The sequence below is a fragment of the Anomaloglossus baeobatrachus genome, chromosome 2 (genome assembly GCF_048569485.1).
Source record: "Anomaloglossus baeobatrachus isolate aAnoBae1 chromosome 2, aAnoBae1.hap1, whole genome shotgun sequence".
NCBI classification, from domain to species: Eukaryota; Metazoa; Chordata; class Amphibia; order Anura; family Aromobatidae; genus Anomaloglossus; species Anomaloglossus baeobatrachus.
The window spans coordinates 181,231,052-181,375,230 of record NC_134354.1 but is presented as its reverse complement, the minus strand read 5'-3'; the positions used below and the strand labels follow the sequence as shown (position 1 = coordinate 181,375,230).

Below are 144,179 nucleotides of genomic sequence, written 5' to 3'. Positions count from 1 at the left end.
TTAGTGATCCGGAGCCTGCCTCCGTGCACAATTTGTGGTCTGTTGGTGGTCCCCGTGGCTTGAAGCTGTTGGGGGCCCTGCTCACTATTTATAGTGTAGCTGTGCTCTTGAGGGCTGGCACACGGGACTTTAGTGGGTTACTGTGTCTGGATACACCCCTGTCCTCCTCGTTGTGCTGATGCCCTCAACTTCTGAGCTCGTAGGGAAGTCCTCGGAGGTCCTCTCCCTTACAGGTGAGTTGCCAGGACTTTGAATCGGCTCCTGACCTAGGGTCCTGTACCACTTGAAAATATCTAAAGAATCCAAATAACATATCAATAACATATCAATAAATCCTGATACTTTCAAAATCCTTCACTCATGTGAGGCAAGTTGGATGGTGATTATAATGTCAGTGAGGCAATCAATAGTAGGAATAAGCGGACCTGTGAATGTTCGGATTCGCTGGGTTCGGCCGTTTTTTAGTTCAAAGTTCGGTTCAGTACCCTCACTTGACCCACACTTGACCCTGGACCCCAAACCCCTTATAAGTCAATGGGGACCCAAACTTTGGTGCTGTAAAATGGTCGTAGTAAGAGCTAGAGGGCTGCACAAGGAAGCAAAATGGGGGTAAGAGCAGGACAATTTCTCTGCAAATGTGGATAGGAAGTAAATTTTAAAAAATGACTTGAATGAATGAATGTTCCCCAAATTTTTGATAACTAGTGCAGGTAAAGTAAACAACTGTGGGCTGTCTCCTTTACCTTGGCTGGTTATCAAAAATAAAGGGGCTCCCACCCTGTTTTTTAAAAATTATTTAAGTAATTGTCATGCTGGTGGGTGTAGACTCACTGCTCCACAGAGCCAGGATTACCTTGGAGGTGTTTATTTAAGCGGCTACCTGTTTTTTCACTAGAGCTACCAGGTGCCACTGCAGGGCGGTTCCCGATACTGTAGCAGTTGACCCTAGGGGTCAGGAATGCAGGAAAGGACTTTGGACAGGTCTGCAGGACTGCAGGAACAGACTAATTGACTGGCATTGGCAGGTCGGCTGATACAGACAGGATGTGTGGTACAGACAGGATGGCTGATACACAGTAGACGGCTGGCATTGGCAGAATGGCTGGTACAGACTGGACGGCTGGTACATACAGGAATGCTGATACAGACTGGATGGCTAGTACATACAGGAAGGCTGATACAGACTGGTATACAGGACTGATACTAGCTCAGAATCTCGGATTTGGGTTTACAGGACAGATACTGGTTTCTGGAACACAGGTTAGAGTACACAGAATGAGTACTGGACAACAGAAACCTGACAACTAGCAAACGTACAGGCAAGCTGAAATTACACGTTGCTCAGTCACCTCCCTAAGGGCTGAGAGGCACTTCCAGATTAAGAGTGCTACCCCTTAAAGAAGAAGACAGGGATCACGCGTGTGCGCTCCTTAAGCGCGCTCACGGGAGACCTGTGCAGTATGTACAAGCCCCAAGAACAGGAAGCTGTGGCAGGTACTGGAGACACCACAGTGGGGCTCGGATGGTAAGTGCACTGGCGTCCCTTTCTGGGGGAGGAAGTGGGACAGTGCAGAGACGCTGGTGCCGGCATTACATAAATAAATCATTTTAAAAACGGCGTGGGGTCCCTACTATTTTCGATAACTAGCCAAAGTAAAGCAGACAACTGGGGACTGGTATTATCAGGCTCGAAAGGTCGATGGTTATTTAGCCCGTCTCAGCTTAAAACTAGCAGCCCCAGAAGTGGCACATCCATTAGATGCATCAATTCTGGCACTTTGCCAGGTCTTCCTGATTGCCCTGGTGAATTTACAATTGGGGTAATATTTTGAGGGTTGATGTTAGCTGTGAATTGACAGCTGCCATCAAGCCGAGGTGTTAGTAATGTAGAGGCGCCTAGCAGATAACCCCATTACTGACCCAGTAAAGTATACAGTTAAAGGGAACCAACCTGCAGGATTTTCAAATATAGAGTAAAGGCAGTGCCATACTGGTGCTGGGATGGTGAATCAAATCATACCTTCAATTTAGAAATTGGATGTTTGATTGTAGAAAAAAATGTTATCAAAGGTTCACAAATAGGTACATTGGTTGTGGGTTGGGTCTTCAGGAATTATTCCTCCCCTGGCTGCCTGGTTACCCTCTATTTAAATTTCTCCCCTCTGCTGACGTGATTTACACTATGGCTGGTGTGTATGTAGTATTATTTTCACGTTTTTCTCCAACCCTTCAATAAAATGGTGTCGTAATCAGAACATGTCTCCAGCACCATATTATTAAAGACACTGTAAAGATGAATAAAAGAGGTGGAGACGCATGAGCAGATTGAAATTTTTTTTTAACTGCGCATGCGCTGCCACCGTTCATAGTCATCTCTACAGTGTCCGAAGTAAAATGGCGCCGGAGATCATGGAAGGTACGTTCATGTGCTGATTCCGGCATCATTTTATTAACGAGTTGGAGAAAAACGTAAAAATAATAATGTGCACAGTGTTAATCATGACGGCAAAGGGAAGAAATTTAAACAGAGGGGAGGCAGGCAGCCAGGGGAGGAATCATCAAACGCACAATGGATGTGCCACTTCTGTGGCTGCTGCTGGCTGCTATTTTTAATGCAAGCCCCCAGTTGTCTGCTTTACCTTGATAGTTATCAAATATAAGGGGCACCTAAAGCCGTTTTTCTTTATATATATACATATATATATATATATACCGTATATATATATATATAATTTATTTTTAAATAAATAACTCTAATATATAAAGCTGTGTGTGTGTGTGTGTGTGTGTGTGTATGTATGTCCGCTAAAAGAATCCGCACCGTCGCATTTATAATCACGACATTTTGCACAGACGCCCCATGTAACCCATGGAACGTCATAGACTATGTTTTGACGGGAAAATTTAACCCCACGCTTTACAGTTACTTTACAAAATCCTGCCTCCATTAAACTGAATAGAGGTGGGAGCTACAGGCTATTAATAGCAACTGTCAGTGGTTGCTATAGGAACAAAATAAACTGTTAGTATAAGAAGCTTATGTGGGAGGTAATATGATGTCAGTGGGGAGACGGATAGTGAGACACAGAAAAAGACAGACAGACAGAGACAAAGACAGAGACTGACGGGGAAAGAGACTGACGGGGAAAGAGACTGACGGGGAAAGAGACTGACGGGGAAAGAGACAGACGGGGAAAGAGACAGCCCTGGCAAGAGACAGCTGGGCAAAGAGACAGCCGGGCAAAGAGACAGCCGGGCAAATAAACAGCCCTGGAAAGAGACAGCTGGGCAAAGAGACAGACCTGAAAAGAGACAGAGCTAGAAAGAGACAGACGGGGAAAGAGACAGACCTGGAAAGAGACAGAGCTGGTAAGAGACAGACGAGGAAAGAGACAGACCTGGAAAGAGACAGACCTGGAAAGAGACAGAGCTGGAAAGAGACAGAGCTGGAAAGAGACAGACGGGGAAAGAGACAGAGCTGGAAAGAGACAGACGGGGAAAGAGACAGACCTGGAAAGAGACAGACCTGGAAATTGACAGACCTGGAAAGAGAAAGAGCTGGAAAGAGACAGACGGGCAAATAGACAGACGGGCAAATAGACAGACGGGCAAAGAGACAGCCCTGGAAAGAGACAGATGGGCAAAGAGACAGATGGGCAAAGAGACAGACGGGCAAAGAGACAGACGGGCAAAGAGACAGCCCTAGAAAGAGACAGATGGGCAAAGAGACAGACGGGCAAAGAGACAGACCTGGAAAGAGACAGACCTGGAAAGAGACAGACAGGGAAAGAGACAGCCCTGGAAAGAGACAGATGGGGAAAGAAACAGCCCTGGAAAGAGACAGACAGACAAAGAAATAGACGGGCAAAGACACAGATGGGCAAAGAGATAGCCCTGGAAAGAGACAGCCCTAGAAAGAGACAGCCCTGGAAAGAAACAGACAGACAAAGAGACAAATGGGGAAAGAGACAGACGGGGAAAGCGACAAACGGGGAAAGCGACAAACGGGGAAAGCGACAGACGGGGAAAGCGACAGACGGGGAAAGCGACAGACGGGGAAAGAGACAGACGGGGAAAGAGACAGATGGGGAAAGAGACAGACTGGGAAAAAGACAGACCTGGAAAGAGACAGACCTGGAAAGAGACAGACAAAGACAGATGGGGAAAGAGACAGACGGGGAAAGAGAGAGACAGACAGACACACACATGAGACAGATACACAGATAGAAACAGACAGACACAGAGATGGAGACAGATAGACTGATACAAATACAGACAGAGAGATAGAAACAGACAGAGACAGACACAGACAGATAAAGAAAGACTTAGACAGACAGCGACACACAGACAGACACTGGGAGAGAGACAGAGAGACAGTTACTATCCTGGGCAACGCCCAGGTACTACAGCTAGTAAATGAATAAATACGCCGTGGGGTCCCCTCCATGTTTAATAACCAGCCAAGGTAAAGCAAACAGCTGAGGACTGCAGCGTGTCATTTTTTAAATTTTTTTTGCTATGTAAATAGTTTATTATAAAATTAGATACATATTTAGCACAATCGCAATCTAGAATTGCTGTTTTTTATTCTTTTTAATTCAACAAATCCCCTTGCACTCAAAAAATAAAATTAATTAATGAATTATACCTACCCCAATATGTATACAATAAAAACTTCAATTTGTCTTACAAAAAACCCTCAAAAACTGCAATGTGGTTAATGACAAAATTAAAATGTTATGGCTCTTAGGATTCTGCTAGCCAAATATTATTTTGTCCCAAAATGTACTGTATTGTATAGGAAAAAAATGATGTCATGGTTCTTAAAGTGCTGTAATACAAAATTAAAATTAGGTGGTTGCTAAAGCTCCCCTGGTACAAAAGCAACACACGGAACATTTATTTACAGTCTATAGCCGTGAGTAGGAAGAGACTGATGTCTGAAGTGCACAGACGAAGGAGCATTTGCAATTGCTCAAGAAAAGAAGAGGTGTGAATATATTTCCACCTACATTATTTATGTGAAGCTGGGAATGTGACATATCACGTCCGCAGGTTCTTCGGGGATTGAGCGGCAGATATTAGCAGTGTAGAGCTTGTAATGCAGACAAGAACTGTACGACCTTCAAAGGAAACTCAGTCTTCCTTAGAGCAGTTCCTTCGAGCCAGTACATACACGCCAACATTACCAATTCATCGAGAAGGTATTAGTCAGCTCATCTATTTTTCTTCTAATTTCTTACTGCTGCACCCAGCGCTTAGACTATGAATCGGCATTTTATTAAAAATTGATGGTTATCCGTCAACTGTAGAGATGTACCGATTTTTTTGTCTCTGCACATTTTAAAGGGTTATCCTCATGTTCTTAAATTGCTTTAGTTAGTATGAAAATAGGCAAGTTTGCAATTGACTTGTTTTTTCTAGCTGCTGTCATTCATCTGAAATAAGAGCTTTTATCTTTCAGAGCATATAGCTGGTTTCCATGGAGATCAGCCACTAGTGCCTACCCAGGCCCTTGACAACTGTGCGCAATAGTTACATTCCAGGAGGTGTTAATAACTCCTAACATGTCAGTCACTTCTCTCCATCCCATTGATTTCAATAGAGCAGTTAGCTGCTTATCTCTTTCCTCCTCTCTCAGCTCCTGACAAATTATTGTTACAAATCTCGCAAAATCACCAGCTCCCAAAATCGGCTGCTTTCAGTGCAGGTCTCCTAATCGTGGCTCACTCTCCAGAGATGCGTGCTTGTTCAAATGCCCTGTTATCTATATGTAAATATAATGATAACACTTACCAGTGTAAGACATGTAACAACTGACATATTGCTCTCATAATCACACACAGCTCTGCAGTGAGATCAAAACTAACATAGTACAGGAGAACTACCACAGTACAGCTGAAGTGAGGTTTTTCTAAACATTTGCAATTGCAGTGTACTCACAGTGCTTCAGCTTCCATCACACAGGCAACCAATGTGGGGGAAGGGCAGTGCAGCAGAACAAATATCTCAATGAGGAGAAATCTGCAAATGTGCTTGTTGTGTTTGTAATGATAGAAGGTTCAACTCTGCTGTACTGTCTTGATTATTATCAGGCACAGCTAAGCAGCAGAGCTAATAGCACTATGGAAGGACAAGTTGCTGCTGCAAATGTTTGTAATGGGACAAAGTTCACTTCAGCTGGACTGTGTTAGGTAGCTCTACTGTAATGTGTTCTGATATCACTGGAGACCTGTGAGTGATTATGAGAGCTTATTGTCAGTCGTTACATGTCTCACACTGGTAACGCCCTTTTGTTTTTTTAAATAAGTTCTAGAGGCAGATTCTCATGCAGATCTGTGCCCAGCCAATAGAGCTCAACAACTATACATATACAGTGCCTTGTGAAAGTATTCGGCTCCCTTGAATTTTTCATCCTTTTCTCACATTTCAGGCTTCAAACATAAAGATAAACATTTTAAATTTTATGGTGAAGAATCAACAACAAGTGGGACACAATTGAGAAGTTGAATGAAATGTATTGCTTATTTTACATTTTTATAAAAAATAATAAACTGAAAAGTGGGGTGTGCAATATTATTTGGCCCCTTTAAGTTAATACTCTGTAGCGCCACCTTTTGCTGTGATCACAGCTGCAAGTCGCTTGGGGTATGTCTCCATCAGTTTTGCACATCGAGAGACTGAAATTCTTACCCATTCTTCTTTTGCAAATAGCTGGAGCTGAATGAGGTTGGATGGGGAGCGTTTGTGAACAGCAGTTTTCAGCTTTTTCCACAGATTCTCAATTGGATTCAGGTCTGGACTTTGCATTGGCCATTCTAACACCTGGATATGTTTATTTGTGAACCATTCCATTGTAGATTTTGCTTTATGTTTGGGATCATTATCTTGTTGGAAGACAAATCTCCGTCCCAGTCTCAGGTCTTTTGCAGACTCCAACAAGTTTTCTTCAAGAATGGTCCTGTATTTGGCTCCATCCATCTTCCCATCAATTTTAACCATCTTCCCTGTCCCTGCTGAAGAAAAGCAGGCCCAAACCATGATGCTGCCACCACCATGTTTGACAGTGTGGATGGTGTGTTTAGGGTGATGAGCTGTGTTGTTTTTTTTCGCCAAACATATCGTTTGGCATTGTGCCCAAAAAGTTTGATTTTGGTGTTATCTGACCAGAACACCTTCTTCCACATGTTTGGTGTGTCTCCCAGGTGGCTTGTGGCAAACTTTAAACAACACTTTTTATAGATATCTTTGAGAAATGGCTTTCTCCTTGCCACTCTTCCATAAAGGCCAGATTTGTGCATTGTACGACTGATTGTTGTCCTATGGACAAACACTCCCACCTCAGCTGTAGATCTCTGCAGTTCATCCAGAGTGATCATGGGCCTCTTGGCTGCATCTCTGATCAGTCTTCTCCTTGTTTGAGATGAAATTTTTGAGGGACTGCCATGTCTTGGTAGGATTGCAGTGGTATGATACTCCTTCCATTTCAATATGATCACTTGCACAGTGCTTCTTGGGATGTTTAAAGGTGTGGAAATCTTTTTGTAACCAAATCCAGCTTTAAACTTCTCCTCAACAGTATCACGGATCTGCCTGTTGTGTTCCTTAGTCTACATGATGCTATCTGTGCTTTAAACAGAACACTGAGACTATCACAGAGCTGGTGCATTTATATGGAGACTTGATTACACACACGTGGATTATATTTATCATGATCAGTCATTTAGGACCACATTGGATCATTCAGAGATCCTCAATGAACTTTTAAGCGGGCTTTACACGCTACGATATTGTTAATGAATTATCGTCGGGGTCACGTTGTTTGTGACACACATCCGGCGTCATTAACGATATCGTAGCGTGTAACAGTTATGTGCGACCTAAAACGATCGCAAAAGCGGCAAAAATCGTTTGCTGTGGAGAGGTCGTCCTAAAACAAAAAATCGTTTACCTCTCATTAGCGATGTTGTTCCTCGTTCCTGCGGCAGCACACATCGCTGTGTGTGACACTGCAGCAGCGAGGAACATCTCCTTACCTGCCTCCACCGGCTATGCGGAAGAAAGGAGGTGGGCGGGATGTTTACGTCCCGCTCATCTCCGCCCCTTCTCTTCTATTGGACGGCTGCCGTGTGATGTCGCTGTGACGCCGCACGATCCGTCCCCTTAGAAAGGAGGCGGATCGCCGGCCAGAGCGACGTCACAGGGCAGGTAAGTCCGTGTGACGGGGGTAAGCGAGGTTGTGCACGACGGGCAGCTATTTGCCTGTGTCGCACAACCGACGGGGGTGGGTACGATCGCTTGCGATCTCGCTAGCGAGATCGCAGTATGTAAAGCCCGCTTTAGAGTGAGTTTGCTGCACTGAAAGTAAAGGGGTCGAATAATATTGCATGCCCCAATTTTTTTTTTTTAAAAAGTTCAAAATAAACAATAAATATCGTTCAACTTCACAATTGTGTCCCACTTGTTGATTCTTCACCATGAAATTTAAATTTTTATCTTTATGTTTGAAGTCTGAAATGTGGGAAAAGGTTGAAAAAATCAAGTAAGGCACTGTAAGATAAAACTGGATTTTCATTTTTTGAATCCATAAGCATCCTGTATGTAACAATAATACATATACTTAACCACTGCTGCTCCAGCATTATCTCTTCATTGCTGCCCCCAGGCTTTGTTAATTTGGCTCAAGCAACAGTGTCACATCCTCACATGACTGATTTGCATTTCAGTCTACATCAGAATCACTGCAAAGTCGATTCATTTTTGGCAGATGTCACATTGGACATAAATGCAAGTTAGACTATAAATGTTAGGTGATCGCTAGGAGGTCCCACCAATAGGATCACCATTATTCCCAAGAGCTGGGCTCTGATTAGTATTGTTTTAATTGAGCAATGGTTCTGTTACCTTCGTACAGCAACTCACAATGGGTAACGGTAACGCACTATAAAATTGCAACTAACTCTGCCAATTCCCATACAAACTAGAGATCTCAACCCTGCAGTCCCTAGTGGGTCCTGTGGGAGTTACAATAGAGCTGACCACAGACTAAATGATGGTAGCTCAAGCCTATGCTGCCTGATTGGTGATGGAGTACTTCACATTCCTCCTAAGGATCCGTAGGGCAGGGCAGAGAGCAAATTACCTACAGAAGGAAAGGTGGGCTGAAGTAGAAAGTAATGCCGGAATGAGTAAGACAAACAATAAAATACATAATACCAGAGAGGGTGAATATTGCTAAAGAATATGCTGCGTACTGACTAACAACCAACATAAGAGAGGTGCAGAGTGGAGAACATAAACAGCAGAGAGAGCTCTCCTAGCTGGTCCTCCAATTACAGGCAGAAACTAACAGCAATATGGCTGGACTTCAAAATGAGAATATCGGCAAAAAATACCAGCAGGAGGAACGTATTTAAAGCCGCACCCAAAAGGTGATTGAACAAGCAAACAAGTAAAGGCCGCTTTACACGCTATGATATACAGTGCCTACAAGTAGTATTCAACCCCCTGCAGATTTAGCAGGTTTACACATTCGGAATTAACTCGGCATTGTGACATTTGGACTGTAGATCAGCCTGGAAGTGTGAAATGCACTGCAACAAAAAATAATGTTATTTCTTTTTTTTTTTAATTGTGAAAAGTTTATTCAGAGGGTCATTTATTATTCAACCCCTCAAACCACCAGAATTCTGTTTGGTTCCCCTAAAGTATTAAGAAGTATTTCAGGCACAAAGAACAATGAGCTTCACATGTTTGGATTAATTATCTCTTTTTCCAGCCTTTTCTGACTAATTAAGACCCTCCCCAAACAGCACTGAACAGCACTCATACTTGGTCAACATGGGAAAGACAAAGGAGCATTCCAAGGCCATCAGAGACAAGATCGTGGAGGGTCACAAGGCTGGCAAGGGGTACAAAACCCTTTCCAAGGAGTTGGGCCTACCTGTCTCCACTGTTGGGAGCATCATCCGGAAGTGGAAGGCTTATGGAACTACTGTTAGGCTATGTGCACACGTTGCTTTTTTTTCAGCGCGGAAAAAAACGCACCCTCTGGCAGAGGGGAGAATTGTAAACAATGCTTTTTGAGAAAAACGCATCGAAAACGCATGCGTTTTTCATGCGTTTTTCATGCATTTTTCATGCGTTTTTCATGCGTTTTTTTTAGGTGCGTTTTTTTAAGACTTGTCCGTGTTAATAAAGTTGGTTGAACACAGACCTTTGGAAAAAAAAACCTGTGATGTCATTTCCTTCTCCACATTCTGTTTGGATAAATGGGAGGGCTTGGAATGGAAGGAGCACCATTTGAATTTTGGAAAAGTTGAAATAAACTTCGCGCACCATGTCACATTAGCAGGGCCCCTTGGGTACCTATACGTCAGAAAACCCCCACAAGTGACCCCATTTTGGAATCTGCACCCCTCAAGGATTTTATTCAGGAGTATATTAGGCATTTTGAATCCACAGCTACTTCACCCAAAATGTTGCTGTAGCAACAATATTCTCACTTTTAGGCCCGTTTCACACGTCAGTGAAAAACACTGACGTTTTTCACTGGCGTGTAAAACACGCACATGTCACACATGGGTTGTCTAAGTGCAATCCGGGCTCCGTTCTCCGTGGCCCGTGATTGCACTCAGTAATCAACTCACCTGCGCCCGCTCCCGCTCTCCATGGTGCTGATCGCTCCCGCGGTGCAGCATCCGTCTGGCGCTGACCCCCGCAGCAGTTGCTTCCGGGTCGGCTGTGTCTTGCATCATGAATATGCGCGACAATAATGAGCCGGCTCAGAAGCAGCAGGCTGCACGGGCTGCAGAGGACATCGCTGGACGCCGGGTGAGTTAAAATGATTTTTATTTTAAAAGCACGTTTTTTTCTGGCACGTGTTTCACGGACCACACCACTGCGTGGTCCATGGAACATCAGTGATGCCAGAAAAAAATGGACATGTCTCCGTGCGGCAATCACGCACACGCGGGTACGCCGCACGGAGACACGTGCAGTGAAAAATCACTGACGTGTGAGCAGACCCATTCATTATAATGGGTCTGCGTATGTCAGTGATCCTGGTACGTTTAAAAAAAAGCACAAACGTACCAGAATCACTGACGTGTGAAACAGGCCTAAGGCTATGTGGCCATGATCCAGCGACACGGCGTCTAGTACACAGTGTCAGCCTTCCTGCAGCTGCCCATGCCCACGATTTGGGTTCAGGCTGCTGTGGAGCTCTATTCTACCTGCAGAGAGCACTCTTGTCTCCGCAGCATAAATTGACATGCTGAGGCTCGGGAAGCCACGCCACCGGTCAGTTTATGCTGCGGAGAAAAGAAGCACAGTGGGCATGGGAACTCCAAAAATCCTTCCACTGTACTTCTACTGCGCAACGCAGCGTTATGGACGCAGGGAAAACACTCAGCGCCCATAACGCTGCAAACCCTGATTGTGGGCACACAGCCTAAAAAGCGTCAATGGATGAATGGATGTCAAATATATATAACGTCCCACCCCCGCCTGCATATTCTAAGCTGGCACCTTTTGTACCTTTCATGTGGCACTAAAGGGTGCCTAGCTTAGTATTTATCCAAAAAAAAAAAAAAAAAAAAAATGGCGTGGGGTTCCCCCTATTTTTGATAGCCAGTCAGGGTAAAGCAGACAGCTGTAGCCTGCAAACCACAGCTGGCAGCTTCATCTTGGCCGGTGATCAATTTGGAGGGCTCCCCAGGCTTTTTCTTTTTATTTATAAATAAAGAATTAAAAAAAATAACGTGGGGTCCCCCCAAATTAGATCACCAGCCAAGGTGAAGCTGACAGCTGGGGTCTGGTATTCTCAGGGTGGGAAGAGCCATGGTTATTGGACTCTTCCCAGCCTAAAAATAGCAGGCCGCAGCCGCCCCAGAAGTGGCGCATCCATTAGATGCGCCAATCCTGGCGCTTCACCCCAACTCATCCCGCGCCCTGGTGCGTTGGCAAACGGGGTAATAAATGGGGTTGATACCAGATGTGTAATGTCACCTGGCATCAAGCCCAGCAATTAGTGATGTCACGGCGTCTATCAGATACCAGACATAACTAATTGACAGTAAACAAAAGCAAAAAAAAATGACAAAAAAATTTTTATTAGAAAAAACACTCCCCAAATCATTCCCTTGTTCTCCAATTTAATAAAAAAAATTTGAAAACAATGGGTCCGCAGAAATCCATTTGGACATCCCACGTCGCCTCTGGACCTTCTAGAATATGGGGGCACGTTCAGGGAACGTATCCCCCATTTTCTAGGAGGGCAGACCCTCCATTTGAGGAGAGTGGGTGCCAAAAATCTGCACCCACTCTCCCCGGGTCACAGCTGCAGAGTGCGAGCAGCCAGCACAGCTCACACTGAACACAGTGCTGGCTGTCAGCTGCTCTGCACATGTGACCGGCCAGAGTGCACTGTGAAGAAGGAGGGGGCCGCGGGGGATCAGCGCTGCGACCGGACAGGTAAGGGGGAATACCGGGGGGAATAGGGGGTGACCGGGCAGGGCCTGGGGGGCATTTTTCTGTCGCATGTCTCAAGGCACATGCGACAGAAATCATAGGAGCAGGGCGGCCGGTGCGCTACTGTGCGCGCGGCCATGTTGGATTTTCGGGAGGGGGGTCGGGGGTCGGGGCGGGCACTTTGGCGACACCGGGGGCTTTTCAGGACTTTGCCAGGAAGTGAGGTCAACAGGAAACCTCTTGACCTCACTTCCAGGTAAATGCCTGCCTTCTGGCATGCCGACAAAGCCCGCGGACCGCAACAAAAAAGCAGCTCACTGCGGTGTAGCTGCGTTCTGACCCCATATCATTGATTTAATGGGGGAGAGAACGCAGCCACACCGCACAAAAGAAGTGACATGCTGCTTTTCTTTCCGCACCGATTTTTGGCATCCAAAACGCTGCGTTTAGAAACGCAGCGTGTGCACTGATTTTTTGGCTTTCTCATACACTTTGCTGGGAAAGCTGAACGCATGCAATTTGCCACTGAAACGCTGCGGTTCTAAACGCAGCGTTTCCGCGGTAAAAAACGCAACGTGTGCACACAGCCTTAGCCTTCCACGGCCTGGACAGCCTTTGAAAGTTTCCACCCGTGCCGAGGCCAGGCTTGTCCGAAGAGTCAAGGCTAACCCAAGGACAACAAGGAAGGAGCTCCGGGAAGATCTCATGGCAGTGGGGACATTGGTTTCAGTCGAGCCCGTAAGGTACCTTTACTTTCAAAGCGTCATGTCAAGGCTCGTCTACAGTTTGCTCATGATCACTTGGAGGACTCTGAGACAGACTGGTTCAAGGTTCTCTGGTCTGATGAGACCAAGATCGAGATCTTTGGTGCCAACCACACACATGACGTTTGGAGACTGGATGGCACTGCATACGACCCAAGAATACCATCCCTACAGTCAAGCATGGTGGTGGCAGCATCATGCTGTGGGGCTGTTTCTCAGCCAAGGGGCCTGGCCATCTGGTCCGCATCCATGGGAAGATGGATAGCACGGCCTACCTGGAGATTTTGGCCAAGAACCTCCGCTCCTCCATCAAGGATCTTAAGATGGGTCGTCATTTCATCTTCCAACAAGACAATGACCCAAAGCACACAGCCAAGAAAACCAAGGCCTGGTTCAAGAGGGAAAAAATCAAGGTGTTGCAGTGGCCTAGTCAGTCTCCTGACCTTAACCCAATTGAAAACTTGTGGAAGGAGCTCAAGATTAAAGTCCACATGAGACACCCAAAGAACCTAGATAACTTGGAGAAGATCTGCATGGAGGAGTGAGCCAAGATAACTCCAGAGACCTGTGCCGGCCTGATCAGGTCTTATAAAAGACGATTATTAGCTGTAATTGCAAACAAGGGTTATTCCACAAAATATTAAACCTAGGGGTTGAATAATAATTGACCCACACTTTTATGTTGAAAATTTATTAAAATTTAACTAAGCAACATAACTTGTTGGTTTGTAAGATTTATGCATCTGTTAATAAATCCTGCTCTTGTTTGAAGTTTGCAGGCTCTAACTTATTTGCATCTTATCAAACCTGCTAAATCTGCAGGGGGTTGAAGACTACTTGTAGGCACTGTATCTAACGATATGTCATCGGGGTCACGTCGTTAGTGACGCACATTCGGCCTCGTTTGACATATCGTAGCGTGTAACACAAATGAGCGACTGTGAACGAGCAAAAATTCTCACTTTATCGTTGCTCGTTGACACGTCGCTCATTTTCAAAAAATTGAACGTCCTTCTGTGCTCCGGTTGTTCATCGTTCCCGAGGCAACACACGTCACTCCGTGTGACACCGCGGGAACGATGAACTGCAGCGTACCTGCAGCCGCCGGCAATGCGGAAGGAAGGAGGTGGGCGGGATGTTTACGTCCCGCTCATCTCCGCCCCTCCGCTTCTATTGGCCAGCTGCTGTGTGACGTCGCTGTGACGCCGAATGTCCCTCCCCCTTCAGGAAGAGGATGTTCGCCGTTCAAAGCGAGGTCGTTCGGGAGGTAAGTACATGTGACGGGGGTTACCGAGTTTGTGCGACACGGGCAACAAATTGCCCGTATCGCACAAACGATGGGGGCGGGTGCGATCGCACATTAAATTGATACATGTAAAGCAGCCTTAAATGAATACACCTGTTACCCTAATAGAACTAAAACAACAATAACAGAAATACCTGAAGAAAAGATGTATCTGCTGTGGTCCAGCGGACACTGAAGCCTACACAGAGCATAGACTCAAGGGTTCGAATACAGATGCATGACATTACCCCCCTTTCAAGAGGTGCCACTGAATCCACAGATATCCGCAACCGCCTATGCCGCTGACAGACTCTCTCACTAAGTGATACGCATGCAAATTTCCTGCATCAACTATGAAGTTATCCTCCGGACGGAAACCCTTCTTTAGAATCAGATTCTGCAGTCGATGTCTGACATGTCTGGAACCCAAAACTGGTTGCATCTCATACTCGTTGTTCTCCTCTAATTCAACCGCAATGATATCTTGGGGCCTAGGCATCCCCTCAAACTTTTTAATGAGGGGAGAATGGAAAGAATTATAAATCCTTCACTTTGGAGTTTTATCACCACAGGATTAATTATTTTAATTACCTTATATGGACCGACAAATTTAGGAGTACATTTCCTTGCTGGAACTTTTAGATGGAGATTTTTTAGGATAGCCACACAAAATCTCCAACCTTAAAGAGATGAGCCCTCCTATTTCTGTAGTTTGCAGTTCTCTTGGTCCGCTCACAAGTTATCAAAATATATATCTTTCCTCCTCTGGGACTGCCAATTGCAAACCCAAAAAATTATCAAAAACTGGATGAAAAATACCACAATAACAAAAGTGAGGAACTGGTGTCTGTAGAGGTGTAATTACTGAGAGCAAACTCAACCCAGTCCTCCTTGATGATCAGAAGCAAAACATCTTATCTATTGTTTTAATTCTTGGTTCATTCTCATCGTCTGACCATAAGTCTCAGGATGATAACCTGAAGAGAATGAAAGATTAATTCCTAACCTGGAGAAAAGTTATGCCAAAAGCTAGCCATAAACTGAAACCCTTTACTGGAAATAAGGATTTAAGGAACACCAAGTAGCTTAACGACATGAGAGGTAAATGATGTAGCTAAACTCTTAGCCGTAGGCAATTTTGTTAGAGGAACCAAGTGAACCATCTTGCTGAAACTGTCCAGCGGCACCATACTACAGTATTACCACCAGAATTAGGGTACATTCCCACAATCAGTGTTTGCAGCGTTTTGGATACATGTTTTCGCTGCTTCCAAAATGCTGCATTGTACCATGCAAGCACAGTGAATGGGATTTATAGAAATCCCTTGCTCACTGTGCTTCTTTTTTCCACAGCGTAAACTGACATGCGGCGTGGCTTCCTGAGCCGCAGCATGTTAATTTATGCTTGCAGAGACGCAAGTATTCTCAGCGTTAGAACGCAGCGGAAGTCCACAGTGCCCAGAACCCTGATCATGGGCATGGATGCTGCGTTGTCACGCAGAGAACACTCACGTCTCCACAGGAGGGAAGACTTTGTGTCTAGAACGCAGTGTTTTACTGATTGTGGGAATGTAACCTTAGGCAAATCTGTGATGAAATCAATGTACAAATGAGTCCAAGGTTGATAGGGAACTTCATTAGTAAAAAGCCTGCCGGGGTCTGACGAGAGGCTTTAGACCTGGCGCAAACTCTGCACTTACGGACATATTCGTCTAAATCCTTTTGAGTATTCTGCCACCAAACAGTTTTCTAGATGGCAAAGGAACCAGGATGCAACACAAACTCATATGCACTTTGTTAGAAGGTCAGTACAAAGGGAGGACAGCATAAACAGTTAGGTGGCAAGCCTTCCAATATACCAACCTGAGCCTCCACAATACACTCACCACCACCCCTTTACTAAGAATTTTGACTGGATTTTCATCCCCCCGACTTTTACATCATGGCCATTAAAGTATACATGCAGAGTGTATCAAAGCGGCCCCTTGTTGGCACATAGATAGAACGTTGCAAATGGGGGACCTGTTCTATTACATCTTAGTGCCTAATGTGGCATCTTAAAGGGTGCTTTACACGCTGCGACATCGCTAACGATATATCATCGGGGTCACGTAGTTAGTGACGCACATCCGGCGCCATTAGCGACATCGCAGCGTGTGACACCAAGGAGCGACTATCACCGATTGCAAAAACGGCAAAAATCGTTGATCGATGACACGTCGCTCCTTTCCTTAATATCGTTGCTGCTGCAGGTACGATGTTACGATACGTACGATGTTGTTCATCGTTCCTGCGGCACCACACATCGCTATGTGTGACACCGCAGGAACGACGAACATCTTACCTGCGTCCACCGGCAATGCGGAAGGAAGGAGGTGGGTGGGATCTTCCGCCCACTCATCTCTGCCCCTCCGCTTCTATTGGACGGCTGCCGTGTGACGTCGCTGTGACGCCGCACGAACCGCCCCCTTAGAAAGGAGGTGGTTTGCCAGCTAGAGCGACGTCGCAGGGAAGGTAAGTAGTGTGACGGGGCCTAGCAATGTTGTGCGACACGGGCAGCGATTTGCCCGTGTAGCACAACCGACGGGGGCGAGTACGCTCGCTAGCGATATCGATACCGATATCGCAGTGTGTAAAGTACCCTTAAGGGTTAGTCTGGGGAACAACCCTCTAAGCTGTCCATACAAACAAATGAAGGCTGATTCATTTAGACCGGCTTTATGCACGCCAGTCTAAATTAACGGTTTGCTGGAATACAATGTGCCAAATTCATTAAAGGGACTCTGTTACCAGGTTTTTGCTACCTAATCTGAGAGCAGCTGTCACGCTCCCCGGGTCCCCTGTCCAGCTCCCCGGCTCCCCTGCCACGCTCCCCGGCTTCCCTGGCTCGCTCCCCGGCTCCTTTGTCCGGCGCCCCCCGCTCCACAGCCTCCAGGCCTCCTCACCTAGGATCCCCAGGCGTCCCGGTCCCCGCTCCCAGCGTCCGCTGTCAGCTTCGCTCCAGCCCGGCTCCCCTGCCTCCTGTTCGCCGCTCCCTGCCCTGGCTTCTGGCACCCGGGCCTCGCGCATGCGCATTAGGGTGCGCGCGCGGTCATTGACCCTTTCTTAAAGGGCCAGCGTCCACAGACAGGATATTGATCACACAGGTACAGGGTATAAAGGAGTTTAATGTCCAAGTGGGCGGGCCTGTTCTTCGTGTTTCCTAAGCTAGGAGTCAGGTCTCCTTGTGTCTCTGTGATATACTCACCTCTCTCTCTTCTAGAGCCGCTCCTGCCTCGCCATCCGGTCCTGCCGATTCCCCGAACCCCGAACGCTGACTATCTGCCATCCCGTCAGTCCGTACCATCTTTGATCCCTGTGGTGATCCGTCCTCTCGCTCCATCGGTTCCGGACTCCGCCTGACAACATCTCGGCCTCCGAACCTGAGCTCCGTCACCCGGACTACCATCAGTGACTCCGTGGTCCCAGGGACTTCTACATTCCACTATTTTGCACGGACTATCCTGCTACCTGTAGTGCTCCGGCTACCGGACTCCTTGCCTTCAGGAAGGTGTTCGGCCCAGTGGATCCACCTCCTGGGTCTGCCCGTCCACCTGGCCCTAACAGTAAGAACAGGCCATGGATCTCGCCGAAGCACTAGCGGCCTTGCAGGAGGAACTCACACGCCAGCGTGAGACCCAGACCCGCATGCTGAACTTTATGTCTTCTGTGGACGCCCGCCTGAACACGCTACAAGCGTCGGTTACATCTTCGGCATCTCGAGCTTCCACTGGACAATCCACGGCCCCAGCTCCCGTGGCAGCTTCCTCGGATGCTTCCAGGCTTCGTTTGGCCTCACCACCCCGGTACGCCGGAGATCCCAAGACCTGCAGGGGATTCATAAACCAATGCTCCCTCCATTTCAAGCAGCTGCCGCATTTGTTTGCCTCCGACCAAGCCAAGGTCGCGTTCATGATGTCCCATCTAAAGGGTGAGGCACTGGCGTGGATGAACCCCTTATGGGAGAAGGAGCACCCTGTGACCACTAACATCCAGGAGTTCCTGCAGGCATTTCGTGGCACCTTTGACGAGCCCGGACGCGCCTCCGCGTCTGCCTCCTCTCTCCTCCGGTTACGTCAGGGGACTCTGACGGTGGGTCAATATGCCATCCGTTTTCGCACCTTGGCTTCGGAACTCGGGTGGAACAATGTGCCATCGACCTGCTCCCGGGAACTACACCACCTCGAGGACGGATATATCCGCTGTCTCCTGCCGAAACAAGGGCCATGTCTGCCTACATCACAGAGAACCTGGCAAGGGGATTCATTCGGAGATCCTCCTCTCCTGCTGGAGCAGGCTTCTTCTTCGTTAAGAAGAAAGAAGGCGACCTACGCCCATGCATTGACTACCGGGGATTGAACCAAATCACCGTGAAAAATAAGTACCCCCTGCCGCTCATCCCCGAATTGTTTGATCGGCTTAGAGGAGCTCGTGTGTTCACCAAGTTGGATCTTCGGGGTGCCTACAACCTGGTCCGCATCCGCTCAGGGGACGAATGGAAGACCGCGTTCAATACTCGCGATGGGCACTATGAATACTGTGTGATGCCCTTCGGCCTGTGTAACGCACCAGCAGTCTTTCAGGAATTGGTGAACGACGTGTTCTGGGACCTTCTCTACGTCTGTGTGGTGGTGTATCTTGATGACATCCTGGTCTTTTCTCCGGACCTCCAGACCCACAGAGAGAACGTGCAGCTGGTACTACAAAGACTGAGGGAGAATCGTCTGTACGCCAAGTACGAGAAGTGTGTCTTCGAGCAGTCTTCTCGTCCCTTCCTGGGTTACGTAATCTCCGATACCAGCCTGCAGATGGATCCGGAGAAGGTCTCTGCCATTCTCAACTGGCCCCCTCCTTCTGGACTGAAGGCAATCTAACGCTTTCTGGGATTCGCAAACTATTACCGTCAGTTCATCCCTCACTTCTCTGCTCTGACTGCACCTCTCTCCGCCTTGACCAAGAAGGGGGCTAATCCAAAGGACTGGTCACCTGCGGCCGACGCCGCGTTTGGCTCCCTGAAGCGGGCATTTGCTTCCTCCCCTGTGCTCCACCGTCCGGAGTTAAACCGGCAGTTCACCTTGGAGGTGGATGCCTCCTCCTCGGGAGCCGGAGCAGTGCTCATGCAGAAGTCCTCCTCCGGGAAGATGGTTACTTGCGGTTTCTTCTCCAAGAGCTTCTCTGCGCCTGAACGCAACTACACCATCGGTGACCGAGAGCTATTGGCAGTCAAACTGGCTCTGGAGGAATGGCGCTACCTTCTGGAGGAAGCAGTGTACCCCGTCATCGTTTACACGGACCACAAGAACCTGGAATACCTGCGGTCTGCTCAGCGACTGAACCCACGGCAAGCCAGGTGGTCCTTGTTCTTTGCCAGGTTCGATTTCCAGCTCCATTTCCGACCCGCGGACAAGAATGTACGTGCAGATGCCTTGTCCAGGTCATTTATGCCCATGGAGCAGGAGGAGGAGACATCCCAGCCCATCATCTGCCCTAGTAAAATCATTCCGGTGGCTCCTGTCACCCTGGCCCAGATACCGCCCGGGAAGACTTATGTCTCTGAAACCGACAGGCACAAAGTGTTGCACTGGGGCCATGCCTTGAAAACAGCCGGCCATGCTGGTCAGAAGAGAACATGGAGTACAATTGTACGTCACTACTGGTGGCCATCCCTTCGCACGGACGTCGCTTCTTTTGTCTCCGCCTGCTCCTCTTGTGCCAGGAATAAGACGCCCAAACATCTGCCATATGGCCGTCTTCTGCCTCTGCCTATACCCTCCGTTCCGTGGCAACACGTTGCAATGGACTTTATTACGGACTTGCCTCTGTCCTCCGGACACACAGTCATATGGGTCGTGGTGGATCGGTTCTCCAAAATGGCTCATTTCGTCCCTATGGCTGGACTGCCCTCGGCCCAGGAACTCGCTGACGCCTACATACAGCACATCTTCCGGTTGCATGGCTTTCCATCACACATTGTGTCCGACAGAGGAACTCAGTTTACCTCCCGCTTCTGGAGGGCTCTCTGCAAACATCTGGGAGTGACTCTGGACTTTTCTTCAGCCTACCATGCTCAGTCTAATGGCCAAGTGGAACGAGTCAATCAGATCTTGACCTCCTTCTTACGTCACTACGTCAACGCCCATCACGACGACTGGTCCACGCTTCTTCCTTGGGCTGAATTCTCCCATAACCACCACGTCAGTGAGTCCTCCTCCAGCTCTCCCTTCCATGTCGTTTACGGACTTCAGCCTTCCGTCCCATTACCTGTATCCTCTTCCTCGGATGTCCCTGCTGCTGATGCTGTAGCACGTGACTTTGCAACGATTTGGAACTCTGTCAAGACGTCCCTTGGACGTGCTTCCCTTCGGATGAAGAGACACGCAGACAAGAGGCGCCTGGATCCCCCGTGTTTCTCTCCAGGAGATCTGGTCTGGCTTGCCTCCAAGTATGTCCGATTGAAGCTACCATCTTACAAGCTGGGTCCTCGCTACATCGGGACGTTTAAAGTCCTCAGCAAGATCAATGAGGTCTCCTACAAGCTGCAGATCCCGGCCACGATGAGGATACCCAACTCTTTCCATGTCTTCCTGCTCAAGCCGGTTGTCCTTGGTCCATTCTCCGCTGCTGCCAGTTCGGCTCCTCCTCCTATTGCCGATGACGACATCTATGCGGTAAGGGATATCGTGGCCATGAAAACCGTACGGGGCCGGCAGTTCTTCTTGGTGGACTGGGCAGGGTATGGTCCGGAGGATAGATCCTGGGAACCCCGGGAGAATGTGGGTACTCCCCTGATACGTGCCTTCCTGTCCCGGTTGCGGGGAGGGTGGCGTGGGGGGGGGTACTGTCACGCTCCCCGGGTCCCCTGTCCAGCTCCCCGGCTCCCCTGCCACGCTCCCCGGCTTCCCTGGCTCGCTCCCCGGCTCCTCTGTCCGGCGCCCCCCGCTCCACAGCCTCCAGGCCTCCTCACCTAGGATCCCCAGGCGTCCCGGTCCCCGCTCCCAGCGTCCGCTGTCAGCTTCGCTCCAGCCCGGCTCCCCTGCCTCCTGTTCGCCGCTCCCTGCCCTGGCTTCTGGCACCCGGGCCTCGCGCATGCGCATTAGGGTGCGCGCGCGGTCATTGACCCTTTCTTAAAGGGCCAGCGTCCACAGACAGGATATTGATCACACAGGTACAGGGTATAAAGGGGTTTAATGTCCAAGTGGGCGGGGCCTGTTCTTCGTGTTTCCTAAGCTAGGAGTCAGGTCTCCTTGTGTCTCTGTGATATACTCACCTCTCTCTCTTCTAGAGCCGCTCCTGCCTCGCCATCCGGTCCTGCCGATTCCCCGAACCCCGAACGCTGACTATCTGCCATCCCGTCAGTCCGTACCATCTTTGATCCCTGTGGTAATCCGTCCTCTCGCTCCATCGGTTCCGGACTCCGCCTGACAACATCTCGGCCTCCGAACCTGAGCTCCGTCACCCGGACTACCATCAGTGACTCCGTGGTCCCAGGGACTTCTACATTCCACTATTTTGCACGGACTATCCTGCTACCTGTAGTGCTCCGGCTACCGGACTCCTTGCCTTCAGGAAGGTGTTCGGCCCAGTGGATCCACCTCCTGGGTCTGCCCGTCCACCTGGCCCTAAAAGCAGCATGATAATGGAAAAGAGACCCAGATTCCAGTGATGTGTCACTTACTGGACTGTGTAGTGTAGCTTTTATAAAATTACTGTTTAGCAGATCTGAGATTATCATTACAGGACTACTTGGCCTGCTGCTAGGTAGTCCAGCAGCTGCATAAGCTCATTATAACCCTGCTCTACATTCAAGTAACTGCTACATCTGCAGCAGAAAAAACTTTGATTTTATCAAAATGACAGTAAACAGCTCAGTGAGTGACACATCGCTGGAATCAGGGTCTCTGTCTCTACTTTATGGGGGTAGCAAAAACCTGGCGACAGATTCCCTCACATGCTACACTTGATCAATGTGGCACATCTTCTCAGTGACATGGGCCTCAGCAGAAATGTTACTTTAGTCAGAGACTGGAATAACATTTCTGGCACACAAAACATGGCTCTTTTGATGAATTTGTCCTAGCTTCTCACCAACTGTGGCCATTTTAGTACAGCTTTTGCAAGCTAGTGGAAAATTCCAAAGACTGCAAATTTATATACAGTGATCACTGAGCTTCCAAAATGTTGACAAGACTGAGTTTCACAGCACATTTTTTTTAACCAATAACATGAAACTGAGTTTAATAATATAACTTTCATTAAAAATCTTCATCGTTCCCCAAATGAATTGTATTTTGTATGACCTCCATGATTTTAAAGGACATCATCAAGTCTAAGCATGGAATTAACAAGTTTTTGACATAGTGCAACATCTATCTTTGGAAGCTGGATGGAGAGCGATGCTCAACTTGTCTCTTCACAATTCCCATAGGGGTTTAATTGAGTTCAAATCAGGAAACATACTTGGCCACTGAATCACTTTCATGATGTTCTTCTTCAGAAATGCAACAGATATGTGTTTTGGATAATTATCATGTTCTCTTTCAACATACAGCAGTACATCTGTGAATTAATGATACCATCAATGAAAAGTAGCTCCATGACACCAGAAACACTTATGCAGGACAGTCACCACCTTGTTTCACTGTAGGCACTATGTGTTTAGAAAAATTAATTTAGAAAAATGCATGGTGCCTACAGTGAAAAATGGTGGTGGCAGTGTCCTTATGTGGTGCTGTATGAGTGCTACTGGTGTTGAGGAGCTACATTAGGAATAGTATATGAGGGTGTTGTTCATACAGGAAGGCATTCCTAAAAGGCATGCACAAAAATGCCTTTCTACAATTTGCCATTCCAGCCCATGCTGAAAAATATGATTGTAATGCCCTTACAGGTGTCCTCTCACTGTCTTACCCCTCTCTCCTGGTGGGGATGCCAACACTCTCACTTTCAAGTCCACGCTGCTTCATCGCTGGTGCCTACTGCTAGAAAAACAATAACTCGAGCACTCAAAAGAAGGTAACAGTCTGCGGCAGAATAATGCTTGAAATTTTTAGTTTGCTTGTTTTTATTGATGCAAAGGTCCAAAGAAAAATATTCTAACGTTTCGGCCTTAACATATAGGCCTTCGTCAGAGATAATCTATATGGCCATAGAAGAGAAATACGTATTCATATAAGTGAAATCCCCGTAGAAGGAATATGACCGCCTTTGCTGTATGTCACTGATGGTATGTCATAATGTAGAAAGAGGTAATTCACAAAAAACACTGAGGTGTTAGGATCCACTCCGTGGTACCTATATGGACGGTATGTGTCAAAATACTGGAAGGATTAGTATCTATTGTGGTCGAAAAGATACCTTAGTCAGATTTGGTGACTAATATGTTCACTTGATGGGGATAGTCTGTGATGAGTCCAAATCCGGACAAGCACCTTATGGGTGTAAATGACAGAGTGACCTGGTCTTAGTCTATTGGGTAATGGACATAGGGTATCATATATCAGGAGATAATGATAGTAAGGAGATCAGTTCCACTCCTGGAAAGGAGAAACTCCTATGTGTTCAGTGGTCTCCGTGTGGATTCCTATGGTGCTTCCAGTATTTTGACACATACCGTCCATATAGGTACCACGGAGTGGATCCTAACACCTCAGTGTTTTTTGTGAATTACCTCTTTCTACATTATGACATACCATCAGTGACATAGAGCAAAGGCGGTCATATTCCTTCTACGGGGATTTCACTTATATGAATACGTATTTCTCTTCTATGACCATATAGATTATCTCTGACGAAGGCCTATATGTTAAGGCCGAAACGTTAGAATATTTTTCTTTGGACCTTTGCATCAATAAAAACAAGCAAACTAAAAAATTCAAGCATTATTCTGCCTCAGACTCTTACCTTCTTTTGAGTGCCCGAGTTATTGTTTTTCTAGACTGTGATATTTTCTCGGTGGCACCTATTTTTCTAATAGTGAGCCAGACTTTATTTCTTCACTTATGGTGCCTACTGCTGTCTCCCGGGGCCTAAACATGCCTCACACACCTCCTGGGTGTGTCCTTAGGGTGTGCGCCTGGACACACCCTTTTCTTAAAGGGCCAGTATGCCCTAACTCGAAAGTACCTTTCAGCCTATTGCTGAGAGACATCAGGTATTTAAAGAACCCTACCCTTAAGGGAGGTGCCTGGGAAATGTGGTCTATACGTTGTTAGTTTTTGAGTCCTTTTTTGCTGCCACTGCTGCTACTGTGTTGTATGCTGTATAAGTGATTCTAATCTTCCGGATCTGACGTCCAGCTACTGAACCTACATGGATGTCTTCATCAAGAAGGAGGATGAGACCATGCCGTCAAAAAGGCCATATGACTGCCCAATCAACCTACTTCCTGGTTCCACTCCTCCCTGCAGTCATATTTACCCTCTCTCTCAGACTGAGAGCCTAGCCATGGATGAGTACATAAAGGATAATCTGGAAAGAGGATTCATCCAAAGGTCCTCCTCACTGGCCACAGCTGGATATTTGCCATGTATTGACTATAGAGCTTGCAGTCTAATCACAGTTAAGGACAAGTACCCACTGTTTGTTATTCCAGAATTATTCAACTGCTTCCCAGGTTTCAGGGTTTTATCAAAGCTCGACCTCCATGGAGCGTACAACCTCTTCTGGATAGAATTGGGAAGATGGCAACTATGAGTATGAGGCAATGCCGTTCGGTCTTAACAATGCTCCGGCAGTCTTCCAGGAATTTGTTAATGATAAATTCTGAGATATGCTCTACTTATGCGTGGTGGTGTACCTGGATGACATTCTGGTGTTTTCTCCCTATCTGCCTACACACAGGAGCAATATTCGCTAGGTGTTGCAGAGACTAAGGGGGTATTGTCTGTATGCCAAATTTGAGAAATGCCTCTTTAAATGGTCTTCCTGCCTTTCCTTGGCAACATAAACTCAGACATCACCAGTTCATCCCGCAATTCTCATCCCAACTTCTCCCTATCTCAGCCCTGACCTGTAAGAGTGTGAATCCAAAGGTGTGGACCCCAAAGGCGGAAGTGAATAGGGTGCCCACACCCTATGTGTGGTAGGTACAAAAGACTAAAAAAAAAAAAAAAAAAAAAAAGAGTTAGAGCATGAGTTGGTATACATGCATATAAGGGCATGTTCACACTGGCCAGTGTTAACATAAGCTTATATGCATGTTTACCAGGTCTTGTGTGTGGCCCACTTTCACTGAGCTGGGCATTTAATCTATAGTGCCTCCCATGGTCATGTGTCTATAGTTGGGACCTCTCTGCCCTTATTCAGATTGCGGTCTGTTCTGACACATGGTAAAGTAAAAATACTAGAGTGTTAGGTACCGTCCCTATTTGGGTATACCTTGTTGTGGTGGGATGGCTTTACACTTTTTTTTTATCAAAAATAGTGTTTACTAAATACCCTATGTTTATTTATATGCATTATGTTTTTATTTAGTTACAGCAGGGTACGTATCCATATGATTTTCATCTTGGGTTTTCTTTGTCTTATGGCCAGTGTGAACATGTGGGAACTTCACATCCAGAGAGGATCTCCTTCCTGGTGCCTCCAAACCTGTCTTGCCCGCTTCTCCTGGGTCTGCCTTGGCTCGATACTTATGGGCCAGTTCTGGACTGGAGATCAGATAAGGTGCTCCGTTGTGGGCAGAATTGCTACAAGAAGTGTCTTATTGGTGCTCATCCTCCCAAGTCTTCTGAGTTACCATCTTGCCATCCGGCTGTTTCCTGCCTGCCAGTCTACTACTATTAAGAGGAGAGGGGAAATCCAATGTGTCCATGAATCTTCTGAGATGTCTACCCTGGTAACCAGTTATGTTTGCCATTCAGGGGCCAGGAAAAAGCCTCCCAAGCAACCGCCATCCAGCCTACCTCTTCCACTGGCCATTTCTTCACCCATTAACTATGAGGACATTATTTTGAAGAAGAAATTTCCTTTTGGCCTGGAGAAGAGGGGGGCGAAAAAAGGGTACTGTAACGCTAGCATCCCTGCACTGCTTCGCCTCTCCCGAGCAGGGAAAAAATGTTTGAAAATTCATCGGGTATGAACACTTTTTCAAAGCACTGCACATACACAGCTTACATAAGCATGCATTGGTTAAAATATTTGTTATGTAAGATCGCTTCCAGACAAAATAGGCAGGTATTTCAAGTGCATGGCCAAGTTTTTCAAGACTGATTTAAGATCATTGCAGGTGTACAATTTGTAATGGCATCCAATAACAATTTTATTGTGGGCAGCCTATAGGTACCGTCACACTAAGCGACGCTCCAGCGATCCCAAAAGCAACCTGACCTGGCAGGGATCGCTGGAGCGTCGCTACACTGGTTGCTGGTGAGCTGTCAAACAGGCAGATCTCACCAGCAACCAGTGACCAGCCCCCAGCCAGCAGCGACGCGTGGAAACGATGCTGCGCTTGGTAACTAAGCTAAATATCGGGTAACCAACCCTATATTTACCTTGTTTACCAGCGCACACCGCTTAGCGCTGGCTCCCTGCACTCCTAGCCAGAGTACACATCGGGTTAACTACCTGATGTGTAGTCTGGCTATGTGTGCAGTGAGCAGGAGCCGGCACTGACAGCGTGAGAGCGGCGGACGCTGGTAACGAAGGTAAATATTGGGTAACCAAGGAAAGGGCTTCTTGGTTAACCGATATTTACATTGGTTACCAGCATCCGCAGAAGCCGGCTCCTGCTGCCTGCACATTCAGTTTGTTGCTCTCTTGCTGTCACACACAGTGATGTGTGCTTCACAGCAGGAGAGCAACAACTAAAAAATGGTCCAGGACATTCAGCAACAACCAGCGACCTCACAGTGGGGGCCAGGTTGTTGCTGGATGTCACACACAGCAACATCGCTAGCAACATCGCTGTTGCGTCACAAAAGTCGTGCCTCAGCAGCGATGTTGCTAGCGATGTTGCTTAGTGAGACGTGGCCTTAAGGCACACCTGTGTAATAATGATGCTGTCTAATCAGCATTTTGATATGCCATACCTGTGGTGGATGGATTATCTTGGCAAAGCAGTAATGCTCACAAACACAGATTTACACAAATTTGTGAACAATACTTTAGACAAAAAACCCTTTGTGTACATAGAAAAAGTCTTACATCTTTGAGTTAAGCTCATGAAAAATGGGAACAAAAACAAAGGTGTTCCAAATGTATTTTTTTTCAGTGTAAATTGACTGGAGTCCATGAAACTCAAGTTACATCAAAATCCATTCCAGACTATTCCAAAGAGGATAAATATTACACAACGTTAACCTGACTGTGCATACACAGGCTGGCAGTGAGCTGACCCTTTGATCAATTGGGAAATCACTGCAGGTTTTATAAATACATCAATGACCTACACACGTCCACAGTTCATACAGCCTTGTATTAGACAGCAGGCAGCACAAAATGCTATACCAGCTGAGGACCATGCTTAGTGCTGCCTGGGGACAAAGTAACAGATTCTTTGCTCGTCATTTACAGTAAGTTATTATGGAAATTTCTTGATTGTAGTGGACCTTCTTTTTTACTAGTATTACATACAATCTACTTATTAAGGTAATTTAATGTAAATAAAGTGGGCTGTCCGGCTGATTCTTTTAGTCTTCTTCTACTGTATATTAATGTAAGGCTATGTCCACTCTACGTCTGTTCACTTAGCCTACAGTAGAGGTTGGGAGCTTTTCTCAAGCTGTATAATATAACTTTCCCACTGTCCTACATTCACCAGACGGGAGACAAAAGATACCCGAGTGTGATATGAGCTGATAGGGCTTAAAGGGGTTGTCCAGGCTTGGGGGTCAAATCTGTATGTGACTGTAGACTTGTAAATCCTCAAAGCGTGCAGGATTTCCCAATGCTGGGAGCAGGTGGTTGCATATCCGCAAGTATGCGATTTGCATATGTGATCACATGTGGACTATGAGCAGCCTTGTTAATACAAGTGAATTGACTGAGGCATCTACTGTAGTTGGAATGTGGCCAGAAGTATGTAGACTGTAACCTTCCATTCACATGACCACCCACTCACAGAACCGGAAAATACTGACAATGCGCATTGTGCACTCTGAAAGATTCCACAAGTCTGCAGTCTCATACAGTGGCTTCATACTTGAACCTCTTGCCCAGACAACCGCTTTAAACAAGCTACTAGTGACTCTTAGGGTACCTTCACACTTAGCGATGCAGCAGCGATCCGACCAGCGATCTGACCTGGTCAGGATCGCTGCTGCATCGCTACATGGTCGCTGGTGAGCTGTCAAACAGGCAGATCTCACCAGCGACCAGTGAACAGCCCCCAGCCAGCAGCGACGTGCAAGCGACCCTGCGCTTGCACGGAGCCGCCGTCTGGAAGCTGCGGAGACTGGTAACTAAGGTAAACATCGGGTATGGTTACCCAATGTTTACATTAGTTACCAGCGCACACCGCTGAGCTGTGTGTGCAGGGAGCAGGGAGCCGCGCACACTGAGCGCTGGCTCCTTGCTCTCCTAGCTGCTGTACACATCGGGTTAATTAACCCGATGTGTACAGCAGCTACATGTGCAGAGAGCCGGAGCCGGCAGCACAGGCAGCGTGAGAGCGGCTGGTAACTAAGGTAAATATCGGGTAACCACCTTGGTTACCCGATGTTTATCTTGGTTACAAGCTTACCTCAGCTGTCAGACGCCGGCTCCTGCTCCCTGCTCGCTTCATTTGTCGCTCTCTCGCTGTCACACACAGCGATCTGTGTGTCACAGCGGGAGAGCGGCTTTGAAGAAAACGAACCAGGGCTGTGTGTAACGAGCAGCGATCTCGCAGCAGGGGCCAGATCGCTGCTCATTGTCACACACAGCGAGATCGCTAATGAGGTCACTGCTGCGTCACAAAAAGCGTGACTCAGCAGCGATCTCGGCAGTGAGCTCGCTGTGTGTGAAGCACCCCTTATGTTATCTATTTGTTTCATGCTGTAACAATTGCTGATCAATTGGCTAACTATATGGAAAGGACTGACAAGCCAACAGTTAATTTAAAAAAAGGAACACTTGGGTTACGTGCACACACTGAGGATTTGGTGAGTTTCTTAACTCAGTATTTCTAAGCCAAAACCAGGAGTGGGCAAAAAATGCAGGAGTGTATGCTACTAGCTCATAAGAGAAGCTGTGGCTCACTCACACTGATTAGATGGACTACTTTACCAATAGTTACCATTTAGGAGAAGAGAGTGGCCAGATCATGGACCTATTGATAACTTTATATTATCAAAATTTTAAAGGGAACCCGTCATCAGATGTGTCCCCTATAAGCTGCGGCCACCGCCAGTGATCTCTTATTCTAAAATACTGTATATAAGAGCCCAGGCCGCTCTGTATAACGTAAAAAACACCTTTATTATACTCATCTAGGGGACGGTCCGGTCCAAAGGGCGTTGCTGCTCTCATTCCGATGCCTTCTCCATCTTGTACGATCCACCTTCTTGCTTCATGTGGATGATGCGTTCTACGTCATCCACAGAGTCCAGCCTTGTGCTCCTGAGCATGCGCACTTCTCTCTGCACTGCTGTGGGCAGAGCAAAATATTGCACACTACAATACTTTGATCTGCCCTCAGCAGGGCAGAGAGAAGTGCGCATGTACAGGAGAGCAATGGAGGACACTGTGTGGATGACGTAGGGTGTGTCGTCCACACGAAGCAAGAAGAGAGGAGGTGCCGGATCGAAACCAGCAACAACCTCTGGACCCTACCACACCGCATGAAGTATAATAAAAACTGTTTTTTATGTTTATGTCATAGAGATGGGTCCGGGCTCATATATACAGTATTCCAGTGGTGGTGGCAGCAGCTTTTGCAGCTGATTTTAGCCAACAAATCTGATTTCCTCAAATGTTGCTGGTGGTGAGGGAGCAGGTAAAGGACTTTGGGAAGAATTAAGCAAGTTCTTTTAACTACTCTTAATTATACCATATGCTTTTCTAGGGCAGAATGTAAGACTTACCTTTACCGTCTTCAACACTATTTAAACTTTTCAAAAATTAGCGTAAGCTATCACACAAAAAATGTTAAAATATAACCTAACTTATCAGGACACATGCAACTTTTTTCTCAGTCCTTTCCAACATGGCATAATAGTATGTCCTATGTCAAGTTCCCGTGTAGAGATCAAGGTCAGGAGGAGATAAGTCCACGCCATACCAAGCAGATGCCAACTTTGTTTCCTACAACAGCAGTGGCCATCTGATCACTGCTGTTTCATTAGTTAAATGACCCTGTCATCACCAAGATTGCTATTGATATAGTGCGATCCCTGGTGCACGTGTGCATTGGTTCCAATCGCAGGAGACTGGTGGCTATGGCAGCGATATTTGTCTTCCTATGGCTAGCTTGTGGTTGGGCTTAATAGAAAATAATCACTATAACTACTGTATACAATGGAATACAGCTTTGTAGTATGTACAACAAGCGATCCAAGAGTTGCAGGTACAAATCCATTAAGGGCACTAAAAATAAAGTAAAGAATAAAAAAAGCTTTTAAAAGTATGAAAAAATGTAAAAATTCTACTTACCCCCATATTAACCCTTAAAAAATAAAAAATGGGAAAAAAATAACATTTGGTATTGCTATAATTTATTTTTACCTCTAAAATGAAAAAAAAATATATAAATGTTTGGCATTGCCGTAATCTCACTGACCTGACCATTATGTCAGGTCACTTTTAATGCACAAACAACACCATATAAATAAACCCCAAAACAATGGTGGAATTGCATTTTTTTTTCACCATTTTACCACACCACAATTTTTTCCCTATTTTCCTGCACGTTGTATGGTAATATGACTGGAGTCACTACAACTCATCCCACAAAAAATTGTATTAGTTATATGGAAGTAAGAAAGTATTCAACACATTCCATATATGCATTTTTTACTATATTTTCTTTAAAACATTGTGCAGCTAATTCAGTGTGACTTTCTGGATAAGACATTTGTAAAAAGTGTTTATAAAGCATTATAGTAAGTTCTAATGATTAATGCTACATGATCATTGCAGCTTTTTATAAAATGGCACACTCTGGCTTTTTCTTACCAGGGTTGACTCATCCTTTACATTAAGGTCAAATAGAAATTAGGACTCACGGTGACACAAAGCAGATTTTCTCGGGTTCGCTCACATTTGCATATAGATCGGAAGAGTGCAATCCGATAATAAATTGCGGAAAACGACCGTGACTCATCAATACAAGTCAACGGGTGCAAGAAAAAAATGGACGTCACATGGACCATCCATACTCCGTCCTATTTGTATGGATACATTATCACTCTGTAGCATAGAACACTGTTAATGGTCCTGTAAACGATTGTTGAATAATAGCTGCTAAGGAATTAGAATGCGTAAGGATTAGGGATGATCGAATACTTCGATTATTCGGCTTCGCGAATATTTTCCGAATACCTCGCCGCTATTCAACTATTCGATGCGCAATGTAAGGCGGGCTTTGCACGTTGCGACATCGCAAGCCGATACTGAAATGTCGCACGCGATAGTCCCCGCCCCCGTCGCAGGTACAATATCTTGTGAAAGCTGGCGTAGCGAAAATTATCGCTACGCCGGCTTCACATGAACTCACCTGCCCTGCGACCGTCGCTCTGGCCGGCGACCCGCCTCCTTATTAAGGGGGTGTGTCGTGCGGCGTCACTGCGACGTCACACGGCAGGCAGCCAATAGGAGCGGAGGGGCGGAGATGAGCAGGATGTAAACATCCCGCCCACCTCCTTCCTTCCGCATAACCTACGGAAGCCGCGGTGACCCCGGTAGGAGATGTTCCTCGCTCCTGCGACTTCACACACAGCGATGTGTGCTGCCGCAGGAGCGAGGAACAACATCGGACCATCGCGTCAGCGTAATTATGGATTACGCCGACGCTGTACCGATGATACGATTACGACGCTTTTGCGCTCGTTAATCGTATCATCTAGGCTTTACACACTGCGATGTCGCATGCGATGCCGGATGTGCGTCACTTTCAATTTGACCCCACCGACATTGCACCTGCGATGTCGTAGTGTGCAAAGCCCGCCTAAGTCTATGAGAAGCCTGAATAGTTCCGAATAGTTTTAATTTGGGTTTCCCATAGACTTACATTGCGCATCAAATATTCGCGAATAGTCGAATAGCGGCAAGGTATTCGGAAAATATTCACGAAGCTGAATAATCGAAGTATTCGATCATCCCTAGTAAGGATGTCATATGAATGCTAGGCAAAGATATAAATAAAAAAAAACGCCCACTCACATGACATATGGAATGACATACACATGACACTTATCCTACTTTTCTGGATGAAAATCGAACCTTTTTTTTTAGACAACTGTGAGTGAACTCTAAAATTGACCTGTCAGACCTGCCAGTATTACCGAACGTTTATGTGAATGTACAATTTTCAGAGTCATGAAAATAAAGAAAACTCTTTGAATGAGAAGGTGTGTCTAAACTTTTGGTCTGTACTGTATATATGTATATATATATATACAGTGCTTTGCGAAAGTTTTCGGCCCCTTTGAATTTTTCAACCTTTTCCCAAATTTCGGGCTTCAAACATAAAGATACAAATTTTTAATCTTATGCTGAAGAGTCAACAACAAGTGGGACACAATTGTGAAGTTGAATGAAAGTTATTGCTTATTTTAAACTTTTCTAAAAAATAATAAACTGACAATTAGGCCGTGCAATATTATTCGGCCCCTTTCATTTAATACTTTGTAGCGCCACCTTTTGCTGTGATTACAGCTGCAAGTCACTTGGGGTATGTCTCTATCAGTTTTGCACATTGAGAGACTGAAATCCTTGCCCATTCTTCCTCTGCAAATAGCTCGAGATGAGAGAGGTTGGATGGAGAGCGTTTGTGAACAGCAGTTTTCAGCTCTTTCCACAGATGCTCAATTGGATTCAGGTCTGAACTTTGACTTGGCCGTTCTAACACCTGGATACGTTTATTTGTGAACCATTCCATTGTAGATTTTGCTTTATGTTTTGGATCATTGTCTTGTTGAAAGACAAATCTCTGTAGAGTCTCAGGTCTTTTGCAGACTGTGTTCAGGGTGATGAGCTGTGTTGCTTTTACGCCAAACATATCATTTGGCATTATGCCCAAAAAGTTCTATTTTTGTTTCATCTGACCAGAGCACCTTCTTCCACATATTTGGTGTGTCTCCCAGGTGGCTTGTGACAAACTTTAAATGACACTTTTTATGGATATCTTTGAGAAATTGCTTCCTTCTTGCCACTCTTCCACAAAGGCCAGATTTGTGCAGTGTACGACTGATTGTTGTTCTATGGACAGTCTCTCTCACCTCAGCTGTAAATATCTGCAGTTCATCCAGAGTGATCATGGGCCTCTTGGCTGCATCTCTGATCAGTCTTCTCCTTTTTTGAGATGAAATTTTTGAGGGATGACCGGGTCTTGGTAGATTTGCAGTGGTATTGTAACGGGGGGCCAGGGGCGCCTCCGGCCTTGTAGTCGTGGCCCTTGCTTTCAGGCTTACCCCTGGCTCCGCCGTCACTTTGGGGACAGGAGACGTCATGGTGGGGCAGAGTGTGGTGGTGCAGATGGTGTCCGGCGCACAAACACTCTTCAGGCATGGTTCGATGCAATAAACAAACATTTCTTTTATTCGTCACAAAGCTCCACACGAGGCAATACAGGTGATGATACGCTTGCTTTAGCTGGGGGAAGCCTGTCCTTGCGTCCCCTCCAGTGGGGATGTGCCTGACTACTCCTCTTCGCCCGGCTCCCACTTCTGGCTACCCACAGCCCGGACCCACACCGGACTGCTTCACTCTCTGAGGTTCCGCCCCGCTCCTGTTCTCTCCGGCTTTCCCTGATTTTCAGCTCCCACACTCTGCCCCGGCTCTGCTGCTCCACTCCCGTCCCCGAGACAACTGTTCTCCTGATCTTTTTCCTTCCTTCACCACCCTTGCTCTCTCCTCCCCTTGCTTCTGCCGGCTCCTCCTCCCCACTGTGGTAACAGCCGTCCCACCCGGCCACTAGGGGTGCCCTACCACAATACATATACAAATAAAACATTTTTATTAACAACATTTCCGGGTTAACTATGCTTCCTTTGTAGGGGGTCTGCCCACCCCCTACATACCTCCCCTCTTAAAGCCTGAGCCTCCCGGCAAGGCTCCCATCTAAAAATCACATTTTTAAATCTAGGCAAAACATGTCCAATGAAACTGCGAACCTGTCCACAGGAGGGTGCCCGGAGTTCCTTCTGGAAGCTCCCGGTCTTGGTTGTGCCCGGAGGCTTGGCAGCACTCCCGGTCTTGGTTGTTAAACGGCAGGAACGCAAATAAAACTTCTTCTTCTCAGCGGCACGGAGGAGCCCCTGGCTCAGTCCAGCAGCAGCCTCTCTCTCCGGGCTGGACAGCTGGAACGATGATCAACAATGAAACTTCTGCCGGTCTAAAACAATACCGGTCTTCAAACAAAAAACAAGCCCACCATCTTCCGGCCTTGGTGATTATTCCGGATGGTAGGCCCGTTGCCACTCAGCTCTCTGGGCTTGTACGTACTCGGACAAAGACTGCCCGGGCAACCGGCGCAGCCTCCGGAAAGGCTCGTAGCTGATGGGCTGCTCCGCGGTTTCGGCCTCCGGCTTTGGCTCCTCAATCCCCGATGGGGGTGAGGGGGTAGCTGCTCGGGACGACGGCGGGCTGCCCATAACAATGACCGGGTGAGTAGTGATGTTCTGGTTGATCGTCAGCACCGGCGGGGTTCCCTTCTCCGGATCGGTACTCTGCCCGGGCATGACTGCCGGAGCTACAGCCAAGGTACGTTGCGGGTGGGAGGTCTCGGCCAATACCGGTCGTCGCTGTGCTCGTTGGCTCTGATATTCCTCCCATTCCACTTCTTGTTGCCACCGAGCAGCTTCTTGTGCGGTGGGCATTCGGGTTACCCCGACCGCAACCAGGCCCCGGCAACCCACTTCCCTCAGGAACCGTACCTTCTCTCCTTGGTACAGGGTATGAAGTCGCCGGGGGAGACCTTCCGTGTCTAAATTGACCCGGTTGTAGAAGTAGTCGTCCCCGGTCTCGCCGTCCCGGATGAAGCCGTACCCTTCTTTCTAGTTGAATTTCACCACCACTCCGGTGGTGTACTAGTGCTCAAACTCCTCGCCCCCGGGACCCGCCATCATCTCCCGGGCGATGGTCTCGGCGAGCAGCCGCTCTTGTACTGGGTCTGGCTCAGGTGACGGGGACCTTCGGGTCGGTAGTGTTGCAGGTTGGACTGGGTCCCAGTAGAAGCCCCACTCGTCTTTCTCCAGTGTCCGGGCGTAGATTTCCTCCGGAGCCAGAGCTCGACCGGATGTCACAGATCCCACCGCGGCTGGCGGGGGTACCTCCGGGCAGGGGTATGGGGCTCCCAGCATCCGGCTCCCCGACGGTAGTTGGGCGGTATAGGTCGCCCGGACCTCTGTGGTAGTCGCTCCGGTCAGGGCGTCCCATGTGGTCACCCAAGTCACTTTCGTGGCTCTTCCCGGTCCTCCGGGTACAGCCGGCAGATGAGCAGGGAATCCCTCTGCAGGCGTAGCCACACTCTGCTTCGGGTAACTCTTCTCCAGGCCAGGCGCAGGGTGTAGTCCCTCGGCATTTTCCATCTTGTTTGGGGAATGCGTCTCAGGTAAAGGCGTCAGGGTCGGTGGAGAAGCTGGAGGAAGTGGAGGCGAGCTTGCTTTTCCCGCTCTTGAGCATACTCCACCCCCAGTCTCACACCTCAGGTCGACCCCTCCGCGGCGGTACTTCTTTCTTCTTGCAACACCGCCCACTTCGCATATCTTCGTACGTGCCCTGGGACCGGCACCTCCCCTCTTTGGGCGGAGTACTGCGAACTTCTTTTTCGGCACCGGCCAGCCCCAGGCTCTTCTTTTGGCGCCAACTTTTCGCGCGCTTTCTTCATCTTCACAGACGACGGCCATCTTGCCGCCATCTTGTGCCCGGTCCAACGCTGCAGGCACTGTTTCTTCTTCCCACCATGGGACTGGGAATCTTCTCCAATGGTCCGGATCCTGTGCCCTAGGCACCACTTGATCTCCGGCTTCTTGGGTCCCTGGCATGTAATTCGCATCCTGCCGACTACGCCACATGTAACGGGGGGCCAGAGGCGCCTCCGGCCTTGTAGTCGTGGCCCTTGCTTTCAGGCTTACCCCTGGCTCCGCCGTCACTTTGGGGACAGGAGACGTCATGGTGGGGCAGAGTGTGGTGGTGCAGATGGTGTCCGGCGCACAAACACTCTTCAGGCATGGTTCGATGCAATAAACAAACATTTCTTTTATTCGTCACAAAGCTCCACACGAGGCAATACAGGTGATGATACGCTTGCTTTAGCTGGGGGAAGCCTGTCCTTGCGTCCCCTCCAGTGGGGATGTGCCTGACTACTCCTCTTCGCCCGGCTCCCACTTCTGGCTACCCACAGCCCGGACCCACACCGGACTGCTTCACTCTCTGAGGTTCCGCCCCGCTCCTGTTCTCTCCGGCTTTCCCTGATTTTCAGCTCCCACACTCTGCCCCGGCTCTGCTGCTCCACTCCCGTCCCCGAGACAACTGTTCTCCTGATCTTTTTCCTTCCTTCACCACCCATGCTCTCTCCTCCCCTTGCTTCTGCCGGCTCCTCCTCCCCACTGTGGTGACAGCCGTCCCACCCGGCCACTAGGGGTGCCCTACCACAATACATATACAAATAAAACATTTTTATTAACAACATTTCCGGGTTAACTATGCTTCCTTTGTAGGGGGTCTGCCCACCCCCTACAGTATGATACTCCTTCCATTTCAATATGATTGCTTGCACAGTGCTTCTTGGGATGTTTAAGTTGTGGAAATATTTTTGTAACCAAATCCAGTTTTAAACGTCTTCACAACAGTATCACGGTCCTGCCTGTTGTGTTCCTTGGTCTTCATAATGCTCTCTGTGATTTAAACAGAACACTGAGACTATCACAGACCAGGTACATTTATACGGGGACTTGATTACACACAGGTGGCTTATATTTATCCTCACCAGTCATTTAGGACAACATTGGATCATTCAGGGATCCTCAATGAACTTCTGCAGTGAGTTAAAGGGGCCGAATAATATTGCACTTCCCAATTTTCAGTTTATTCTTTTTTTCAAAAGTTTAAAAAAAGCAATAAACTTTGTTCTACTTCCCAATTGTGTCCCACTTGTTGATGATTCTTCACCATAACATTAAAATTCTTATCTTTATGTTTGAAGCTTAAAATGTGGGAAAAGGTTGAAAACTTCAAGGGGGCCGAATACTTTCGCAAGGCACTGTATGTATGTGTATATATATATATATATATATATATATATATATATATATACATATATACACATATATATATATACAGTCATGACTGAAAGTGTTGTCACCCTTGAAATTGTTCCAGAAAATGAAGCATTCCTCCCCAAAAATTATTGCAATTACATATGTGTAATGTTTGCGGCCAGTGTAGGGGCAGCGAGCGGGATTAGGGGACCTACTGGGCCCCAGGAGGACCTAAGCTTCCCCATTAGTGGGAGGGGCTTAACTGAGTGCTTATTGCTAGGTGGACACCAGGTACCACTTCCAGAGCCGTGACTGGAACTGTGGCAGCTGTCCCCCAGGACATGTGATGAACTCAGATATAGACAGGTACAGGCAACTGAGGCAAGTTGGTACAGACAGGAATGGTGGGTATGGCAGGGGCAGACATGTATGGGAAGGCAAGTACAGGGTGATGGACACAGGGATAATAGTACCTGATAACTAGCTAGCTAGCAGACTGAGACACTGACTGACTAGGAGCGTTGCGCAGGCAGCTCCCCTAATGGGAGGGTGCCTTAAATATATAGTGTCATAGGCTGAGGCATTTTTTGGTACTAGTACGCCAGCCCATTAAGAGGAGGGCCAGTGCGCACTTGTTCTAGGTGTGATCCCGGGGAGCCTGTGCCGCATGCAGGAGAGGACAGCAGGACACATGGATGGATAGGAGAGTGCGGGGAGTACACGACTGGGACAGTGAGTAAGTTAGCATCCCTTTAGGCGTACCTTTAAGAGGACACTGCGAGAATGGAGGACAGGGGAGAATATTTTTTGTGTGTGGGTTAACAATGGCATAATAGGGTCAAGAAGGGGACCAGAATGAGGTCATTACTACAGGGGACAAGATGGCACATTGCTACAGGGGATAATATGGCCACAATACTACAGGGGACAATATGGGCACATTACTACAGGGGACAATATGGGCACAATACTACAGGAGATAATATGGGCACATTACTACAGGGGACAATATGGGGACAATACTACAGGAGACTAAATGGGCACATTACTACAGGAGACAATATGGGCACAATATTACAGTGGACAATATGGGCACATTGCTACAGGAAACCAGATGGCACATTACTACAGTGGACAAAATGGGCACATTACTACAGGAGACAATATGGGCACATTACTACAGGAGATAATATGGTGCAATGTTACAGGGAACAACATGGGCACATTACTATAGGGGACAATATGGGCACATTACTGCAGGGGACAATATGGGAACATTACTACAGGAGATAATATGGGCACATTACTACTGGGGACAATATGAGCACATTACTACAGTGGACAAGGATTGGCACATTACATTTTATTGGTATATATTTTTATTTTAAATTTACCAGTAGCTGCTGCATTTCCCACCCTAGGCTTATGCTCCAGTCAATAAGTCATCCCAGTTATTTGTGGTAAAATTAGGTGCCTCGGCTAAAACTCGAGTATATACAGCAATTCTTGATCTTCATTTTCTGGAGCAATCTTAATGAGAGCCAGTTTCATCATTGCAATTGATAGATTGCATGATTGCACTTCGAAATTCTTGCAATTTTGCAGATTGACTTTCATATTTGAAAAATAATAATGAACTATTGTTTTACTTAGTTGAGTGGTTCTTGCCATATTCTGGCTAAGAACAGTTGTGGAACAGGGCTCAGCACTGTATAGACGTGTGTACTAACACTGCCTTTGCAAAATACACCTGATGGTCGCAACACTTTCTGAAGGCTGACAAATCCACAAATGAACTCTTGACAAGGCATACCTGTTGATTTAAAGCCATTTCATGTGACTACCTGATGGAGATGTGTCGCGGGCGGGGAGGAGGGTGTCGGCACACTACGCTCACCCCTTCTGCTCGGGTCCGGCAGCTGCTCAGTGGTGGCTCGAGCTGTGGGCCGGATCCCGGGGTTTCTCGAGCGACACTCCTCGCCCGTGAGTGAAAGGGGGGTTTTGTGGTTGGGTGTGGGGGTGTTACGGTTGCTGCGAGCACTGGAGACTATGTCCAGATTTCTTGCTACTGCACATGTGCGAGCGCTGGAGACTAAGTCCAGATTTCTTGCTACTGCACATGTGCGAGCGCTGGAGACTAAGTCCAGATTTCTTGCTACTGCACATGTGCGAGCGCTGGAGACTAAGTCCTATCTTGGAGCCATTGCACATGTGCGGGTGACATCATCGCTGACACGAGGTCACATGTCTCTGACACCTTCTATGCCGATTGGTCGCTGGTCATGTGCTTGTGACGCCTTGCTCGGTGATAGGCCAGCATGACGTCACTCTTGTCGTTCTGGCAGCCGATTGGCTCTGGTGTCCTCCATCTTGGATGAGGCACAGAGTCTATATAAGACCCTGACACACGCCGCATGGCGCTCAGTCCTCTTGGTTCATGCATGAGGGTAGACGCCCTGTGCACGTTCCTCTAGGCATTCCTCTGTCTATGCAAGGTGAGCGCTACCAGCAGGGTAGCATTCTTATACCTTACAGCTTCGGCTGCTGTCCGTATCCTTACCTCTTAGGGGAGCGGACATAGGCAGGTGCCTGAGGCACATGGTCTGGCTGGGCCTTGTGATTCGACTCGTAGGTGGACGTTGCCGCTAGGGTAACGTTCCTTATACTGCGTCTGGCAGTTGTTCGTATCCTCGCACACTAGGGGAGCGAACAGAGGTAGGAGCTTTGTGCGGCTTACGCTGCTGTTCGTCTCTTTTGCACCACTAGAAGAGCGGACCTAGGCAGGTGCCATATCTAGTGGTTCGTGTCCTCGCACACTAGTGGAGCGAACGCAGGTAGGAGCTTTGTGCGGCTTACGCTGCTGTTCGTCTCTTTTGCACCACTAGAAGAGCGGACCTAGGTAGGTGCCATTTCGCACACATTGTCTTTGTCTCTGTGATTATTAACAGAGATCATTCCACACACCCTCCAAGTAAGGGAGGAATTGCTTTACTTACTTATTATATCCTTCTGTGAGTTAACAGAGGTATTGCCCTCTGCCATAGTCTGCAGCAGAGTCTTTGCACGGTGGACCCTGACTGTCTGATACTCCTTTAAGTTATTATCAGACAGCCCCCCGTAACATTAGGACTGAGCCAAGGGTCTGGCAGTTATGGCAGAATATCAGCAGTTACACCGTTACATACAAGTACTTGAGTCACGGCTCAAGAGTATAGAGGATAAACCTCAGACCATGGTGACATCTGCACATGATCCTCGACTTGCTCTGCCAAACAGATATTCTGGCGATGCCAGATCATGTCGTGGTTTCATTAGTCAGTGTCAGATACACCTAGAGGTCAACTCTTCTCGCTTCTCTACGGAGAGGTCCAGAGTAGGCTTTATCATCTCCTTACTTCAGGACAAAGCCTTAGAATGGGCGACTCCCCTATGGGAGCGCTCTGATGTGGTTACTCTGAGACATCAAGACTTTCTTGATGCTCTTAAGGCGGTATTCATGGGTCCGCAGGTTACCCATGATGCGGCCCTGAGACTGTTAGATCTATCTCAGGGTTCGTTATCCACTAGTTCTTATGCCATTGCTTTTAGAACTCTGGTGGCAGAACTAGATTGGCCAGAGAAGGTGTTGATTCCTATCTTCTGGAGAGGGTTGGCAGGCTATGTCAAGGATGCTCTTGCTACTCGTGAGGTCCCTGCTTCTCTGGAGGACTTGATCACAGTAGCAACGAGGATCGATGTACGCCATAAGGAACGTAGACTCGAGGTCTCTTCCTCACGCCCTAAGCATCGGGCTATTCCAGTTGTTGAGGGTCCACTACCATCTTCCTCAGCATCTGAAACATCTCCCACTCCTATGGAGTTAGGTCATACGTCTTCCAGACTACGCAAGTCTGGTCCTCCTATATGTTACGTATGTCGTCAGGCTGGGCACTATGCCAACAAGTGTCCTAGTCGTCAGGGAAACTCCCTGGTCTAGTAACCATTAGAGGGGGGTTACTAGAGACGTCTTCTGCACCCTCTAAGTGTTGTATCCCAGGTCAGCTCTCGTTATCTGAGAATACATGGCCTATTATGGCTTTTGTGGATTCCGGAGCTGACGGGATTTTTGTGTCCTCAGGATTTGTAAAGGGACACAATATTCCCTCTATCATGTTAGAGGCGCCTATTCCTGTCCGTGTTGTTAATGGAACTATGTTGTCTGACTCCATTACATTGAGGACAGTTCCCTTGCGCCTTTCCCTGTCTCAGGGTCACATAGAGGAGATTTCTTTTCTTGTTTTGCCTGAGGGTATAGACGACATCCTTCTGGGTCTCCCATGGCTTCGGACTCATGCTCCTCACATTGACTGGGAGTCTGACAGCATTATTAGTTGGGGTTCGAAATGTCAGTCCCGATGTCTTCCCTTACCACCTAAGGTCATTGCGGTTGAATCTACTGATCTCTCTCCCATACCTACACCCTATCTGGATTTCGCTGACGTGTTCTCCAAACAGGGTGCTGAGGTTCTTCCACCCCATAGGCCGTATGACTGTGCCATAGACCTTATCCCAGGTTCGGTTCCACCTAAAGGCAGGGTTTACCCCCTGTCGATACCTGAGTCGGAGGCCATGTCGACCTATATAAGAGAGAGTTTAGAGAAGGGGTTCATTCGTAAGTCTGTCTCTCCCGCGGGAGCTGGGTTTTTCTTTGTTCGGAAGAAAGAGGGTGATTTGCGTCCCTGCATAGATTACAGGGGTCTCAACGCAATCACAATAAAGAACAAATACCCATTACCTTTAATTTCGGAGCTCTTTGACAGACTGAGAGGAGCTCAAGTTTTTACGAAGTTGGATCTGCGGGGTGCGTATAACTTGGTACGAATTCGAAAGGGTGACGAATGGAAGACCGCTTTTAACACCCGAGACGGTCACTATGAATACCTCGTCATGCCTTTTGGGTTATGTAATGCACCCGCAGTATTTCAGGACTTCGTAAACGATGTGTTCAGGGATTTACTGTTATCCTCAGTAGTGGTGTATCTGGACGACATCCTGATTTTTTCTCCTGATCTGGAGACTCATCGTCAGGATGTCGTTCGTGTCCTTTCCCGTTTAAGGGAGCACTCATTGTTTGCTAAACTCGAGAAATGTGTATTCGAGCAGTCCTCATTGCCTTTTTTGGGTTACATTATCTCACAAGAGGGCCTGGCTATGGATCCTGTGAAGCTCTCTGCTGTCCTGCAATGGTCCGAACCTCATTCCTTGAAGGCGGTGCAACGCTTCTTAGGATTCATAAATTATTACAGGCAGTTCATACCCCATTTTTCTACTTTGGTGGCCCCTTTGGTGGCCTTGACTAAGAAAGGTGCTAATCCCAAAGCCTGGTCTACTGAGACATCTCAGGCTTTTGAGGCAGTAAAAAGACACTTTTCAACTGCTCCCGTTCTTCAAAGACCCGATGAGAGTAAGCCCTTCCTCTTAGAGGTTGATGCCTCTTCAGTGGGTGCTGGTGCGGTCTTGTATCAAAAGAACGGTGCAGGTAGAAAAAGGCCGTGTTTCTTCTTTGCTAAAACCTTTTCACCGGCAGAGAGAAACTATACCATTGGGGATAGGGAACTGCTCGCCTTGAGATTAGCCTTGGAGGAGTGGCGTCACTTGCTGGAAGGAGCGAAACATCCTTTCCAGGTCTATACAGACCATAAGAATCTGACGTACTTACAAACCGCTCAGCGTCTGAATCCTCGGCAAGCCCGCTGGTCCTTGTTTTTCTCCCGCTTTCACTTCTCCATCAACTATCTGTCTGGGAGTAAGAATAACAAGGCAGACGCCCTGTCTCGCTCTATGCTTTCTACCCAGGAAGAGATTGACGAACCTCGTCTTATCCTTCCCTCCAGGGTTTTTCATACGCTCTCGCCTGTGACGTTAGACCAAATCCCACCGGGCAAGACCTTTGTTCCGCCTGATCGACAGAATGATATACTGTCATGGGCCCACACCTCAAAGGTGGGTGGGCATTTTGGTATTAGACGGACACGAGAGTTACTGGAGAGGTGGTATTGGTGGCCACACTTAGCCAGCCACGTCAAGAGATATGTCGGTTCCTGCTACTCGTGTGCTCGCAACCGTCCATTACGGCAGAGACCGGCTGGGCTCTTGCATCCTTTACCAGTGCCAGATAGACCATGGGAGGTGGTAGGCATGGACTTTGTGGGTGATCTTCCATGTTCACAGGGACATAGATTTGTGTGGGTCATTACGGACCATTTCTCCCGGATGGTTCATCTCGTACCGTTATCGAGAATCCCATCTTCCAGGGTACTAGCCAAACTATTCCTCAAGCATGTCTTTAGGCTTCACGGGATGCCAGATCGTATCATTTGTGATAGAGGCCCGCAATTTGCTTCCCGTTTCTGGCGAGATCTTTGTAGCCTTCTGCAAATTGAGTTGAATCTATCTTCGGCATACCATCCGGAGACCAATGGTTTGGTTGAGCGTACCAATCAATCCATGATTATATACCTTCGACACTTTGTTGCTGAGAACCACGATAACTGGTCCTCCCTCCTACCCTGGGCAGAATTTGCCCTTAACAATTCGCTGGCTGAGGCCACTGGGCAGACACCGTTCGTACTCAATAATGGGCAACACCCTAGGGTACCGGTACCGTTTCCCGCTGCTGCACCTCCTCCTCTTGTGGCCGACTGGGCAACTAATGCCAGAGAGGTTTGGGATCGGACTCAAGAGTCAATCCAAGCAGCTAAGGACCGTATGAAGACGGTGTCCGATCGGTTTCGTCGCCCGGCTCCTGTCTTTTCTCCAGGGGACTTTGTGTGGCTCTCTGCAAAAAACGTGAAACTTAGAGTGAGCTCTGTCAAATTTGCTCCTCGCTTCCTGGGTCCTTATGAGGTTCTTCGACAGGTAAATCCTGTAGTCTACCAATTGAAGTTACCCGTCCATCTTAGGATCCATGACAAATTCCATGTTTCACTGCTAAAGCCGGCAATTTTACCTCACGCTCGTGAAGTGCACTCTCCTGCTTCTGATTCCTCTCGCTCTAGCTATGAGGTACGAGCCATAGTTGGTTCTAAGATGGTTAGAGGGCGCAGGTTCTTCTTGATAGATTGGGAGGGCTACGGCCCGGAACATCGCTCTTGGGAGCCTGAGGAGGCTGTCCATGCTCCCGACTTAGTTGCTGATTACCTGCGTCGCCGGGAGGTGGGCCCTTGAGGGGGAGGTACTGTTACGGTTGCTGCGAGCACTGGAGACTATGTCCAGATTTCTTGCTACTGCACATGTGCGAGCGCTGGAGACTAAGTCCAGATTTCTTGCTACTGCACATGTGCGAGCGCTGGAGACTAAGTCCAGATTTCTTGCTACTGCACATGTGCGAGCGCTGGAGACTAAGTCCTATCTTGGAGCCATTGCACATGTGCGGGTGACATCATCGCTGACACGAGGTCACATGTCTCTGACACCTTCTATGCCGATTGGTCGCTGGTCATGTGCTTGTGACGCCTTGCTCGGTGATAGGCCAGCATGACGTCACTCTTGTCGTTCTGGCAGCCGATTGGCTCTGGTGTCCTCCATCTTGGATGAGGCACAGAGTCTATATAAGACCCTGACACACGCCGCATGGCGCTCAGTCCTCTTGGTTCATGCATGAGGGTAGACGCCCTGTGCACGTTCCTCTAGGCATTCCTCTGTCTATGCAAGGTGAGCGCTACCAGCAGGGTAGCGTTCTTATACCTTACAGCTTCGGCTGCTGTCCGTATCCTTACCTCTTAGGGGAGCGGACATAGGCAGGTGCCTGAGGCACATGGTCTGGCTGGGCCTTGTGATTCGACTCGTAGGTGGACGTTGCCGCTAGGGTAACGTTCCTTATACTGCGTCTGGCAGTTGTTCGTATCCTCGCACACTAGGGGAGCGAACAGAGGTAGGAGCTTTGTGCGGCTTACGCTGCTGTTCGTCTCTTTTGCACCACTAGAAGAGCGGACCTAGGCAGGTGCCATATCTAGTGGTTCGTGTCCTCGCACACTAGTGGAGCGAACGCAGGTAGGAGCTTTGTGCGGCTTACGCTGCTGTTCGTCTCTTTTGCACCACTAGAAGAGCGGACCTAGGTAGGTGCCATTTCGCACACATTGTCTTTGTCTCTGTGATTATTAACAGAGATCATTCCACACACCCTCCAAGTAAGGGAGGAATTGCTTTACTTACTTATTATATCCTTCTGTGAGTTAACAGAGGTATTGCCCTCTGCCATAGTCTGCAGCAGAGTCTTTGCACGGTGGACCCTGACTGTCTGATACTCCTTTAAGTTATTATCAGACAGCCCCCCGTAACAGGGGGATTGTTATAGTTCGTGACGCCACCCACGGTTGTGGTGATTTCACCACCGCTGCTCAATTCGGGGGTCCCGGGGATGGTGATGCGGAGCAGCCAGGTGTTGTGTTGTCCCTCCGTGGGTAGGGGTTGGTGATCCCGGCGCCCGGTGGTGGAGAAGGAGGTGCGGGGCCTGGTGGGCGCAGGGACGCGGGGGCAGCGCTGTGCCTTGCGGCACTGTGGTACTCACTCAGCCTGAGACATGGACACAGTTTGTACGGTAAACCAAACGGCTGGTAGGACGGTCCCACAGACGGCTGCACCTGCACTCCCGGTAGGTGACGGTGATGTCCCTCTTCCTTGCACCTATGTTTGACTAGTGGTAGCGGTGGATTCCCTCCAGTTACCCGCTCCCCGACTGCAATCTGGGCCGGAGGAGCTCTACACTTTGCACGCAGGCGCTGGCCCTGAGAAACTGGTGCCGTGGCGGTTGCGGTGTCTCTCTGCTTCAGGTTGGGCTGTTGCCTTCAATCGGGACTTGGTTGTTGGGGGTTCTACGTCCCCTTCACTGACGGATTCGGCAAATTTGGCGACTCCTAGCCTTGCCGGGGTCCGAGAGGCCCCTGCCCTGGTGCTGACTGTCCTTCGGAACACTGCTCCAGACCACCGGGCACACAGCCAACGGGGTCCTTCCAGGAACTTCCAAACGGTCCCCCTCCAGACAGTCACCGCCGTCGCTGACCTTGCTGATCTGGCCCTCCACAAAGCTGGACCCTTCAGGCTTTCCTTCTTTACTGTCACTTTTCTACTTTCACTTAGTTGTTTACTCCTTCACTCCCCTAACTGTTCTGCCTGGTTTCTCCCGCCTCCAGAGCTGTGACCTCCTTGGTGGGCGGAGCCAACCGCCTGGCCCACCCCCTGGTGTGAATCATCAGCCTCTGGAGGAAGGCAACAAGGATTTTTGGTTAGCTTAGATGTTCCTACCTGGGATGTAGGGTGTGGTGGTGTGTGACCTGTGTCCCCTGGCTTGCCCAGGGCGACACAGATGCTTGACAATGTGCCGCCCCGTGCCAGCAGCCGGCGCTGCTCGGATCCGTGCCTGCTGGGGTAGTGGCTCGAGGGTCCCCGGACCCGGGGGTCTCACGGACACGCCGAATATAATGAGGGGACATAGATGTACGGGCTAGGCCATATTAAGTTCGTGACGCCACCCACGGTGTGTGGTGAGTTGGGACACCACCGCTGCTGTGATTGGGCACCTGCAGGAGATGTAGTGGCAGCTGGAAGTGAACCCCTCCATGGGTAGGGATTGTTGCCCCTTGGCCCAGTGTCTGGTGTATAGCGACGATAAGGGGGGAGGTTTGATTACTCACAGTCAATAAATCACAAGAGTCTCTGGTAAACCAAGGTGCTGGTGGCTGGTGCCACGGCCGGTGGTCTCTATCCTTTTCCTCTGTACTGTTTTGTGTAAGGTGGACTTCCTAGTCTGGAACTCAGAAGTCCGCTCCCGGCTGGATGTGGCCTAAGGAGCCGTGCCCGCAGACGCTGGCCCATGGGATCTATGGGCCCTGGCAGTGACCTCTTATCCCTATCGGTGGGCTGTTGTCTTCTATGAGGGACTTTGGGTGGGACAGAACTTCTAGTCCTGGCCTCAATCAGTTAATTAACCTGGCCGCTTGTTTCTGGTCCTTGCTTCAGGGTCCGAGTACCCCCCTTTGTGCTCCGATTTCCGGGTCGGTTCCCCGTGTCGGTACCAGCGGGCTACAACCCTGGTCTTCCCGTCTCCTGCTGACGGAGACCACCGTCTGCCTCCTAGCCAAAGGCACCAGGGCTCCTACCCTGGCACCGTTCAACTTGACCTTTTTCTGCTGGAGCTACACTTAGCTCCAGCCCACACTCCTCTCCAAACTGAACCACAAACTTCACTTCACTGCTTGTTTTCCCACCCCAGGCTGTCTAGACCCCTGGGTGGGCGTGTCCAACCGTCTGGTCATGCCCACTGGTGTGTCTATCTTTCCCTAAGGGGGGTGACTAGGGTTTTAGGTTGGCTGTTTGTTTCCTAAGTGAGGGAAGGTGTTATGGGGGGGCCTATTTGTGACTACCTGGTTTTGCCAGGGCATCACAACAGAATGTCAAGGGTGTGTAAAGATGCCATCAGAGTAAAATGGGGAATTGGAGGAATTTAAGGTTTTGAACGCATTTATTTGCTCCTTGTTTCCATATGAGTGCCTTCATAGTTTTTCTGCCTTCAGTTTGAATCTACCATGTATGCACACCACTAAAAACAAGGAAAACCATTACATAAACACACCGTCCAAACTTGTCTGTCATATATCATATACATAGGAGAAAAAGGGCTCAAACTCCTGACCACTGAGGAAGGATTTTCCGGTCGTGATGGTTACTATACCCCTTAAAACTTAACCTAAAAATAATACACCGACTGCATGCGACTTGGTTAAACAAATTGGCCACAGCAGCCTTTATTACCTATTATTAACATACTACCACAAAGGGGGCGCCGTCCAACGGGCGACCCCCAAACACACAATAATAGGTAACACATAATAATAAACGGTACATGAAACCCTATGTAGGCCCGGTCCAGAAACCCTTTCCTACACCAAATCCCTGGCCGCAACACTCCGACCCAGAGATGAGGTATTAATCACCCCACGGATTAATACCCCCCAAACTTTGCAGAACCCCGTGCCTGCAATTTCCCGGAACCCAGAGACACCATACCAAGACAGTGCCTCTCGGTCCAGCTACAAATCCCTTCCAACCGCTTCTGGACCAGACCTACCCCCGCCACAGGACAGGACACGTGACACCTTACGTGGCCTGGACCCGCCACACGCCCAAGGCTTGCTCCACGCCATCCCGCAAACCCAGGGCCCATAAATCAGAACCAATGTCATTAAGATGAACCCCATCACCTCTCCGAAACTGCCACTTCGCCGATTCCAGGTCCACATGCCTCACCACCACGCCGCCGTTTCTCCGCACGAAACGCGCAACCACCCTGTTCACTTGTGCCCGGGCGCGATTAATCTTCTCAACCGACCGGGCCCCCCTCCACCATAATCTGGCCACAATATCCGACCACACCACCACCAGGCCCGGATACCTTGCCCATAACCGCAGTAGGTCGATCTTAATGTCCCGAATCAGATCGCGGGATGCCCGCGAACCCAGGTCATTACCCCCCACGTGCAAAACCAACACGTTCGGGGGTCTGTCCATCCTACAATAGTACTCGAATTCCGGCACGACCCTGCTCCATTCCATGCCCCGCACTCCAATCCACTTGACCGACGCCAGCGACCTGTCCAGACCCAACTGCCGACCATTCGGGCGAGCGTCGGCCCGACGGGCCCCCCAAAAAACGAACGAGTGCCCCAGGATCCAGACCAGACACACTCCTACAATAAAGGAAACAATTTTAACAACAACACCAGCACTCCAGATTGCAACAAAGAACAACAAAACCTAACGGCAAAACAAACAACTCCCCATCAGAACCCTCAACGAGATAATAACTGCGGGCGCACATAACCACGAAAACGAGAGGACTCCCACCGACCAATCCGTCTCACCATGTCATCTCCAAGACCCCAACGAGAAGCCTCGGTAGCCGCCCCAATCCTGAACGAATGGGACCCATAATCCTCTGGGCGCTCACCCGCCCAGCGCAAACAACTCCTCAGCACTGCCACAAACTGATAACGAGACAACCAAGCCCCGTCCTCGTGACGTAGCAGCGGGCCCGGAAGACCGCCCCGCAGACCACAAAACCGACTCACCACCTGCACCGGGCACAAGCCATCCCCTTGCACCGCATACAACACTACCAACCTGCCCCAACCCATCTGGTCCGTCTTGGACCGCCGAAGCCGACACTCCACTCTCCGTCCTTCTACCGACACATCCTCGAATAGCACACCACCCCCAATCACCCTTGACGGGCTCACCAATTCTCCTATCCGAAAAGCCCCGAAAAAAGCCAACACGAAAGCAGTTTTAAACAACACCGTCTCATACACTGAGACACAAATCCCCTGCAAACCATCCACCAAACGCCGTAACAAGTCCAATGAAATGGGCCGCCTAGTGTCCCGCACCTTCACCCCTTTCCGAAAACCTTTCAATGCTTGCCGTACCCGAAAGTCCCTTGAAACGTCCTGCACACCCCTAACCTTTAACCAGAAGGCCACGGCCGCCACCCTAATCGCCACCGCCGACGCTGACCTCCCAGCCCTAAAATCCTCACTCACCAATGCCAAGAGCGCCAGTAAATAATCCGCTCGCCCGTTACCAAACATCTCGCCCAGCACTGCCTGCCACTCAACCCACACCTTAGCATAACGGCACCAAGTCACCTCGGTCACCGAATTCCTAATCAAACCCGCAATCACTGCCTCACCAGGCTCCACAATTCCTCTGGGCACACCGCTCCGACCTCGTCCGCCCCCGGCAGTAACTCCCGAAACCTGTGGAACTGAAAACGAGATAAAGCGTCAGCCACCCCGTTATCCACCCCCGGCACATGTTTTGCAACCACATGAATATTCCACAGCAAACACTTGAGCACCAAATGCCGCAAATATGCTACTACAGGTCCAGATTTCGCTGACAAGCTGTTGATTGCATGTACAACTGCCTGATTATCGCAATGGAAGCACACCTTTCGTCCCGAAAATTGCGACCCCCACAACTCCACCGCCACCACGATTGGAAACAACTCGAGCAGGGCCAGATTTTTGACAAGGCCACCCAGTCGCCAATCCTCGGGCCACCTTCCCACACACCAATGACCCTGAAAAATGGCGCCGAAACCCGCCGACCCGGCCGCATCCGTATATAGTTCCAGAGCATCATTGGGCACCACCTTCTTCAACCACAAAGTGCGGCCGTTAAAATGTCGCAAGAAGACGTCCCAAACCAACAAGTCTGCCTTGATCTCCCGCGTGACCCGCACAAAATGCGCCGATGACCGTACGCCTGCCGTAGCTGCCGCCAACCTCCTGGCGAAAACACGCCCCATCGGCATAATCCTGCATGCAAAATTCAGCTTTCCAAGCAAAGACTGCACCACCTTAAGCCGCACTTTTTTTGCTGCCAGCATTGCTGCAACCGCACTCCGCAAATCCACAATCTTGTCCTCTGGCAACCTACATTCCATGGCCAGCGAGTCGATCTCAATCCCCAGGAACCGCATAACCGGCGCCGGCCCCTCCGTTTTTTCCTGCGCCAAAGGGATCCCGAACCGATCCGCCACTCTCTGCAAGGCGAACAACAAACCAGCGCAAACCATGGAACCCGCCGGACCAACACACAGAAAATCATCCAAATAATGAATAATGGACGACAAGCCGGACACGTCCCGCACCACCCACTCAACAAAGGAGCTAAACGCCTCAAAATATGAACAAGAAATCGAACAGCCCATGGGCAAACAACGATCAACATAAAACTTCCCGTTCCACCAGCAACCCAAAAGGTGCTGACTCTCCGGATGCACCGGCAACAAACGAAACGCCAATTCTACATCCGCCTTTGCCATCAATGCACCGCGTCCTGCCGCCCGTACCAAGTCCAACGCTTTGTCAAACGAGACGTAGTACACTGCCGACAATTCCGGCGCAATGCCGTCATTCACAGACGACCCCTCCGGAAATGAAAGATGATGAATGAGCCGAAATTTATTCGGCTCCTTCTTTGGCACCACCCCCAGCGGGGACACCACCAAATTACTGCACGGAGGGCTCTCAAATGGCCCCCCCATCCTGCCCAGCTCAACCTCTTTACCCAACTTCTCACCCACAACCATAGGGTGGTCCCTCGCCGACCGTAAGTTGCGACAAACCGGAGGCAACGCCTCAACCGCCGACGGAATCCGAAAACCGTACAAAAAACCAAACCGCAAAAGCGACGCCGCTGCCCCGTCCGGGTACCTACTTAAAAACGGCGCCATCGCCTCTATTTTCACCGGCGTCCTCCCTTTTTCCAGACCCGTCCCCAGCCTTGCCTCTCCCTTTTTTAAAGCATTTGGACAAGCTATGTCCCCCCCCGCAGCCGGAGCACTCATGCTTGAACCTACACGCTGCGCCAAATTTGCACTGGCCTTCGTTAAATTGCCAGCACAATCCCTTTTTCTGAATCCCCGAGGGCCCGGCGCCCGGTCCCCCGGCACCACCACGAAAGGGCTGGCTCGGGGCCGCCATTAAGCGCATCCATAAGGAAATGTCCTTATGGTCCCATCGCATGCCGGGCCGCAACGCCTTCCGCTGCCTAAACTGCTCATCATACCGCAGCCATGCCAAACCCCCGTACGTGCGATACGCCTCCCCGACTGCATCCATATAGCCAAATAGAGCCGAGCAGTGCTCCGGCTCCTTTTCCCCCACCACGCTAGCCAAAATTGCGAACGCCTGCAACCAATTGGAAAAGGAACGAGGAATGAGCCTATAACGGCGTTTTTCTTCCTCCTCCTTTTCCTTCTTGGAATCGCTCGGCTTCACCTTGTCTAGGTTAAATTTCTCCAGGGGCAGCAGGGAAAATATCTCCACATACTCCCCTTTCCAAATTTTTTCCCTCACCTCTTTTTTGAGGTGCGCCCCTAGCGGTCCCTCAAAGCACACATACACCTCGCTCTTAGCCCTATCATCCAGCCGCACCACCTCATCTTCCTTTTCCTTTTCCTTTTCCTTTTCTCCCGCTTTTTCGCCGGCAGTCTCCACTACTCCGCTACCTACACCCGCCCCCACCGGCACCTTCTCGCCGCTAGCCGCCGCCGCGCCATCCACCGCCGACCCTGTCCAGGCCGTCGCCGCCGCCGGCGCGCGCGCTAAACCCTGCAAAAGCCCCAGCAACTGGCTAAGTAAAACTGACCCCTCTGGCGCTGCCGTGCCCGCAGCCACCTCCCCAGCACCCGCACCCCGCGCCGCAAGCAATGCCGAATCCACGGCTAGCTCACCCGACCGTGACGCGGAGACGGAATTCGATACTGCGATGTCGTCCGCCAGCGGCTCCTCGAATTCATCCCCCGACCTGAGGGCTCCTTCTTCTTCTTCGCTGTAGCCGTCCTCCACCGTCCCAGCTCCAGAGGACGCAGCCGATGCGTCCCCTCCACCACAGCCACCCTCCTGGGCAGCCGCGTGGGCACTGGCGGTGGGCGTCCGCTGCTTTCTTTGCGGCGACAGCCCACAAGACCGTCCTGTCCCCTGGGCCGCCGCCGACCGAGTCCTCTTCCTGGAGGAGCCTCTCCCCGAGCTCAGGGGGCTCCCCACCGCCGGTTCCCGCCCTCCCGGGCCTCCGACCGAGACCTCCCGCTGGGTCCTCCCCCCCCGAGGGAGACCGCGTCCGCCGGGCGCAGAGCTGATGACCCGAGGGACCTGGCGCGCCCCGCGGGGGTCCCACCGTCCCTCCTCTCCTCTGCAGCCGTGCAGGTATCCGGGTGGCGCCTGCCCACACCGGTCCCCCTGCTGGCTGCCTGCGCCCGGCCCCCCCAACATCCCCGGGGGGTATTGCTGGCCTCCATCAGCCGGGCACGCTCCTGATCAGGAGCAGCCGCCGGGACGTGCCCCACCGCCGGGGGCCCGGCGTCCAGAGCAGGCCCCAGGCTGGACACGCCCCCTCTCCGTGCCTCCGATTCATGCAGGGCTCGGCCCGGTCCCCGGGCTGCCGCCGGCCTGATCACTCGAGCCCGCGGCCTGGGACCGGAAGTAGGCCCCAGGCCGGGCCCGCCTCCATCCAGGCCACCGCTGGCCTCATTCAATCGCCGGGCTCGCTCCCGGCCGGGAGACGCCGCTGGGCTCTGCACTCCAGCCCGAGGCCTGAGACAGGAAGAAGGCCCCGGGCTGGCCACGCCCCCTTCTCGGCCGTCGCGGCCGCGTCGGAGATTCCTCCCGGCGGCCGGAGCGGACGCAGGGAGCTGCCGCTGCCCGCCCCGCCGCGGAGGGTCCCGGGGGGGGCTCTCACTTGGCCTCCTTGCTCCCCCCGCACCCGGAGAGTACCGCACAGGGGGCCTGGAACGCCGCCCACGGCGAGGGGGGGAACAAGGGGCAGGTGCCGACGGGGACACACAGGCAGCCCTGACGTGGGATTGCACTGCCTGGGCCCCGTGCACCGCCATCGCCGCTCTAATCAGCCGATTCAGCTCCTGGAGGTCCGCCATGCTGGTCCTTGTGGTCCTGGTCCTGGGTCTCTCAATCTGTCGCCGTCCGGAGTCCAAAAGGGGAGGTAAGACCCTCCCTCATCGCTTTTATACTCCCCCCCCTCCCCTACAGGGATCCTTTTCTCCACCAATCCCCTATACCTTCCCATAATGCCCCTCATTATACCTTTATTAACCCCTCACTCCCTCCCTTCCCTCTGGTCATGTCGCCCCTCCCCCCTATGGGGTCCATGGCTTTCTAAACATAGCAAACATGAAAAAAATGTATTCCATGCCAAAGGCACATGAGTAGTGATTGGCAAGCTGAATCGTAAATTATGGGGTCTGTGAAGGGGGGAGCCAGGTCATGGCCGGCAGGGCTCCACTCTCCCTACTCAATCCAGTGATGTGCATGTGTTCAGACCCGGCTGAGGGGTGCGACACTTACTTGCATCTTCAGCGGCTCATCCACAACCCCATCGCTGGTCACTGTCATAGACGTAGTTGTGCACCACATCACAGAAACAATTTCCTTTTAACTCAAACTCCAACTTCTTTATTTAGCATATAATCTTCATGAGAGATACCTTCATGACAAACTTTCCAGACAGGCCACTCTCCACCTGCGTTACCATTCTGCTGCCACTGGTTTATGGTTCTATGGAGTAACCTTCTGTCTAGTCCTTGCTCTGAATATTAGCTTTCCAGCAGCCAAGTCTGACTTCTGTGTTCCCTGTCTCTTGCCTTTGCGGCTTGCTGTGCCCATAGGACACAATGGAGGATACCTCCTAAGGCCTGGGCAGACCCCGAAACAGAGCTCGTTGGTCCAAGGAACCCCTATGCAGAACTGAACTGTCATAGTCCTGACCTGCGGTGCGGTTTCTGCATTGTGGTTTTCTGTTGTATCCTCCTTTGGTCTCGGTGTCTCAGTGTCTGTCTGTGCGCTGTATGAAACTCCCCACCAGCATTTCCGGTACCCTTTTGGTGTCGAATGTGCTGTTTTCGATCTCCGTGTCACTCTCTGGTTGGTGACAGGGCTCAGCGCACCTTCTTCATATTCTGGGTAGTTGCTAGGCTTTTTAGGAATTGGCGTTTGCCGGAAAGATGCCAATCATATTTTCTGGTTTGCTATGGTAAGTGCCTGGCTCCTGATTAGTGTGGTAAATTGATCTTGGTGCCCGACCCCAGACTAACCCCTGACTTTTCTCTGCCTGTTCTCCCTGACTCTGTTGCCGTCTGGCTCCTGACCTCCTGTTCCCTCCTGACTACGGCCTTGTCTGCCCCCTTGTGTTCTTTACGTGCTCTTCTGGTTATCTGACCCCACGGCCTGTATACCGACTCCGTCTTTGTTCTCGTCTGCTCCCTGTGTATAGTTGCGTCCTCCTGGTACTGACCTCAGCTTCTCTGACTTTCCCGCTGCTCTTGCAGTACACACCTGAGCTTCTTCGTTACATGAACTCACTTTCCCTGGCCTGTCTGCCTAAGGCTAGGTTCACACTTCCGTTAAATTGTATCAGTCACAATCCGCTGCTCTGGTAAACAACGGAATCCATTTAGTGGATTCCGTTGTTCCCATAGACTTGTATGAGCGGCGGATTGTGACTGATGATGCTGCGTTGCATCCTCCGCCCGACTGATCAGTCGTGGAACGACTGACCGCCGGGCGGGAGGAACGCAGCCTGTAACGTTTTTTGAGCAGTGCAATCCGTCGGATTTCGCTGCGCATGCTCTCTAGCTCCCTGCACACGTCACCAGCTTTGCTTGGCTACCCGATATTTACCCTGGTTACGGTGCAAGGAGCCAGCGCTAAGCGGTGTACGCCCGTAACCAAGGTAAATATCGGGTAACCAAAGTAAACATCGGGTGCTTTGCTTTACCCGATATTTAGTCTGGTTACGTGTGCAGGGAGCCGACACTTCCCCGCTCGGCCCCGCCCCCTCCCGCACTCCGCACATGTACACACACACACACTCACACACACTCACCTGTCCCCAGCCCTGCAGACCGCAGCACTGCCACTAACATCCTCAGCGCCTGGCCCCACTCGGCCCCTCCCCCCGCTCGGCTCCGCCCCCTCCCGCACTCCGCATGTGTACACTCACACACACACTCACTCACACCTTTCCCCAGCCATGCAGACCGCAGCACTGTCACTGACATTCTCAGCGCCTGGCTCTGCCTCCCGCTCGGCTCCGCCCCCTCCCGCACTCCGCATGTGTACACTCACTCACACACACACACTCACAACACTCACTCACACACTCACCTGTCCCCAGCCATGGAGACCGCAGCACTGCCACTGACATCCTCAGCGCCTGGCTCCGCTCCCCACTTGGCTCCGCCCCTTCCGCACTCCGCATGTGTACACACACACACACTCTCACTCACTCACACACTCACCTGTCCCCAGCCATGCAGACCGCAGCACTGCCACTGACATCCTCAGCGCCTGGCTCTGCCCCCCGCTCAGCTCCGCCCCCTCCCGCACACAACGGAGTCTGAGAATGAAATTCTTTTCATTGTCATCCATTGTACAACGCATCAGTCACATGCGTCAAGCGACGCATGTGACTGATACAAAACAACGGAAGTGTGAACTTAGCCTCTGCTCCTCCCACTGTGCTCTGTCTCTCAGGCTACCACAGTATCCATTTCTGGCCTGCTAACACCTGCACCTAACATTTCCTATTGCTAACACCTTATCTATCTACCACTTAACCCTCTTTTCCACACTTGGTCCTTACGTTTCACTAAACCTTACCTTAAAACATTCTTATGCGTTACATAATGAAAATACACTACTTCCCCACAATAAAAAAACTTACATAAAACACATTACACTCGATATAACAAAATGCAATATTGCTCGGCAGCCACATGTTATATAACCAGACACAATACTTTCCCGTAAAAAACCCACCTGACATACATTACATATGCAGACACAATAGGATAAAATCCAACCAAGACACAATAGGATACATATATACCTACTGTATATAAAATGCACTATACACTCAGTAGGAATGGGGCAATCTGCCCACCTCCTACATTTGTTTTGGACAACTAGTGTCTGTGAATGGACCCTGAACACGGACTTCTCAGGGATGTCCGTGTTACTGTTTCAGTTCGGCCATCCGGATAAAAATAAATAAAAAAGTAAAAAGGAAGCAAAATGGGGATTAAAGCAGGACAATTATACTTACTGAGTTTCCGCGAGGCTGCCACATTGCTTTTGGGTCTGCTCATTAAATCTTATGAATATTCATTGCTTCCCCCTCCCACCTCTGAGACAACCTCTGTGATTGGTTGCAGTCAGACTCCTCTTCGGGGAGCTAAACAGCTAGTGTGAGTGCAATCAATCTCAGATGCCGGCACTAAGGGTGGGGGCGCAGTCTGTCTGCAACCAATCAAAGATGCTGTCACAGAGGTGGGGGGCAGGGAAGCAGGGAATATACATAAGATTTAATGAACAGGCTCGGAAGCATTGTGACTGCCACATGCAAGCAGACTCAATAAGTATAATTGCCCTGATCTGCAGCCCCTAGACCTTACTAACCCAATTTTACAGCACTAAAGTTTGAGTCCCTATAGACTTGTCTGGGGCCCGGATCAAGTCCGGTCCTGAACAGGACTTTATTTTTAAGCCCATCCATACTTGCCCAATCCGAACATCTACAGGTGCGCCCATCTCTACACATGATGTTTCGGCTTAAAGCTCACCAATCACCAGGATTTTCCTATTTAACCTAAAGACAGAGCTATACTGGCACGATCATGCTGATTCTATACATACCTTTAGTTGTCAGCTCGGGTGTATAGGTTTTGAAACACAAGCAAGTAAAGTTTGTAAAATGAGCAGCTTCTTGAATGACAGCAGCTGCCAATCAACTGATAACTGGGGTGGGTATTCATAGTTACCCCCTTCCCCTGTTATTTATGCTAATTCTATTCTGAAATTGTTTTACTTTGTGACTAGAAGGACCTGTGCTGATTGATGTCATACCCATGTGACCAGAAGGGGTGGGGCCTCAGCCAACATAGCTGATACCAGGAAGCAATATGCTACAGTTACATATTTAATTAAGTAACTGTAGCATGACTAGCTTGCCCATGGTGTGATAGCCTTAGCAACACATACATATCTGACAATAATCATGTTTTGTTCGTCATTTACAGGTCTTCTCATAGTAATCTACAGTTGAAAGGTCGTGATCTTTTAACACTGAAAAACTTCAATGCAGAAGAAATAAAGCATTTTCTGTGGGTGTCAGCAGATTTGAAACAAAGGATAAAACAAAGAGGGGAGGTAAGAAGTAAATCATGAAGATGTTGTATTTGGCTATGCTTATGTGACTTATTATGTACACTGCTAAAAAGGACTTCTCACCAGGTGAAAAAGTGGACTAGTTTTGCTTTGATTTATTCATATTGCTCCTCTGACTATGCCATTTTTTGTTTATTTCAACTTTTCATTATGTGACTGGTTCCCTTTAAAGGGAACCTGTCACCACTTTTTCGGCCTATAAGCTGCGGCCACCACAACCTAGCTCTTATATACAGCATTCTAACATGCTGTATATAAGAACCCAGGCCGCTGTGTAGAACATAAACAACACTTTATAATACTCACCTAACAGTCACGCTGCGGTGGAGTTGGGTCAGATGGGCGTCTCCGTTGTCCGGTGCCGGCGCCGCCTCTTACGGCCATCTTTTTCTTTCTTCTTCTGTAGATGGGGTGCATGACGCGTCTTTGTCATCCACACTCGCTGGCATTGAAATCCTGAGCAGGGCAGATCAAAGTATTGTAGTGCGCCTGCACAGGACCGGCGAGTGTGGATGTGGACGTAGGATGCGTCATGCACACAGGCTTCAGAAGGAAGATGAACTCCACTGCAGTGCGACCGTTAGGTGAGTATTATAAAGTGTTTTTTTATGTTCTACACAGCGGCCTGGGCTCTTATATACAGCATGTTAGAATGATGTATATAAGAGCCCGGTGGTGGTGGCCGCAGCTTATAGGCCAAAAAAGGGGTGACAGGTTCCCTTTAACAGCATTTTAAGGATATATCAGGGACTTTAACAACAAAAAAGTCCCTAAGCTCTAACAGGCACTTAGTTGCCACCTACCTGCCTGTTATGTGTTGCACCTTTCTTTGTTGGCACAGAGAGGTCACAGACTGCTCCTGCCAGTGATAAAGTGGCTTTGTCAACAGAGCAGAGGCTTCTTCTTCTCTGCTCTGGGGGGAGGTTGGGGGGGGGGGCAGGACAGCGGACGTCATGCTGATTGACAGTTGGCTCCCTGCTGTCTAACTTGGGGAGCTGGCTGTCAAACGCTATGGTGTACAAATAATTAAAAAAATCATCTATCTCTCTATCCATCTATCTCTTTATCTACTGTATCCATTATCTATCTACCTATCTATTTCTCTATCTATCTAACATTTATCTATCTATTAATTTCTTTATCTATCATCTAGCTATAGAACATTTACTGTATCTATCATTTTTCTGGCCTAAGACATCTTTTACACATAAAAAAAATCATTAATTTCAATATCATGCGGTTTATTCTGGTATTGGTTACATGAACGTGTCACACGGACATAAGGACAGCACATGGATGTCACACAGATGACACACGACTGACACACACGGACACATGGAAGGCTATATGGATATCCAAAACGGACCATGAAACACAGGCTTTTTTTACACGGATGTGTGAACGATGCCTAACGCAGACATTTTCCTGCATCAGTTAACATCTGATTGCAGGTTTTCCTCAAAGAGTCTGAAAAATGCTGCAAAAATCATAGCATTTAAAAAAAAACAAAAAACATGTATGAAAAAATATCTCTTTTGGAGAGATAAAGAAAGAGCATTCAAGGTCATAAACCCTGAGCATGACATGGGACACTACTGTTTGCAATTTAGTAATACATGAAGGTGTTGAAATAGAAAAGGTTTGGCGATGGCTGACCGGGTCACATGTTTGCCCATCAATCAGGTCAGCAGATGACAAGTCATCAGTCTACACTGTAAATGGCAGGATGAGGCTGTTTTTATACTTCTTTTTGTAGTGTTGTGCAGTGGATGGATAGACTGCATTTGTAAATAAAAAAAAAATCATAAAATATGGGCCTCGATTCATCTTTGACTTTTTTTCTGGAGATAAAATGGTTCTTACTCATTATTTCATTTTTTTTCCTGTTAACATTACTTGGTTTTGTTTTTTTTGTTTCATAATGTGAGTGTAGTTTTCAATAACCAAGTAAGAATGTGGCCCATTTGTTCTCCAGCACCTTATTGGAGTAGAATATTGGTGACATTTTATTTTTATGAAGTTGAACACTAATGTGCAACATTCAATATACTGACATAATTTGCCCCAACCCAGGTCACAAGGAGACTATTTTGTCAGTGTGTTCTATGTATAAGATTGGGTTCGAATTGCATCTTTGCCATTAGTCAGTGGCTGTGTTGGGGCTGTAAGGGGTTGTAAGGCTCGTCACTCCAGTCCTGCAATGCACCATATAGTCATGTGACTGTGTAATGTTGGAATTTGATGTTATGATGTAATGTGTTCATACGGCCACTAGGTGGACACAATGCAGTAATTGCTTCCCTGGTACTCTCGGGCTAGGGATAGCTAATGGCAGGGAGGAGTTTAGTTAGTAATAAAGTTAGGAAGAGAGGATATAGCTGGAGAGTCCCTAAGCAAGATTAACAGACTGCATCTGTTGGAGACGTGGTGAGAGGAGAACCCTGTTAACTTTAATTTGGTGTGACCTTCGGGTCAAATCCGGGTCTTGAGCACGCAGGGCCCTAATGAGGAGAGGACTGCCCGGGTAGTGGCTGTTCCCTGGCGGATACCCAAAGAACCCTCTCAGTCAGCAGAAGGTCAGTGTGCTTCGAAGAGAGCATTTGGTCCTGACAATACTGTTCAGAAGAGTGCTGTCACAGAAGGCCCCGTCAATAGCTTCCAGCTAAATCCCTGTGGTAAGACGAGGGGTGACCAGAAAGACATTTTGATTCTGCCATGTAAAATGAAGCTGAAAGAGAGGATGAGGGGCTCAGGGGCTCAAATGGAAGCTCGAGTACCAGGGAAGCGGTCGGCCAGCAAAGTATATGTAATATGTACAGTACAGACCAAATGTTTCGACACACCTTCTCATCTCTAGAACAACTGTTAAGAGGAGACTTTGTGCAGCAGGCCTTCATGGTAAAATAGCTGCTAGGAAACCACTGCTAAGGACAGGCAACAAGCAGAAGAGACTTGTTTGGGCTAAAGAACACAAGGAATGGACATTAGACTAGTGGAAATCTGTGCTTTGGTCTGATGAGTCCAAATTTGAGATCTTTGGATCCAACCACTGTGTCTTTGTAGAAAAGGTGAACGGATGGACTCTACATGCCTGGTTCCCACCGTGAAGCATGGAGGAGGAGGTGTGATGGTGTGGGGGTGCTTTGCTGGTGACACTGTTGGGGATTTATTCAAAATTGAAGGCATACTAAACCAGCATAGCTACCACAGCATCTTGCAGTGGCATGCTATTCCATTCCGTTTTCGTTTTGTTGGACTATCATTTATTTTTCAACAGGATAATGACCCCAAACACACCTCCAGGCTGTGTAAGGGCTATTTGACTAGGAAGGACAGTGATGGGGTGCTACACCAGATGACCTGGCCTCCACAGTCACCAGACCTGAACCCAATCGAGATGGTTTGGGGTGAGCTGGACCGCAGAGTGAAGGCAAAAGGGCCAACAAGTGCTAAGCATCTCTGGGAATTCCTTCAAGACTGTTGGAAAACCATTTCCGGTGACTACCTCTTGAAGCTCATCAAGAGAATGCCAAGAGTGTGCAAAGCAGTAAACAAAGCAAAAGGTGACTACTTTGAAGAACCTAGAATAAAAGACATATTTTCAGGTGTTTCACACTTTTTTAAGTATTTTATTCCACATGTTTTCATTCATAGTTTTGATGTCGTCAATGTGAATCTACAATTTTCAGAGTCCTGAAAATAAAGAAAACTCTTTGAATGAGAAGGTGTGTCGAACTTTTGGTCTGTACTGTATATGCTAATGGAAAACCCCTTCAGGGAACAAGAGTGTGCCCTCTTAAAGCATGAAGAATCTCTCCATTTGTTTGTTGTCAGTAAAGAAGTTTTAATGAAGAAATCTGTGGAAGTGTCAGTGTTTGTGTTGCAGCAAGAGAAAGTATTCCTAACACTGAGTTGCACTAAAATGGTGATCAGGGTGCAGAGAAATATCACTGGTCTGTGCTGCAGCCAAACAACAGGCTCTGTCACGACTACTAAGGCCCACGACCTTTAACAGGACTTCTGGCTGAAGCCCTGAAAAACAGGATTCAGTGGAACTGTGATGCTGAGCTTCAAAAGTCAAATGCTGACAAAAAGTTGATCAGATAGAGCAGCGTCATTAAACTCAATGGCCATCGGTGGCCGAATACTGATTTTCAGGGCTCTAGGCAGAAGCCCCAGTGGAGTCTCTAATGTGAGGCAAAGACGCAACATGAACATAGCCTTAAGGCCCCGTTAGCGACATTGTTGCATTTAACAGCAAGGAACGAGCATTAACGATGGAAAATACTCATCATATCGTCCATCGTTGACACGTCGTTCCTTTTTAAAAAAATCGGTGATTGTTGAGTACTCAGGTTGTTCGTCGTTCCTGAGGCAGCACACATCGCTACGTGTGACACATCGGGAACGACGAACTGCAGCTTACCTGCGGCCGCCGGCAATGCGGAAGAAAGGAGGTGGGCGGGATGTTACGTCCCGCTCATCTCCGCCCCTCCGCTTCTATTGGGCGGCCGCACGAACCGCCCCCTTAGAAGTGAGGCGGTTCGCCGGCAACAGCAACGTCACTGGCAGGTAAGTATGTGTGACGGCTCCAAACAATTTTGTGTGCCACGGGCAGCGATTTGCCCGTGACGCACAAATGACAGGGGCGGGTGCTTTCACCAGTGATATCGCTAGCGATATCACTGCGTGTAACACCCCCTTTAGTTTGACTTATGCTCCAAGAGACTTTCTGTGGTACAACAAACATACACAGCAAGTAAAATGTGCAACAAGCCTTAGTATTGCTCTTCTGCTGTTATATTTGGATCCTTGATATTATCAGTAAATATAGAGTAAATAATGCTGCATTTGTAGAAATCAATACACCGCTATACAGCAACATTGATACAATGATAACAAGTGACATTTCAGAAAATTGAGGTCCCAGTGGTAATTCAGTCGCCCACTTCTTTGCAGCACAACATTTGTTCTACCTTTGTATTATGAGGGAAAGAGCATTTCATAAAGAAAACAATGTAAGATGTTTGATATATTGCAAGTGTCATTTGTAAACATTGTACATTAAGAAAATATATTGGAGCAACATCATGACACTAAATGATACAGTATTCTGAGCTGCAAATGTAAACGGTAAAAGAAGTTAGGAACAATCTTAATGATAATTTGCCCAGTTATTTTCGCATTCATAGAAAATATAGAAAGGAATCAAATCACATTTACTTGACTTATGAACTTGTCTGGTGCAACCATGTTGATATAAATGCAATTGATCTGTAGTAGGAATATTGTTCATTCATGTCACATTTCCATAGCAGTTGTATTACAAATGGGAGAGAATATTACAGCTAACACTGATGTAAATACGGATGTAGTGACTCAACATGGAACTTTATGAACAATATCCTGAACTTAAAGGGGTTGTCCAGTTTTGCCATGAAAGTCTACAGTGTATGTGACTGCAAACTTGTGAATCTTCAAAGCGCATGCATTGTCAGGATTTTGTGGTGCCGTAGTAAGAGTGTGGCTGGAAGTATGAATATTGCATACCTGCCGTCATGATCGCCCGCTCTCGCCGCCGGCATTGGAAAATCCTGATAGTTTGTGCTGTGTTGATTCACAAGTATGCAGTCACATTGTCATGCTATTAGATGTGGTGCGCGTGTTCAGATGAACGGATGTCTGATGCACAACAAAAACATACCTCAACAACACCACAAACAAGGGGGACACCAGGAATACAATAACAACGGTGAGTCCTATCGCTAGTGAGGGTAGATCGGACACCTCCTGCCCTACCTGCTGCTGTACCCTGCACTGCAAGCCTAACCCTATACAGGTTTCTCACCTGTCGCAGAGCAGGAATACCTGAAGCCCTGAAAAGTCCCTACTATAGTCCTAGCTAGTGAGTGGGAAGGTAAGGTTCCCATGACCCACCACTGCACTAATACAACAAGAGGGTAGGTGAGACAAACAGGGGAAAAACAACCAAAATGGAGAAGATACAATTTCAGGACAAATCCACAGCATCTCCTTTCACCAAGGCGGCCAGAATACAAATGGTTTTGTATAATCAGCAAAGATTGCTGGGAAACCTTACTACTTAAACACAAAAAGACACGGCTACAGAGCAGCTGCAGCTGTCCTGCACTGCTGGAAAGCTGCTAGCTGCAAAACTGACATTACCTGTTTCAGCACCAAGAGAAACAAAACCACATTTAAATGTAAAGTCCCAGATGTAGATGAGAGGCTCCAGTCCTAAAGCTGTCACTAGTCTCTAAAATAAGGAGAAAACCGTGACACACATACAGACTGCAAACTAAGGGTGCGTTCCCACGATCAGTGTTTGCAGTGTTTTGGACGCAGCATGATTTTGCTATGTCCAAAACTCTGTGTTGCACAGAACAAGGACAGTGGATGGGATTTATAGAAATCCCATGCCCACTGATTTTTTTTTTGAGGAAACGTTATCTGTCATGCGGCGCGGCTCTCTGAGCCACAGCATATCAATTTATACTTGTGGAGACGTGAATGTTGTCAGCAGGAAAACACAGCGAAAATCTACTGAGCCCAGAACCCTGATTGTGCGCACAGAGGTTGTGTTCTCCTGCGGAGAATACTCGAGTCTATGCAGGTGAGTGATACTATGTCTCCGGATCGTGGCCACGTACCCTTACCAAACCTCTCAGAGTGATATTCAACAAAACATCCGGATCAATGTTATTCTATGGCGCCGTGCACTTGTCTAAATTTTTCCTTGGACCAAGTTGGTTCGAGGAATAAAATTGCAGCATGTCAGAGTTTGATCCCACATCTGAGTGCAGTCCAATGTTGACAGACTGATAGAATGGAGAAGATGGAGAATTTTTTTTTCGCCATGTTCTCCTCATCCTAACAACTCGGATCACACTAAGCTCATACTGTGATCAATTTGAAGATGTGAGAAAGATGGCCATCTAACCCTAGCCTATTGCAAACTAAATTTGTCACTCTAGCACTTTTTGCTACATCTGTCCAGCAAAATGAGTCTATGAACAATAGTTGCTGAACGTCTGAAGGTTTAACTCAAGTTCCATTTACACAGGCTGATGAACATGTCTACCAAACAGTGAACAAGTAAACCCCTGCTTTATGTTTGATTGTATCTTGTATGCCCATTTAAATATGGAAACAACAACGAGACTGTAGGGTGATGAAAATTTATTTAACCACAAGCCAGCTTAAAAAATGACAAAAAAAACCAAAACCAAAATAAATTCTTTAGTAATACATGATAGCATATAATAAACATAGGACAAACTCCACAAGACATTTCATAAACTAAAGTGGGCTTTACACGCTACGATATTTCTAGCAATTGCTAGCGATATCGTACACAAAAGCACCCGCCCCCGTCACGCATGCGATATTGTGTGATCGCTGCCGCAGCGAACATTATCGCTACAGCAGCGTCACACGCACTTACCTGGTCGGTGGCGTCGCTGTGACTGCCGAACAATCCCTCCCTGAAGGGGGAGGTGCGTTCAGCGTCATGGCGACGTCACGGCGACGTCACTAAGTGGCCGGCCAATCAAAGCGGAGGTGCGGAGGGGTGGAGATGAGCGGGACGAAAATCCCGCCCACCTCCTTCCTTCGTCATTGCGGCCAGGACGCAGGTAAGGTGAGGTTCCTCGCTCCTGCGGTGTCACACACAGCGATGTGTGCTGCCGCAGGAACGAGGAGCAACATCTATAAACAACCATTAACAATTTTCGGTTTTAGGACGACTTCTCCATGGTGAACGATTTTCACCAATTGGAGAACGTTTAAGGTTGCTGGTCAGTGTTATACGCTGTGATACCATTAATGACGCCGGATGTGCGTCACTAACGACGTGACCCCGACGATAAAACATTAACGATATCGTAGCGTGTAAAGCCCCCTTAACTCCTGAAATGTAGAAGGGGTCGACCCAGTAAAAAAAGCCCTGCTCACAAAGACCAAATCACCCACAGTGTAACCCTTTGGTGTCTGCTCAGGTGTCCCCTTTACACCTGCCTCATTATGTCCATAGGTATCGACCATACGATTTACTGATTGCGCTATGTTAATATGAGAGTTGGTGGTTCCTGTTTTTGGTTCAGATGGTTAAATTAAAAAAAAATACATTTTTTATTTTTTGTCATTTGTTAAGCTAGCATGTGGGTTAGTGATGTGCTGATGGATTACTTTGTCTTGCTTTTTACTGCTGCTGTTGGTGGTTTGTAGGTGATATATAGAGGAACATTTCTGGTGTGCACATACTGCCAATGATGGCTCTGTATAAGGTGCCATTCATAAGTCCGTGATTCACATACACGGACTCTGATCTCTCTTTCAAGCCACACATCCAAGCCCTCTTCACCTCCTGCCGCCTCCAACTCAAAAATATTTCCCGGATTTGTACATTCCTTTCCCAAGAAGCTGCAAAAACCCTAGTACATTCCCTTATCATCTCGCGCCTAGATTATTGCAACCTCCTGCTCTCTAGGCCTCTCTTCTAATAGTCTCGCACCCCTACAATCTATTCTAAACTATGCTGCCCGGCTAATCCACCTGTCCCCCCGCTACTCCCTGACCTCTCCTCTCTGCCAATCCCTTCACTGGCTTCCCATTGCCCAACGACTCCAGTTCAAAACACTAACCATGACCTACAAAGCCATCCACAACCTGTCTCCTCCCTACATCTCTGACCTAGTCTCCCGGTACTTACCTGCACGTAACCTTCGATCCTCACAAGATCTCCTCCTCTGCTCCCCTCTCATCTCCTCTTCCCACCATCACATCCAAGATTTCTCCCGTGCCTCCCCCATACTGTGGAATGCTCTGCCACAACATATCAGACACTCACCTACCTTGACAAGCTTCAAATGGAACCTGAAGATCCACCTCTTCCAACAAGCCTACAACCTGCCGTAACCCTCAGTCCCATATAACGCCGAACAACCAGCTCTACCCTAACCTACTGTATCCTCACCTATTCTTTGTAGACTGTGAGCCCTCACGGGCAGGGACCTCTATCCTCCTGTACCAGTCTGTGCCTTGTATTGTTTATGATTATTGTACGTGTCACTATTATGTGTACCCCTTTCACATGTAAAACGCCATAGAATAAATGGCGCTATAATAATAAATAATAATAATGTACCATACATGTTTTTCATGAATAAAACACGTCCACACTGTAGTCTGCAGGGCTGTCCACATCTTCGTGTTTTCTCACTCACTCTGTGTCTGCAAAAAACTCAGAGAAATGTCCATTTTTAATGCTAGTCAGAAATCAAACTTACCTATACAAGTCTCATGAGAATTGATGGACAGCGCACAGATGGCATTAGTGTATAATCTGTGAGCTTTCTGTTTTTAATATGACACTCTAGGGCCCAAATCGTTTCAATCACTTATTCCATTCATTTTCACGCACTATTGTCCCTCATCCATCCTAATAAAACATGGGCTACTTTTTTTTCTGGATACAATTGACCACAGTGGCCCCTACACTAACATACATCAATCATAACAAATGTTTATATACAACTCTATATTTTACTGGAAAAGTTGGGGGAGGTTCTTGGAGCTACCTGATCTGGCACATGTAAACAAAATTATTTCTAAGACCCCATTATTTTTACCCTTAGTCATGAACACAAGCTCAAGTGCACCACACCCCGATTGGTGGTAAAACTAACACCACTACGGGCTCCCAGGGGGCCACCCCCTGTCCAGAGCCTCAATAAGTGCCAGATCACCAATGTTAATTCCCTCCTGAACAGAACCATCCATATCACTCCACCACAAAATTTACCAACTCCAAGGACCCACACCGCTTGGCCATTGTGACGCACTGCCATATTAACATTTAAAACAGGAAATCACAACTCAAAATTTTAACTCATTCTATACTGAATGACACCTTCTAAATAAGGTGTGCCTCTTCACTTAAGGTCTCCCTAACATGTCCCCTTTTTCCCCCACTTTTTCCTTAAATACCACCCTCTTACTTGCCTCCTCCTTCCATCTAAGGGCCCAATCCTATACCCACCAATCAACATTGATTTTGCTCACTGTCATGCGGGCCTCTGCTTAAGCCGTCCAGCTCAGCTATGTGCGCACGCTGCAGATTTGGTGCACAAATTTTCTGCATGAAATCTGCACCTTCTGGCAGAAAAACGCACCAAAAAATGTATGTGTTTTGGTGCATAGTTTGGTGCATTTTTGTGTCATGCATTTTTTTTAATGAAGACAATGGGTGGAAGGGCTAAAAAATGCAGGAAAAAATGCACCAACAATTGACATGCTGCAGTTTATTTTCTGCACCAAATCTGCAAGTAAAAAAATAAGCAACATGCGCAGAACACTTCAGAATTCTCATTGACTTTGCTGGCATAGGTGGCATGAAGAGAAACACGAAGATTTGGGCCACAAACTGTACTAAAAAATGCATAAAAAATGCACCGTGCACAAACAGACTTAGGCCCGTTTCACACGTCAGTGAAAAACAGTGACATTTTTCACTGGCGTGTAAAACACGCACATGTCCCTGCGTGTGCCGTGATTCACGGCACACGTGGGTTGTCTAAGTGATTGCACTTAGAAAACAACTCACCTGTGCGCGCTCCCGCTGTCCATGGTGCTGATCGCTCCCGCGGTGCAGCATCCGGCCGGCGGTGACCCCCGCAGCAGCTGCTTCCGGGTCGGCTGTGTCGCTCATAATGAATATGCGCGACAATAATGAGCCGGCTCAGAAGCAGCAGGGAGAACGGGCTGCAGAGGACATCGCTGGACGCCGGGTGAGTAAAAATGATTTTTATTTTAAAAGCACGTTTTTTTCTGGCACGTGTTTCACGGACCACACCACTGCGTGGTCCGTGGAACATCAGTGATGCCAGAAAAAAATGGACATGTCTCCGTGCGGCAATCACGCACACGCGGGTACGCCGCACGGAGACACGTGCAGTGAAAAATCACTGACGTGTGAGCAGACCCATTCATTATAATGGGTCTGCGTATGTCAGTGATTCTGGTACGTTTTAAAAAAAGCACAAACGTCCCAGAATCACTGACGTGTGAAAGGGGCCTTACTTTGTATTAGTAGATGATGCTTTGCAGTTTATTTAATATTGTATTTGTATTGCATATGAGAAAATTACTGATGGTGAAACCTAACACACTAACCAAACACTGATGAAAATTAGAACTTTTTTGTCTACAGGAAAAAATTACTGACGTCTGAATGAACCCATGAAGGCAGACAAGGGTTGATCAATTTACTATATGGCTGAGGTCACATGTTGTAAAAAAAATGGTCCGATTTTCATCCAGAAAAGTGGGACAATTTTTTTCTCACTTGTCATCCGTGTACAATCACTGTTTTTTACAGTAGCAACATTTAATAATTTACAGGACCATTTACAATTTCCTATCTTACAAAATTGTAATGTATATATAAATATCAGACATTTTACTGGGACATCAATTTTTTCTGTGTAGCTTTCACATGTGATGTGTTTTAAAATTAAACTAAAAAACTTCACTGTCAAAAACACCGTCAGTATATGAGTGTAGCACCAGAAACACTGTCAGTGCATGAATGCAATGCGAGAACCATCATTAGTACATGAATGCAGCACCAGAACCACCGTTAGTCCATGAATTTAGCACCCTAAATACAGTCAGTACATGAATGTAATGTCAGAAACACCACCAGAACAAGAATTCAGCAGCAGAACCACCATCAGTACATGAATGCTGTGCCAGAAGTACCATCAGTACATGCAGCACCAGAAACACCATTAGTACATGAGTGAAGAGCCAGAAACATCATCAGTTTATGAATGTAGCTTTACAAGCACCATATGTAAATGAATGCAGCACCTGAACCACAGTTAGTTCATGAATTCAGAGCCAAAACACCATCAGTACATGAATGCACTCAGGAAACACCGTCAATTCATGAATACAGTGCCAAAAACACCATGCAGTACCAGAAACACCATCAGTACCTGAGTGCAGTTCCAAAAACACCATCAGTACATAAATGCAGCACTAGAACCACTGTTAGTGCATGAATGCAGCACCAGAGCCAATGTCAATATGTGAATGTAGGGCCAAAACCACCATCAGTACATGAATGCTGCTCCAGAACCACTATTAGTACATGAAGGCTGTACCAGAACCATTGTCTGTACATGTATACAGCACTAAGCTTAATGCAGCGATTAATTGTAATGTCATACCCATAAACATTTGTATCTCATGAACCTACAACTGCTAGTATTTCCTTAACAATGGTACTGGGAGTTGTTATCAGTCATCAGACTGCAGACCATACAGCAACCACATTGCTAATGAGATGTAGTTAGTATCACAAATAACAATTGCATTAAGGTACCTTGTAGATCAAAACTCATCGCTGCACAATTCCCTCTTCTCCGTCTTCAGTAGCACATCTCGACACAATGACCTTAAAAATTAAACTATCATTACACTGACCAATAAGTATAAATATGATCTAGGATAAGCCCGTGAAAAAATAGTTGACCCCATTGTGCTTCCTGCACAAAATATGACCCATGCACTATACTTCTCCATAATATTTACCTCCACACACAGCCCATCTCCATAATATTCCTCCACACACTTTTTCTCTCCATAATAGTGCCCCACACACACTGCCCCTCTCCATAATATTCCACTCCAGACACTGCCCCTCTACATGATATCCCCCCACACACATCCCCTCTCCAAGAAATCACCTAAAAACATGCCTTTCTGTGTCTTCACTACACCGCCTCTCTGTATAATCCCCCACAGCTCTGGCAATAACCCCAACCCCCTAATATAAAATGAAGCATGCTTACCTCATCACGATGCTGCACGTCGGGGCCAAGGATGATGGAGAGGAGACAGCGGCGAGTTCTGGACAGCTTCACAGGCTGCAGCAGGCCTGTGCTAAATGGCTAAGTGGCACTCAACAACTGCTTGTGCCCCTCTGCTCCCCAGCCTAGCCCACCCCAGTCTATCTATCCTTGCACACCTTTTACACATCCAAACCATTAATTTAAGTGTCATGCATTTTGCCAGATGTGTCACACGTACAAATGTATAGCACATAGATGACACACAGATGACACATACATACACACAGATGGCCACATGGATGGACAAAACGGACGGTGCAACATGCGTGTTTTTTTTATGCACACGTGTGAAGGTCGCCCAAGAGTGGGCTTAGCCTTTTGTTATAGAAAGCTTTGAGAAAGGCTTTCCTGATCTAACATTGTGTATTTCAATCCTGAAAAGTGGAAAATGTTACTTACCTGAACACAAACTCATATCTAGGCTTTAACACTAAAGGCCACTTTACACACAGCGACATCGCTAGCGATGTCACTGCCGATCGCACCTGCCCCCGTCAGGGGCACAACATCGTTAGTCCCCGTCACACATACTTACCTGCCTAGCGATGTCGCTGTGGCCGGCGAACTGCCTCTTTTCTAAGGGGGTGGTTCGTGCGGCCAATAGAAGCGGAGGGGCGGAGAGCAGCTGAAGAAAAGACACGCCCACTTCGTTGCCGTAGAACGCAGGTACGGTGTTGCTCGTCGTTCCTGGGGTGTCACACATAGCGATGTGTGCTGCCTCAGGAACGACGAACAACCTGCGTCCAAAAGCGGCAACGATATTTGAGATTAGAACGACGTGTCAACCATCAGCGATTTGGTCAGTATTTTACATCGTTAGCAGTCGCTCGTAATTGTCACACGCAACGACGTCACTAACAAGGCCGGATGTGCGTCACGAATTCCGTGACCCCAATGACATCTCATTAGCGATGTCGTTGCATGTAAAGTGGCCTTTACTTTTGCTTATAAAGTTAACTGTGTCCTTCTTTAGCAGTTGATTCTGTTTAGAAATTTGATCATCTGGCTATGTTGTCTCTCAGTCTGTTGTATTTCACAATTCTTTTTTTTTCTTTCTAGTATCTGCCTTTACTGCAAGGTAAATCTCTTGCGATGATATTTGAGAAAAGAAGCACCAGAACTAGACTTTCCACTGAAACAGGTAATGTGATCTATTCCAAAAGGATGACGTTATAATTAAAGGTTATGGAAACAATTGTATATTTTTATTGCATGAATAGATCTAGATAAATAGCATCTTTCTGTACGTGCCTAATTAAAAAAATAAATCTACTGTTTTGTATAAACCCAAACCAATGTGTTTCGAACATTACAGTATGCAGTCTTACAATTTTGGATAGTTTTCTCAACAAAGTTTTACTATACGTGGTTGTGTCAGGGGATATTTTTTTAACTCCACATGTACTAAAGTAAATGCCACAATAAAATAGTACCTCGCAGCAAGGGCTAGTTCACATATCAGTTCTTTGCATAGGGTGCTAGCTGCGATTTTCATGGATAGCACTTGTATCCACGACAGTCTGTGTGGCTTTTCACATATCCGTGATTTCACAGAAATAAGTCCAACACTGATTTAATTCTATGAAAAAATCGGACAGCACTCGTGTGCTGTCCTTGTTTCACAGACTGATTGATAGGAGGATGTGGAGAAACATTTTTTCTCATCAGTGGAAAACACTTATGATACTCAGACCAAACTCTGATGAAACTATTATAAAAAAAAAATTCAAGTGTGTAAGGAACACAATATCGGTCATATATTTTTATATTGGGATATTGCGCATAAGTCTAATTAGTATGTGTATATTCACAGCCTTCATGCATAGTTATCTCCGGACTGAAGAAATGATGGGCTTGTTTGTCCTCAGGATTTTAGCACCTCTCAGATGATAGGCCTCGGAGGTGCATAACTAATGTTTGTCTGTGATACTCTTTGATACTTTCAGTTTTAGAAATAATCTTACATTTCTGTAATATACTTATAGGATTTGCTTTACTTGGAGGACATCCTTGTTTTCTCACCACGCAGGATATTCATTTGGGAGTCAATGAAAGCCTGAAGGACACAGCAAGGTCTCTTTCATGTTGTCTGTTCCCTACAGATTTATCTGTTTATAACAGAGAAATGTACTTTTGTATTAATCCAACCTACGTACAGAGTTTATCTATAGAGCTATGAGTCCAATTAAAAAAAATGCCAGAATAGTAAAATAACTACCACCAACACGATCTACTTATTATACATGATTTAATGCTTAATTAGCCTATGTAGCATAGATAAAGCCGTGACTACTTATAGGTGGTATTGTAGTGACAACAAACATGTGAGGTGATTATAGCAAGTAACAGCGCAATCAGTCAGGACTGTATTTCAATAAGAACAAGTGAATTTGGAGTGACCTAGCTGTTAAAATTAAGCCTAATACGCTGACTTAAGGCCCAGTCACACACAACGCTTACCAGCGATCCCGAAAACGATGAGACCTGATAGGGATCGCAGGTAAGTCGCTGGGAGGTCGCAGGTGAGATGTCACACAGTCAGATCTTACCAGCGATGCAGGAACAATACAGGTCGCAATAGTGACCTGTATAACGATCTCAGCAGTCACTGTGATCCTGTCACACAGTGTCAAACACAGCGATGTGTCCTGCCCAGCAGGACATCGCCTTTGAAGAAAATGGCCTGGACCATTCTGCAACGACCGGCGACCTCACAGCAGGGTCCTGATCACTGGTAAGTGTCACACATAACGAGATCGCTAACGGGATCGCTACTGCATCAGCTGCGATCTCGCTAGCGATCTCGTTATGTGTGACAGTACCTTTAGGCCAGGTTCAGATGAGCGTATTTCAAGGTCTGTATCTGGACAACAATGCCGGACTGATTACAGATCTCCTGATCCAACATGTGTCTGTAAACCTGTAATTTCAGGTCAGGAAACCATCAGTCAGTCCATGCATTGTGGTCTGTAAAGCACATCTGTCAAGACAAAATAACGGTTCAAACAAAGCACGTTCACTCAGTGCCACCTCATTGTGGCCACAGTTCTGTACACCTTCCCAATTACCCAACTACTCGTTATGCATCGCCCTCCTCCTGCCTTTCTTGATTGAGACCTTTGGCTTTATGGAAACCAGAGGAGAGCAGAGATAGAAAACAAGTAGGTGGGAAAGTGCAACTGTTCGGTGACTGTGCTTGGTTTAAACACAATCAGATTCAGAGGTGAGATTGAATCAGATTGAAGGGTTGTCACCTATTAGGATATAAGAGTGACACGTTTTGATCTAATCCATAGATCTTTCTCAAACTGCAGAATTTGAGAAAGATCTATGGATTAGATCGAAATTCATCACTACTGTATATGCTGATTTGAAGAAAATAAATAAAAAAAAACCCAAGATGAAGGTGAGTGCTGATCTTTGACAATTCATTATATCTGTAGGCCATCCTCTGATATGAGCACCACAAGGAAGGGGTAGGGCCCGCCTGAATATATTTCTGGATCTATTAGGATTTAAAGGATGATCAGCAGATCATGAAGCAAAGCATGGCTAGACGATTGTAGCCAAGTGTTTTTTTTTCCTGAAATGCTGCAACGCTTCAGAGAAAGTAACTTTTGAAGATCCATTCTGGGACTATAGTAATAGCTGAGATATGGTAATTATTGTTCACAAAGTGAAATACCTGTCAATCACCTAGAGCGGTGTTAGTAGAAGCCGGCCAACGGTGACTCTAGGCTCGTCTTATCTATTTCTATAGTCTGCAGTTGGAGCTTTAAACTAGAAGAACTAGAAGTAGGAAGATACAGTGGCACCCCCCATCCATAAAACATTTATTAAATATCCATAATGAATCTAATTTTTAAGTAGAAATTTAATAAACAAATTGTAGATGTTGACGGATGGTGTGTGCCACTTTGTCTTTTGTCTTCCTAGTTCTGTTGCAGTTGTCGAGCACCACAAGATTTTGTTTCAGCTATATTGTGTGCACTATTTGTTATTGTATTCCCAGCATTCTGCTTGTGCCAATCGACTTTTTCTTTTACATTGGATTTTGTAAACTATGCCGGACTAGTGTTATATCTGGTTATGGTTCCTAGCCAGATCTTAAAAGTCTATTTTTTCTGAAATGCTCTGCTTTTCAGAGAAAGACATATCTGGCTGCAGTGGTGCAGAATGGCTCTGATTCATACTGCCCAAGTTTGGAGAATTGACTTTTATGCAGCAATGTTAGAAGACCTCTTAAGTGCCTAAAATACAATGCTACCATTCAGTCTCTAAAATGAATGTCCACCCAATTGTTCAAAGCTTTTACACCATAATTCTGGGGTAGAATGCTTTGAAAAGTTACTAAATTTTGGTGCAATGCGAGGCTGTACTAAAATCTTGCGACTTATGGTCTCCTCACACCATTTTTGACCAGTTCCTAAAAAGTGGGTGGAGCTGGGACATGACGAGAATGTGTCAACCACTACTTGTCAAGTTCATGATGAGCGGTAGTGTTCCTTATGCCAGAAATCTTACTCTACTCCTAGACTGGAATAAAATTTGTGGTGAGTCACATGCACGTGTACATCACTTGTCATATGATCCCGAGTCATTAGGAGTCATGTGTAGAATGGTACGTATACCAGGCCGTGGGGGCTCCGCACTCCAACACCAGCGAGAGTCAGTGTGTGTGTGTGTCTGTGTGTGTGTATCTGTGTGTGTGTGTGTCTATGTGTGTGTGTGTGTGTAGGTCTTCGGGAGGGTTGTGGGACACTTAATATTAACTTCGGGGTGGTGCCAATCACCCAGCAGCGGTCCCAGTTGTAGATGCAGTATACAAACACGTGACACCAAGATTCACTTGGCAAACCAAAGTTGAACAGTTTATTTTCCTTCTTACCATTATGACAGACATTTCCTGACTACTATTCTTCTGCTGCTGTTTTTTCTGGGGTACTCTCTCTCGGCCCATCCCTGCTATCTTGGAACTAGTCCACATGCTGCCAGGTGTGGAACCCCTGACCTGGTCAGGCACCACTGAATACTGCACTCAGGCTGAGTCAGTACAATACAGGTAATCCCGGAGGCTACCTAGGGTGTAGACACACAGACGCTAAGTAACCAGGAACACACACACAGCTTAGAGGGGACCCCTGGGCAGACCCAGGGAGGGGGTGTGGCCCTCACATCCCAGCTAGTGGTGGGTAGTGAGACTGGAGACAAGAGAGTTGTGCAGTGGCAGCCAAAGAAGGAGTGGAGGAGCCGCGTCTGGAGGGCAGAGCAGAGGAGCAAGGCCTTGCCAGACACTGTACCAGTCAGTGGCTGCTGGCGGGGGAGAAAGGCTACCCTGTGGTGCCGCCTGAAAACCACCTAGGGCAGTAGCAAGAGGAGGCGGAGTAAGGGGACCACCGGTAGTCCAAGCCCGCACGGGGAAACAGGTCCCCAGAGCAGAAGCCCATTCAGTTGGCCTGCCAATCCTGCTGGTGAAGGCACTATATGTGCCTCAACAACCACTCAGAGTCCGCAGCTACAGCAGCAACGAGGGGGCACATGAGGAGGATTGAGCCAGGAGCCATCTTACCTTGGTCCACGCTACCTGCAAACGGGCCAGAAAGGGGAGAACTGCAGTTGCGACTTCCCTGGGTGATTGCAGCAATACTACAAGTAAGAGTCACCCCAAACAAGAAGGGCAAGGAAGGCGAGTCAGCAGTTACCACTACATCAGCCGAGGGATATCTGGTTCCACCTGGTTCATCATAGCATCGCCCGGGTTAACTCACCACTGCCACCTGAAAGTGAGAAAAACCCTGAAAGACATTGCTGCTTGTGTGTGAGTTCTTCTGCGATCTGTGGTACTACACACTTACACTGAGCCCTGGGGCCAGCCTCACTCTCGGGAGGCCACAACAACTGACTGCATTTACCATTAGCCCCAGGCGCTCCCTAAACTGCAGTGGCGGTCACCCCTTGACCGCAAATACCAAGAGTGGCGTCATGATTCCCATAGAAGTTAACCTGACCTACCTGCAGCCAAAAGATTCCCAACATGTGGAGTCCCTGAAGACCCTGAGGTGACCTGAAGGTAATGCAGGGCTCCACATCTGGCGTCACGAACAGGATCAGGACTAGACCTGTTAAGACAGGTGACCATGTGCCTTGGAGGTCCATTTGAAAAATTTGAAATGACGTCATGTTGCCACTGAAGAAAGCGCACCAAGAAACAACAGCAGCCCACGCAAGAAGAAGTAACCGCCCATGAAGAGGTGTGGCTACCCAGAAAACCCCTGGAGCGCTCTGACCTCACGAGCGATGGGGGCGGATCTGCCCCAAGACGGCGGGAAGTGACTAGGCTGCAAGGAAAAATGAAACTCAGCAGATGCAGAGAAGACTTGGTGAGCAGTGACAACGCAGAGAGAATGGCGTCCGCACGCAGTGACCCAGAACCAGGCTCTGCTGCCTGGTGGGACTGGGAGCTCACCCTGTTCTGCGACCGTCTGCAGGCGAGAGTAATGCAGCAGGTGATGGAAGGGCGCTCAGAGCTCCGGTAGCTGGCTGTGGCGGTTCGGGCCTACGAGAGGTGGACCACGCGACAAGTGCCATGCCGGGAGGTGACCACCCAGACTCCGATGCTGATGCCGTTAGGTAAGTCCCATCCTGCCCCTGCCCGCTCGGTTACGCTGACCCCGCCGACGCAGTTACCGGAGGCGATGCCTGCAATGGTGCCCGCCAAAGTCCATGCTGCAATGCCTGCTGTGATCCCTGCTACGACCCATGCTGCAACGCCACGCCCGGCCAGACCAGACCAGGCCACAGCAGTGTCCCGTCCGGCCAGACCAGACCAGGCCGCAGCAGTGTCCCGTCCGGCCAGACCAGACCAGGCCGCAGCCACGCTACGTCCGGCCAGACCAGACCAGGCCGCAGTGCCGTCTACCCCAGCCTGCACAGCAGAGGCAGCCACCGCGCCCCAGTCACTGATCAAGGAACCGGGTCCTGCGTCCCCGCCGGGAGAAGACCCAGTGTTCCTGAGGCTCAAAGAGGAGTTGAGTAAATGTTTCCCCAAGGACTTGGTGGACCGGTACCTCGTCCCCAGGCGGTCACCTGGACGTGGAGTGGTCCCAGCAACTGCCGTGGCTAGGAAGAGCCCACTGCCCTGGCCTTCTGATGAACGCCCGTCCCCAGCGCTGCTACTACAGCAACAAGAGGAATGCTCAAGATCACTAAGGGAGAGGAGGAGAGGCCTGGAGTCTGAAGTGCCGATCCTGAGCAGTCGGAGGAGGATGCAGCACCCTTTAAAATTGAGGGAGCCCCGGAGGCCGAGATGTTACCCTACTCCCGCTGGGAAGAGGTTCCAACACCCCCTGCTTAGGAAGAACTGTCCATCTTGATGCCCAGCATGTATGTGACTTGGGGGCCCGCAGACAGCGAGGTGGCAGTAACACGGAGTCCAGCCAGCAGAGTACGGCGCCGTACAAGAGCGAGACCACCCCCTGTGCAGCATTCCCCAGACAGGCAGAAAGAAGAAGTGACAGCCCGAGATTTCGAGGAAAAGCAGTCGCTCAGAAAAGCCCGGCACCAGGTTAGAGGTCCTCTCTACCGCGGAGTGGTTGAGGAATTCAGCCTGAAGACTGGCTACGGCTTCATAGTGGCGCCTGGCATAAAGGAGGGTATTTTTGTAAGCAGAAGAGACGTCCGGTCCCATCTGCCCAGAGGACACCCTGGCAGTGATCTACACATGGGACACCTTGTAGAGTGTACCAGACACCAAGGCGAATGAGGCTGGTATGCACTGGACGTAGTGCCATGCCCAGGGAGCTCCAGTTACAGCCCAGCAGTTTCCACCAAAGAACAAGACAAAGACACAGATAAAGACAAAGAAAAAGAACAAGATAAAGACACAGATACAGCTAAAGACGAAGATACCACAAGCACTACCGAGGAAGACACAGAAACCTCCAGGTGTGAAAGCCCTACAGGCAAGAGCCCTGGTTGTGAAAGGAGGAAGTCCAAGTAAAGAGTGCAGCAAAGTTAGAGTTACCAATTTGGAGTTAAAGCAACAAACAAGTTCAAGAGAATGTGCCCACATGAACTGATGTGAGAATTTAAGTCTGCTTTTGCACCTGGTTTGTGCAATATTATTAAGGACCATAAGGCTATGAACTGGCTATAGCCACAAACTCTCGCAGTGTATGAAAGTTTACCTTTTTGGTACCAACCAGAGTACGCCTGTTTATGGGGCCTGGCTCTGCACCACCTGGAAGCACGCCTGTGATGGCGCTTGCTATGCAAAAGCCAAGAGCACGCCTGTTTATGGGGCCTGGCTCGCCAACAACATGGGAGCACGCCTATTTATGGGGCCTGGCTCTCCACCACAAAGAAGCGGTTACGCCGGTTTGTAACAACCTGACCAAGAAAGCCGCCTCTACATTCCTGCCAGAAGTGGCCGAAGACGTGGCTCAACGGGAGAGGGCCTTGCCTTCAACCACCAGCCCCAGGAGAGGAAGATTGGAGGAAAGGTCTGGGGAAACAAATGGCCAAGACCTGGTTGCTAAAAGGACCGGTGACCTGCCTCCTGAAAGGGTTTTGGGTGGGTAACAGACTTGTGGGTGGAGGATGGTGATGTATGGTACCTGGTGTGTTTTTACAATGCTTTTACATGTTTTAATGTTTTAAATGTTTTGCACTTTAAAAAATGTATTGTCTTTACAGCCCGAGGACGTGCTGTTGGTAACTAAGGGGGAATGTGGTACCCCTGCAGTATACAAACACGTGACACCAAGATTCACTTGGCAAACCAAAGTTGAACAGTTTATTTTCCTTCTTACCATTATGACAGACATTTCCTGACTACTATTCTTCTGCTGCTGTTTTTTCTGGGGTACTCTCTCTCGGCCCATCCCTGCTATCTTGGAACTAGTCCACATGCTGCCAGGTGTGGTGCCCCTGACCTGGTCAGGCACCACTGAGTACTGCACTCAGGCTGAGTCAGTACAATACAGGTAATCCCAGAGGCTAACTAAGGTGTGGACACACAGACACTAAGTAACCAGGAACACACACACAGCTTAGAGGGGACCCCTGGGCAGACCCAGGGAGGGGGCATGGCCCTCGCATCCCAGCTAGTGGTGGGTAGTGGGACTGGAGACAAGAGAGTTGTGCAGTGGCAGCCAAAGGAGAAGGAGTGGATGAGCCGCATATATAGGGCAGAGTAGAGGAGCAGAGCCTTGCAAGACACTGTACCAGTCAGTGGCTGCTGGCGGGGGAGAAAGGCTACCCTGTGGTGCTGCCTGAAAACCACCTAGGGCAGTAGCAAGAGGTGGTAGAGTAAGGGGACCGCTGGTAGTCCAAGCCCGCACGGGGAAACAGGTCCCCAGAGCAGAAGCCCATTCAGTTAGCCTGCCAAACCTGCTGGTGAGGGCACTATATGTGCCTCACCAACCACACAGAGTCCGCAGCTACAGCAGCTATGAGGGGGCCCATAAGGAGGATTGAGCCAGGAGCCATCTTACCTTGGTCCATGCTGCCCGCAAACGGGCCAGAAAGGGAAGAACGGCAGTTGCGACTTCCCTGGGTGATTCCAGCAATACTACAAGTAGGAGTCACCCCAAACAAGAAGGGCAAGGAAGGCGAGTCAGCAGTCACCCCTACATCAGCCGAAGGGATATCTGGTTCCACCTGGTTCATCATAGCATCACCCGGGTTAACTCACCCCTGCCACCTGAAAGTGAGTAAAAACCCTGAAAGACATTGCTGCTTGTGTGTGAGTTCTTCTGCGACCTGTGGTACTACACACTTACACTGAGCCCTGGGGCCAGCCTCACTCTCGGGAGGCCACAACAACTGACTGCATTTACCATCAGCCCCAGGCGCTCCCTAAACTGCAGTGGCGGTCATCCCCTGACCGTAAATACAGAGAGTGGCGTCACGATTCCCATAGAAGTTAACCTGACCTACCTGCGGACAGAAGATTCCAAACATGTGGAGTCCCTGAAGACCCTGAGGCGACCTGAAGGTAATGCGGGGCTCCACATTGGCACCTGTGCTTTTGTTCCCCCACTCTTATTGTCACCACTCTCCGCTTCAGGGCCCCGACGGCTGTCTAGTAAAAAGACTTCCCTGGATAGGTTAAGGTGAGCCATAAGCTCTGAACCTCTAGGAGCTTACCTCAGGGTTCCTGACCAGCCCTTACTCCATGCCACATCTTTAGTCCATGAAACCTTCTGCAAAACTGACTCCCCACAAGTTCCATCTCCCTAACCAACCCACTAGCCATCTGTCACTCCTCCTCCAACCGTACCTAACATCTAACCTCAAGCTCCTCCTACCCAACTCATACTTCACTAACAGCAACAGCAACACTATTGCTATTATCTATTATCTGGCAATACCGACACCTCCTACATGCCTCGACACTTAAATGTGGTTATCACCAAACACCACCACCTTGTAAGACAGTACAACAGAAAAAACATCAGTATAATAACATTGAGATATACTGTATATGTGTGTATATATATATATCTATATATATATATATATATATATGTTACACCTTGTGGCTCCCCTGTTGCAAGGAATGATGTGGTCTCCCATTCCTTGCCTGCCACAAGCCCTCCTGTTCAGCAGCACCAAAGGTCTAGGAGACTACACAATGTTACACCTCGTGGCTCCCCTGTTGCAAAAAATGATGTGGTCTCCCATTCCTTGCCTGCCACGAGCCCTCCTGCTCAGCAGCGCCGAAGGTCTTGGAAACTACACAATGTGCACAGGATAGCTGCTCAGGGTAGCAGCAAGAGTTTTGTTATCCCTGCACATTGTGAAACCACGGCTCCCGCTTCTATGTCCCAGGGGCGGGAAGATGCGCATGTGCACCACGTGGCATGTGTTGATTCGCCCACTGACGTCACACGGCTTGATGACGCGCCGCAAGCCGATTGCTTTGACACCAGTGAGGCTGATGACGTGGTGAACCCTGACTGGCCGGGCTGGGACGTCGTGGACCCTGATTGGGCCAAGTCCGTCGTCACTGCCTCGCGATCGCCTTTGGGTATGGCGGTGCGCGACCGTTCTCTATTGTTAGATGTCTGGCAGCGTATTGCTACGCCACTGTTCAGGCATCTTGTCTACTTGTGGACTTTGCCCTTACTGCCCAGGCAGTACCTTGTTTGTAGGCCGTGTTCCTACCCTTGGTGAGTTCCTCGGGACTCCTCTGGACTCACCTTATTGTTGAAGCACACGTGTGTGGGCACCGCTGTGCTACCCTTGTGCCACGTTTCCGTGACTTCCATTTGGGCACACGTGCGTGGGCACCACTGTGCTTCTTCGTGCAACAAGTACACCTAGCTGTGAGCCCCGTTCCATACAACCCGGGTTAGGGCGAGCCGGTGTACGCAGATCAACTGTGACGTAGCAGACGATCGTCAGCAGTAACCCGCTCACTCTTCAACCGTAGCAGCGGTCCCCTACACCGCACAGTGGACCTTGACCGGCGGAAGCTGTCTCTATACCATCTTGGCACGCTTCCCCGGGTCCCCCGCGTAACATATATACATATATTCAAAATTCACATTTCGTAGGGCCTGAGGCCAGAGTCCACTTCACTCATCCAGGAAATGGACAGGGGTGAAAGCTTTTTTAAAACAAGTTGCTACGGGCAACAGTCCCTCTTCCTGCTGTTGGCAGTATCATTCACATGCCTGCCCATGTCTAGCAAGATGCATGACAGTCTCACAACCATGTCTCAGGATCGACTAGTTCATTCCTCCTCCCCTCTCTGCAGGTGCAAGTCAGTGATACACAACACTGCCCTAGAGCACCGGGTGTGGGTGGCATTCCATGGGACACAGTCCTTGTGGGTGAGGACAAAGTCTTTGGGACAAAAGGGCAATGTCCTTGGAGCAAGGGCAAAATCCATGGGGCTAGGGCAGTGTCCACGGTGCAGGTGTGAGCGGGTTTGTCACCTGCTAAAATGTTCCTCATTCCAGCAGAGGGGAGCACAACATGTGCAAAACAACTGCTGAGGGGGGAAAACATAATGACGTTTCAGCCGCTCCTTGCAACTTCAGGGGCCGAGTCTCCTGACCCGCCTCTCTCTCGGGAAGCAGAACAATCCTGTACATGAAACCAGTCCAATGAAGGGTGTTGTCAAAGATCATTAATACATCCTGCCAAGCAGCTTACGGCCATCCGCAGACCCAGGTGGTCCTTGAATCACCCACCTTCACATAGACGGTCGAGTTAGCCCTCTGGGGGATGCTCCCAACTGCCAAAGAATCCGTCACCTCTGCCTAGGATTCCAAAGCTGCTCCGGTGAAACTGACCTCTGTCTCCCCACTAGGGTGCCAGGTGCGCAATATCAATGATACTGTAAGGCCTTTCCTGGGTTGGATGCCCTCACGTTGCAGCACCTTCCAGAAATCTCCCTCTTACATGCGCATGGACCATAACCACCGCTTACCACCCCCTGGGTCCGTCCTTCTTCATGAAATGGATGCAGTCTTCTCAGGTAAGAGTGAGACCCTCGCACACTTAGATGGCATTAACACATACATTGGCTCTGGTCCCCTCCTCTTGGATGAAACTGTAACCCCGCTGACAATCCAGGTGACGGATTAACCCATAGATCACACGGCTGCCAATGTCATCACCGCCAGGGAGTACTAACTTCTTGCCCTCAATCTCCTGGGCCATCCACTTTTCCTCAGTGGAATGCCGGGCCAGAGGCCTCTCACCCAGGGATTGTCAGGGCTGGGGTTTCTGGGCCATTGGGCTACTTATTGTGAACAAGTGGTAGTCCCAGGGCTGCTGCTGACTCCAGATCTCCGGGATTCTTGGCTGCCCATATTTGTTGTAGTCGTCACAGACATTCTCCCCGGCTAGGGGTGTGCTTAAGAGCCACCGTTGCAACCACTGCCTTAGGTGATGAGGGCCTTAGGTGATGAGGCTTTACTTTCCACAACCGTCAACTCTGGCCATGGGTCCCAGTCCTCCAATGACCTTTTCAACATTCGCTGGCCCTGGGGTTGTCCCTCCTTGGCTTCTGCAGCCAGCTGGACGACCCAGTCCTGCTAAGCACGGCAGCCGCTAAAGGTGATAAAGGGTTCACAAGTCGGATTGCTGTCCATCTTCCTCTGCTTTGGAAGCAGAAATGGGGCTGACCCGGAGTGCTGGGGGAGTCTCCATATTCCAGGCCGCCCCCTCTAGAGTAGGGCCTCTTCTGGTTTCTCCTCCCGTTTCTTCAGGGCCGCCATCCCATCAGCTTCTTGGTGAGGGCGGTCTCTCTCGGGTGCATCCACCGGAGGTGGGCACCACTGAACATGGGGCGTTTCTTAATCCCCAGCTTCCAGCTTCCAAGCAAAAAGCTTTGCACGCTTTTCCCTTTATACAACCTACAATAGTTTAGGCTTGCGATTGGTCCCATGCCATGTTCTGCCATCTTTGTTTGAATGGCCAGTGATTCTTACATCTTAGGCATTTACACCACAGCCCCTCTTGAAGTGTTGTCCCGAGAGTGACCATGCTTGCAGCACCACTTGTAGGATGTACAGTCCCTGACAGAAGTTCTGTTGCTTATCCATGTTATGTATATAAAAGCTTATAACCTGACTTTAAATTCATCCATTGGTTTCATAAACTACTCTTTTGAAAGCTGTAACCCTCCCAAATTTGGTTTAGGTTATGAAAATAAAGTTGCTGCAAAGCTGAAATATTGATCATTTAATGAACACAGAAAGGTCAGATTTTGGCAAGACAAAAGTTTTGTCGCCCACAAAAAGAAATGTGAAATTCAAACAAATAATTAACTTCTAATACAAAGATATGTTGCATAACATTGGTGAATGAAGTTGTGGTGCTATTAGAGCTATATTTAATGTTTTGTGTGACTTCCATGAGCTTGAAGGACTGCAGTCCTGCGGTTCAACAATGATTCATACAATTTATTGATGAAGTCATCAAGAATAGCAAAGAATGCAGTCTTACATACCTCCCAGAGTTCATCTAGATTCTTTGGTTTTGTCTTCCAAGCTTCCTCTTTCATCCTACCCCAAACATGCTTAATGATGTTCATGTCTGGTGACTGGGCTGGCCAGTCCTTGAGCACCTTGATCTTCTTTTCCAGGAGGAACTTTGTTGTAGAGATGGATGTACGAGATGGAGCACCATCCTGCTGCAGAATTTGACCCCTTTTATGATTGGGAATGTAAGAGGTAGCTAATACTTCTTGATATTTTAGGCAATTGATATTGCCTGCCACCTTGCAAATGTTTTGCACACCCCATACTGAATGTAACCCCAGACCATGATCTTTCCACCACCAAATGTAACTGTTTTCTGGATCCATACGGGCTCCAGTAGGTCTCCTGCAGTATTTGCGATGGCTGTGGTGTAATTAAACTGAAGACTCATCAGAGAACTCCACCTTCTGCCACTTTTCCAGCGTCCATCTGTTTAGCAGGCTGTGGGATTTGGCAAATGCCACATGGTTTTTTAATTGCCTTTTGTTTAGTGCTGGCTTCTGGGCACTGATTCGACTATGGAGGCCATTTCGAGACAGAATCCTACAAACTGTTCTAGTTGACACAGGGATTTGAGGTGACCAGGCCTTTTGGAGCTCTGCTGCAGTGGAAGAGGGGCTGTTTTTGGATTTTCTAACCAGCAAACGTTCCTCCTGAGCTGTTGTCTTGCGGGGTCTGCCAGGCCTGGGCTTGTCAAAAACATCTCCAGTCTCTTCAAATCTTTTTTTAATTTTTTGTACTTGACGCTGAGACACATTAAAGGTGCCAGCCACCTCTGCAGTGGATCTGGCTTTCAGCCTGTTGATAATCAAAACTTTGGTCACAGGGTGGATTTTTGCCATGTTGTCAGAGGTCAAGTTTCAGTTCAAGTGAAGGTCTGGGGTGCTTGGTTTCTTTTTATACACACCCACTAATTAACCGATTATTTAGTGAGCACAGGTGAGGATGTAAACTAGGATTGGGTGCATTATATGACAAGGCGACAAAACGTTTGTCTTGCCAAAATGTGCCCTTTCTGTGTTCATTAAATAATCAATATTTCAGCTTTACAGCAACTTTATTTTCATAACCTAAACCAAATTTAAGAGGGTTTCAGCTTTCAAAAGAGTAATGTATGAAACCAATGGATCCATTTAAAGTCAGGTTATGATCTTTTTTTTACATAACATGGATAAGCGACAGAACTTCTGTCAGGGGCTGTATGGTCACGGGGCCGTGGGGGCTCCGCAGTCCTACGCCTGTGAAAGTCAGTGTGTGTTTAGGTCTTTGGGTAATATGTGTGACACTTACTATTGACTTCGGGTTGGTGTCCATCACCCTGCAACCGATCCCCATCATAGATGCAGTAGACAAACATTTGACACCAAGGTTCTCTTGGAAAACTCTCTCTCTGCCTATCACCATTATCTTGGAACTAGTTTGCAAGCTGCTGGGCACCTGTGCCTCTGTTCCCCCTCTCTTATTCTCACCACTGTCCAATTCTGGGCACCAATGCTGGTGTAGTCGAAAGACTTTCTTAGGCCCGTTGGTATGAGCCATAGGCTCTGGACTTTTAGGTGGTTATCTCAGGGTTCCCTGATTGGCCCTTACTCTATGGCACATCTTTAGTTCATGAACCCATCTTCAAAACTGACTCCCTACAAGGCCCCTCTCTCTAACCAACCCACTGACCATCTGTCACTCCTCCCATCTTACCTAACATCTAACCTCATGCTGCTCCTACCTGACTTCTAAATGGTACTGGCCGCTATCTGGTTCTGACCTTGCTACATAGGGGATCCATATTTCACTAGCAGCAACAGCAACACTATTACTCTGGCAACACAAACAATTAACATAAAACAATAGAGGGGACCTCAACCACCTCCTACGGTACATATGCGGCTCTTTATGAATCAGGAGCATCTGATTTCAGCATGCCCCCTCATCAAGACTGATGTAAAAATTGCTGGTCTTGATGTCAGGGCCTTTACTTCTATAGTCTAATAAGGGACAAAATCCTCTGATGATTAATTTCAAAATATAAATAAGATGTTGTCAGAATTGCCTTTTATAAGATCCAAATCTTAAAATCTGCAGCTACTTCTATTGGAGCTTAGGAGCTTGTAGCATCTGATAGATTGAACTCAAAAGAAAACACTGGAGCCCCAATTAATGAAGACTGCATTTTGTACAGATGAATTTTGTAAAGATGAATTTGGCTCATCTTTTAGCTACGAGTGCCACCGAAACAAAAATACTCAGTCAAAGCTGGTGTAAATCATGATAAGTTTTTCAATCATGCTCGATCCAATCCTTCTGGCTAAACTTCACCCACATTTCAAAAATGTTGACCAAGTTGGCTAGGACTGGTGTAAAAACGCGAAAAGTTGCAAAATATTACAAATATTCTCCAAAATTCTTATAAAAACTGTTAAATATATCGGCTTCTATATGTAAAGCTCGTAAGTGCTGCATTGCCCATCCTTTGGCAGTAGGCAACCAGAATTTTATCACTTTCAGGGTTTTTACAGGATTTTTCAAATGTTGTGATAGAGTAGGGATTATTATAAAATAAAGAAACACCTCGCACTTATCTCTTGAATTCCCTGCTGCTCCTGGAGACCCTCCGTTTCTGCAGTGGTGATGTCCTGTCCATCATTCATGTGATTGCTGCAAGAAGTCACTGGCCAGCATGTCATCACCACAGAAACTAAGGGGACCACTGGAGTGAAGGTCCTCAATAGACAGGAAGTAAAATTGGCTTACTTTATTTTATATCATTACCAATTGTATTGCAACTATACTAAAAAAAAAGTCAAAAACAAAAAAAATCACGAAAAACTCTTAACTTTGGATTTCTGGCTCTGTATGCAGTGACTGCTATAATGATAAGTGATCTAAAGCAGCAAGATGATGTTAATATTTGGAGATTCACTTTAAAGATGAACTAGTAAAATAATTGAGTGTTTCTTGACTTAATTAAATATGATTTGTAAGTAATTAATTTTTCCTCGTGTTAGGGTTTTATCCGGAATGACCGATGCTGTTCTAGCTCGGGTTTATCACCAGTCCGATCTGGAACTTTTAGCTAAAGAAGCGTCAATTCCAATAGTGAATGGGTTGTCAGACGACTACCATCCCATCCAAATCCTAGCCGACTATCTCACTATTCAGGTTGGTTGCAGTAACTGTTGCACATCTGCTTTTAGCAAATAAATCCTTTTAAACTTGTCAATCAGGTATGAGGCGTGCAATCCTGGGAATTCCTCCGAATAGTTAGTCCTACTAGCGTGCACGGCATAGAAATCAGGCTCTGGCTCAGTGGGAGTTCGGTGGCAGCTCTCTCCGTTGCTAAGCAATTCCATACTGTGACTAATAACCACTGCGAGCACATCAATCCCAGCACGTCCTGTCCTATAGGAGATCGGTTCTCAGGAATGAAAAACATTGTTCTTCTGAACTGCATATCATTTGTAGAAATTGCTGGAAGTCATACATTAAATTAGACAGATGTGTTCTGTACCCACGCTGTTATTGTATGGTGAGGATTAATGATTCCCTAAATACAAACATCTATTATGGAGCACTTCTGTGTCTCGGATTCAGTCAATCTCCGCGACTGAAGAAGATCCAAGCCCGTATTTTAATGAAGAGATTATTACACATGCACAGTTGCCTCTAATATATTGCTAAAGGGTTATTTCCAAATCAAGTTAACTTGCTGTTTCTGAGGTGTCTAACCAGAGATCTTCAGCTCCATCTTGAATGAAGTAGAGATGCGCATGTGGGGCCTCCACTCCATTCGTTGTCTGTTGGACTAGCCAAGTGCTGCATTCGGCAACCTCATAAAGAATAACTGGAGTGGAGGCTATGAATGCGTACCCCAGCTCCATTCGGGATGGGGCTGCAGAGCTAGAGTTCTAAAGCCCAATGTCAAGAGTGCTAAGGGTCCCAAGGATCAGACCTCAAAATACATAACATATATACATTTAAGTAATAAAGTGGCCCCAAAAGATGGACAACCCTTTTAATGAATCAGTGAAGCAGATGTGATAGCAAAGTATTAAAGCCTTCTTTGATTACAATTAACAGCGGAAGTACTATCCTCCCTCCAGTGAAAGGGGTGGGAGAGTATATGTGTTCATTATACTGGTATCACGCTCACTGCCAGAGATGGTACTGTGGTGAGCAAAAGTGAACCCATTGGAACACAGGGAGACCCCGGGTCTTCCCTTTTGTGGGGTAAAGACTGGGACAGTGGCAGCTGAACCAAACGCAGGGGCAGACACAGGGGCAGACAGAGCTGAGTCTCAAGTGTAGACAGGGACCACGAGCGTAGCAGAGGCAGATGGCACTGCAGGATGGACAGGCAGAGTCACTAGCAAGTTTGTAAAAAGGTGATCTAACATCTCAGTCCATTTGAACATTATAGAGGGGCCCATTTGTTCATTTGATCTCATGACCAGAACAGGGAGCCATTTATGTGAGTGTCCCGATTCTAGCTGGACACAAATTGTCTGTGCATTACATGGATAGCCATTCACCCACATGACTGTCATATAATTTTACGTTTCCCTTGTAGCAGCCATTTTTAACAGAGCCTTTAACCCCTTTACGACCGCCGATACGCCTTTTAACGGCGGTAAATAAGGGTACTTTTTCCGATCCGCCGCTTTTTAACGGCGGTCGGAAAAAAGGGTCTAGCGCCCCCCAGAGTCAGAAAATTTCCGGGGTCTCAGCTGCCGGGGGTAGCTGAGACCCTGGAGATCATGATTCGGGCCGGTTTTTCCGGTCCCCGCTCACCTGATGACCGGTATACACCGTATACCGATCATCAAGTTATAGTAAATGACCGCGCCGGTAAAAAATGATTTATCTCCCATCTGGCATGATCAAACATGCCAGATGGGAGATAAATCTTTTTCCCGGTTCCCTCCGGTCCCCCGGTGTCCCCAAAGTGCCCCCCCCGACCCCCAACCCACTCCCGAAAATCCAAGATGGCCGCGCGCACCGGCGATCACAGCAGCGCGCCGGCCGCATTTCCACTGTTCCTATGGTTTCTGTCGTATGTGCCATAACACATACGACAGAAACCTGCTCCCTAGGCCCTGCCGGGTCCCCCCCTGGTGTCCCCCGGTGTCCCCCGGTGTCATACATACCGGAGCTCTGATCCCCCGCGGCCCCCTCCTCCGGCTCCTTCTCAGCAGACTCCGGTCACATGAGCAGAGCGCAGCTGTCAGCTTCCTGTGTTCAGGACGCTGGCTGCTCGCACTCTGCAGCTGTGACCCAGGGAGGGTGGGTGCAGATTCTTTGCACCCACTCTCCTCAAATGGAGGGTCTGCCCTCCTAGAAAATGGGGGATACGTTCCCTGAACGTGTCCCCCATATTCTAGAAGGTCCAGAGGCGACGTGGGACGTCCAAATGGATTATTGTGGATTTTTTTTTTTTCTTTTCAATAAATTGGTCAATCAGGGAATGTTTGGGGGAGTGTTTTTTCAAATAAATTTTTTTTTGTTGTCAATTTTTTTTTTATTACTGTCAATTAGTTATGTCGGGTATCTGATAGACGCCGTGACATAACTAATTGCTGGGCTTGATGCCAGGTGACATTACACACCTGGTATCAACCCCATTCATTACCCCGTTAGCCAACGCACCAGGGCGCGGGATGAGCTGGGGCGAAGCGCCAGAATTGGCGCATCTAATGGATGCGCCACTTCTGGGGCGGCTGCGGCCTGCTATTTTTAGGCTGGGAAGAGTCCAATAACCGTGGCTCTTCCCATCCTGAGAATACCAGACCCCAGCTGTCAGCTTCACCTTGGCTGGTGATCTAATTTGGGGGGACCCCACGTTTGTTTGTTTTTTTTAATTATTTATTTATAAATAATTAAAAAAAAAAAAACAGCTTGGGGAGCCCTCCAAATTGATCACCAGACAAGATGAAGCTGTCAGCTGTGGTTTGCAGGCTACAGCTGTCTGCTTTACCCTAGCTGGCTATCAAAAATAGGGGGGACCCCACGTCATTTATTTTAATTCTTTTTTTTTGGGCTAAATACAAGGCTAGGCATCCTTTAGTGTCACATGAAAGGCACTAAAGGGCGCCAGCTTAGAATATGCAGGGGGTGGGACGTTATATATGTTTGACATCTATCCATTCATCCATTGTAGCATTTTACGCTGTGTGCCCACAATCAGGGTTTGCAACGTTTTGGGCGCAGAGTGTTTTCCCTGCGTCCATAACGCTGCGTTGTGCAGTAGAAGCACAGTGGCAGGATTTTTAGAAATCCCGTGCCCACTGTGTTTCTTTTCTCCGCAGCATAAATCGACCTGTGGCGCAGCTTCCCGAGCCTCAGGATGTCAATTTATGCTGCGGAGATGAGTGTTCTTTGCAGGTAGAATAGAACTAAAGTCCACAGCAGCCTGAACCCAAATCGTGGGCATGGGCAGCTGCGTTCTCCCGTGGACAACACTCACATTTCTGCAGGAGGCTGACACTGGGTACTAGACGCCGTGTCGCTGGATCATGGCCACATAGCCTAAAGGCTACTTTACACGCTGCGATATCGGTCCCGATATCGCTAGCGTGGGTACCCGCCCCCATCTGTTGTGCGACACGGGCAATCGCTGCCCGTGCCGCACAACATCGCGCAGATGCGTCACACATACTTACCTGCCCGGCGACGTCGCTGTGACCGGCAAACCGCCTCCTTTCTAAGGGGGCGGTCCGTGTGGCGTCACAGTGACGTCACTGAGCGGCCGCCCAATAGAAGCGGAGGGGCGGAGATGAGTGGCCGGAACATCCCGCCCACCTCCTTCCTTCCTCATAGCGGCCGGGAGGCAGGTAAGGGGAGCTTCCTCGTTCCTGCGGCGTCACACATAGCGATGTGTGCTGCCGCAGGAGCGACGAACTACATCGTTACTGCTGCAGTAACGATAATCGAGAATGGACCCCCATGTCACCGATGAGCGATTTTGCACGTTTTTGCAACGATGCAAAATCGCTCATCGGTGTCACACGCAGCAACATCGCTAATGCGGCCGGATGTGCGTCACCAATTCCGTGACCCTAACGACTCCGCATTAGCGATGTCGCAGCGTGTAAAGCCCCCTTAACAGTGAGAAATTTTTTGCTACAGCAACAGTTTTGTGAAGTACCTGTGGATTCAAAATGTTTACTATACTCCTGAATAAAATCCTTGAGGGGTCCAGTTTCCAAAATGAGGTCACTTGTGGGGGGTTTCTGATGTATAGGTGCCCAAGGGGCCCTGCTAATGTGACATGGTGCGCGCAATTTACTTCAACTTTTCCAAAATTCAAATGGTGCTCCTTCCATTCCAAGCCCTCCCATTTATCCAAACAAAGGTTTTTGGCCACATGTGTGGTATCCCTGCGCTCACAAGAAATTAGATAACAACCTGTGGGGTACACGTTTTGTTGTTGCCTCTTGAAAAAGTGAAAAATGTGTCGCTAAATCAACATTTTTGTGAAAAAAATGAAAATTTCAATATGGCAACCTAAGCTTATCAAATTCTGTGAAGTATTCGTGGATTCAAAATGCTCAATATACACCTAGATTAAAGCCTTGAGGGGTCTTATTTCCAGAATGGGGTCACTTGTGGGGGACCTCCACTGCTTAGGCACCTCAGGGGTTCTCCTAATGCAACATGGCGTCCGCTATTGATTCCAGCCAATTTTGCAGTCAAATTGCACTCCTTCTCTTCTGAGCCCTGTAGTGTGCCCAAACAGTTGATTTCCACCACATACAAGATATCAACAAACTCAGGAGACATTGCACAATAAATTTCATGGTGATTTTTTTCCTGTTACCCTTGTGAAAAAAAAAGCTACCTGGTTGAAGTAACAATTTTGTGGTAAAATTTTATTTTTTTATTTTCATGGCTCAACGTTATAAACTTCTGTAAAGCACCTGGGGGTTCAGGGTACTCACCAAACATCAAGATAAATTCCTTGAGGGGCCTAGTTTCCAATATGGGGTCACTTGTGGTGTTTTTTTGCTGTTTACGTACCTTAGGGGTCCTCCAAATGCGACATGGTGCCCGCAATCTTTTTCAGCCAAATTTCCTTTCCAAAATTCAAATATTGCTCCTTCCGTTCCAAGCCCTCCCATTTCTCCAAACAAAGGTTTCAGACCACAAGTGAGGTATCACCGCGCTCATAAAAAAGTGGGTAACAAACATTGGGGTCACATTTTTGGAATTACCTCTTGAAAAAGTGAAAAAATTGATGCTAAAGCAACATTTTTGAGAAAAAAATGAAAATTTTCAATGTGACAACGTAACGTTATCAAAATCTGTGAAGTACCTGTGGATCCAAAATGCTCACTATACCCCTAGATAGAAGCCTTAAGGGGTCTAGTTTCCAAAATGGTGTCACTTGTAAGGGGTTTCTGCTGTTTAGGTACCTTGGCGGACATGTAAATGCAACATGGTGCCCGCAATCTATTTCAGCCAAATTTGCTTTCCAAAATTCAAATATTGCTCCTTCTGTTCCGAGCCCTCCCATTTGTCCAAACAAAGGTTTCTGACCACATGTGGGGTATTGGCGCGTTCATAAGAAAGTGGGTAACAAGTTTTGGGGTTCATTTTGTTGTGTTATTTCTTCTAAAAGTGAATAAATTTGGGGTAGAGCAACATTTTAGGTAAAATTTTATTTTTTGCTTTTTTTCATTCCACTTTGCTTTAGTTCCTGTGAAGCACCTGAAGGGTTAATAAACTTCTTGGATGTGGTTTTGAGTACTTTGAGGCGTGCTGTTTTGAGAATGGTGTCACTTTTAGGTATTTTCTGTCACTTAGGCCTCTCAAAGTCACTTCAAATGTGATGTGGTCCCTAAAAAAATGGTTTTGTGAATTTTGTTGAAAAAATGGGAAATTGCTGATGAACTTTGACCCCTTCTAACTTCCTAACCCCAAAACATTTTGTTTCAGAAATTGCGCTAATGTAAAGTAGACATGTGGGAAATGTTATTTATTAACTGTTTTGTGTGACATAACTCTCTGGGTTAAGGGCATAAAAATTAAAAGTTTGAAAATTGCAAAATTTTCAAAATTTTCATCAAATTTCCGATTTTTTCACAAATAAAAGCAAAAAATATCGTTCTAAATTTATAACTATCATGAAGTACAATATGTCACGAAAAAACAATGTCAGAATCACCGGGATCCGTTGAAGCGTTCCAGAGTTATGACCTCATAAAGTGACACTGGTCAGAATTGCAAAAAATGGCCTGGTCATTAAGTACAAAACTGGCTTCGTCCTTAAGGGGTTAAACAAAAACATTTGTAGGTGACAAACTCACCTCACAAGGTATGGGAATTCCTTTTGGGATAAATTCTTTAGAAGATACATTCACACATATGATGGGCATACGAAGGGATGTAAACTTTAAATGGAGTGTGTTTGTGCCCCTGCAGTCCCAATTCCCCTGGAATAGAGTATCTAATAGTTGCCAATTATGGCAGTAATATTAATATTAATGCCAATTATAGCAGTAATGTTTAACAGTGATAAATTATCCTACTAATTATTTCTTACCCAGGAACATTATGGCTGCCTGAAAGGACTAACTATTTCCTGGATTGGTGATGGTAATAACGTCCTACATTCAATCATGCTGAGCGCTGCCAAATTTGGAATGAATCTTCACATTGCAACCCCAAAGGTGAATGCCATAATATCTTCAATGGAAAGCCAAAATATGTCTTTGGTAGTGCTGTCCACTAATTATAGTAATGGGCACATTTATTAACTGCATAGAAAAGATCTACTTGCCTATCACCAAGTTTATTATGTATATTAGACAATATTTCCACCTTCTTTGACAGTTTTTGAAAGTTTTAAAAAATAGGGAAGGGCCTAAGAGGAATCATAAAATATGCCAAACATATTAATGGCAAATGTTTGCACAAAGTTTTCGCTTGATGTACACCAGCCATAAGGGAAACTGTCTAAGTCTAGTGAGCTGCTCTAAAATTGTTTTGGTAACCATTGGACAATATTCACTTATTTTGTCTTTATCTTTAATATATATGTTGTGCGTTTTTTTTTTTGTGAAGAAATCAGTCACCCCCAATATGTTGTCAGGCTAGAATCTTTGGTAAAATGATGTCATTATTACACAAGGTTTATAGTTGTTGAGGCAATGAGAAGAGATCTGCAAGAATACTATTGAAGGGTCATATGTGACTTGTCAACATCAGATTGACCAGCTTTGATCTAATAATGCAAGTGGTTGCCTCATGTTATGTCACATGAGTGACAACGGAAAGTATGGCATACGACACCACACTCAACAAAGCAAGGGGTACACTGGGGACACTATAACAACGGTGGGCCCTAGCGCTACCGAGGGGGAAGATAGGCCACCTCTTTCACTCACCTGCAGCTATACCCTACATTCCTAGCCAGTCCTTATACTGGTTCCGCAACTGTCACCAAACAAGATACTTGAGACCGTGGCAGACCCTATAATAGCCCTTGCTAGTGAGCTGGCAGGTGAGGGACACTAGCACAATCGCTGCACTAATAACACACCAGGGGAAGGCAAGACAGACAGGGGGAAAAAAAACCAGACAGCTGTATTCAGCAACAGGACTGCAGCCTACACAGCAGCTTGCAGAGAGGGTTCCACCAGCTCCTTTCACCTCCTGGCCAAGCATTAAATAAATGAGAATAACTGGCACCTTCTACAGGAAGCAGAGTGTATATAAAGGGACTGGAAGTGGTCCCAACCAGAGACACCTGAGAAGGTAATGATAATGTTTGCTGGCAAGGAATACTGACATTAACCCTGTCCTCCCCAAAGGAAAAGAATACATTTAATCTGCAAGGCAAAGAGGCTCTGGCCCAGAACCTGTCACTGGCCTCTTACTACAGAGAGATGACCGTGACAGGTTACTGCTCTGGAAAGCACTGCTCATCAGTCTCCTGACTACCAGCTTTCTGAAGTGGGGTGTTCCTAATTTATTTTCCATTTTGATTAGTTTTGTCCGGTCATTATTGGACCAAACTATGTTCTCCATTATTCTGCAAGGTGCAGCAGCTTTTCTTCTGCAGCATCGGAGAAGCGCAGGGGCACTGAAGCTGGCTGAATCCAGCAATCTGTTCAGCTTCAGAGCAGCACTTACAAGCTCTAATAGAAAGAGTTTGTAAGGATTGGACTCCTTACCTAGGAGGCTAGCCACTGCTGGTAAGTTAATCAATGAGCAGTAAGCAATAGAAAAGTCCCATTGTTCTCTTGAGATCGGAGAGGATTGTTAAAAAGAAGTAAACTGTCAAGTCGCTTGTTAATACATTGTAATTTTACTCAGAACTTGAGAATAACCTTTTAATCCATATGTCACTTTTTCTTGGAACATGACTGTAGTTGATGCAAACTGATTCTCAGGACTAAATCCAGCAATAATAATGTGGTTGCTGGATTGGAACACTGCGAACTGCCTTCTATCTGACGGGATTCGCGGTTCTTCTTTTGATTAGCCGACCTAGCGCGACATTGAAGAGGTTGTGCTAGGCCAGCTAATCAAAAGAAGAGCTGCAGATGTTGGGAGGTAGGAGGCAGTTCTCAGCGTTCCTGTCCAGTGGACATGGATCGCTGATGTAGCTGATGGAATTCCGGTAGGTCCTGTGACTTGAGTCGCACCAACTCTAAACCTGACACCTGAAAGGTGTTATTATTTGGATAAAACTATTTTGTCAGATCAGTCTCAAGCAATAATTCTACGGATGAAGAGCCTGGAACAAAGGTGTCAATTTTCTTGCAGCGCCACAACAGGGGAAATAAAGCCCTGGCTTTCCTTCTTGTGAACAGGGCACTCCCTTCCCCATTTCATCCATGTATTTCTACAATAAAATAGTGAACATGGTACATACTGTATACTTATGGATGATTTTTTTTTTAATAATAATAATCATCTTCTTTTTAATTCAGGGATATGAACCAAATTCAGCGGTCACTGCAGCTGCTAAGCAGTTTTCAAAAGAGGTAAAAGTTTTATATTTATCTCATGTGATGTGGAAGTATTTGATATCTTACACAAAGCTATGATGCTGACAGTAAAGAAAGTGGCGCTTGGCTGCAATGAATCTGGTACGTGTCTAAGATTTCTAGATGAGACCTGCGTCAATATGTTATCACAATGAACTGAAGAAAAATATCAATATTATTTGTATCCACACTCGCTGTTTTTTCTGTCTTCTAGTCTGGAACCAAGATGCTTATGACAAACGATCCCCTAGAAGCTGCCAGTGGAGCCAATGTGTTGGTTACAGACACGTGGGTGAGCATGGGACAAGAAGAGGAGAAGAAAAAACGTCTCCAGGATTTCACAGGTTACCAGATCACAATGCAGGTACAAGATGTATCTTGTTGGTATTTGTACGTCAAAATGTATTGACTAAATTCTATAGAGAAAAGAAGAAATTACGGTTGGGCAGTAGACTTTAGACTTTTCCAGGTTGGTTAATTAGTAAATGAATCTTGCCACATTTTCCAATACTTCCTTTTCCTTTATAAACAGAACTAAATCTGAATTCCTAAACTTAAAGGGACACTAAAACTAGAAAGAAATGATTAAATTAAACATAATATATAGCTCCCGTATTGTTTGTTAGGTCTCATTCAGACCTCCATGATTTTTCTTAGGGTACGCTCACACGAGCGTGAAAATCGGACGAATGCAATGCAAGAAAATCTCGCATTGCACTCGGACCTATGTTAGTCAATGAGGGAGAGTAGTTGGTCAGCTTTTCTCGCATCCAGATACTGGATGCGAGAAAAGCGGCAACATGCTTCGATCTTCTGCTAGTGCCGTATCCCTCTCACCCATTCAAGTGAATAGGTGTGAGAGATACATGAGACTGCACTCGGATGTTATCGCAGTGCAGTGCGATATACGCACAGGCTGACAATGGAGGAGATGGGGTATTAACCCCTCCCTCTCCTCCGCAGTGCCCGCACTCAGCTTCACAGCTGTGACCTGATTGCAGGATCGGGTCACAGTCGCATGACACTCGGTTCACTCTCACAGCAGAGCCTGAGCTAGGGGTCATTAGCATATTGCATCCGATGATATCGCATCGGATGCCATACGCTCGTCTTAGTCCAGCCTTACATATAAAAACACAGACCATTATTTATTCATGTTTTGGATCTGTTCCCATCAGTGTGTCAGTTTTTACCATCAGAGTTTCATCAGTGATTTTCATGGATGAAATAAATTACCAAGCTTCTTTGTACATTGCAATGTTAATCACAGACAACACACGGATGGCATCTGTGTACTATTAGTGATTTTCATGGACCCAGAGTCTTGTATGGGTAATTTTGATTCTGGACATCATTCATAAATGGATGTCCGTTTGTTTTTTTTCTGCTCACACATGATCTGCAAAACAACAGGTGAACAGTTCCAAAGATTACAAATGATTCAACCATGAAAAAATGGATAGGGTCTAAGGGGAAAACTTTTCTCCTTGCGGAGACTGACACACCATTCCAGCATGCCAGTGAGGAGACTTATAGCTGCACTGCTCCTCTGGGAACTAAGCAAATTGTCTCTTCAGGTAGGAAAGAGGCAAACTCTAGTGCCACCTATTGGAAGTAGCAATCCTAAAATTCAAAAGTGACTCTTTAATGAGCCCTGTCATATGACTTAGGATTGCTAGTTCCAATAGATGGCACTAGAGTTTGTCTCCTTCCTTCCTGAAGAGACAATGTGCATATTTCCCAGAGGAGCATTGCAGCTATAAGTCTCTTGTCTGGCAGCCAGATTGTTTTACCAGTCTCCACAAGGAGAAACGTTTTCCCCTTAGACCCCATTAAAGCTTCTTATACAGCCAGGTCAGATCTTATGCTTTGCACTGATGACAGGTAATCACCCCAGAACACTGTGTTTGCAAATTGAGATTCTGATGTACCATAAATTCTAAGTCATATGGAAGGCTCGTTAAAGGGTCACTTTTGACTTTTAGGATTGCTACTTACTATAGTTGTCACTAGAGTTCATCTCCTTCCACCCTGAAGAGACAATTTGAAATGATAAGAAGGATAGAACAAATATATGAGAAATGCATGTGTGAATGAGAGCTTAGACAATAGCATTTTTTGCATAATCCTGAAATACTGCAAAAAAACACAAAGATTAATTTTTTGCTGATCAGTTCTATCAATCAAGCGTTGGATGAAGCCCCACCCCCTAGGGCCAAGAGGGTAGGGCCAAAGGTATGTGCACACAACATACTTTTCAGATGGTGGGACTTGAGGAATTTTTTACGAGAAAGATGCTTCAGGAAATGCCTGAGTTTTTTGTTACTGAAGCGTTTTTTAATGCCTTTTGGGGGGTAATTTCATGAACATTTTTCTCAATGTTTTTAAGCATTTTTCGCTTATTTTCTTTTTTTGGCAATTTTCCAACATTTTTGCAGTTTCTTTTTTGATGGTGTCCTCCTGCTCTTTTTAACTCTGTTTAACAATGATAAAACCACAAACGTTTTTTCAAGCACAAACCTTGGCCAGACCCTCAAAAGACGCACAGCATCATTAGAGCCTTACCATTGACTTCTATTATAAAATACGAGTAGAGCATCTTCTGAAGATGCCCGAAGAATAGTCATCTCACTTCTTTTAATCACTTGGCATCTTTGGTAACCTGAACGGATTAAAAGACGCTCAGAAGACTGAACATGTAAACAGCTATTAATTTTTACATTGCAGCTCACATGTTCAGTCTTTTAGCTAGCTGATCTTTTGTTCTACTGCACCTAGATGTATAATAATTAAACTTCTGAAATTACCTGTATTTTCTTACTTTTTTATACCCATTTTTATCATACAGACAGCAAAACTGGCAGCTTCCAACTGGACCTTTCTTCACTGTTTACCAAGAAAACCAGAAGAAGTTGATGATGAGGTTTTCTATTCTCCTAAATCTCTAGTTTTCCAAGAAGCAGAAAATAGAAAGTGGACGATTATGGTAAGATAGAAATGGTTTAGTAGTAAAAAACAGTAGGAGAAAAACTATATATTTTCACAGTTAAAAAATCTATTACACCTAATAATGATGTTAAAGATCAGCACTGCTTCTACGGGATATGATTGGTAATTGGTTTCCTGGCTTTCTCAAGTGGAGAACCTTCCCTATGCATGCACGCTGCCTTTAGAAAACATACTACTGACTAGAGATGAGCCACCCCCCTAGAGTTCGAGTTCGGTTTGGTTTGCCGAACGGAGGCTCAGTTCGACGAATGTTCGATGAACCGTTCGACGAACCACTCGAACCCCATTGAAAACAATGGCAGGCAAACACAAACACATAGAAAACACATTCAAAGGTGTCCAAAAGGTGACAAACAACTCCCAAGACACCACAAACACATGGGAAAGTGACAAGGACATATACTCATGTGAAAACAAAAGAGCTGGACGAGTAAAAAGAGGAGGAGACACAGATATAGGCATGTCATGCCCTTCTAAAATCATGTAAAACACAGCAAGGGGACTCCAAGCAGAGTCTCCCTTTTTTCCAAAAATTTTGCCACACACACACCACTTCAGTGGCATCACTTGTGCCCCAGTTGCAAACTGGATGTGTTGATTTACATCAAGTACATTCAAAAATACGCCAGCCTTAACTGACCCCAGGATGACACCGGGGTAGGTAGCAAAGTCCTTGCTGAATCATGACTTGTTTATCTTGGCTCATTGTTAAAAACACAGCAAGGGAACTCCAAGCAGAGTCTCCCTTTTTTCCAAAAATTGGGCCACACACACCACTTCAGTGGCATCAGTTGTCCCCCAGTTGCAAACTTGACAGGTTGATTTGCATGAAGCACATTCCAAAATACGACAGCCTTTACTCTCCCCAGGATGACACAGGGGTAGTAAAGTCCTTGCGGATCCATGACTTGTTCATCTTGATGAACGTTAGCCTGTCCACATTGTTACTGGACAGACGCGTGCGCTTATCTGTCAGCACACACCCAGCAGCACTGAAGACACGTTCAGAGACAACGCTGGCTGCGGGACACGACAAGATATCCAATGCATAAGTGGCGATCTCAGGTAATTTTTCAAGATTTCAAGCCCAAAATGAGCAAGGCTCCAGTTGCAAAGTCGTGGCATCGATGTTCATTTGGAGATACTCCTGTATCATCCTCTCCAGCCATTGACTATGTGTCAGACTTCTTGTCTCTTGTGGCCTTGCATTGGATGGTCTAAAAAAATTATGAAACTATTCCATAAAATTGCTGTTACCAGCACCAGATACGGTGCTGCTGGTACGGTTAGACTGTTGATGACGAGACCGTCCCATGTTTGGCAGGTTACAACTGGGAGATTCACTCCGTGCACCACTGGTGTTTAGTTGAAAAGCCGAGCTAAGATTGAGTAACAGCTTCTGCTGATACTCCTGCATACGTGCGTCCCTTTCTATGGAAGGAATTATTTCGCCAAATTTGGACTTGTACCAGGGATCTAATAGTATGGCAACCCAGTAGTCATCATTACTTCTAATTCGGACAATCCGAGGGTCATGTTGTAGGTAGTGCAGCAAGAAGGCGCTCATGTGTCTTGTGCATCCATGCGGACCAAGTCCTTGCTGTGTTTGTGGCGGCAAGTTGATAACCGTGCTTCCTTCCTCTGACATCTCCCCCCGACCTCGTTCAACCGAAATTTGACCAAGGTCTCCCTTATCTGCTGAGTCTTCCATGTCCATCGACAGTTCGTCCTCCATTTCTTCCTGGTCTCCTGCACCTTCCTCAACATTTTGGCTGCTACCATGCGCCCTTGTTAATCCCTCTCCCCCACCATCCCATGCCTGCCGACTTGGTGATGCTGAACGTCTGGACCTTGTAGATGTTGGTATCCCTTGCGCATATGAATCCTCCTGTACTTCCTCCCCTTCCTCTTGTCCCACCCCCTGACTCCGAATAGTGTTTAGAGTGTGCTCCAGCATGTAAATGACTGGAATTGTCATGCTGATAATGGCATTGTCAGCGCTAAACATATTTGGCGCCATGTCAAAACTGTGCAAAAGGGTGCATAGGTCCTTGATCTGAGACCACTCCAGTAGCGTGATCTGCCCCACCTCTGCATCTCATTGGCCCAGGATATACATCATAACGTATTGCACCAGGGCTCGGCGGTGCTGCCACAGTCGCTGCAACATGTGGAGAGTCGAATTCCAGCGTGTTGGCACATCGCATTTCAGGCGATGAACTGGCAGGCTGAAAGACTTCTGGAGCGATGCAAGTCGGTCAGCTGTGCCGGTTGAACGGCGGAAGTGAGCAGAGAGTGACCGTGCCCTGTGCTGAAGCCCATCTAGGCCAGGATAGTGGGTTAACAACTGCTGGACAACAAGGTTCCACACGTGAGCCATACAAGGCACGTGTGTCACCTTGCCCGTAGGGCCACACCCAGGTTTGCAGCATTGTCGCACACGGCCTTCCCTGACTGCAGGTTGAGTGGAGACAACAATTTACTAAACTCACTCGCAAGAGCTGACCATAACTCCTCAGCTGTGTGACTCTTATTTCCCAGACATTTTACGGTAAAGACCTCTGATGCCGTTGAGCTCTGCTGCCAGCATAGTAAGGAGGTGTGCAGGATTCCTTGTGCGCAGTTAAAAAGCGGGTGGCCTGACCAGGCAGGCTTGGCGCGGAGGTGGAGGACCCAGACGAGGTTGAGGAGGCAGACGCAGTGGAGGAACTTCCACATACAGAGGATTGATGCACAAGTCGTGGGGACAGCAAGACTTACTTGTACAGCAGACCCTTCTCCATCTCGCACCATAGTTACCCAGTGCCCAGTCAGCGACATGTAACGACCCTGTCCATGCTTACTGGTCCAAGTATCGGTGGTGAAATGCACCCTGTCACATACAGAGTTTCTCAAGGAAGCAGTGATGTTGTGTGCAACATGCTGGTGTAGCGCAGTCACACCTTTCTTGGAGAAGTAGTGGCGACTGGGCATCTGGTACTGGGGTACTGCGACGGACATAAGGTCTCGAAAATCCTCTGTGTCCACCAGGCGGAAAGGCAGCATTTCTGTAGCCAACAGCTTGCAGAGGGTGAAAGTCAACCTCTTTGCTTTGTCATGGCTCAGAGGAAATGGCCTTTTAATTGTCCACATCTGAGGGACCGAGATCTGGCTGCTGTGCAGAGACAGTATGGAGTAGGGTGTCCATGGAAAACTGCTGGTCTGTGAGGAAAGTGCAGGCGGAGACATGATATTGCCTTCATCCAAAGTTGGTGCTTTCGATGTCTGAGAGAGCTGTACAACAGCACCTGTCCCCCCCCCCCCCCAAAACAACTGATGATGACCTGCCAAGCAAACTGCCTGTTGTGGGTAAAGAGGTGGAAAGTCTGCGTAGACAAACATGTGTGACAGCTGTCCCCACAGTCATAGAGGATGAAGAGCGTGCGGATGCAGTTGAAGGGGCAGACGGTGGTTGCCCCGCTCCACTAGGACGCATAGTAGCAAAGTGAGCTTCCCACTGGGACTTATGCTTGTTATTCATGTGACGGTTCATGGACGAAGTAGTCAAACTAGTGAGTTTTTGGCCTCTACTTACAGATTGGTGACAAAGCCTACAGATCACATGAGTTGGGTGATCCTTTGCGATGTCAAAAAGAACCAGGCAATGCAACTATTAGTGCCCATGCGACCTGCAGAGCCACCCCGACTTGTGCTCAGAGGCAGAGTTGTGGCTGAGGATGCAGTTGTTGACGTGCTGCCAGTACTCCGTCTTTGTCCAGGAAGGCGCAAGCTAACCTCGTCATCAGTCTCATCCTCCTCCACCGCCTCTGCTGACCTCGAGTGTCTGACTGTGGGTTGACAGTAAGTGGGATCTAGAACGTCATCATCAACCGTTGTGTTTGCACTACCCTCGCCCTCAGACCTAACCTCTTCCTGCCCTGACTGAATAGTTAAGTTGTCATTTCAATCAGGTAACTGAGTCTCATCGTCATCAGTATGTTCCTCACTGTCTTCACCAAGACGTGTTACAGTTTGTGAATGAGGGTCTACATTATGCTCAGAAATCTGGTCATCAGGGCCTGAATGAGACTCACAAAGCTTCTGGGCATCACTGCAGACCATTTCCTGGTCTGTACTCACTGTAGCTTGAGAGCAGACCTCTGATTCTCAGCCTATAGTGTGGCTGAACAGCTCTGCAGACTCACCCTTCTCTGTTACACCATACTCTGCAGGGCGGGTGGATACTTGAGAGCTGGGAGAAAACAAGTGCGATTGGGGTGACAACTCAGAGGACTGTTGTTTTTTGGATGTTGAAGTTGAGGTGGAGGAGAGGCCACTTGTTGGAGCACTTGCGATCCATTCAAACATGTTCTTTTTTTGTGCATCATCTACCTTTGTTACGGTGGTTCTGTTCCGTAAAAAAGGGAGCACATCGGATTGTCCACGGAAAGTAGTAGACATCTTAGTTTTGCTTGAAGATGGCCTTTCTTCAGCAGATGTTACTGTAGCTTTACCACCTCCCCCACGGACACAAACTTTTTTTCCCTTTCCAACATGCCTGTTCCCCTTTCCACCAGCATCTGTCCTTTTGCCACTCATTTTGTTTGTGACCAGATTGGACACTTAAAATGTCGTAGCAAAAATGGAGAGGTGATGTACAATGCAGAGGTGGTCTAGCTTTATTGAGAGCTGAAGAACCAACACAGACTGTCCCTGACAATGCAACTATGGCCCTAAAACTGGCAGCACTGTTTGCTATAAAAATAGCGTAGCAAAAATGGGCAGGAGGGTAGAATGCAGAGGTGGTGTACCTTGCTTGGCACCAGTGGGACACTAAGTTAGTATAGCAGACACTTTTTGGATGCCACTAAGTGTCAGTACTGTTAGCTATAAAAATAGCATACCAAAAATGGGCAGAGGTGGTGTTCCTTGCTTGGCACCAGTGGTACACTAAGTTAGTATAGCAGACAATTTTTGGATGCCACTAAGTGTCAACACTGTTTGCTATAAAAATAGCGTAGCAAAAATGGGCAGGAGGGTAGAATGCAGAGGTGGTGTACCTTGCTTGGCATCAGTGGGACATTAAGTTAGTATAGCAGACACTTTTTGGATGCCACTAAGTGTCAGCACTGTTAGCTATAAAAATAGCATAGCACAAATGGGCAGGAGGGTAGAATGCACAGATGCTGTAGGTAGCAGGACAGGAAAGGAAGCCTCAGTTTCTATCCCTGCCAAATGAAAAAATGCAGCAAGGACTTGCCAGAGCTAAAGTAGCCAGGCGCTGTTATCTAAACCCCTGCACAGCGTTTGCACGGACCTGCCTAGCAACAATGCCTATGAACGGCTGTAATGCAGCCATGAAAAGGGCTGAAATTACAAGTAGTCCCTAATCCCTAAAGTGCTATGTAGATTGAACTGTATGGCTATAGCGCACACAGCAGCAGCAGCGGGAGCAGTGACTGTCACCCACCCGCAGCAGAGAGCTAATGGCGGCGACGGGGAAAATGGCCGGATCTTATAGAGCAAAGACATGTGACATGCACAGCCTTGCTTGTATGGCAAAAATCCACTTTGCAGTGTGTGTCTCTGTGATTTGCTGACAGCCTGGCCTGCCCCACTGTACGCGCAGTTAGGGAAAAAAAAATGGCGATCGGCATTCTTTGACCACTCAATAGCAGCACTGATCTAAACCCCGTCCCCCCCGCACATTATACGCTGAATTTTGATAATAGCGTGATTCACAGTGACTCACTCTATTACAGCGAAAAGCCAGCTAGTAACTAGCTAGGCTTTTTGTTGATCGAACCGCTCTCGAACGTAACTCGAACTACTGAACTTTTACCAAATCGTTCGAGTTCGTCGAACGACTCGAACACCCCCCAAAATCACTCGAACATAAAATTGTCAAACCTCAAACCTCGAACATCACTCATCTCTACTACTGACATCAAAAAAGTGGAAAAGAAACTCACACACATGCTACAAATAATCATTGTTTATAGTGTGTTTCACATTTCCCAATAGATAAAGCTGCATTTTTGGTCAAGAAAAAAAAATTATGAAAACAGTAACACAAAAATACAGCAGTATTCCGAAAATCTAGATGAACATAGCACACGCTCATATGACACGAGTCTTACTACAATAGAAGGTTGCCAAATTCATTAGGAGGTGTATGCCACTTAATGAATTCAGCACCTCTTTTGAGCGGCACACCCTGTCCCCAAAATGGTTTTCTGGGGTACAAAAAACTGTTACTTTCGATAAATTTGACGGGTGGGAGTAGCCAATCCCTATCCCACCATACCTCCTCCCCAGCTCTACCCACTGGCGTGAAAAAGAAAAAAGTAGAAAAACTTTTGCCCAACAAGGAGTTGCGTAAAAGTTTTGTGACTTTTCAAAACATATACAACAATGCTGTTACGTAAAAGCTTTGATGAATCAGCTACTGTGTATGTGAAATTCATGTGATTCTAAGGGTATGTGCACAGGTTGAATATTTGGTTGCAGAAATTTCTGCACTGTTTCTGCATCTCTTGGCAGGAAAAATGCTACGGTAAAAACTTCCCTTTACTGCATTTTCAATGTGATTTTGCATGTGTTTTTCACCTGCATTTTCCTAGCGTTTTTGGACACCAATGAATGCTATAGTGATAGATAATATATTAGATAGGTAGAGACAGATGGACAGATATATAAATATCCAGAAATATTATTGCACAACCCCCTGACATGTAATAAAATTGCACCCTTTGCAGCGTAACGGACATCTTTTCATAATTATATAAATAAATGGGAAAAAAACCCAATGTGGGTTCCCCCCTCCTTTTTTATTGATAACCAGTAAAGGTAATAGCCGAGTTGAAGCACCAGAATTGGTGCATCTAATGTGATTATCTACTTCTGGGGCAGCTGTGGGCTGGTATTTTTAGGCTGAGAAGGGCCTAATAACTTTGGACCTTCCCAGCCTGGTAATATTAACCAGCAGCTGTCTCCTTTACCTTTGCTGATTATCAAAAATAGGGTGACCCTGCATCATTTTTTTCATTTATTTATTTCATTATAAAAAGCTGCCCAATAAGCTCCAAATTGTGCAATTTTATTATATGTCTGTCCCTTTCCCTGTCAATCTATTTCTATGTATTATCTTCTGTATCTCTATAGCTCCAATAGACATAAAGAGACTCTAACTAAAATCCTTTATTGGTACATCAATTCAATGGGATATATGTATTAAAACCATTTAAAAAGAGAAAATAGGGGAATGTGTAGGATGTAAAAAACAGACCCAAAGCACAAAATAAAAACATTGTAGTCTTAATAAAATCATCACATTGGTTGCATACATAACATTGAAATTATGGATGGTAGTGTAGTGCATAGGATAAATAGCTAAACATTTATAGATAAAGCCAAAAAAGAGTATACAGGGTGTGTGTGTGTGTGTGTGTGTGTGTCTGTCTGTGTGTGTGTGTGTGTGTGTGTGTGTGTGTGGGTGTGTGTGTGTGTGTGGGTGTGTGTGTGAGTGTGTGGGTGTGTGTGTGGGTGTGTGTGTGTGTGTGCATAATGGCTCCAAGCTGTGAGAAAGTATGGGAGTCTCACAAAGGGAGAACTAAGCCAGTGCAAAGAATGAGCAGACCAAGGTGCAAAGAATGAGCAGACCAAGGTGCATAATCAAATAACAACAACACAACCATGATAATATGTTTTAATACACCTGTAATCAATGCAGGAGAATAGTTATCATGTGAATATAGTGTTGTCCAAGTCACTATCGTTGCATTTCTAGGTTGGATTATATAGGAGCTGCTGGTAGCAGATTTGACCTGTGCATTTGCCCAATTGGTGAATAAACAGTAAATATACAAGTAGGAGATACTGCGCTCACTGGACAGGGATGTTACAGAAGTTACTTAAATAGAAAATGTATAAACCATATATGGGTGTCTACATAGAGCTTACAATAGTTGTAGCTTCTAATAGTACTAGTAGTTATAGCTGTAATTTTTTTTGCATACAAAGTTTTCCCACGTTTTTCATATCAAGCAAGCTTTGAGTATTTGGTGAGTTTTTTACCTCAGTATCTGTAACCCAAAAACAGGAAGGGGTGATAAATACAGAAGTGGTGACGTGTTTGTATGATACTTTTCCTCTGATTGGGCGATGTGTACCGCCCCGCGCTCGGCCGCAGCCGAGCAGCTCGGATCCAGGCTCGTTGGTGGGTGGCTCGAGTGCCTCCGGACCCGTGGTCACTTCGCTCTGAAAGGATCCTGGCACTACGTAGGGGGGTGGTAGGTAGGTGTCGTGTTTGAGTTCGTGACGCCACCCACGGGATGTGGTGAAGGTGTAGACACCACCGCTGCAGTTACGGGGCACCCGGGGGAGATGGTTATGCAGCAAGATTAAGATTAGAAGTTAACCCCTCCGTGGGCAGGGATGATGGCCCCGGGACCTGTTGGGGAGAGCTGGGCGGTGCAGGGCGGTGCGCGGCCGGATGGCACTGTGGTACTCACTGTGATTGACACACACAAGCCTCTGGTAAACAAAGTTGATGGTGGACGGTGCCCGCAGCCGGCTGTGTCTGGTCCCCACCCGGTTCGGTGGTCTTTGCCTTTCTCCTGCACCGTGTAGTGTGTATGTAGACTGCCTTCACTTCAGCGACGGGAGTCCGCTCCCCGGTGGTATGTGTGTCGGGAAAGCCCGTTTGCCCGCAGACGCTGGCCCGTGGGATCTCTCTGCCTGTGCGGTGGCTTTCTATCCCCCTCGGTGGGCTGTTGTCTTAAGTCGGGACTTGGGTGGGAAAGGACCTATAGTCCAGACCTCAATCAGTGAATTAACTCAGTCTAGTGGCTTCTGGACCTCGTTCCAGGGTCTGAGTACCCCCCTGTGTGCTCCGGTTTCCAGTCGGTTCCCCAGGTCGGTACCGGCGGGCCACTACCCTGTCCCGGTGCACCACGGTTCCACCTGACCGTCTTCCCGACTCCTGCAGGCTAGGCCACCGTTTGCCTCCTAGCCAAGGTACGAGGGCTACGACCCTGGCACCTGTCAGTTTCCGCTGCAGACCTGTTACACAGGCCTGCTTCCACTGTCTAAAACAGCACTGACTGACTGACTCCTTACCTGCCTCAGGCCCTCTGAACTCCTCGGTGGGCGTGCCAACCGCCTGGCTCCGCCCTTATGGTGTGTCCATTAAGCACTGAGGGAGGTGACTAGGGTTTATGTATTTGGCTGATGTTACCTAATGTGGGACTGGTGTTGTGCGGGGCGCTATCTGTGACTACCTGGCTAGTCCAGGGCGTCACATTCCACTCCTGGTTTTGGCTACAAATACTGATGTAAAATACTGACCAAATACTCAACATGTGCACATTGCCTATCAGGTTTTCCTCTAGGATTCCTTGTAGGTAGCTCCATCCATCTTTTCATCAACTTTGACCAGCTTCCCTGTCCCTGCTGACAAAACGTATCCACACAGAATGATGCTGACACCTCCATATTTAACGGTGGGGATGGCATTTTCAGGGTGATGTGCAGTGTTAGGCTATGTGCGTAACGCACCCCAGGGCTGTGGGGTACTCGGTCCCAGGCAGTATATTTACTGGGACAGTTCACTGGGTGGCTGTTGCCCGGTTCCGTGACCCTGGGGTTCGCTTGAAGGGGGTATTTGTACAAGGGGAAAATAATAAAAATAAAAATTGTTTTTCATGATGCCACTTGCGGTGTGCGGTTATATGGGGAGAACAAAGTCTATCACTACTGGGGCTGTTGGTATCAGACAGCTTAGGTCTGATGGCTGTCCGCAAGTAGAACTAGGCCCCACGGGAGGATGATAGTGGTTGTAATCGCCGGAGTACGGGATGGCGTCGCCGGTAAATAATAGGAACGAGGCAAGAGCTCCAGTTCAGGTGTTTTACTCACTGGTTAGGAGATTGCCTGAGACCAAACTGGTTCACTGCTGGTAAGTCTCTGGTTATCTGGTGCAAGATCAAAAAACAAAATTTACAATTATACCCATAAAATCAATGTTATTAATCATAATATTTAAAAAGTCACAGAATGACATTCAAACAGACAAACACACAGTGTGTGTGTAGTGTGAAAAATACACACTTAGTAGAGAGGTATAAGGAAGATAATAGATACCAGGGGTGCTGTCTATCCCTCCTCTCGGTCCTACCTGACAATGTGGCTTTATGCACCCTAATTGTGTGGTGCCCCCATTCCACGTCGGCTCATCCTCTCTGTTCCTATCTACCTCAAATCGTTCCTCTCTACTAAGTGTGTATTTTTCACACTACACACACACTGTGTTTGTCTGTTTGAATGTCATTGTGTGACTTTTTTAAATATTAGGATTAATAACATTGATTTTATGGGTATTATTGTAAATTTTGGTTTTTCTCTATAAATTACCCTCACTATATGGTCGTGGTCTATTTTTTATCTGGTGCAAAATCCAGGCGGTTACCAGTGTCAGTGTAAATGTCCTGTTTGTTCTCGCTGTCCAGCGATCAGCAGAAGGAACCTGGGCTGAGCCCCAGCTCACAAACCCCAGGCTCCACAACGGAAAGATAAGCTGTGTGTCGTCCCACCAGTACTGGTGCTCTCCTGCACTCAGTCTGGCCTCAGTGGATGTCCCTCCAGAAAGCTTGCTATGTGTCATGGTTACCTCCTCTTATACCCCATGCGGCACCCGCACCCCACTGGTTGTCCTGGTGATCGAGAAGTCCCATACTGCTGCATGGATAACTCTCTCTGTCCACCCCTGTCCACCTCCCCCTGCAAACCAAGGAGGTCGGCCGTTCAGTTGGGATGAGCCCTGGGCCATGCTGTCTTAATTGTGGAGACACGGGGGTCAGTGGGTGCACTCGCCCGCTGGCCCGGCCGCCTTTAGAAAGACAGCATGGCCCAGGGCTCATCCCAACTGAACGACCGACCTCCTTAATCGTGGGCGGAACACTACTCAGACAAGACAGGGTGAGGGAATCACAATATTAAGACTTTATTGGATCCTCAAACAATTAAAGACACATAACACATAACCAGCAAAACACAGAAATGTAACAGGCAACAGAGTCTCACCCTTCCGCTGGCTCACCAGGGATTTAGAATGTCCGTGCCTCTGAACTTCGAGGGCTACTTACTCCAATCCAGCAGCACCCCGCTTTCGGCGGGCATCCACCGAGAATGGAATAATGCCAGATTTAGGAAGCTGGCTGAGGTCCGCAAAGTCTGTAGTCAGATGACTGGATTGTCAGAAGCTAGATTTCTTCCTTAGGTAGTCCTTGATATCTCAGCCGAATCCTTTCATTTAATGCTGAAGTCCATGTAGTATTATAATCCAGGTTCAGTTATGGCTTGCCAATCGGATCCGCAGGTCCTAGATTGGTAACATGTAGCAAGAGTCTCCCGGGCAATGGACAGTCCTCCTTCTTATAGCCCTGAGCTCTCCATTCAGACGATTGGTTGATAAGAGTGGGCTCTTATTGGCTAGATTTCAAGCCGCATATAAAATATTCCTATTAGTAATGCTCTCTGACAGTAACAATGGAGACAGCCCAGCCACATCGCATCCAACGATACAATGGATACAATGGAGGTTCGCACAATTGATTTGTCTGGGTATCTGATCCTCTCTGGTCAAGGTAATTACATGAGTCAACAAGAACTGTAAAGGTACCGTCACACATAACGAGATCGCTAGCGAGATCGCTGCTGAGTCACACTTTCTGTGACGCAGTAGCAATCCCGTTAGCGATCTCGTTATGTGTGACATCTACCAGAGATCAGGCCCCTGCTGTGAGGTCGCCGGTCGTTGCAGAATGGTCCAGCCCATTTTCTTCAAAGGCGATGTCCTGCTGGGCAGGACACATCGCTGTGTTTGACACTGTGTGACAGGGTCACAGTGACTGCTGAGATCGTTATACAGGTTGCTACTGCGACCTGTATCGTTCCTGCATCATTAGTAAGGTCTGACTGTGTGACATCTCACCAGCGACCTCACAGCGACTTACCAGCGATCCCTATCAGGTCGCATCGTTTTTGGGATCGCTGGTAAGTCGTTGTGTGTGACTGGGCCTTAACACTAGACTCAATGAAATGAAACAATGAGGGCTTATTCCCCGTTTATAAACAAAATATCTTCATGTCCGGCTGAATGTTAAGAAATTTTAACCCTTGCTGGGCACTGACAGAGTCCATGTCGTCACAGCCTTCACAGAACATCAGTAGTTATACTAAGAATAAATTACATACATGTAGCCTCTATTTACTAATTAGGTAACTTGCGAAGGCGATTGGTCACTCAGGATTCTGTTTAGGGCTATCAGACTGTAGGGGGCTGAATACAAATGCACGTCACAATTTTGAGATTCATATTTTTAAAAAATTTAGAAAACTATGTAGCATTTCCTTTACACTTTGCAAATATTGGCTACTTAATGTTGGTATATCACATACAATTCCAATAAAATACATTTAAGAAGTTTATGGGTATAATGTAAAAAATGTGGAAATGTTCATAGGGTATGAATACTTTATGAAGGCATTGAAGTTTTGGTGACAGTTATTTAAAGCGTAACATAGATTTGGACACACAATAAAAGAGCGATGAATCTTTTCTTTATATTTTCCCTAATTTTTGGATCTTCTGATTTTGCCTCAAAAATGGCATTAAAAAACTTTCACAAAATTGCTTGTGTGATCCCAGCTGAGGAAGCCTTCACACATTAAAAAAATACCTCGTTTTATTACTTGCGATTCTGTGAAAATACTTAGCAATAGATGACTTGAAATAAAATAAATAAAACAACTGCAGTAAAAAATGCAAATGCCAAAACATGTTAATGAAATAAATGATGCATGGAAGACCACAGAGCGAAGGTAAAAAAAAATGTAAATGTGGAGGCTTTTTTACATACTTTTTTGATTATCAGATGGATATATAGAAAATGATGTTAGTTAAATGCTTCTGTGATTGCCACCTGAGTTTTCAAAATGTACGAAACAAACAGGTAAATGACAGATGCATCTCTGCTATATCTGAGTCCTATAGATAAGGAGTAGTACTCATTGGTTAAAGGTAATCTGTCAGCAGATTTATGCTATGTAATCTGAGGACAGTAGGGGTTAAAACACTGAATTCAGGGATGTGTCATTTATTAGGCTGGATGCTCTTGTTTACTCACAATTAAGCTTTTATCACCAAGAGGTAATCACTGCCCAGTACTACATGGCTCCTGAGTGAATGATGCGAGAACCTGAACTATAAGTCTGTGTCCAAGTTTGGACTTCAAATGCTGAATAAAGTTTGTTGAGAGGATGCAGCACAGCCAATCAACAAGCTTTTCGGATGTGGGCACTTCCAGAGCCATCACAGCCATGCCAAATATTAACATGGCTGTAATTGTTCGGCACACCACATGACCCAGCCTGTATCAAAGGCTGGATTCTGGTTGGTGCCGTCATGCTATTCTGAGCCTGGTGTAGAGTACCCTTGCAGAGCCTGGTGCAGAGTGCCCTAACAGAGCATGGTGCAGAATACCATAATTGAGTCTGGTGCACAGTACTTTAATTGTGCCTGGTGCAGAGTGCCCTAACAGAGCATGGTGCACAGTACCCTAATAGAGCTGGTGCAGAGTTCCCTAACAAAGCCTGAGTCGCCTAAGAGCGCAATAATCTGCTTGGTACTCACTTTTATCTACTGTGCACTTTTTGGGGTGCAAATAAGGAGGAGAGCATCAAATAGGGGACGTGAATGTGGCTGTGGTACTGCTAGTTGTGGTGGTGTAGCTACTGCAGGTAGAGGACGTGGTCAACCTGTGCCTGATATGCAACCAAATAAAACACCTTACACTGGTGCACGAAGGTGACAGAATGTTCTGCTTCATTTCACATGCTAGAGTACCACTGCACAAATGATCAGGCCAGAATAAGTAGGGTCGGTTTTAGATTGGATGGCTGAGCATGCCTCCATTTCCTTTGCCTTGTCTTCCACCCAGTCCCCTGCTGAAAGGGCAGAGTTTGCACCTGCGGCCAATGCATGGGCATCTGTCTTCACCTCACCCCCTGAGGCAATAGTGGAGTTTTTACTGCAGTACGTACAGTTGAGTCACTCTGTGGAACACCACTTCACAAGTAGGCCTGTGGGCCATGTTGCACTGCTTAAACTACTCCACAAACATGGCCAGCACTATTGACACCATTTTCAGCATTACTATCCCATTTCTGTGCCTCCTTGAATAATCGCTACAGGCGATGATGGATGAGGTGGTGGCACAGGAGGAAAAGGAGCAGAAGAAACAGGGACTATTAGCATGATTATCAGGCTAGTTGTTCACACATGGCTCGGAGGATGGGTTCTTATACCAACAGCGGCCAGACACACAACTGTTCATCCAGGGGACAGTTTTGTAAGATAATTAGGAGGATTCGGAGGAAGAACCATGTTCACAGCAGGGTAACACTCAAAACAGCTCAAAAGTATCACTGGAACATGGCTGGGGAATACAGAGGACATAGACCCTACACCCCTTACTGAGGACAGCTTGTCATTGCCTCTGGACAGCCTGGCACACATAAACTAATATATGCTGCTGTGCCTGTGCAACAACTGCTGAGTTGCCTGGATTGTTACCATTGCTGATTACTGGGCAGTCACCTTGCTGAATCCCCGCTACAAGGAAGACATGCCATTCTTACTTCCATCACTGGAGCATAATCAGAACATGCGGCAATACAAGCGCACACTGGTAGACACACTACTGACGGCATTCCCACCTGACAACGGGAGCTCAGTGGAAGCACAAAAGCACAAGGTAGATAAGGAAGAGGAAGTCTCCAATGCAGCTGAGCCACTGGCACCACTTCGGAAGAGAGAGTTAGCCTGGCCGAAATTTGAAAAACCTCCCTCAGCATGCCACAACCATCTCATCCAGCGTGTATTAGTGGGAGGCAGGGCTTCAACAACATGGTGGAAGAGTATGTGTCCACATGTCTCCACGTGATGGGTCTGCCCCAGTTCATTTCTGGGTCTCCAAATTGCACACATGACCAGAGATGGCCCTTTTACACCTTGGAGGTACTGGCCTGCCCTGCGACAAGTTTACTGCCAGAATGTGTATTTAGCATGGCAGCAGGTGTGATCACAGACAGATGCTTCCAACTGTCCATGGCCAATGTAGGCAAGCTCACATGAATTGAAATGAACCAGTCGTATATTCCACAGGACTTGTCCTTACCTCCTTACCTTTGGCTGCTAGAGAAGTATACCCAGCCATTGTTATACTCCACCACAGTTTGCTCATTCTATTTGCCATACCCAATGTTTTGGGACCTCCCAAATTAAAAAAAAATACAAAAACACAAACAACAGTGTTGGCTACCTCCGCCTTCTCCTCTTCAACCCACACCACCACGTCCACCTCTTCCTCAACCTCCTTCTCCACTTGGACCTCTCTCTACCTCCTGGTTCAGGATTATTTTTTTTTATTTTTTGTTAATGTATTATTATTATTTGTTTTAAATTCTATGTTATTTTAAGTAATTTCCATATCTACATTTGTTTTCAGGGCAATTGTCCTGCTCTTACCCCTATTTTGCTTCCTTTCTTTCCATTCTAAGCCCTCTGCTCATTACTACCACCTATTACAGCACAAATGTTCGGGCCTCCATTTACTTGTATGGGGTTTGGTGTTCAGGGACTGAACCAAACTTTTGACTACAGCTCGCTTGAACCTGAACTTCCACGGGTCCGCTCACCCCTACTCCTAAGCTCTTGTGGCCATGTACATAGAAAACTGTGGAGTGGGCAGGGTTAGCTTTCTGAGTTCTGATTGTGTCAGACCCAGTGATACATTGTGATACATTGTTGGAATCAGGGTCTCTTTCCTATATTATGCTGCTCTCAGATGAGATAACAAAAACATGGTGACAGTTTCTCTTTAATACCTTTCACTTGCCTATATGCACTTGCCCTGCTACTGAGCTATGTGCAGTTGAACATATAAACCCAAGCCATAAACAATGAAAAAAGACCCATACGCAAGTCCAATTTTCAGGTTTGTGTTTATCGGTTTTGGGGGTCTTTGCGTATTCAACACATATAAATATTGTCTATGGACTGTTTTACTTGCCAATAACCCCTGGGCCACAAAAAAAAAATTAAAAGTATGCCATTTCTAGTGATAGGATCCATGTTTCAATTAGACAGCATGCCATCTTGCCATCCGTACATTTTGCCTTACAGCATCGATCATTTAGGCAATGGTAAATAAAAAATACCTTTTTATATTTAGTTTGGATTTTCTGGTGCAGGGAACAAGAGGTGGGGGCAGAATGGCTACTGTCAGACTCTAAAAGCACTGGGAAGTCGTTCTCCTTGCTGGTTATTTTGTAGAGTTTATAAAGCTAATGCATAACATATCCTTGTAAAGCTCCATGAGTGTCTGAAATGGATGTTTTAATTTCATCTTTACCTAATCCCAGTATTTTCGATTAATGCTTGTTTTTGTTCCTCAGGGTGTGATGGTCTCTTTGCTAACTGATTACTCACCGCGGATGCCAAGACCTACATTCTAATTCCTGGCACATCCAGCAGGATAGTAATTGCCGTGCAGCAGCAGACGGATTCACAAGAATGAGCTTCGACTGAAAGCTTTCATGCAAATAAAAATGATCTTGTACACATTTATTTCCATGTAGTAGACAATAATTTGACTTCAATTGTGTCGGCTGCTCCACATTTTAGTACAATGTGTAACATTGCTCAGTCACCAATGTAATGTGTCAAAAGTTCAAAAGTGTCAAAATAGGTGAGGTCCATGAGCTCTTCCTATTGTTCTGCCACTTTAGGTCATCATAGCCTAGTGCTCAGTAGCTCTTCAGACTCAAGCGCCCAATTGTCTAGTTAAGGGGGCTTTACATGCTGCGACATCGCTAATGCGGAGTCGTTGGGGTCACGGAATTTGTGACGCACATCCGGCCGCATTAGCGATGCCGTTGCGTGTGACACCGATAAACGATTTTGCATCGTTGAAAAAACGTGCAAAATCGCTAATCGGCGACATGGGGTCCATTCTTAAAAATCGTTACTGCAGCAGTAACGAAGTTGTTCCTCGTTCCTGTGGCAGCACACATCGCTCCGTGTGACGCCGCAGGAACGAGGAACCTCTCCTTACCTGCCTCCCGGCTGCTATGCAGAAGGAAGGAGGTGGGCGGGATGTTACGTCCCGCTCATCTCTGCCCCTCCGCTGCTATTGGGCGGCGGTTCAGTGACGCTTCAGTGACGTCGCTGTGACGCCGCACGGACCGCCCCCTTAGAAAGGAGGCGGTTCGACGGTCACAGCGACGTCGCCGGACAGGTAAGTATGTGTGACGGGTCTGGGCGATGTTGTGCGGCACGGGCAGCGATTTGCCCGTGTCGCGCAACAGATGGGGGCGGGTACCCACACTAGCGATATCGGGACCGATATCGCAGTGTGTAAAGTAGCCTTTACTCTCTATGCCCCGACTTCTGACAATTCTGAGCTAAACTATAAAGTCTAATATAATATTCCCATGCACCATTGATATTGTTGTGCTTACTCGGGAGGGCCTCCCACCAGGTCCAAACTACTGTAGAAATCCAAAGTAATCCAAGACACTATTAATGATCCTTATAAAACTTAAAACTTTATTCCAAAATATTTAAAATACATTACAAAAATGAAGAGACACAGTAAGGCAACGTTTTGGCAATATTGGCCTGTCTTAAACGTGTCCAGATCTGGTAGTGCCTCGTATTACTTTGGATTTCTAGAAATTAAAGAGGTCATCGCTCCCAGAGGATCACTAGGGACCCTACATTCTAACAATCATATCGGATAAGTATTTTATTTTATGTTTCTGCTAAAATTAAAAAGGTTATTGCTACACAGAATAACTTCAGTCACAATTTTATTTTTGTCCAAGAATGTTTAATTTCTTAGCCCTATCAGTCATTTTGTATCACATGCAAAAATAACTACCGTGTTTTTCCAAAAATAAGACATTGTCTTATACTTTTTTTGCCCCCCCAAAAATGCACTAGGGCTTATTTTTGAAGGAAGTCTTATTCTTGGAGAAACACGGTTGGGGGGTAAGTTTACCCCCCCAAAAAAGCAGACCCCCCCACTTCCCAGGAGACGCATACTTACCAGACCCGGATGTCTGCGTGGCTCCCAGGTCCTCCTGTGATCTCCAGTGGGTGCTGCACGCCGTCCTCCCATGCTTCTGGCTGACACACAGACACACACACACAGCATATCGCAGTGCACACACACACACACACACACAGCAGATCACACACATATGCACACACACGCACGCACACACACACACACACACACACACACATCACATCACATCCAGTGCTGCTGGCACCAGGGAATGATGGGAGGAAGTCACGTGTGTCCGCAGGTCCTGTTGCAGCAGGTCCTTGCACTCCACCTCACAGCCTCTCAGGATTCTGCTGGCGAGAAGAGATCGGTGTCGCTGGATGTGGTGAGTATGTGTGCGATCCGATGTGTGTGTGATGTTTGTGTGTGTGTGATTTGATGTTTATGTGTGTGATCCAATGTTTGCGTGTGTGATCTGATGTTTGTGTGTGCAATCTGAGTATGTGTGCAATCTGAGTATGTGTTCAAACTGATTATGTGTGCGATCTGAGTATGTGTGCGATCTGAATATGTGTGTGAACTGATTGTGTGTGCAACCCGATGTTTGTGTGTGAGACCGGATGTGTGTGTGTGAGATCAGATGTGTGTGTGTGTGTGAGATCGGATGTGTGTGGGGGTGCGATCACTGCAGGTCCTCTGTTCGGCGTCGGGTGAGTGTGATTGCAGATGCCCACTTTCTTTAATGAAGTGTCCTGCATTATCTGTAAACTATTTAGCTGCACTGACACTTCATTATTGATCCGCGACTAGAGCTTATTTTCGGGGGAGGGCTTATATTTAAGCCTTGCTCCGAAAATGCTGAAAATCCCTGCTAGGGCTTATTTTTGGGGGAGGGCTTATTTTTTGGAAAAACACGGTATCACATAGGCAATGTTAATGTTTTTTTCAAAGCCTGTTTTCACCTTCCTGACAGCCCAAATTTTTCAAATCTGGTATGTGTCACATTTTGTGATAATACCTTTGGAGTGTTCCTACATAACTCTGAAATGCTGAGATTATTTTTGTTCATGACAGAGTTAGTGGAAAATGTACATCATTATAGTTTGGTTTATTTATAAGAATATGTGAAATTTTATGAACATTTTGAAAAACAATTGCAGTTTTTGCAAGTTACTATATGTCTACTTTATTTTTTAAAATGCTTTGTTATTTACCATTTTTTCCGGTTTGTAAGACGCACTTTTTGGGGGTGCAACTTACAAAGCGCATGTGACTTCCCGGAGTGGCAGAGTGGTGGCGCAGGGTTAACAACATGTAGGGCTCGAAGGGGGTGTCACTGCAGTGGAGCAGCCCAGCAATGGAGAGTCGGCGATACTGTGGGCTCATGGGGTTTTGTGGCGGCTTGGGGTATTGCTTAGAATTGACGGCAGTTGATGCTATGGACTTCAAAAAAATGTCCGCTAAGGCAAATCTATGCAAGCGCCGCCTCTGCGTCCATTTTCTTTAAGTCCATCATGTTAACAGCCAGCAATTAAATGGAGCCCACTGTCCGCCGTCAGATCAATGGCGTTCGCCATCGTGACCCCCCACGAGTCTGCAGTATCGCTAACCCTTTGCTGCCGCACACTGACTCTCTTGAGCTGCGACACCCCCTCCTCCGAACCCGCTGGCAGATCACTGGCGCTTGCCACCGTGATATCTCACGAGCCTGCAGTTTCGCCGACCCTCCACACACTGACCTTCTTGAACCTCGACTCCCCCTCCTCCAAGTCCGCAGCATTCAAGACCCTCCTGAGCCGTGACATTCCCTCCTCCGCAGCATCGCCTACCCTGCCTCCTGTGACCTTCCTGAGCCGCTCCATCACCACCGCTCCCCCCTGGTGAGCTAAGATAAGAGGCACTAGGATTAGAAGACGGACCCTCATTTTAACAGTAAAAATTATTGTTTTCCTATTTTTCACCTTCAAATTTGGGGTGCGTCTTATAATCTGGTGCGTCTTTTAAAACGAAAAATGCAGTAGTTAAAATGTTAGGGTTAAACGTTTAGCAGCAATATTTCTTTTTTTTTTTTCAATAGAGTTTACAAAACTTATTTTTTTAGAGACCACCTAATATTTGAAATGGCTTTAAGGAGAAAACGCCCAAATGTGGGCGTATTTTAACAATTTCGCCCTTGAAGGAATTGAAAGACACATTCAGAAGAGTTTGTGAAACCTTCAGGTGCTTCACTGGAATTAATGAAAAGTGAAACAAAAAAAAATGAAAATTACTGGGTTATTTTTACAAAAATTTCGTTTTAGCCTGAAAGTTTGCAATTTTACAAAGGTAACAAGAGAAGTGGACCTTAAAATGTGTAGTGAAATTTGTCATAGGTTCCGCGATAATCCATATGTGGTCGAAAATTACAGTTTGGGCTCACAGAAGGACTAGGACGCGAAGGAGGGCAACTTTGACAGGACTAAGGGCCGCTATACGCTGCGATATCGTTACCGATAACGCTAGCGAGCGTACCCGCCCCCATCGGTTGTGTGACACGGGAAAAACGCTGCCCGTGGCGCACAACATCGCTCAGACCCGTCACACTACTTACCTGCCCTGCGACGTCGCTATGACCGGCGTACCGCCTCCTTTCTAAGGGGGCGGTTCGTTCGGCGTCACAGCGACATCACTAAGCGGCCGCCCAATCAAAGTGGAGGGGCGGAGATGAGCGGGACGTAACATCCCGCCCACCTCCTTTCTTCCTCATTGCTGGCGGGACGCTGGTAAGGAGAGGTTCCTCGTTCCTGCGTACCCGAGCATACCCGCCCCCATCGGTTGTGTGACACGGGAAAAACGCTGCCCGTGGTGCACAACATCGCTCAGACCCGTCATACTACTTACCTGCCCTGCGACGTCGCTATGACCGGCGTACCGCCTCCTTTCTAAGGGGGTGGTTCGTTCGGCGTCACAGTGACGTCACTAAGCGACCGCCCAATCAAAGCGGAGGGGCGGAGATGAGCGGGACGTAACATCCCGCCCACCTCCTTTCTTCCTCATTGCTGGCGGGACGCTGGTAAGGAGAGGTTCCTCGTTCCTGCGGTGTCACACATAGCGATGTGTGTTGGCACAGGAACGACGAACAACATCGTAACTGCAGCAGCAACAATAATTGAGATTAGGGGGGATGTCACCGATTAGCGATTTTGAACGTTTTTTCAACGATTCAAAATCGCTAATAGGTGTCACACGTAACGACATCGCTAACGCGGCCGGATGTGCATCACAAAATCCGTGACCCCAACGACATTGCTTTAGCGATGTTGTAGCATGTAAAGCGGCCTTAAATCATAAGCACTATGACACTTTTGCAGAGCGTACGAGTTGCCAAAACAGTAGTAACCCCACACAATTGACCCCATTTTAGAAGCTCCACTCCTCAAGTCATCTATCTTTGGGTGTGATGAGCATCTTCAACCCATCGGTGCCTTATAGAATTCTAAAAAAAGTGGCCTGGGAAAATAAAAAACAAAACATTTTTTCCCACCAATACCATCTGTAAATAATACACGGACTGCATGCGACTTGGTTCAAATTGGCCACAGCAGCCTTTATTACCTATTATTTACATTCTAAACACAAGGGGGTTCCGTCCAATGGGCGACCCCAACAAATAATAGGTAGCACAGTAACCAATACAGTAAATATATAACCCTGGGTAGGCCCAGTCCAGGAACAACTTCTCACCCCAATATCCCTGGCCGCAACACACCGACCCAGAGCTAAGGTATTAATCACCCACGGATTAATACCCCCAACTTTGCAGAACTCCGTGCCTGCAACATTCCGGAACCCAGAGCCACCACACCAAGACGGTGTCTCTTGGTCCAGTTACCATGCCCTTCAAACGCCTCTGGACCAGACCTACCCCCGCTGCTGTGACAAAGGAAACAATACAGCCTAATATTTCCCTGAGTACTAAGACAAAAGGGAGGGTGGGCGGGGATCGGTCTACTTTCGGAAATCAAGAGAGGGGGTAAGACAAAGTTCCTTTTTACAACCCCTCATCTGCCCCCCCTCTTCCTCCAGAAAACTCCTCCTACCCACCAATCCATTCTCTGCCCCTGTACCAACTACCTTCTGTCCCTATTAAGGCTGCTTTCACACATCCGGTTTTTGCAATGCGGCTCAATCCGTCTCAAAAACATATGCAACGGATGCGGCGAAAAAACTGTATCCGTTGCATAAGTTTTTCCATGCGGCCCGTCCGTTTTTTGACGGATGCGGCTTGATACTGAACATGCGCAGTGCAAAAAAACCGCATCCAGCGGCCGGATGCGGTTTTTGCCGCAGGACGCTGCATCCGGCGCCCATAGGCTTGCATTGTGAATCGCGCCACATCGCGCCGGATCCAGCGCGATGCGGTTTTTTCGCCACACAAAAAAAGTGCCAGGCAACATTCCGCCTCCACACAGCAACTGAAGACAGCCGCGCGATCAGCTGAGCTGTCACTGAGGTTACCCGCTGTCACTGGATCCAGCAGTGGATGCAGCGGTGGCTGCGGGTAACCTCAGTGACAGCTCAGCTGATCGCGCTATTGCCTTCATTAGCTGCGTGGAGGTGAGAGGAGCAGCGGTGAGTAGCGCGATCAGCTGAGCTGTCACTGAGGTTACCCGCGGCCACCGCTGGATCCAGTGACAGCGGGTAACCTCAGTGACAGCTCAGCTGATCGCGCAGCTGTCTTCAGTTGCTGTGTGAAGCTGACCGGAGCAGCGGCGGTGTATTCTGCAGCTCCGGTCACCTCCATGCAGCATCGCTGGAAGCGACGCTGGACCACCCTGGATTACGCCGGACATGGAGGGTTTTTTTGGGCTGATTAAAGTGGTTAAACAGGGTATATGTTTGTGATATTATTTCTAATAACTGATTTTTCGGGTGTGTGTGTTTATTTACTGTAATTTACAGAATAATCATGGAAGGTGTCTCATAGACGCCTGACATGATTAATCTAGGACTTATTGGCAGCTATGGGCTGCCAATAACTCCTTATGGGTGTGATTGGGTGCAGTGTGACACCTGTCACTCAGCGTGGGGACGTGTCTCACTGTAACCAATCGTAGGCGCCGGTGGGCGGGGTAAGCAGGGAATACGAGATTGTTTAATGGGCGGCCGGCTTTTTCAAAATAGTAAAAGCCGCCGCAGCAGTGTGAACGCCGTGCAGCGCCGGGGATCGAGGATTGGTGAGTATATGAGAGAGGGCTGCTCACTTCAGTCACTCAGGAGTTTAGCGGTCACCGGTAAGTCCTTCACTGGTGACCGCTAATCAGGGCGCGACACAGACATAGCCGCAGCATGACAATGAAGTCGGGTGAAGTTCACCCGAGTTCATTCTGCTGTGATCTGCCATTCAGCTCTGCTACATGGCTGTCTGTGTCTGCTGTCAGCGGCCATGTAGCAGAGCTGAATGGCAGATGACATAGTAAAAACGCATCCCTACACATTACACACGCTTGGCAAGTCAATAAATAAAAAAAAAAAAAAAAAAGGTGCCCAATGCATACGTCACAGAACACATGATCTAAAGGATCGCACATAAAATTGATCAATTTAACATAGACTACTAACGCTCGTGTGACAGCAAATGAACGACCTATGTGCAATCTCATAAGATCCCGTATGCAACCTGGGCGTGTCACATCGCAAATGCGATTGTACAACTAATTGCAACGTGTAAAGCAGTGGGAAATCCTTGAGAAAAGGAAAAAGTTAAAGGGAGATTTAGAAAAAAATGTAATTATTTCTATCACTTCTACCCATTGTCTTCTGTGGTAATTGGAAAACAGAAATCTGTCTAGAGGTGTTTCCTTTACAAATCAAATGCTCCAGATTATAGCAACAAACATGAGTCCTTGGGGCTGGGGAGCTCATCTGGAAAACATCTTTGTCCTGGGCTTGTGGTCAGAGGAGTAAAGGTCCGATTCCTCCAATATAAAGGAGCTTTTGGCAGTAAAATGGACAATACAAGACATGCTTACACTAATACAAGGTTGTCATGTAAGGATCTTATCAGAAAATATAGTTATAGTAGTCTCCATAAATCAATAGGGACAACCAAGATCCAGATCCCTGATGGCTGAAGCAGGATAAATCCTTCAGGTGGGGAATATTATCCTTTTGAGCGCTTCACATAAGGGGAAAAGAGCACAACAGAGTGGACTTTTTAAGTTATGTCTAAATAAGACAGGGAAAATGGACACTAAATCAAAAAGTATTCAGAGAAATAGTTGACCATTGGGGGTCCTCGGAAATAGATTTATTTACATACAGGGAAAATGCAAAAGTAAGAAAGTTTTATTCTCTGGATGCCTAGGGGTTCCCTTAATAAATTGATGCATTCCTACTCAAGTATTAGTTTGGACTGGCTTACGCTTAACTGCTCTGAATCCAGCAGGTCTGAAGAAGATCAGAAAGGATCAAGCAAAATTGATCTTATTAGCTCCATTTTGCCAAAAGGCCATGGTTCTATTGGGCAAAAATTATGTCAATCTATGATTCATGCATTCTACCAGAAATTCCGGATCTACTATCCTGGGGTTCAATTCTTCATCCTCAAGAGGACAGAATGCCTTTGACATCATGGAATTTGAAATGTAACCATAGAGGAAAAAGAGTTTTCATCTGATTTCTATGTTACAGAAAAGTAGAAAAACAATAACCACAAAAATATATGGTAGAACATGGCATCAATTCCTGTATAGTTTTGTGGTTAAAGAACGAGGAGAGGATAATAGTTAGTAGCAGTTTGGAATTTCCCCAAGATAGGTTTGAAAAAGAACTGTCTACAAGTACACTCCAAGTACAGGTGTCTCCTCTGTGCAGTCTAGATTATTGTGATCTTGCAAGTACTCTTTGGATTTCCAGATCTATAAAAGTAAGCTTTAGGTCCCGGCCAATATCCATCTCAAAACTTCCTTACTGGGACTTGATTTTGGTGCTTTAAGCACTAACTAAACTGTCAATTGAACTGCTGAATTCAGATTTTATCAGGGTCATCACAGTCAAAACTATGCTTATCATGGCCCTAACCTTGACTTGTAGGGTTATTGACCTCCAAGCACTATCAGTAGGTGCACAATTTACTAAAGGCCACATCTCACTAAGCAACATCGCTAGCAACATCGCTGCTGAGGCACGACTTTTGTGACGCAACAGCGATGTTGCTGTGTGTGACATCCAGCAACAACCTGGCCCCTGCTGTGAGGTCGCTGGTTGTTGCTGAATGTCCTGGACCATTTTTTAGTTGTTGCTCTCCCACTGTGAAGCACACATTGCTGTGTGTGACAGCGACAGAGCAACAACTGAATGTGCAGTGAGCAGGGAGCCAACTTCTTCGGACGCTGGTAACCAAGGTAAACATTGGGTAACCAAGAAGCCCTTTTCTTGGTTACCCGATATTTACCTTCGTTACCAGCGTCCGCTGTTCTCACGCTGTCAGTGTCGGCTCCCTGCTCCCTGCACACATAGCCAGACTACACATCGAGTAATTAACCCGATGTGTACTCTGGCTAGGAGTGCAGGGAGCCAGAGCTAAGCGGTGTGCGCTGGTAACCAAGGTAAATGTCGGGTTGGTTACCCGATATTTACCTTAGTTACCAAGCGCAGCATCGCTTCCACGCGTCACTGCTGGCTGGGGGCTGGTCACTGGTTGCTGGTGAGATCTGCCTGTTTGACAGCTCACCAGCAACCCGTGTAGCGACGCTCCAGCGATCCCTGCCAGGTCAGGTTGCTGGTGGGATCGCTGGAGTGTCGCTTAGTGTGACGGTACCTTAAGTTTCTTAAGGACAGAGTCATGTTAAAGCCACACCTGCCTATCCCCAAAATAGCCTCTAAGTTCCACAGAAATCACGAGATTGTCCTTCACTCTTTTAGTGCAAAATCTAGAACCCCTAAAGAAAGAGAGTTCCATAACCTACTGTCAAAATAACGCTCAAAGGTTACATCTCAGCCACAAAATCCTGGACCAAGAGGTCATCACTCTTTATTTCCTTTCAAGGTCCCAAGAAAGGTTACAGGGCCTCCAAAGGCACCTTAGCTAGATAGATTAAAGCAGTCATCATGTTAACATATTCAGCAAATGATCGGGGGCCTGACAGCTCATTCTATTAGGGTCATTTCAACCTCTTGGATGGTTCTGTGAATGATTCCATTGAACAGATATGTAAGGCCTCACCTTGCATCTTCTACAAACACTATAATTAAGGCTAACTTTCAAGCCCTTAAATCAGAGAATTAAGACACACAAAATAGTTACGGTAATAAATAACATTTCCCATATGTCTACTTTACATCAACATAATTTTTGAAACATCATTTTTTTTTGTTCTTAGGAGGTTAGAAGGGTTTAAAGATCATCAGCAATTTCTATTTTTTTTTTCAACAAAATGTACAAAACCAATTTTTTTAGGGATCATGTTTGAAGTGACTTTGAGGAACCTTATGAGACAAAATACCAAAAGTGACACAATTTTAAAAACTGCACTCCTCAAAGTGCTCAAAAATACATTAAAGAAGTATATTATCCCTTTAATTGCTTCACAGGAATTAAAACAATGTGGAAGGAAAAATATAAAAATTTTACATTTTCCCACAAAAATATTGCTTTACCTTCAAATTTTGCATTTTCATAAAGGTAACAGGAGAAAATCGTCATACAATTTGTTGTGCAATTTCTCCTGGATACATCAATACGCTATATGTGGTGGAAAACTATTGTTTGGGTGCATAGCAGGGCTTGGAAAGAAACACCATTCGACTTTCAGAGCGCAAAATTTGGTAAAATAAATAGCGGACGCCATGCCCTGTTTGCCGAGCCCCTGATGTGTCTAAACAGTGGAACCCCCCCAAAATTGTCCCCATTTTGGAAACTTCCCCCCTCAAGAGATTTATTTATAGGTGTGGTGAGCACTTTGAACCCACAGGTGCTTCACAGAATATTATAACGATGAGCTATGAAAATAAGAATACATTTTTTGAGGCACAGTGTAAAATTTTGAAAGGAAGGAGCCCAATATTGCAGTGCAGGTTTTGATAGAAAGCTTCGAGGGTACCATGTCAGATTTGCCGAGTCCCTGAGGTGTTGGAAAAGAACACCCCCATAATTGACCCCATTTTTCAACTACACCTCTTAATGAATTCATCTAGAGGTGAAGTGAGCATATTGACACCACATGTGCCTCACAAAATATTATAACATTGGCTGGTGAAAAAGGTTAATTTAATTTTTCACACTGAAATGTTTAGGCACCAAGTTTTTAATTTTTATAAGGGCTAATAGGAAACAATGGGCTACACAGTTTGTTGTGCAATTTCTCCCGATGTGCCAATACCCTACATGTAATCGGGAACTACTTTTCAGGCACAGGAGAAAGCTCAGAAGGGAAAGAGCGCCATACTATAGTGCAGATTTTATTGTTATAGTTTGTGGTTGACATGTCACAATGGCTAAGCCTCTTCAGCGCCAGAACAGCAGAACCCCCATAAGTGACTTCATTTTACAATATACAAATCTCAATGAATTCATCTAGGCGTGCAGTGATCATATAGACACCATAGGTGTGTCACATAATTTTATAACATTCAGCGGTGAAGAAAAAATAATTGCATTTTTACCACAAAAAAATTGTTTTAGCCCCAGATTTTACATTTTGACATGTAAAAATGGTTAACAATGGCACCAAAATGTGTCACACAATATCTGCTCAGCATGGCAATACCCCATATGTGGCTGTAGAGCACTGCTTAGTCACATGGCAAGACTTGCAAGGGAGGAAAGGAGCACTATTCAACCCTTGGAGCACAGATTTTCCTAGGATAGTTTGCGGCATCCATATACAAAGCCCCTAAGTGCCTAAAGAGCAGGATTGCCCACAAGTATCCCCATTTTGTAAATGACACCCTTCTGTGAATTTATCCACAGGTGTAGTGACTATTTTGACTTCATGGGTGTTTCTAGAAATAAGCAGTAATAGATATTGCTGAGTGAAAATTGCAAATCTGCCATTGTAGTGCTCATACACTGTAATTCCCATAAAATGTGCTCAGCTTGTGTGTAAGCTATGTACCTGGGGGGAGGGTTTAGGATACAGCAGCCAACATCAACACCAATTCACTCACCGGATACACTTTACTCAAGTTATGTGACTGTACATTAAAAAGAAAATACTCAAGATACTTTACAAACACTCAGCCGGAATGCCGAGACCCTTGTGCTGTACAAATGAGCAACCCAGCAGTATGTACCAACTATATATATTTTAAATTTACCTACTGTCATGCCTGTCTAAACCTGTCTACTACCTTTTAACCCCCTTTGATAGGAAACAATTATATGCATGCAAAGTAGGGGTTCACTGCAATACATTCACAACAGTTCACAAAATAATATTCAATTATCTATATACCCCAACCAAATATGTTCTTACCCTGGGATATCTTCTAGAAAATTAAAAAAATAATCCTTCCGCAGTTACATCGAACATACCTGATCACTTAATCAAATGCAGCAGCTGCTGCTACGCTGAAAATTAATTTGAACAAACTTAATAAATTATCTCACTCTAAAATTTCTTTCAGAAGATCACTTTGTAAAAGTTCAGATGTGGCCCAAAGTCCTTTGCATGCAATGACGCTACCTAAGTTTTGATAATGTCCATCTATAACAGCAAGGAAATAAGGAACGTGGCAGCAGCACCAGAGTATCCATTCACTGATCTTGCAATAAACTTTAGCCTTAACCAAGCAATAAACCTATTTAACTAACTACAGGTTAGGTCTTAAACGGGCTTTACACGCTACGATATCGTTAATGAATTATCGTCGGGGTCACGGTGTTTGTGACACACATCCGGCGTCATTAACGATATCGCAGTGTGTGACACTTATGAGCCACTTTAAACGATCGCAAAAGTGGTCAAAATCGTTTGCCGCGGAGAGGTTGTCCTGAAACAAAAAATCGTTGTCTGCTTATTAGCGATGTTGTTCGTCGTTCCTGCAGCACCACACATCGCTATGTGTGACAACGCAGGAGCGACGAACATCTACTTACCTGCCTCTACTGGCAATGTTACGTCCCGCTCATCTCCGCCCCTCCACTTCTATTGGACGCTTGCTGTGTGACGTCGCTGTGACGCCACACGAACCACCCCCTTAGAAAGGAGGCGGTTCGCCGACCAGAGCGACGTCGCAGGGCAGGTAAGTGCGTGTGACGGGGACTAACGAGGTTGTGCGGCACAGGCAGCGATTTGCCTGTGTCACACAACCGACAGGGGCGGGTACAATCGCTTACGATCTTGCTAGCGAGATCGCAGCGTGTAAAGCCCGCTATAGTCTCAAGTGTTTTGAGACCAAAACACATGTTGTTGCATGCACGGTTACTCAATACGGCGGTGCAGTTAGCCTTAATTGCCTTACAGACCCAGGTCTGTTCTAGACAGATAAAAGATGGAGTGTGGACAGATGAGGATCCCCTCTGGCAGGTGAACTGTGGCATAGATGGGAATGATTCAACTCCCTAACAGTGTCCAACGTGGCTCACAATGGGCCTTGGTCTTCTCCCGTCTTACAGTGGTATCCCTGGCTGCAATTCTTCTCCCGTATGATGAGGATTTGGTCATGGACACGATCAGCTGCACTCAGCCACAGCTCTGGTCAAATAGGGATACTACTTCATACAGATGGCACTGGATTGCTGACTGGCAAGTCCATTCTCTTTCTTAGATAACTCCAGACTGTGCCGAAAATAGCCAAGTTTCCTTTCCCTGTGTTCAACATTCATCTGTATGCAGTCTTTCTGTTGTGCTTATAAAACTGCAGCCCCTAGAGGCTGAATAACGACATTACTGCATGACAATTACTGCAATGAAATTGACATATCACTAGCACAGTATTACATTTATATGGACACAGCCAGGCATATCCGTATCATGCTGGTGAGCTAGTGAATATCTTAACCAAAGAGGATGAGGTTTGACTCATCATCTCACTGGTGCTTCTGGAGACATTCACCTGGTAAATTAAGAGGGCTCACCTTACTACAGAAATGTGAAACATGTGGATGCTAGATGTGGTTTAGGCACATTGTGAGGCTCAAAAGGGAGGGGTGCATTTAGATTTGGGAGTGCAGATTTTGCTGGATTTCTTTTTCGGGGAAGCCATGGTATTTTCTGGGGTATTTGGATTACCAGTTATGTGGAAGTCCCCTATATATCCACTGACAGATGACGGACCTGAGAAGAGGATTAGTTTTTTTGTGGCATGAGTTGACACTTTTATTGGGAAGATTTTACATGACATTTTGGATCACATTTAGCCTTTGCTCTACGTTGGGCACTTTCTTTGTAGTTTACACTTAAATCTCCAGATGATTCAGATGAAACCCCCAAGGGATCCATTCACTATAATTTGGCAGAAGACTTACTCTGGACTCTGTCTGGCCTCTGTTTAGTGGCGACCATCTTTTCAGAAGTGCACGAAACTCTGGCCGACCGCGCTCCTATAAATGCTTAAAAAGATGGACAACTCTGGATTATAGACCAGAGACAGTCCACTGTTTCTCCATCTGTCTCATTACAGTGAATGTTTCATTCCGGGTTCCATCTGAATCATATATTTCAGACATTTTCATGGAAACCTCAGTGTAAGCACTCAGTGCAGAATAAAGGATAAATGTGAGCCGAGCCTTGCTGGGATGTTTGGGAGACAGAATAAACAACAGCAAGTGAAGAATTTATTTTCTTTATTTATTTTTTTATGCCTTTCACCGTGCTGTATAAGTGATTAGACAGCTTTATTCTTAAAATTGGTGCGATTATAGTAATACCAGGTTTACATCGTGTTTTTATGTTTGGCTACTATCACACACTAACACCACACTTTAAAAAAGTTTTTGCATCACCATATTTTGATAGCTACGAGTATAATTTTTATTTTTAGTTTTCTGCCACCAGAGTCATGTGAGGGCTTCTTTTTTTGTGGGATGAGTTGACATTTTGTACTGCTACCATTTTTGGGCTCATAATTTTTTTTTTTGTATGTCATTCACAATTTGGTAAAAATGATAAGATGCCTTTATTCCTTGGGTCAATATGATTACAATAATACAACATTTATTTTTTTTATATTTTGATTTCACACAATAAAAACAATTTATTAGAAAAAAAATGAATTTTGTATCTCTATATTCTGACAACTATATATTTTTTTCCTACTGATGAAGCTGTATGGCAGCTTGTTCTTTGCAGGATGAGATGATCTTTTCAGAGATACCATACTTATTTACATTTGACTTTTTGATCACATTTTAGTCCACTTTTTTTATGATAAAGCCTAACTTTTCCTACATTTTCTATTAATTTATTTTTTTAATGTGTTTACTGAAGGAGTTAACTAGTGTTACATATTTACATATTGGGTCATTAAAGGTGAGTCATTATCAAATTTGTGTACTCTTTTTGTTTATTTTTGCTATTGCATAAATATTTGTATTTATTGCATATTTGCTTCTTTTATTTTGTTCTTTGTGTTTTTTAACTTTTTTTTTACTTTACTTTAGTTTTTACTTTGTCTCTCTATGGGACTTTAATTTTTACTTGTCTGATCACTTGTATAATGCATTGCTATGTATTTCTATTGCAAGACATTACACCTGATGGTGTGACACTGAAAGAATGGGTGTAGATAGTGATGAGTGAATGTATCGCCACTATTCACAGAATAGTGCAGTATTTGGGGTATTCGTTATATAGTGAGTAATGGTGTATTCGGATGTACCGCCCAGCATGTTTGGCCTTGATTTGCAGCCACTAAACATGTTGTGCTTCTTAACAAATCAAAGTGTTGAGATGAGACTATAATGGGTCTCTTAAGGTCTAATTGCCGATTTCAAATTATATTGTCATGTGTGCACGCGAGAAAGAAAAATAACTGACACTGAATCGGTTATGAACCTTCTCCATGACAGACGCCAGACCATTCTGCTTCAGTTTATTGTTCGGGAAACTTTATAGTTCAGGAGAAGTAAGAGGTGTGGCCAAAATATAGTCCAATCAAGTATCGCAGGCTGGACTCAGGACATATAGGAATTTTCATAGTCTCTACTGGATTGGTTGTTCCGAACTTTAGGAATTCCTCTGTTCCTCAACTTCTTGGGCGTTGTCCAGGATGTAGGAGCCATCTTTAAGTTACATGTGCTGGTATATTGTATTAAGGAAAATCACTGAATATATATATATATATATATAGATATATATATATATATATATATATGTATATATATATATATATATATATATATATATTAGAGTTGAGCGCGGTTCGCGGTTCAAGGTTCTCCAGTTCGCGGCTCAAGTGATTTTGGGGGCTGTTCTAGATCGAACTAGAACTCGAGCTTTTTGCTAAAGCTCGATAGTTCTAGATACGTTCGAGAACGGTTCTAGCAGCAAAAAGCAGGGCTTTTTACAGCTACAGTGTGCAGGAGCCATCGCTGGCAGCCTGTCAGAAGCTGGTAACCAAGATAAACATCGGGTATCCAAGCAAAGCGCTTTGGTTAGTAACCCGATGTTTATCCTAGTTACGTGCAGGAAGCCCACACTTCCCCGCTCAGCTCACTCCGCCCCCTCCTGCACGCGGCATGTGTACACACACACACTCACCTGTCCCCAGCCAAGCAGTCCACGACACTGACGTCCTCAGCTCCACCCACTTCGCACTCCACCGCCAGCACACATGGCTCCGCCCACCTGCACTCTGCACACATGGTCCCGCTCGGCTTACCTGCGGTGATGAAGTCCCGACCTCAGCGCTGTCACTGTCCTCCATGAGCGCCGCTTGTCACATCACCTTCTCTCGCTTCCGACCCGAGACTGACTAGCGGTGACGTCACAGGCCGCTCGCGATACTTGGCTGTGAAGGCGGCGGTCATTGAACTCAGTGACAGGTGCTGTCAGCAGTGCAGGAGATCAGCGCAGGTAATGTACCTCGCTGCCAGCAGCACTTGTCATCCCCTGCAGTGACCTGGGCTGACCCATTGATGTTAGCTCAGGTCACTGCACTGCTCTCCCAGCCAATGGGGAACATCCTGTTCTTCATTGACTGGGACAGTGTGGATCGTCATGGCAACCCCTTGGATTACACCAGACCTGGATTTGTTTTTCTTTCTAATAAATTGGTTAAAGAGGGAATGTATTGGGGAGTGTTTTTTCAAATAAAAATGTGTTTGTCGTCTATTTTTTTTATTACTGACTGGGTTGGTGATGTCGGGTATCTGATAGACGCCTGACCTCACCAACCCCAGGGCTTGATGCCAGGTGACATTACACATCTGGTATTAACCCCATATATTACCCTTTTTGCCACCGCACCAGGGCACAGGATGAGCTGGGGCGAAGCACCAGGATTGGCACATCTAATGGATGCGCCACTTCTGGGGCGGCTGCGGCCTGCTATTTTTAGGCTGGGGAGAGTCCAATAACCATGGACCTCCCTAGTCTGAGAATATCAGACCCCAGCTGTCTGCTTTACCTTGGCTGGTGATCCAATTTTGGGGGGACCCCTACGTGTTTTTTTTTTTTTAATTATTTATTTAATTTAAAAAAACAGCATGGGGTGCCCTTAGTTTTGGATTACCAGCCAAGGTGAGGCTGCCAGCTGTGGTCTGCAGGCTGCAGCCGTCTGCTTTACCCTAGCTGGCTACAAAAATAGGGGGGACCCTACGTCATTTTTTTTTTTCATTTTTTTGGCTAAATACAAAGCTAAGCACCCCTTAGTGCCACATGAAAGGCACCAAAGGGTGCAAAATTACAAAATGCAGGAGAGTGGGACATTATGTGTCTTTCTGCCATTATAATGACAGAAAAGACTGATATGAAGTGCACAAGCACAAGAAAATCACCAGAGCGCTCTACGCTGTGAAAAGCAGTAGAAAATGGCATTGGAGTGAACATGTGACCACCTCATGTAGGATGAAGCTATGGATCCTGGGTAAATTTATGTATTTTCCCTCCTTCAGTTTTTTTGCAGTACACAAAAAAAACGGAAGGCACACGGATGACAAACAGATGACATACGGACCGTCTACGGAACGGAAACGGATGCCACACGGATGCACCCGTGAAAAAAAACGGACTGTTTTTTGCAGACCGCAAAAATGGATCGGTCGTGTTAATGTAGCCTTATTCTGATCTGCCATTTATTAACAGCAGGCAGAAATAAGTGAATAACGCCCCCCAGCGTCAGAAAATCTACGGGGTTTCAGGGGGTAGCTGAGACCCTGGAGATCATGATTCAGGACGGTTTTTCCGGTCCCCGCTCACGTGATCACAGGTATACACCGTACACCGATGATCACGTTACAGTAAATGACAGCGCCGGTAAAAAATTATTTATCTCCCATCTGGCATGAACAAACATGATAAATCTCCTCCCCGGTCCCCTCCGGTCCCCCGGTGTCGCCAAAGTGCCCCCACTGATGCCCTCCTAGAAATCCAAGATGGCCGCGCGCACAGCAGCCTACTCCTCTGATTTCTGTCGCATGTGCCATGACACATGCAACAGAAAACTCCTCCCCAGGCCCTGCCAGGTCACCCCCTATAACCCCACCGGTGTTCCCCGGTGTCCCACGGTACCTGTGCAGCGTTGATCTCCCCACGGCCCTCTCCTTCACAATAGTCGCTGCCGCATGCACAGAGCGTCTGTCAGCTCAGCTTCCTGTATTCAGACACAGTGAGTGGTGGTTATGCATCTGTAAGCTAAATGGGCGGCACGGTGGCTCAGTGGTTAGCACTGCAGTCTTGCAGCGCTGAGGTCCTGGGTTCAATTCTCACCAAGGACACCATCTGTAAGGAGTTTATATGTTCTCCCCGTGTTTGCGTGGGTTTCCTCTGGGTACTCTGGTTTCCTCCCACACTCCAAAGACATACAGCGCTATGGAATTAATAACGCTATATAAATGAATAAATTATTATTATTACTGAAATGCCCTGCTCATGAGGTAAGGAACATAATTGATCAGGAGAGCTATATACTACATTTCCAAATGGAGGGATTTGCTTTTATAGTTTCCCTGCTGAACGACTACCAAACATGAGAGTTCGTTATACGCCACAAGAAAACACATCTAAATAGCGAGCTCTGTTGTTAAGTATTCATTCAGCTGGATAACTGGACTTAAAGGGGTATTCCATCTCCAAGATCCTATCCCCAATATATAGTAGGTGGAATAGCAATAATATCAGCAAATACCAATATTTGGAAATGTAGAATAGTTCTCCTGATTAGGCATGCCCTTACCTCTTGAGCAGGGCATTGCAGCTTTGGTAGCAACCATTACGACATGGACTCTGCTGCTGTGGACCCGGGGAGAGTGAGTGCAGATTCATTGCACCCACACTGCTCACATGAAGGGTTTGCACTCCTAGAAAATGGGGGATACATTCCTTGAGTGTCTCCCCCCCATATTCTAGACGGTCCAGAGTCGTCATGGGACCCCTTTATTTTTTTTCTTACAATAAATTGGTGAAAGAGGAAATGTTTTGGGGACTGTTTTTTCAAATAAATTTCTTTTGTCGATTTTTTTTTTGTTAGTACTGACAGTTTATGATGTTGGGTATCGAATAGATGCCATGACATCACAAACTGCTGGGCTTGATCTCAGGTGACTTTACAGCTAGTATCAACCCGATTTATTACCCCGTTTGCCACTGCACCAGGGCACGGGATGAGCTGGGGTGAAGCGCCAGGATTGGCGCATCTAGTGGATGCGCCACGTCTGGGGTGCCTGCGGCCTGCTATTTTTAGGCTGTGAAGGCCCAATAACTATGGACCTTCCCACCCTGAGAATACCAGACCACAGCTGTCCGCTTTACCTTGGCTGGTGATCCAATTTGGGGGGACCCTACTCTTTTTTTGTGTAATTATTAATATTTATAAAATAATTATAAAAAAAGAGCCTGGGGGGACCTCCACGTTGGATCCCCAACCACGGAAAAGCTGCCAGCTGTGGTTTTCAGGCTCCAGCCGTCTGCTTTACCCTAGCTGGCTATCAAAAATGGGGGGACCCAATGTCATTTTTTTTTAACTATTTTTTAAATAGAAAAAATTAATGGGCTTCCCTGTATTTTGATTGCCAACCAAGGTAACGGCAGGCAGATGGGGGTGGCAACCCATAGCTGTCTGCTTTATCTGCGCTGAGAATCAAAAATACCGCGGAGCGCTACGTCATTTTTTTTTAAAGATTTATTTTTACAGCACTGTGATGTCCAGCAATCAAAATACAGGGAAGCCCATTTTGTTTTTAGTTATTTAAATAAATAATTAAAAAAAATATATATGGGCTCCCGCTGCATTTTTTGTATTGCTAGCTAAGGGTAATCCAAGCAGCTACTGGCTGCTAACCCCCACTGCTTGGTCTTACCTTCACTGGCAATGGAAAATCCAGGGAAGCATTTTTTTTTTTTTTGCCAAAAAACTACAAAAAAAAGGACGTGAGCTTCGCCATATTTTTGTATGCTAGCCAGGTATAGCAGGCAGGTGCTGGAAGAGTTGGATACAGTGCCAGAAGATGGCGCTTCTATGAAAGTGCCATTTTCTGAGGCGGCTGCAGACTGCAATTCGCAGCAGTGGGGCCCAGAAAGCTCAGGCCAACCTGTGCTGCGGATTCCAATCCCCAGCTGCCTAGTTGTACCTGGCTGGACACAAAAATGGGGCGAAGCCTACGTCATTTGTTTTCTAATTATTTCATGAAATTCATGAAATAATAAAAAAAGGGCTTCCCTTTATTTTTGGTTCCCAGCCGGGTACAAATAGGCAACTGGGGGTTGGGGTCAGCCGTACCTGCCTGCTGTACCTGGCTAGCATACAAAAATATGGCGAAGCCCACATAATTTTTTCAGGGGGCAAAAAACGTCTGCATGCAGTCCTGGATGGAGTATGCTGAGCCTTGTAGTTCTGCAGCTGCTGTCTGTCTGTATGGAGAAGAGCAGACAGCAGCTGCAGAACTACAAGGCTCAGCATACTCCATCCAGGACTGTATGCAGAAGTTTTTTGCCCACCAAAAAAATGACGTGGGCTTCGCCATATTTTTGTATGCTAGCCAGGTACAGCAGGCAGCCACGGGCTGCCTCCAACCCCCAGTTGCCTATTTGTACCCAGCTGGGAACCAAAAATATAGGGAAGCCCGTTTTTTTTTTAATTATTTCACTTATTTCATGAAATAATTAAAAACAAATGATGTGGGCTTCGCCCCATTTTTGTGTCCAGCCAGGTACAACTAGGCAGCTGGGGATTGGAATCCGCAGCACAGGTTAGCCCGAGGTTTCTGGGCGCCTCTGCTGCGAATTGCAGTCCGCAGCCGCCCCAGAAAATGGCGCTTTCATAGAAGCGCCATCATCTGGCGCTGTATCCAACTCTTCCAACAGCCCTGAAGCCGGGTGGCTTGTTGGGTAATAATGAGTTAATACTAGCTTTGTTTTACTAGCTAGTATTAAGCCAGAGATTCTTAATGTCAGGCACGTTTGACCCGGCCATTAAGAATCTCCAATAAAGGGTTAAAAAAAAGACACCACACAGAGAAAAAATACTTTAATAGAAATAAATACACAGACACATTAGAGACTCCATCTTTATTACCCCCTGTCAGCCCTCCACGATCCATGGTCTTCTGTCTTTCTCGTTCAACAAATGCAGCTCTGCTCCATCACTGCTGCATGGGGGAAGACGCTGCTTCCCGTGCAGCCTTCACTCCGTGAAGGCTGCACGGGAAGCAGCGTGCAGCCTTCACTCTGTGAGTGATCAGTGCTGCTGGCTGTTAGCGGTAACAGCGGTAACGCTGACAGACGCGTTACCATAGCAACGGTGCTCCGATCATGTAATTCCCGGAGCCACGGTTAGCAGTGACGTCACCGCTCTCTGTTAATGACCGGCTGTGTCAGCCGGTCCCTAACGGAGCGGGGAGTCGACCGTGTGCTAGAGCATGTTGCCGGTACACGGCGATACACAAATGTGCACCGTGTAATGGAGAGTGCAATGACAGGACCTAGGACAGGACATGACGTCAAAGCCATGTGACCAGTCTGTAGCCAATGAGATAATAGCCACGTGACTGGTCACATGGCTATTTTGACGTCACGATAGGTCCTGCATCACTGCTGGCAGTGCTGGTCACCGGGAGGATTCAGCGATCATCGGATGGAATAGCGGCAGGAGACAGAGTGCAGGAGGGATCGCGGGGACCGGTAAGTGTTATGGCAATGTTTATTAACTATATGTGTACATTTATAATCAGTGGCGTAACTAGAGTTGGATGGGCCCCGGTGCAAAGTTTAGACCTGGGCCCCCCCTCCACATACACAGACACTTGGGGTAAGGCATACCTCCCAACTTTTAAAGAAGGAAAAGAAGGACAAAGTTTGCGGCGGCAAATTTTTAGGCCACGCCCCCTAACCACACCCATTTCACAGTCACGCCCATATCCACTCCCCATCCACACCCATTCAGCATGGACACGCAGGCAGCCGGCGGGCCTCCAGCATGGACACGCAGGCAGCCGGCGGGCCTCCAGCATGGACACGCAGGCAGCCGGCGGGCCTCCAGCATGGACACGCAGGCAGCCGGCGGGCCTCCAGCATGGACACGCAGGCAGCCGGCGGGCCTCCAGCATGGACACGCAGGCAGCCGGCGGGCCTCCAGCATGGACACGCAGGCAGCCGGTGGGCCTCCAGCATGGACACGCAGGCAGCCGGCGGGCCTCCAGCATGGACACGCAGGCAGCCGGCGGGCCTCCAGCATGGACACGCAGGCAGCCGGCGGGCCTCCAGCATGGACACGCAGGCAGCCGGCGGGCCTCCAGCATGGACACGCAGGCAGCCGGCGGGCCTCCAGCATGGACACGCAGGCAGCCGGCGGGCCTCCAGCATGGACACGCAGGCAGCCGGCGGGCCTCCAGCATGGACACGCAGGCAGCCGGCGGGCCTCCAGCATGGACACGCAGGCAGCCGGCGGGCCTCCAGCATGGACACGCAGGCAGCCGGCGGGCCTCCAGCATGGACACGCAGGCAGCCGGCGGGCCTCCAGCATGGACACGCAGGCAGCCGGCGGGCCTCCAGCATGGACACGCAGGCAGCCGGCGGGCCTCCAGCATGGACACGCAGGCAGCCGGCGGGCCTCCAGCATGGACACGCAGGCAGCCGGCGGGCCTCCAGCATGGACACGCAGGCAGCCGGCGGGCCTCCAGCATGGACACGCAGGCAGCCGGCGGGCCTCCAGCATGGAAACGCAGGGAGCCACAGTGAGGCGGCCGGTCGCCCACACAGTGAGGTGGCCGGTCGCCTTCACAGACAGGTGGCAGGGGGGCGCCCGCACAGACAGGCGGCAGGGGGGCGCCGCACAGACAGGCGGCAGGGGGGCGCCCGCACAGACAGGCGGCCGGGGGGCGCCCGCACAGACAGGCGGCCGGGGGGCGCCCGCACAGACAGGCGGCCGGGGGGCGCCCGCACAGACAGGCGGCCGGGGGGCGCCCGCACAGACAGGCGGCCGGCCGACCGCACAGACAGGCGGCCGGCCGACCGCACAGACAGGCGGCCGGCCGACCGCACAGAGAGGCTCCGGCCGGGGGTGAGGGGGGGGGAGGGAGGGAAATCAGCGCTGGGGAGATTTTACTGTACCAGCAGCAGCACAGGCAGCGCTCCTCTCTGTTATGCCACGTCTACTGGGATGGTAGGAGGGAAAAGCAGGAAGGCGGAGAGAGAGTGGGTGGGCGGAGCCCGGGAGCCGGCCGTCCCGATCGTGGCAACGGGACAAACAACGTAAAGCGTGAAAGTCCCGCTGTATCCGGGACGGTTGGGAGGTATGGGGTAAGGGATAATGACACTGACACTCGGGGTACAGGATAATGACGCTGACACTTGGCTCTCACCCACAGCACCCTGAAATCCCTCTATCAGCACCCAGCTTTCCTATGTTCTGATATTTATCTTGTCCTCAGCACCCAGCTTTCCCATATCAGAGCATGAGAAAGCTGGGTGCTGAGAGATGTATATCAGAACATGGGAAAGCTGGGTGCTGAGAGATGTATATCAGAACATGGGAAAGCTGGGTGCTGAGAGATGTATAGCAGAGCATGGGAAAGTTGGCTGCTGAGGGAAAGAGCCTTTTTCCCTCAGCACAAAACATTTCCATCCCATACTTGTATCTTTGTCCCCCCTGTATAAAGTTCTCAAAATACTATAACAGCCCCCACATAGCCTTCCAAATAATTGTATAAAGGGTCTCACATAACCCTTCATATATTAGAATGCAGATACATAGCCCTCCATATATTATAATGCACCCCCATAATCCTCCATGTATAAAGTAGCCCTTCAATTATAATGCATTTCCCATAGTTCTCCATGTATTAAAATTCACCCCATAGTTCTCCATATATTATACTGCACCACATAGTCCTCCATGTTTTATAATGCACTTCCATAGTCCATGTATAAGGTAGCCTCCATAGTCCTCCATATATTATAATGCAGCCCCCATAGTCCTATATGTATTATAACACAACCCCATAAAACTTCAGATGGTATTATGCAGCCCCATACTCCTCCATGTATAATTCACCCCTATATTCCATGTATAAGGTGTCCCTTCATTTTGTATTATACAGCCCCCCCCCGACCTCCATTTTAATGCAGCCCTATAGACCTCCAGTATAATGCAGCCTCATAGACCTCTATGTATATTACACCTCTATATTCAATGTATAAGGTGTCCTTCATGTTTATTATGCAGCCTCACCAGGCCTCCATATATAATAATGCAGCCAACCTCTCCAGGCCTCCATGTATAATATAGCAGCCAGCCTCCCAGGCCTCCATGTATAATATAGCAGCCAGCCTCCCCAGGCCTCCATGTATAATAATGCAGCCAGCCTCCCCAGGCCTCCATGTATAATAATGCAGCCAGCCTCCCCAGGCCTCCATGTATAATAATGCAGCCAGCCTCCCCAGGCCTCCATGTATAATAATGCAGCCAGCCTCCCCAGACCTCCATGTATAATAATGCAGCCAGCCTCCCCAGGCCTCATGTATAATAATGCAGCCAGCCTCCCCAGGCCTCCATGTATAATAATGCAGCCAGCCTCCCCAGGCCTCCATGTATAATAATGCAGCCAGCCTCCCCAGGCCTCCATGTATAATAATGCAGCCAGCCTCCCCAGACCTCCATGTATAATAATGCAGCCAGCCTCCCCAGACCTCCATGTATAATAATGCAGCCAGCCTCCCCAGGCCTCCATGTATAATAATGCAGCCAGCCTCCCCAGGCCTCCATGTATAATAATGCAGCCAGCCTCCCCAGGCCTCATGTATAATAATGCAGCCAGCCTCCCCAGGCCTCCATGTATAATAATGCAGCCAGCCTCCCCAGGCCTCCATGTATAATAATGCAGCCAGCCTCCCCAGGCCTCCATGTATAATAATGCAGCCAGCCTCCCCAGGCCTCCATGTATAATAATGCAGCCAGCCTCCCCAGGCCTCATGTATAATAATGCAGCCAGCCTCCCCAGGCCTCATGTATAATAATGCAGCCAGCCTCCCCAGGCCTCATGTATAATAATGCAGCCAGCCTCCCCAGGCCTCATGTATAATAATGCTGCCAGCCTCCCCAGGGCTCATGTATAATAATGCTGCCAGCCTCCCCAGGCCTCCATCTATAATAATGCTGCCAGCCTCCCCAGGCCTCCATGTACAGTATAATGCAGTCTCCCCAGGCCTCCATGTACAGTATCATGCAGCCTCCCCACCCCAGGCCTCCATGTACAGTATCATGCAGCCTCCCCACCCCAGGCCTCCATGTACAGTATCATGCAGCCTCCCCACCTCAGGCCTCCATGTACAGTATCATACAGCCTCCCCACCCCAGGCCTCCATGTACAGTATCATGCAGCCTCCCCACCCCAGGCCTCCATGTACAGTATCATGCAGCCTCCCCACCCCAGGCCTCCATGTACAGTATCATACAGCCTCCCCACCCCAGGCCTCCATGTACAGTATCATGCAGCCTCCCCACCTCCATCATGGAGGCCTGGGTTGGGGAGGCTGCATGATACTGTACATGGAGGCCTGGGGTGGGGAGGCTGCATGATACTGTACATGGAGGCCTGGGGTGGGGAGGCTGCATGATACTGTACATGGAGGCTCCATGTACAGTATCATGCAGTCTCCCCACCCCAGGCCTCTGACCACCGTGTACTCACTTTATATATATAAAAAAAAAAAAGTACTCACCGATCTTCTCCTTCCACTGCTGCTCTGTCCTGACGTCTCCTTGTTCCACTGCTGCTGTACTCCCTGCTCTCCTCCTTCCACTGCTGCTCGTCCTCCTCTCTCTCCCGGTGCTCCGGTCGGCGTCCTCCCTCCCTGCGCTCTGTGCACTCGGCACAGCAGTCGCACAGGAGTGACGTCACCGCGCAGGCACAGGGGGAGTATGATGATGCAGAGCGGCGCTGGCCGCTCTATGCTTCATTATTACTGTGCGCGGTGACGGGGGAGGGGGGCCCCGGTGCCGCCGCTGACATCGGGCAGGAGGGCCCGGTGTCGGGGGCGGCAGCGGGTCATATAGTGGGCGCGTGCACTGTGACAGATCAGCGCAGCTTCTCTCTCACTGAGAGGAGCTGGCTGCTGATCTGTCGGGTCCCCGCGGGCCCCAAACTGCCCGGGCCCGGTCGCGATGGCGACCGCTGCGACCGCGGTCGTTACGCCCCTGTTTATAATGCGTTTTTATGTGTTTGTGATTGCCTCCCATTATTTCCTATTGGTTCGAGTTCGGTTCGTCGAACGTTCGCCGAACTGAACTCGAACGAGACCTCCGTTCGACGAACCGAACTCGAGCCGAACCACGGCCGGTTCGCTCATCTCTAATATATATATATATATATATATATATATATATATGTGTGTTAGTAAGAAACAAAAGCATTCATAAGTATGTGTGTTAGATTACATCTTCTAAACTACATATCTAAGTCTATAAAATGGCTGAATTAAGTATTTTTGGTTACTCAATTCTTATCCTCAACAGTCCCCCCTAAAGACTTATTTCTGAATACTAAGGTACTGTAATCCCTTAGGAAAAGAGGTAGAAAGATCTGTTGGGAAAACCTGCCTAACTGAACGCTGAGGCATGGGCGGAGAGGGGAAAGGGATTTTTTTCACCGGTTTGAGACCAAGGATTCCTAGGCGAGTTCTCACCCTTTGTAGTGGGGCTTTCCCGACTCCCAAGGTTCTCTAAGTCCTCTCTTCTTCCGTTTATTTTAGCAGAGTCGTTTTGTAACTGGGGGAAAGGGTAGTGTTAGTCTTTATTGGCATATCGTCTGTCATACTTAGGTCTTCTGTTTTGAGTAAAGTAAAGGTCCCCCCTAATGTAACTTTAGCTGTTTTTGG

At 47.2% G+C, this 144,179-nt stretch overlaps 1 protein-coding gene across 1 annotated transcript; it reads left to right on the top strand.

Moving 5' to 3' along the window:
• The first annotated feature begins 27,784 nt into the window (after window positions 1-27,784).
• Window positions 27,785-117,235, top strand: OTC (ornithine transcarbamylase). Its single transcript, XM_075333511.1, has 10 exons — window positions 27,785-28,070; window positions 58,531-58,660; window positions 72,676-72,757; window positions 73,602-73,689; window positions 88,619-88,772; window positions 95,156-95,278; window positions 97,547-97,600; window positions 97,818-97,967; window positions 100,452-100,589; window positions 117,110-117,235. The coding sequence occupies exons 1-10, from the start codon at window positions 27,997-27,999 to the stop codon at window positions 117,167-117,169; spliced, it is 1,053 nt and encodes a 350-aa protein (XP_075189626.1). The 5' UTR covers window positions 27,785-27,996; the 3' UTR covers window positions 117,170-117,235.
• Window positions 117,236-144,179: the final 26,944 nt, after the last annotated feature.

Bases quoted from the DNA above. Each gene is read 5' to 3' on its own strand.
- OTC (XM_075333511.1), top strand. From the start codon at position 27,997: ATGCTATACCAGCTGAGGACCATGCTTAGTGCTGCCTGGGGACAAAGT. The intron at 28,071-58,530 runs GTAAGTTATTAT...CGTCATTTACAG, and splicing joins TTCTTTGCTCGTCATTTACA to GTCTTCTCATAGTAATCTAC. The intron at 97,968-100,451 runs GTACAAGATGTA...TTTATCATACAG, and splicing joins GTTACCAGATCACAATGCAG to ACAGCAAAACTGGCAGCTTC.